The following is a 141,840-nucleotide window of genomic DNA, read 5'->3' on the forward strand; positions in this document are numbered from 1 at the left end:
GTGGAAGGTGGCTTTACTCCCTCTGACTCCGGAAGCGGAAGGTTCACATGCCCTGTTTCTCACTGGTTCACATTCGGAACCCAAGTGGGATGCGGCACTAGTGACCTGAGTCCCAGTGATCAGCGGTCCCGGGACACAGGGGGGCTCTGCGTGTTCCGCAAACACTGTGCCTGGAACCCCGGGACCCAGCAGGCTCCCCTGGGCCCCGGACCTGTACAGGCAGGAACCCCCCCCCCCATTCCCCGGCAGCGCCCCCCGGTGGAGAAAAGGCGCGGAGGGCTTGTTCCCTGTGTGCCTCTGCTTCCAGGTCTCCGGAAGGCCCGTTTCCCGGCCACGCTTCTGCCATCCTGCCTCACTGCACATTTAGTTTCACAGTCTCGGTTCCTCACGGGCGCCGGTCGCAAGCACCTCCTCCGCCCTGCTCCGTTCCTCTCGGCCTTCTAGCAGCAAATCCAAGGGTCCTGGCCTGGCACCTCCTCGGCCTCACTTCCAGTGCATCTGGTCTTACTTTCCCCTCCCAGGAGCACCGGCTCCTTCTGCTCCCAGGTCCGAGACATCCTCCATCACGCTCCTGTCCCCCACTCCTTGGCAGATATCAGCCGAGGCCCTGTTGTCGGCTGGACTGGTCTAAGCACGGGGACATGATTCCGTCCTGGGGACGGACCTCCAGGGCACAGTGCCTGCCTGCCCCGGCCTCCCATCTTCACTCCCGCCTGGTGCTCTCAGGAGTGACCGCATGTAGGTCTGCTGAACCGGACAGCTGGGGACAACCAGAGCGGTACCTGCAGTGAGTGGGACCTGTCTCTGGCCCTGGGTGGCAGGAAGAAAGAGTCAGAACTGCGGAGAGAGAGGGAGGCAGCGCTCAGCAGCAGCACCATTGCTGTTGGTGCTGAAGGAGAAGCAGTTTCTCCCTGGAGGCTAGGAGGCCTCCAGTCCCTCCTAGCACCTGCTTTGAAGCCGGTTTGTCCATGTTGAGGTGGGCGGGGTGAAAGGAATTTGTCTGGAAGCACCTCCCACAGCCCAGGCCTGAGCCCAGAAAGGTTCCCTTTTTATGCATCTGAGCTTTTTCAGTGATTTCAAGAGGAGGGAACAGGAAGCAGTGTCCTGGGAACAGATGTCCCCATAGAAATCCCATGTTCGGGGTTACTTTGAAGTTACCCCCTTCCCCCACCCCCACCCCTTTATCCCAGAAAAGTAGCGCAGTTCTTGACCAAACCAAAGCGTAAAAACAAATCCGAACCACACGGGCCTCTGCTTAAGGGCCCGGCGTTCTGACAAAGTGAATCACGAACGTTTCTATTGGTGGCAGAAGAGACAGCGGGCAGGAACGGGGAGCCGAGGGGGAGGGGGGGATTCGCAGCGATTCAGAAAGCAGGCTTTGTGGATTTTTATGAGTTTCTTGCTCTTACGCGTCGGCCCCTCTGAGTTTGTAAATGCAAAGAGGGAAAAACTCCCGACCGCCTGCTAAGCCAACTCGGCCTTCCAATTGCAGATCCATCAGGGTGGCTCAGGATTTCAGCGGTGGCAAAAACAAGCCGTCCACAGGGTGGAGAGCCAGAGGGGCCCATTAGGAAGGAAGACATCAAAGAAAAGAAGAAAAGAAAGACAGAAGCCCAGATGGAAGATCCAGTGGAAAGTCAGTGAGCGACAGGGAAGGAAGGAGAATGGCAGCCTTGGCCAGGCTGGTGGCCGGCAGCGGAGTGGGGGACGCGGCCGCGCGCGAGAGTGACAGGTGGGTCTCGCCTTCCGGAAGCCGAGCAAGTGGAGGACCCCCAAAGCCCGGCGGCGGAGGGAGCCGGGAGCGGGAGGAGGCTGCCGCAGGCGAGAAGGGCGCGCGGGCTTCCTGGAGCCTCTCGCCCGCCCTCCGCGCTCCGGCCGTCCCCGCCTCTGACGCGCCGCGGCTGCCCGGCTCCCAGCTGCCTGGTCTGGAGAGCTCCCCGCGCCGCCGGAGGGGAGGAGCTAGGTCTGGCCGGGACCAGGAGCCCCGGGGATGAGCCGCGGAGGGCAGCGCGGGCACTGACGCTAGTCGGGGCAGCCACTGCTGGCCGCGGGCAGCGTGATGAGCAAACCCGCGGAGACGCCCTAGCCGGGTGCACGCGCCGGGCGGAGCGCGCAGGTCGGGCTGCGCTCTCCGGCGGTGCGCCCGGCGCGGTCCCCCGCCGCCCGGAGGATGGGTGCTGGCGCACCCGGGCTGCGCCCTCCGCTGCAGCCCCCGCGCCCACCGCGAGCCCGGAGTCTGGCCGGCGCCCTACGATCATGTATGTAGGCTGGGCGCCCGACCCCAGGGATGAGGGTGCATGTTGGTTGTCTTCTCCCTGGGCACCGTTCAGCCTCCCTGGAGCTCGGCAGGAACTCCCTCCTCCCCAAGTTTGTAAATATGGGCGATTCGCCCCAGCCGAGGTCCACTGGGCCCGGGCTGGGAGCCAGCAGAGGGCTTGGATGACCAAAGCCTCACTGGAGACCACGTGAGGGGGAGGGAGACTGCTGGAGCGCGGAATTGGGGTGGTGGGATTTGGGGGGCGTGAGGGTGGCTGGGTTTCCGCGTCTAGGGTTCTCTTGGCCCCTTTGGGCGGCAGAAACTTTAGGATCTAGAAAGGCTTTGGGGACAGGGATAGTGAGAGGGACTCACCCCCGCCCCGCGCCCCCCCCCGCAGCCCCCCCACCGCACACTTCGGCACTGGTCCTAGCACCTCTTCTGCACCCCCAGACCCCCTCCTAGGTACGAAGCCAGTGGAAGACTGGGCGCTGCGGCCCGCGCGGGGTTCTTTCTCCGCTGCCAGGTCGCTGGGCAGCCTGCTTGGCTCCGTGGCCAGTGGGGGAGCCAAGCCCTCGGAATTCCCAACCCCGCCGCCTGGGGTGGTCAGGGACACCCTCCTGGGCAGGGGACCCGGGGAGGAGGGCGGGAAGCAGGGTCTGCCACCCGTACTGGATGCATTTGAAAAGTTGTTGGAGGTGAATCATGGGGCTCTAGCAGCTTCGCTCCATCCCCTTGGTCCCGGGGTTGAGGGGGTGGGGTTCCCGCTTAGCTCCCAGCACAGCCGCGCATCTCCAAGTCCATAATGGAATTCTCCATTTGGTAACCTAGGGGAATGTGCGGCCAGGACCTAGGGAGGGGCGCCCTGGGAGCCCAGTAATGTGGCTCGATCCAAGGTTTGCCGGTGGGGGGAGGGGAGGCTGCGGCCCGGCCCCGGCTTTCCCGGGCTCCGCCAGCCGCCCTAGGCCATCTCCGCCGCTAATCACGGCTACGTGAGAAACGCTGCAGCGGCTGTTTTTCTGGAACTTCGCTTCCATGTACGTGTCCACACGAAGTCGTGATGTCTAAGGAGCCCCGCTGGGCACGGGCGCGGGACAGGCGGTCCTGCTGGTCCCCCTGGAGCGCTGCGGGAGCCCGGCGGCGCGGGGCCGGGTGGGGGCCGGGCGCGCGCGGGCCGTGGGGCTCAGCTGTGCTGCTGTTCTCTCCACAGGGACGGCGGCTCCCGGCTGGCGGCGGCGCGCCCCCGGGCTGTGAATGCGACTCGCCCCTCGGCCGCGCTCCCCGCCCGCCCGCCCGCCGGGACGTGGTAGGGGTGCCCAGCTCCACTGCGATGGCAGTTGGCGCGCTGTCCAGTTCGCTCCTGGTCACCTGCTGCCTGATGGTGGCTCTGTGCAGCCCGAGCATCCCGCTGGAGAAGCTGGCCCAGGCGCCGGGCCAGCCGGGCCAGGAGAAGCGGGAGCACGCGTCTCGGGACGGCCCGGGAAGGGTGAGCGAGCTCGGGCGCCCGGCGAGGGACGAGGGCGGCAGCGGCCGGGACTGGAAGAGCAAGGGCGGCCGTGGGCTTGCCGGCCGAGAGGCGTGGAGCAAACAGAAGCAGGCCTGGGCCACCCAGGGTGAGGGCGCCAAGGCTGGGGACCTGCAGGTCCGGCCCCGCGGGGACACCCCGCAGGAGGAGCCCCCGGCGGCCGCCGCCCAGGACGTAGCGGGCCCGGACCCGGCGCCCGCGACGGAGCCGCCCGAGGAGTACGCCTACCCGGACTACCGCGGCAAGGGCTGCGTGGACGAGAGCGGCTTCGTGTACGCCATCGGGGAGAAGTTCGCGCCCGGCCCGTCGGCCTGCCCGTGCCTGTGCACCGAGGAGGGCCCGCTGTGCGCGCAGCCCGAGTGCCCGCGGCTGCACCCGCGCTGCCTCCACGTCGACACGAGCCAGTGCTGCCCGAAGTGCAAGGAGAGGAAGAACTACTGCGAGTTCCGGGGCAAGACCTACCAGACTCTGGAGGAGTTCGTGGTAAGAGGCCAGCGCCCGCGGGCGACTGGGCACCTCCCAGGAAGGGGGCGACCGCCCTGAGCGCTGTGCGCCCTACTGTGCCGAGGAGGCGCCTGGCTCCCCAGAGGTGGACCGCGCTGGGCCGCGCCCCCTGGCACACCTCTGTGTGTCAGTGCGCAGGGAATCTTCCGAAGCCATGTGGCCACTTGACATTAATTCCTTTGTCTCCCCCGCGACAGGGTTTCCTTAGAGCGAAGCCCCAGCTCTGAAGGGGCAGGCCAGACCTCCTTGGGGCTGTACTTCTAACATTAGCTGTGGCTCCTCCTCTGAAAGTGTGGCCTTTGAAATGCTCCACCTGTTTCCAAACACAGGGTGATGCGCTCTGCCTTGGGGGCATGTGTTCCGAAGCTCACAGCCTATTAAGGGAGACGATTCATGTAAATAAGCCATTTCCCTAGATTTTGTGTTGGGGCATCGTGCGGAGATTGCGAAAATTAAGAGGAAATGTTTGCTCATTGGGTGCCCAAACTTGGTGGTTGGCAAAAACCAAGGAGCCAGTTCTTGGGTAAAAGTGTTCTGCTTTAGATGAGTACTAGTTACAAGGTTACCAGCACTGGTGTGGCAGCCTGCAGGCTGCTTTTCAAACCTACCTTAACTTAGTTAAACCTCATACCAGCTGTAAGTGGAATATTGCCTGTTATCTCCAGTTTATGGAGAAGAGGACACTGAGACACAGAATATTTAAATAATGTGGTGAAGGCCACGCAGCAGTTCCGGAGCGGCCAGTGCCCACCTCAGCAGTTCTACCCTCAGGTGCATGCCTTGGCCCCCTGCACTCAGCTTGAGCCCAGAGCGCAGCCCCTCGGGGCGCTGGTTAGGACAGAGACGCATGCGCTGGGCCCACATGGACCGGAAAAGCCCGGACTCTCCATTAGTGGGCCTGGGAGACACCGGCACACTGTTCAGTCTTTCCAAACCCCCAAGGTCGGCTCAACCCATGGCCTGCCGGGACTTGGCCCACTGACTGGGAATGCCAGCGATGTCCTGGGTGGCAGAAGGGATCCTGGACCCCAGAGCCCCCAGAGCCAAGCAGGAAGGGCAGCTGGAGAGGGATCCCGCTGGCTCCCCAGGACACAGCCACTGAGAAATGCAGATGCGGGTTTGCCGGGGATGTGACTGCTTGTAGGGAGGGTTAGGCTTGACTCCCGAGTGGTGCAGAAACAGGAAGCCAGAGGACGGGCCTGCAGATGACGAACAAGTGTAGAAAACGTGTTGTGAGTGAGAGTCAGGAAGCACAAGTTTCCATTTTGGCTTTGCAGCTCACCAGCCACATGACAAGGTCACAGCCCACGTCCCCTCTGGGTTTCTCTTTTTGCTGCAAGATAAGGAGCCAAGCTGCTGCGGAGGCTCATGGGAGCTGGAGCCACAGTTCTTGGCTTCAGCCCTTGGAGGGACAAAGAAAACTTTGATGAGAAACTCGTATGAACCAGGCCCCGAGCACACGCGTGAGCAAGTCAGGACCCCTGTCCTCAGACTGCTCGGGGACTGCTGGGGAGTTGGGCAGATGCCTCCCCAGACCTGGGGGTACGGCAGAGGCTGAACTGGCCACGGCTCTGGTGGAGCCCGAGGAGGGACTGCCACCTGGCCTGGGACAGGGCGGGAGGCACAGACCCGACAGAACAATTCTCTTGAGACGTAGGCTCATAAGAAAATCTAAGTGTTCTCAGATCAAAGACAAGTGGCTTATTTTTAATTATTAACATTTATAGCTGCACCGTATGGCGTTCCACCGTCATTTCTTCAAAGTGCCCCACGAGGAAGGCTGAGGTACTGTCAGGGTTTTGATGTACAACACCAAACGCGTCACAGAGCAGCTGTGTCCACCCGAGATCACAGGTAGAAGGAAGACCCGAGACTCCTGCTCAGTATGCACTGCCAAGCGCCCGATGCCCCGGGGCCGCTTTGGGGGTGGGGAGGGGGCCTCTTACTGGGCTCCTGTTTTCAGGATTGGGCAATAGGTAGAAGGTGTGTTAAACTCTGGAGATGGCAGAGGATAGACAGCAGCAACAGGGAGATTGGAAAGGTCACCGTCTTGGGAAGACGTCAAGGGCCAGTCAACCTATGTTTAGACTCTTACCCACATGGTTCATCTAAGTGACTCTTCGTCCTTAACTTCCGTCCAATGGTCACCAGCTGGGAGGAGGTGCCCAGCTGGGATGCTCCATGTCTTTGATTCTATGCCTGCTCTTACAGTATGTATAACTGCGTGATGATGTCATTGCGTGTGTGTGTGTGTGTGTGTGTGTGTATCTCCTGCTTGTTCATTTCTGTTAGTGTCGGGAAAATTTCCATGCATTGCCTTAATTTAGTGTGGCTTAGTGTCAGTTCGTCTCGGTATTTTTGTTCCCTTCCATGTCAAGAGAGAGTGCTTTCTTTGGGGTGTCGAAGGATGAATGTCGGAGGGTCTAGGGTCAGCTGTGAGCCCAAGGGCTCTGTGGGTTGGGAAATGGAGAGCAGTTGGATGCCAGGTGCCCGGGTGCAACCACCGTTCACGTGCCCGCTCGGGGTTCCTGGGCGTCAGCGCGAGAACGCGGAGCCTGCGGTGTGCGTGGCGCAGAGTAGATGGAAAATCGAGACGGAGGCATTTCCTGCCTGAAACGCCCCCTGGGGTGCTATGGGGTCCAGCTGGGAGCAGTTTCCTCCCCAGCCAGGAAGGAGAGGGAGGCTGGTCGGGGTCTGTTTCCTGGGGAGGCACGCAGGCGCCTCAGCAGCCTGTTTCCTGCTTCCCAAGGGCGGAGGTTGCGGTGGAGGCTGGGCATTCGCCCTGGGTCTGGGGGAAGTGCACTTGGTCCCTGCCTTCTTGTGCGTCTCCTGCCTTGGGCACGTGTCTGCTTGCTGCCCTTCTGCCCGGGTTTCTCTGCACTGCACACCTGTCTTCCCCCATCGCTCCATGTTCTTCCCTCGTGACCTTCCCACTTCAGCCTGGTCGATCTCAGCCAGATGTCAGCAGAAGACCTCACTCGCTGCTGCAACAAAATATCATTAGAGCCCTGGCCGGTTTGGCTCAGCAGTTAGAGCGTCGGCCTGCGGTCCAGAGAGATCCGGGTTCGGTTCCGCTAAGGGCACGTACCTCGGTTGCGGTTTGTCCCCGGCCCTGGTTGGTCATGCAGGTGGCAGCCACTCGATGTGTCCCTTTCACGTCGATGTTTCTCTCTCTTCCTCTCTCTCCCTCCCACTCTATCTGAGCAAAAAAAAGAAAAAGGAAAAATGCCCTCTGGTGAGGAAAAATAAATAAATAAATAAATAAAATACCATTAGGCAGCCTGTGATGATGAGAGCAGTTTACTGTGTATATCCAGCTAAGAGCGTGGCCACCGGTAGGATTTTCTCTGCCTCTCAAACTGTACCAACAGCCCAGTTCTTCACCCCGTACCTGAAGACATCCAACTTGGAACAAGGAAGTCTGTTGCTTGGTTTGCATTGTTTGTAAGTGGACGGCATTTTCATGCAGGGGCTGCTTCCTAGGGTGGGTTCCTTTGCCACTAAGTATGAGGGCCCACATGGCTTAACCTTCAGAGATGTATTGTTTCGTCGCCCCGGGGGCTGGAAGTCCGAGATCAAGGTGTGGCAAGGCTGAGGTTCCTCCCGAGGCCTCTCCTTGGCGGGCAGACAGCTGGTCTCCCTGTGCCTCACGTGGTCCCCGCCCTGTGTGTGTCTGTGTCCTCAGCTCCTGTCTCATGAGGACACCAGTCATGTTGGATGGGGGCCAGTTTGTATGACCTCATTTTAACTGAATCACCTCTGTAAAGGCCCTGTCTCTAAATACAGCCATATTCGGGGGTGCGGGGCGTTAGGGCCTAGTGTCTGGACTTGGGAGGGGACACACGGAGCGGCCTGCAGCAGAGGGTGGCAGGCACAGGTTGTAAGAGGAGTGTGGTCAGAGGGGCCTCGGTCACTGTGACAGGAGCGTTTATGAAGAAGGCACGGAGCCATGGGTGACAAACTGGCTGCCCGGGACAGGTGCTCCCCAGCCATGAGCCCTCTGCTTCTCGGCCCCACCCTAAGCACGACTTTGGGGTGCATGGCTGATGTCACTGGGAGTTTGCGGCCTACATAACTCACGGGCGACTGACAGGCTCTGTTGAGGAGTTTTTAATTCTCCCCCTCTGACTACCAAGCAGGCCGGCAGCAAATCAAATTTGAAATTCATTAATAAGCAATGATTCTATTTTGGGCAACAAAAGGAATTGTTCCCCTCCTGGGCATCCCGGCCCCCGGGGGACGGTGATGGCAGGAAGGGGGCGTGCCGCCCCGCTCGGTGTTTTATGGACGCGGGTGGGATGTTTGCGGCTCCCCGAGATAAGGCCGCCAGGACAGCTGAAATTTCACTTTGCTTGGCTGTCGGTGGGTGATATCCGCTCAGTGTGTTGCACTGGTTATCACAGCCGATCGGGAGCTCTGATTGGCAATTGTACACGTCTTTGAGGGAAAAGAGAAAATGCATTATTAATAAGTGCTGCGTGCAGGGCTCTCTCAGAGCGTGAGGACTGTTGACGTGGAGATAACAGAAGGCGGCAGGTGAAATGCTGGGACCACTGAATCCAGGAGAACCGGGGCCACGGTGGCGGCGTCGGACGGGTGACTCACCCCGTCACAAAATCGCGTCTCTAGAAGACAATTAGTGCAAAAATATCTTACGGGAAATGTGGAATCAAAGGCTCCATCCAAATGGTTCTTCATTCCAAGTGACGAAGCCTCGGTAAGAGGAAGACAGGATTCTCCAGGTTTTCAGTGGGCGGAGCCTGCACCCTGTGGGCGACACCCCGAACACAGCGCCGTCAGCTGTCAGGGCCGCCGGTCCATGGAGCGTCCCGGGAAGGTCTGCGTCCTTCCTTGGGTAAGTCTGAGGCTGGGCCGTGGCCTCCGAGCTGGCGTGGGTTCCCAGGAAGACCTTGAAATGCTGGACTTCTCAGTTTCTGCCTCCTGTCGGAAGCCATTCGAACACGGACAATGCAGCGAAAGTGGGAGTCTGCGTGGCCTGGACCTTCCGGCTGTGCGCCAGGCCCGGGGGGGAGGTGCCCGAGTGACTGCTGTGGTCCAGCTCGGCGCAGCGTTTGGTCGGCAGATGCGGTGGGATAACACTATGAAGGTTGCTCTTTCACGATGGGAAGAAGGCCGGCAGTATTTATTCAGTATCTGTACGCCTTACACATTTTGGGGGCCATTTACACAACAGACTGATGAGTTGGTCTTTTCTTTATTATTAAAAAAAATTTTTTTTTTCTTTATTGATTTGAGAGAGAGAGAGGAAGGGAGAGGAAGAGAGAGATAGAAACATCGATGAGCGAGAACATCGATTTGCTGCCTCCTGCACGCCCCCCACTGGGGATTTGGCTACAACCTGGGCACATGCCCTGACCAGGAATCAAACTGGCGACCTCTTGGTGCAGGGTCGATGCTCAATCAGTGAGCCACACCAGCGGGGCAGTATTTTCTTTACTTTAAAGGAGAGAAAACCAAGGTTCAAATCACTTAAGCAACCAGATCAGAGTCCGTGAGCTGGCCAGTGGCGGTGCCGGGATGTGAGTGAGCCGGCTGGACTCTGACATCATGCACTGCCAACCGCACCGCCTTGTCTCCCATCACACGGTGACCAAGTGTGGCCAAGAGAATCCCGGTCCCCGGAGGAGGGACACTCATGCAGGCTTGGGTCACGTGAGTGCACGTGTGTCCAGTACACACTGGGTCTGTGCAGTTCAGTGTTTCTCTCTGTGGATTTAGGTCCTGTTTGGCTCAAGCCATCAGGACAAGATGCGTATCTGTGCCTCCAGAATGTGAAACCTTGAGCTGTCGTGAGAACAGAAGCGGTGGTTCAGGAGTTCCCCGAGGGCGCGGGGGACGACTCCAGTGGGGGACGGCTCCAGCAAGGGTGCACCGAATCTCCAGAGGGGGCCACAACCTCGGGGAGCAGCAGGTCCACGGGGGGAGGGCACAGACTGGTGGCCCGAGAACCAGCTCCAGCCCAAGACTGTGTTCTGCTTGGCTCCCAGCCCGTGAGCCATTTGTTTGACGTGCACAGATATTTAGCAAATGAGGGGTTCACAGAAATCCCCGGGTCGCCCGATTCCTGTGAAACACTGATGGTCCCCAGGTGACAGCCACCTGCCGAAGCTGAGCCACACTGTCTCTTTAGCAGGGCGCTTGGTCTCCAGCTGACCACAGGGCCACCGGGCGTGACTGGCTGTGGTCCCTGAGCCCCATGGCTGTGTAATGTCTCCGTGTGCACAGGTAAAGAAACGCCACCTTAGGAAAGGGATGCCTCCTTCAAAACCACACAGCAGCTCGTGTCGGGGAGGCTGAGGCCCGGGCCCCAAGCTGTCGAGCCCCCCCCTCCAGTGTGGGGGACTCAGCTCCCAGAGCTTCCAGGGCAGAGTAGGACCAGCCGAAGACTCTGGGCTGGAGCCGTGCACCATGTCATCCTGGGGCCTGCGGGCCTCACGTTGTGAGAAGCCAGGGAGACATTCACGAAAGCAACTTGAGCCTGCACAGCTCTGAGCAGAGAGGCAGCTGCTGGGTCAGCACGGGTCTGGAGGGGCGTTGTGTGCCCCCCACGCGGCTTTGGTCTCCAGAAAGCCCGCCCGCCAGGCTGCGCCATCGGGGAGCTGCTCCTCGGGGCCGCGTCTTCCCGGAAATATGTCCTTCTCAGATGATGTCTCCAAATCTGATGCGTTTCAAACTTTGTAAAAGAAATCATTCTTGCATTTATTTATTCAAAATATGTTTTTGGATATTTATGTGCCAGGCACCCGTCTGGAGACTGGAGATACAGGGAGAGACCATCGGGTCCCCTGGTGACAGGCAGCGGCCTGGAGTGTGTGGGGTGTGCAGGGCATGGCACGAGGGACCCGGGGGGCAGGTGGAAGCCACACATCTGGACTCTGTTGTTGTTGTGGGTCCTTACTAAGTGACAGAGGGGTCCTGGGCGGCTTTCTGGGGAGCAGACAGGAGTGTGTCTCGAACAGCAACGGTGCGTGGCCGCAAAGGCCAGAGACGCCGGGAGCCACCCTGCAGGGCCCGGCTCTGCCCGCGCAGCTGGGCTCCCTCTGGCTGGCCCTGGTGCCAGCCTGACGCCCTGCCAGCTGATTTACTTGGCATTCTATTTCTGTCGGGCGCTGGGGTGCAGCCAGGACACCGAGTGCCTTTCGAATGTGCAGGAAGGGATGATGCCAGGCACCTGCCCGGGGCGCCCTGGGTCCCCCCGAGGCCCGAGGCCCCTGGACAGGCACAGGGACGGGAAGTCTCGCCGCCCGAGGCTCTGCAGCTTCGCCCTCCCGGCTGGAACGATGCTGCTGTGAGCACAGTGGGACCACCCCGGCCTGGGAGCGTGGGGGACCGACAGCCTGCAGAGCCGCCGGGCACAGAGCGCGCGGGAGCCGGATGTCATCATGTGCCATTCTTCTTCTCAAAAGCACAGCTGAAACGGCCGAGGGAGAGGGTGTGTCCCAGGGAGGAAAGTCAGCCCTGCGGCGGGAGCCATCTGAGGGCTCCTGCTGGGCCTGCGCCGGCCCTCGGCCCTCACACAAGAAGCCAGCCATGCGACAAGCCCACGGCCTGGGTTTCGGTCAGATCCGATCAGGACGTATCTCCCTGAAGAGCCTGAGAAGCGGTGGGCAGATGCCCTCCCTGGACGGGCCCGGCCACCTCCCACTGCCGGGTCTTCTCTGCGTGCGCCCTGAGTCGAGGGCGTGTGCCCGTTTGTGGGCGTGCAGCCCATACGCGTGGGTCATTTATGTTTAAAGGAGCCCCAGGCGGGTATCTGACCGAGCAAACACCTCCACCCAGGCCCCGCAGCACCCCGCAAAGAGGGTTCCAGAGACTGTGACGTCAGAATAGAATTTCCATGACGAGAGTCAGCCAGGACAGCGGTCTGATCTACCCAGGAGTGGGCATTCAAGGGAATATTTAATATACATCAAGAAACCCGTGCAGGAGTCAAATGTACGGCACACAGCACGAGTGTATCCAAACCCCAGTCAACGTTGAAAAAGAAGCATAACTTGTGTACATGAATTGAATACTATAATAATTGGAGTGATATGCAATGGGAGGGTATGACGGCAAGTTCGGTAAAGATTATAAGTAATTTAGGGACCCAGCAGATGGATTTGAAGACGCAACCCAGAATGAGATGTAGACACTTGGGTGAAACACGGGAAGAGATGTTCAGATACGCCGGGGACGGGGACAAAAGCCCAGGCACGCATCAGAGAATTCCGAACGAGAGAGGGGAAGAACTGGAGAGAGGGTGTCCCAGGCTTTCTAGCTGAAAGACCACTCTTGTCTAATTCAGGAACCCACTGAGTCTAAAAGAAGATCCATAGACGTGTATCCACACCTCGCTGCATCTCGGCAAAGTCTCCGAACGAGCAACGGCAAAGGAAGGATGTTAAGAGCCACCACAGAGAAAAGTCTCCACCTGGAAAGTAACAGTAAGTAGGTTGTCAGCCGATATCGTCTCCACGGGAGAAAAGCCCAAACAATAGAACATCTTTTAAGAACAAAGAGAAAGTACGTGTTAATCCAATTTACGTGCCCAGCCAAACTATCTTACAGGAAGCAGCCTGAACAAGGTATTGTCACGGACACAGAGAGCGTACCACCCGTAACTCTTCACTGAAGTGACTTGAAGATGCAGCTGAAGGGTGACATTGGGAAGAAGGCACATTTCCCAGGAGTAAAGTCACAGACCCAGGAAGGCACAGATCAAAACCACAGTGTGGTACTTCTCACCCAGGGGCCTCCTTGGCCCGGCAGGGGCATTCGGCAGTGTGTGAGGACACGTTCGGTTGTCATAACTGGGGTGGGCTGGGGGATGTTACTGACATCTGGTGGGCAGAGGTCAGGCATGCTGCTGAAATCCTACAGGGGTGCAGCGCAACCCCCAGGGCCAATGTCGGGAGCCGGTGCTGATCTGACTGGACTAAACCCGGGGTGGGGGTCTCCACGTGGCGATGACCGACTGGAGGGCCTGATGTCTCTGTGCTTTGCAGGGGTTGGTATGTCTTGCACTGACTTTTGAGTTGGAAACTTTATCTTTACACCAATAGGCAAGCCCATTAAATACAACGTTTAAATGTTTCTTGAAAAGAAGTTATTACTGGGTCCAGCTCAGCTTAGGCTACGTCTGAAATAGGTGGACATTCTCCAAGGCTCATCCAGGTGTCCACGGCAGCTGGTCACAGACGCCCCGCGCTCCAGTCATCCTGGGCGAGGGCCCCCCAGTGACTTCTCCGCGCCCTGGCTTCTCTGACCCTCACTCACTGGGCAGCTCAGGAACTCAGCAACACCAGCTCCACCTGACGGGGTCCTTCCGGGGGGCATCTCTGCACACTCATTTCTAGTCCCCTGGCCCAGCTTCATAAACAATGTCTCACTTACACTTTGCTTCCAGATTCCACATCCTTTGGGTAGAGGTAACTCAATATGTTTGTTTCAAGAGGCTTGGAACAAAATAACATGTAAGCCCTGGCCGGTTTGGCTCAGCGGTTAGAGCGTCGACCTGCGGTCCGGAGAGACCCGGGTTCGGTTCCCGCTAAGGGCATGTGCCTCGGTTGCAGTTTGTCCCCGGCCCTGGTTGGTCGTGCGGGTGGCAGCCACTCGATGTGTCCCTTTCACGTCGATGTTTCTCTCTCTCTCTCTTCCTCTCTCTCCCTCCCACTCTATCTGTGCAAAAAATGGAAAAAAATGTCCTCGGGTAAGGATAAATAAATAAAAAAATAAAATAAAATAAAATAACATGTAAAATTAGTTTCAAGCAAGTCGCATCTCACACCCTTCATTTCCGTGGCGGTGGCAGGAGGCACGGCTCTGCTCCTGATGACACCCCTGCATTGTCAAGAGTTACGTGGGGACTCGGGGCCTTGGCCGGGGACAGGCTGCCCTGAGCACCGTGGCCTGGACCCGCTGGGCGCTAACCGCGCTGTCATGGAGCAGAAATGTCAGGGGCAGGAGGATTGGGACAGAAGTGATTCTGACAAGGCCGCTGCCTGTGCCGGGCCTGTGAGGAGCGGGGACGCCGGTGGCCCGAGGGATAAACTGTGCTCGGATGTCAGCCTCTCCACTCGGGTCGCCTCCCGCTGGCTCCCAGTGCCCCCGGGAAGACAAGGTCACCTTGCTCCTTGGTGACACTTCAGCAGGCAGCTCCCAGGGGCCAGGCCGACTGGGCGTCTCAGCGCGAACAAGATGGGTCCCTGTGGGGTGAGGGACCCCGCGGTGCACAGGACGTCCCGGCCTGGGGACGCCACAGGTGGCCCGTGTGACTGCAGCCTGGGAGGACGTGGGTGGAAGGTGCCCGCCCGCAGGTGCCACCCTGCTCGGCCCCGGCCAGAGCTTGCCCGTGATCGGCGGCGGATGCCCCGAAGGGAGCGTCAAGGAGGAGCCGCGCTCTGACCTCAGGTGGTGTCCAGACAGGTGCCCGTGTAGCCAGTAGCCCCTCTATAGCTGAGGACTGTGAGCCCTGTTCCTGGGGCCCCACCAGCTTCGGGCAAAGGAGGCCGACTCACTTCTCTGCTGGTCTCCTGACTCCCTGCTCACGACGGCGGGTCTTACTGCCGTCTCACATGACGGAGGGCCACCTGGAGCCAGCGGCGTGGTTCTGCTCCTTCCGGCGTGTGAGCACGCACGTGTGTGAGTGTGTGTGAGCATGTGTGCACGCGCACGTGTGTGATCTGTGCACATGTGTGTGAGCGTGTGCACATGTGTGAGTGTGTGTAACTGTGAGCATGTGTGCACGCACACGTGTGTGAGTGTGTGTGAGCATGTGCATGTGTGTGTGAGTGTGTAACTGTGAGCATGTGTGCACGCACACGTGTGTGAGCTGTGCACGTGTGTGAGAGTGTGAGCATGTGTGCACACGTGTGTGATCTGTGCACATGTGTGTGAGCGTGTGCACATGTGTGAGCATGTGTGTGTAACTGTGAGCATGTGTGCACGCACACGTGTGTGAGCTGTGCATATGTGTGTGAGCGTTTGCACGTATGTGCGAGCATATGCATGTGTGTGTGAGTGTATGAGCATGTGCGCACGCGCACGTGTGTGAGCTGTGCACATGTGTGTGAGCGTGTGCACGCATGTGCATGCTTTGGGAAGAGGGCGCATGGCAGTTCAGCGCGTTGTCCTGCCACAGTCCTCACCTCTTCTGCACCGAGATCACATCTCGCTTTCTGACTGGTCGAGTTCCTGAAAGAACCTGCATTTCTGACCCCCAGAGACCCAATCCTCACGTCACACCCCCACGCCCATCTTTTAAGTCTATTCTGGGGAAGACATTTCATTTTGATCATATTCGGTGAAAATCAGGCCTTTTTTTTCTTTTCTTTTATCCTCACCAGAGGACATTTTTTTTTCTTCCCATTTTTTGTTCAGATAGAGTGGGAGGGAGAGAGAGAGAAACATCGATGTGAAAGGGACACATCGAGTGGCTGCCACTCGCACAACCCACCAGGGCCGGGGACAAACTGCGACCGAGGTACGTGCCCTTAGCGGGAACCAAACCCGGGTCTCTCTGTACCGCAGGCCGACGCTCCAACCGCTGAGCCAGACCGGCCAGGACAGGCCTGTTTCTTTCTCGCAGCTAGTGCTTGTCTTTAACCCTCACCTCTGATTCTAAAACAGATGGATTTAGGGCTCCCCATTCTTTCAACACGAAGAGTTGTCTTCTCCCCCGGGGCTGCTCCAGGTACGCCTGCCCCGTTCACATCAGGTCCCTCCGTCAAGGGCGAAGCTCGGAGTCTAGGGAGGAGAAAAGTGGCCCGTGTGTAACTCCACCCAAACTCGCCCGTTTCCCAGGTGAGCGGACACCCCCACCCCTGTTTTGGATCCTGAGTCTGGCTGCCTACGGCCTGTGGTCCCTGGATCCCCCCGAAGTTCCTCCACCCTCTCTGTCCTCTCTGTCGGCAGCCGGCCAGGGGGTGGAGGTCGGGGGCTGGCCCACTGTGGCACATCTGATTCTACGGCAAAAGTCCGGGTGCAGGGTGCCTTAGCCAGCTCAGGCCGTCGTAACAGACGCTGGAGGCTGAGAGGCTTCGAGGACAGAAATTGGCCCCTCACAGTTCTGGAGGCGAGAAGTCTGGGATCGAGGCGGCAGTGTGCTGGGGTTCCGCCGAGGACCCTCTCCCCTTGCACTGGGCCTTCCTGGGTGGAGAGGAAGAGGGATCTGCAGTCTCTCCCCTCCCGTAGGGGCACAATTTCCACGCTGAGGGCCTCACCCCATAACCTCCTCCGGCTCCCATTAGCCTCCCAAAGGCGTCACCGGCCACCACACTGGGAGTTGGGGCGTCAGCACATGGACTTGGGGGAGACACACACTGAGTTGGCAGGAGGCAGGTGTGCTTGCTGCGTGTGGCCCGACTGTGCTCCGCCGGGTCGCGGTCTCCCGCCCAGAGGCCGGCTTGTTCTCCTCTGCTGTTTGCCACCACGGAAACCTGACACGTGGCCGGCTCCCCGCTCCTGGGTGGCCCGCACCGTCGGCGTTCGTCTGCGGAGTTAGTCGCAAGGACTGGTGAGCTGTTCCACGGAGGCCTTGCTCCATCCGGCTAAAGCACAGAGGAGGAAGGTTGGTCTGGGCGGAGCAGGGAGCCGCCAGGGGTGGGTGTCGGGTCCTCACACTGCTCCTGTGCTGCGTGAGCGCAGACTTGCTTTCTTCCTGGGACTGGGAGCTGACGGTTCTTAGTTACGTGCCTTTGTGTGCAAATCCCTTCTGTGGGAAAAGACCAAGAGAACAACAGCAGCCTCCTCTCTGCAGGCTCTGGCTGGGGGCAGCCGCTTGTGCTGGGGGCTGGGAGGTGGCTGTGACCAGGTCACTTGGAGGGGATGGAGGGGCACAGGCAGGGGCTGGGGGCTGCACTGGCCCCGAGGGAAGGAGGAAGAAATGCAGGGTGCCCCAAGGGCACCTGCCATCCCGCTGGGCCTGCTGCTTTGGTCTGGAGACTGAGCTTTGAGATGCCTCCGGCTAGTTGGATGAGACAGTTTAGGTGAGAACCTGGAGCGGGCGGGCGGGGGGGGGATGCAGTTGGAGGTGACAGTCGGGAAGGAAGCGTGACCTGCATAGCATCTTCCAGGCCTCCAGCGGGGACTGGGGGGGCTGCTGAACGTGGGCAGTGTGGCCAGGACAGATCCCTGCAGGCAGGGGCGGGGTCTGAGCAGACCCCCATTCAGCCCACCGCCCGGCTTGCCCTGCGGATTCCCGGCAGCTGCCCAGCCCTGCGGGGGTGCTTTTCGCTCTGTGAACAAGCAGGGTGGACGCCTGGCGCCTGGGTCCCCTCCTGCTCCCAATTCAGGCAGCCCCGGGTTGTCAGAGGCCAGCCGCTTCCCTGGAAGGGGACTTGGTGACTTCCCTCCAAGGGCCCTGCTAAGACTCAGCCGCTGGGAAGGACGCTTTCGCCACCTGGTGCCAAAGTGTGGCAATGACTTTGGCTGCCCCTCCCCAGGGCCAGGCAGAGGCTCTTCCCGTGGGCGGTGGGCGGGTGGTTTGTGCAGCAACTCCATTCTGACCTGAGGTCACGGGGCACATGACAGGTGAGGGGTCAAATGTGCAAACGAAGCCCAAATGCACTCGCACGAGCAGGTCTGCCGGTCCGAGCAGCTCCCTGGTGTGGAAGGGCTTGGTCCCCAACACTGCCAGCGTCTCGGTGTCTTTGGAGTTTCCCAGTCTTTGAGGCCTTGGTGTCCCCAGTTGATGTCCGAGGCACTTGGTTTAATCAATATCCATTTGTGTAGGTCTCATGTTGCATTTCGGAATTGTTTCCCCTGTAAATCATATTGCCTGTTCTTGCTTAATTGTTTAGAAATAAATGTAATATTTCCTTCACAGCCCTGGAAGCGGATATTCGTGTGATGCAAACACGTATAGAATTACGAGCATTACAGGGTCTAACTCTTTTTTTTATCTTCACCCGAGGACATTTTTGCATTTATCCTCAGATAGAGCGGGAGGGAGAGAGGGGGGAAGAGAGAGAGAGAGAAACATCAGCATGAGAGAGACACATCGCGTGGTCGCCCCCCACACGACCCCAACCAGGGCCGGGAACAAACTACAACCTTGCCCCTGAGGTCAGAGACCCTGCAGCTGAGGTCAGAGGCCTGGGTCTGAGGTCAGAGGTCCTGGGTCTGAGGTTAGGTCCAGGCCCTCAGCCTATTGCCCAGATTCCTCCTGCCCCCTGCCCCCCACCCCTCACCCCTGCCCCCCGCAAGTGTTCATCCGTGTTCTCACCTTCGTGAAAAATGGCGGAAGTGGAGGGTCCATCTGGCGTCAGGGACCGTGATGCATGAACGACACAGAGCGTCCTCCCTCCCCCCCTGTCCTGAGGACCCCGTGTTCCTTTTACCCAGCATGACCCCTGACCCCTGGTACATAGTGGGCGCCTCGAGAGTGGGTATTTTCCCTCAGATGCCAAGTGCACCTCTAGGCTGTGCACCCCAATTCTGTCGGCACACGACTGGGGTTGTAAGTGGAGAGGAGCAAGGAGGGGCGTCTCTGTGGGAAGGGCTGCCATGTCACACGTGGTGGCATCTGCTGACGGGTTAGGTTACCCCTCGTTACATTTCTTCGGGGGACAGGGCACGTCTGGGAGAAGAGAAGGGTGTGTCCTCCGACCCCAGACACAGGCACTGGCGGGGCGTGCTCCCCTGCAGCGTCCACAGCGGGACCCCGAGCACGGGTGTCAGGAGGCATCGTGCCACCTGAGCTGGTGGGGGCTCTCAGCGTGGGGTCGCTCAGACCTGACTCAGTCAGAGCGGCAAGTGGGCTCTAACGAGTCCGAGTTCGTGTCCGTGAGCGGGCGGCCCTCCCACCAGCGTCCTCGGGGCGGAGTCGGCTGCCTGCGTCTGCGCCGTGCGGGCGGGCCGGCCACCCCTGTGCAGAGGTGAGATGAGCCAGGACCCCCTGCGGCACCCCACTGGGCTCACCGAGCAGAGCCTGCGTGAAGGGTGCCCACGGTGCAGAGCTGGGGGCACTGGAACTGGGTTTGCCGTGGTGGCTGCCGGCTCACCACACTTTACACCGGCGAGTGCTGAGTGGGGCAAAGGGGGGCAGGGAGGCGACCGCTCCCGCGCTGACACCAGAGACGGCCCGGAGCACGTGTCTGAGCTGCGTCCACACCCGGTGAGTCCAGCGAGCCTCCGGAGCCAGGCAGCAGGGAGGCCAGCTGCCCCGGGCGTGGTGGGCTGCAGGCCGCGGCGTCTGCAGGGAGGAGCTGGCGTGTCCTCTGGCTGCGAGGCCCGGACGTCCTGGCAGAGCATCGGGTGAAGCTGGATTGGGACCCGACACCCACAGGGGGCAGGGCCCAGGCAGGGGTCTGTAGGTTGGGACTGGGGCCACTCCAGGTCCTGGGACTGGAGGCCGAGGGTCTTTAGCAGGTGACTCAGTCCTGGGCAGGATCCTGTCACCAGATGGCAGCTCCGACTGAGGGCCGCCAGCCGAGGCAGGACCCCAGGTGGGCGTTGGTGCTTGAGAAACACGCCTCCCCGTACAGACTGACCTCTGCTTCATGAAGGGACAGGCCATGCAGCGGCGAGTTCAGTTTTCACCGTCCGCGCCGTGTACACGGAGGAAGAGCCCTGCGTGCTGTCTGTGTCTTCCCCCCTCGAGTGTCACGGGTGCAGAACGCAGGTCCGCCAGGGCCTCCCTGCCCGGAAACAGCTTGATGTGGTCCCTCCGTCTCCACGGTCTCTTCAAACCCATAGTCCCCTGTCACAGCTCTGCTTCTGCTCACTGGGTCCCGGGTCGAAGGGGTGAAAAACCACTCCGCTGGCAGCTTGCAGATAAACCGTCCCCGTCGCGCCCTGCCCCGTGCCTCACCCTCCGAGTCCCGTGGAGAGTCCGGTGGCAGGGGGCGGCCTTTCCAGGAACGGCCCTTCGCTTGGTTGGAATGATCCGAAGGGTAGGACCGGGGCAGTGGCGGCAAAGGACAGGAGTGGGAGCTGCAGCCCAGTGTCCGAGGAGCAGTCAGCCTGGTGACGGGAGGGGACGAGCTGCGGGAGGCGTCGGAGGCCAGGGGAGCCCCGTGCACTGGAGTCGGGAGCCCCCCTCTTAGGAAAGGTGAGCCCCGCAGCCTGCCCGGAGCCGCCGAGGCTCCGCCCCCTATCAGCAAACAGCCCATAATTGTAGCAGGTGTATTTTAGTCGCCCCAAGAGCAACGTGAGGTCAGACAACTCCTGGCGGGGGCCTGGCTCTGACAGCTTCCCCTCCCTCCCCCTGTCCACCGTCTTCCCAAGTCAGGCTCCGGGGTCCCGGGCTAGCTCGGGTGGCACTTGGCAGGACTGTGGAGAAGGGGTTTGTCTGCAAGGTGAGTGGTCGGACAAGAACTCTGCAGGACGTGCTATTTGTTTACATTTAAACAAACAAAAGCCTTACTTGAGAAACCTCAGTATGTGGGTCACGAAAAGACAGCTCTCTGCTTGGAGCTGGGAGGGGAGAGGAACCTGGGCCCGGCCTGTGCTTAGACCCCGGGGGCCGCCAGCCCCAGGCCCGTGTCCACACGGAAAACCACTTGGCTGGAGACTTTTTAGATTCCCAGAACACAGGGATGTCGTCACAGACGATCGGGGGAAGGAAGACGTGTTCGTATGGTGAGGACGGTGGACGTGCCACCTGACCGTGGGCTTGTGTTCCAGGTGTCTCCGTGCGAGAGGTGCCGCTGCGAGGCCACCGGGGAGGTCCTGTGCTCAGTGTCCGCCTGTCCCCAGACGGAGTGTGTGGACCCCGTGTACGAGCCCGACCAGTGCTGCCCGATCTGCAAAAACGGTACGTGGGACCCTCGTCGACGGCGGCCGCCCCTCCGTGCGCCCCGCTGTCCCCAGACGAGTTCTGCGCTGACCTCACGGCACATGACAGGTGTGTGGCTGTGCGAGCTGGGGTGTGCGCGTCCACACACCCAGGTGCGCGTCCCTGTGACCTGCGGCCCCGAGGCCGCCGGGAGCTGCTCTGTGGTCAGGCTGTTCTCTTGTCCACCGTGTTTGACGGACCCGAAGTTCTGTGGGGAGAAAGTCCATTTTCACTGTGGAGGACAGTCATTTCTTTTCATTTAACTTTGTTTGTTCTTGCAAAGCAGTTCTTCCCTTTGCAAGACACATCAAACATGCTGGGCTCATTTACTTTTCATTACAAAGCAAATTAAAACTTGAGACGTAATTGAATATTTTTCATAAGCCAGTTGGGCAGGCGGAGAACCTCCTCGTTCTGCAGGGAGCCCGCGGCAGACCCAGGCCCTGTCCGCCCCTCACCAGGACGCGGGGCGCCCTTGGCCGTGACGGATGAAGGCGGCGCGTCCCCGTCCGGATCACGAGACTCGCCTCTGCTCTGAGTGCCCGCCCCGGCCTGAGGGTGTGCGGACCCGGCGTCTCCCGGGAAGAGCGGCTTAGGAATGACGCCCCGGAGGGCAGGTGGGCAGAGCAGCCGAGGGCACCAGCGAAGCGTGCGGCCCTGTCTTCCAGCACATGAAGCTTCCCGTAGCCAGAGGAAGGGGCCATCTCTGCACGGCCCCAGCCTGCCGCGGAGACTCACGGCGGAGCCACGGGTTGGCTCAGGAACATGACAGCAGCCCCCAGCCCGAGCGTGTCAGAGAGCGCGGGCTAACCGTGGGGCGTCAGTCCTCAGACGCAGGTGGCCGGGCCACGCTGGCAGCCCCACGACGTGGCTTGTAAGTGGTGGGTGGCTGCGTCAGGCCGTGAGGAGTGTCCAAGGCAGTTCTGAGACCCGGCAGCCGAGCCCATCGACGTTGTCCGGGGTGTGAGGCAGCAGAGACCCCTTCCGCCAGGTCCACCAGGGCACCCACATTTCACCACGAGTTTAAAAACCTTGAAATGAACCAATAGAAGAGAAAGCGAAGCTTCTGTGGAGGCAGGATGGGCGAGCCCCTGTGTCAGAGGTCAGAGAGCAGGGACGTAGCTGGAGCCGTGGTGTGCAGTCCACGGAATATCCGTGGACCGTGTCAGGTGACCTGGGCCACTGCCTGCGGGGCTGGCAGTGCTGTCGTGTGGACGAAGGATGAAGAAGGGCCGCGAGGGGCGATCCCCTGGGGATGAACAAGCCTTTCATCATGAACTCGGCTCTTTAAACACAGTCACGCACGGGCCGGTGTGGCTCAGGGGCTAGAGCACTGGCCCACGGCGGGAGGGTCTCGAGTTCAGTTCTGGTCAAGGGCATGTACCTGCGTTGCAGATTCAATCCCTGGTCCCAGTCAGGGTTGTGTGGGAGGCAACCAGTCGATGTTTCTCTCTCTCTCTCCCTCTCTTCCACTCTATTTAAAAAAATCAATGAAAAAATGTCCTCAGGTGAGGGTTAACCAAAATAATAATAATAATAATAATAATAAATAAAGTCACAGCAGTGGCTGTGGGGTGGAGGGAAATCTGTTTCCTTTGCTCGTGTTGTCAGGACTGAGGAGGAAAACGCCTTGGGGGAGGGAAGGAGAAGCCGAGGGGAGCCCAGCGGTGGCCCCCTGCGATGGAGGGGTCTGCAGAGGGGCCCGGCGGTGCCTGTGGGCTGTCGGGACGGCAATGGACAAACAGCCTCTCTTCAGATCAAAGGGTGTTTAGTGTGCGGTTGCTCACACACTTGGCACCCTCCAGATCCGAGACGCTGCGTGTTCTCTTGTCCGTCGCCGTAGGAAACAAAGCTTTGGCTCTTGATCGACAGTCCTTGTCTGGGTGTTCACAGAGATGGGAAGACGTGCTTCTAATCCCTGAGGATTGACTCAACCCCCAAACTTGACAAAAGTTCTAAGTCTGCAGACAGGTTGAAATAAGTGTGCAATGAGCAGTGGTACACCCGTCGGTCCAGTTCCCCGTTGCTAACATTTTGCCAAGTCTGCGCATCTCCTTTGACCACTTGCTCCCTCTGTCCCATCTGCGCGCATCACCCACACCGTCTATGTACTCATTGGCTTTCCCACTGGACACGGGACCCTTCCCTTCACTTCACCAGCGTGGAACCCGCTGAGGACACTTCGAGGCTTCTTTGCCTTCTTTTTGCTCACTGGATAGAAGCCCTCAGCCTAGAGTCCGAGAGCTATGTTTAGAAATTACTGGAATTAATCCTTTATCGTCCGTGGGTGTGTTAACACTTGTAAGGATTTAAACTCGTGCGTTCCCGTTTGTACTCGGCGTTTGTCCTCAAGATGTCATTTTACTTGGTGAGTAAGCGAAAAACGTCCCAAAGTAAAGTGTGTATCTGGACGGTCTGCTCTGAGGTTGACGGGCTGTTCCCACCGTGCACAGATGGTTTGGGGGAGAGGAGGTGGTGGGTCCCCCACTGGCTCTGCGCTCTGAGGAACCGTGGAAGCGGGATTTAGGGGGCAACACATTAGAGACTCTTAGGAGCAGGATGAATGGTTTTTTTAAAACTAGATTCAAGAAGGATTACAGATTACAGAAGGATTTGTATTATAAGGTTTGATCCCGTGATATCAAAACATCTGCCACTTCAAGTTTTCAGGACCACAGCTAGAAATAAACGTCAGCGTGTCCAGTCACGTACGCGCCGGGAAGTCTTGTGATAAACGCTCGACCGGCTGGACCTGGGCTTTCCGCTGTGTCTGGTAGTGTTCTGACCTTGAAAGAGCGAACTGTGCGTGGAATCCTTAGCAAAATGTTGGCTTGAGAGATGAAAACCGTTTCTCTCGGAGCGGGGTGCTCTGCAGTCACTGACGGGGTCGGTGAAGAATTTGCGGCAGCCCGTCCATGCCGCTCACACGCAGTGTTTACAGAGAAAACAATGGCATGTCTGACGGATCACCGATTATAGGGCAGCAAAACGATGCTTCATGTGCAATTAAAGGCTCGGGCAGACGGCTCGGGTGCAGCGCGAGGGTTTCGGCGTTGACCGCAGTGAGCTGGCCTTGGCCCCGCGCACGCCGGTGTCCTGACCTGCAGCATTGAAGGGCACTGTCTCCCGACCGAGGGACAAGCGCTGCTCGGCCACCAGCTGCCCGCGCCACTTACATCGCGGCTGCAGCAGCCGAGACAGAGGCTGCCCGGAGTGGGAATAAAACCACAAGTCCACGGCGCCATGACGTGTTCGCCCTGTGGACGCCACGGACCAAACTCCCGAGGGTTCTCTTCCGGTACGTGGGTGTTTGTGTGGCGCTGTCTTTGTTTCTTCCCAGTGATACCGGCAGTGGGTGTCAGACTGACCTTCAGGACTTCCTGTTTTCTCTGGTGACGGGGGCAGAGGTGGGGTTCACAGCCCTGTCCCACTCGGCGACCCTGTCCCAGCTGCCCTGTGGGTGTCAGAGGTCGGAGGACCTTTGCTCTCAGCTGAGCAGGTCACCACAGAGGAGGGGGCCTTGTCGGGCTTAGCTATGACTCTCGAAGGGGCTCAGCGTGCCCGAGAGGACAGGATGTTCCCGAGGCGCTGGGCCCGGATGGTAATGAGAGCAGACCTCCCTCATCTGTGCCGCTTCATGACAGTTGTCCACAGCGTCATTGCACCAGAGGTAACTGCGGCTGGCTTTTGGAAGAAAGTGAAAACTTATAGAACATTTTTTTTTTTCCTTTATTGATTTTAGAGAGAGAGGAAGGGAGAGGGAGAGAAAGATAGAAACATCGATGAAAGGGAACATGGACTGGCCGCCTCCTGCATGCCCCCCACTGGGGATCGGGCCCACAACCCGGGCCTGTGCCCTGACCGGGAATCGAACAGGCGGCCTTTTGGTGCAGGATCGATGCTCAGCCACTGAGCCACACCAGCTGAACAGAAAACATATAACATTTTAAGATAAGTGCTGAGAATTCCAATGATTAGGAGCGTGTTCACGGGAAAACCATGAGAAGCACTGGCCAAGAATTAGAGTTGTTTCTTCCTATTTACTCTCCTTTGTATTTCAAAGAGCAGGATAAGATCATAATTAAATTCCATGTGGTGAGTTGGGCAGAAGTGAATGGGGTGTGTGTGGGGGGGGGGTGGGGGGTGTTCTCACAAGGAAAGGCCTCCTGTGTGGGCTCACAGCTGACTCTTCCCGCAACCAAGAGCCACTGCTCATGAAACAACACTGCTAAGCCAGTGCCAAGCAGCCCCCGTATGGAAAAAACATACACAGCGCACGGCTGTGGCAAATGAAGAAACAATTCCAACGAGTCGAAAGACGGTGGGTGTAGAACGGAGGGAGAAGAGAAAGGGGACCCCAGCTCTCCGCGGACCTCAGCGTCCTCCTCCTGGGCCCGCTGTGCAGGGAGACAGTCTCGGGCCCAGTGTTAGGTCTGGGCGGCTGCCCACGCCGTGACCCCTGTGACCTCTGTGACCTCAGTGTCCTCCTCCTGGGCCCGCTGTGCAGGGAGACAGTCTTCGGGCCCAGTGTTAGGTCTGGGCGGTTGCCCGCGCCGTGACCCGTGACCTCTGTGACCTCGGCGTCCTCCTCCTGGGCCCGCTGTGCAGGGAGACAGTCTTGGGCCCAGTGTTAGGTCTGGGTGGCTGCCCGCGCTGTGACCCCTGTGACCTCGGCAGCTCTGCGGGCCCGCTCTGGGTGGAAGAGGGAGCTCGGCTGCGTGCATTCCGAGGACAGTCGCCCAGGGCTCTTCCAGGCCGCGCTGCAGTGTGACCCAGGAATGTGGCCGTAGCCCGGCTAGACCCTGCTCTTTTGCTCCTTGGTTGACGACTCGGTTCTCTTTCGACGTTGTTGGAGAGGAGCCTCTGCGTGTGTTGTGTGTACACGCATGTGCACGTACACCTTGCTTTTATAAAACAGAGGCACTTGTTGACCTCACTGCGGATACAAGGATGGATCGAGCTCCCGGTTCCCGCTCCTACAGCCCCGGACCAGAGGGGCGCAGCCGGCAGCTCCTGTCCTGCTTCCCTGGGAGGAGGGCGGGAGGGAGGCCAGGGCCCCGGACCAGAGGGGGCGCAGCCGGCAGCTCCTGTCCTGCTTCCCTGGGAGGAGGGCGGGAGGGAGGCCAGGGCCCAGACCAGAGGGGGCGCAGCCGGCAGCTCCTGTCCTGCTTCCCCGGGAGGCGGCACCCGAGTGATGCGCGGGGAACAGGCAGGGGCCGGGCATGGCCTGGACTGGCCTTGGAGTGACTTCATCAGGACGGAGTCCCAGGGGCAGCAGTATGAGGTCGGAGGCTGGGAACGTTTCTCCTGCCCCATACACAGTACCGCGGCGTTTTATAGACGGCTTTGCACGGTTCTCTACCGCTGGTTCTGGGATAAACGTGTGACCCTTCGTTAATTCATGGAGAAGAGCTCGCACTGTCTCCACGTTCAACCCAAACTCGGAAATATCCCCACGCGTTCCCTCTGCGGTGTATTGTACGCCTCTGCGTGCTTAACACAGTCCCTTGGGGCAGAACCTCAATGGCGCTCGGTGTCTGAAAGTCACCGATGTGAAAAGCAGTCACGGGGCCGCCCCGTGGGACAATGAGGTCTTCGGAGCAAGAGTGAGAGAGCAGCCTGGCCCTCTGCGCCTCTTTGTGCCTGTGGAACAGACACACCGAGACAGGTGCCTTTGGGCAGGTCTTGTGACAATTAGCGGACATGATGGGCCTAGGGGGCTTCGTGATTCCAGCCGGCAGAGGTGGTGACCCTTGGCTAACACAACAGGAGATGAAAAGGCAAACAGGAGCCTCGCAGCGCCCGCCGGGGACAGGAGGGACAGGTGAGGGGACAGGAGGGGACAGGAGGGATAGGTGAGGGGACAGGAGGGGACAGGAGGGACAGGTGAGGGGACAGGAGGGGACAGGAGGGACAGGTGAGGAGACAGGAGGGGACAGGAGGGACAGGTGAGGGGACAGGAGGGACAGGTGAGGCGTGAGGGGAGGAGGGGACAGGAGGGACAGGTGAGGCATGAGGGGAGGAGGGGCACGGCTGCAGGGCCTGTGGACAGAGACGGACGGGGACCGAGTACGGGCCTGGACAGGGCAGGGCCCGGTAGGGGTGGAGGTCCCTGTGTGGGCTGGAGTAGGGCCCCAGCCTGGAGGGGGGATGGGAGCTTGGCCCGTGGTGCAGGGAACGAGGACGGGTCAGAGGCGCTCACGGGCCTCCCTGCCACGCTGGGGTCAGATGAAATCCGTGGGCAATGAAGCCCCGCGGGGTGGGGTGGGGTGACAGTGGGAGTGATGTGCGCAGAGCCCTGGAAGGGCAGGTTGGAGGCTCAACTGGAACACAGGCTAGTGAGCGCCCCTCGGTGGACTTGGGCTGTCCCGTGGGTTAAATTCCTGGAAGTAGCGAGAAGCACCCGGGCTTGGGGCTTTGCAGCTGAGACTTCGCAGCGGAATCCGACACCTCGTTTGGTTCACGTGTCCTCTCCGGTTTCCCTCCCTGCAAATGCCAAGACGTTCCCTGGGGGTGCAGGCTTCCTGGGCGGGTGGCCCACCCGTGCCTGCTGCGCCCAGGACTCAGGACGCTTTCGCCCGCTGCTGCCCCCTGGGCTGCACCTGAGCCCTGGGTTCTTGAAAGCGATGCCCATCACCAGAGTCCCTTCCTAGGAAGCCTGAGTTAGTGCCATGGGCACCAGGAAGGTCCGCGGCTGCAGGCTCCCAGCTGTATCCGTCCTCTAGCAGGTGGTCCAGCCACAGCCCGTCACCAACGTTGTCTGTTCAAGCTGCTTGGTCAGCTGCGGTGGCCACACGTCCCCAGCCTGGGTCCTCGGCAGCGGGGAGGTCAGTGGGCACGAGGTTCAGTAGAGGGACTCATCCCAGGGCAGGAAGGCAGCTGCACCAAGGCCACAGTGTGCTCAAGGGGGCCGTTTCCCGGGATGACCCGAGTCAGATGGGCACCCGCGGGGAAATGAGCTGTGGGTGGAAGGCAGCGAGAGGACAGAGAGCCGGGCTCGGCGGCTGCCCCCTGTCCCGGTCCCAGGAAGAGGAACCCATGAATATGCTCGGAGAGGACTTCCCGTGGCTGCGCCCCAGGGATGGAAAATCCCCCTTTTGCTGATAAGACCGGTCTGCTCTCACGCAAACAGCAAAACCCAGACCGTGAGTTTGTCTTTCGGGGAAGACAAACTTTAGGGATAAAGAGCCATTACCCTGGGAGGAATCCACACGCGGCCGGTCCCGAACATTGCGTCTCCTCCCGTAAAACGGGCGCCTCGGCTCGGAGCTTGAGCACTGGTGATGCCCAGAGCCCCGCACGGTCACGGCACCCACCCCTGGCCGGGTGTCCCGGAGGGCACGCCAGCCACCACCGGGCAAGGCGTTGTTCTAGGGGAGAAAGTCGGCCTCGATTCGTAAGTTGTTCGGATGAAAGAACTGTGGGCCTCCGGACAGAGTGTGTGTCCCGCCCCTTCTGAGAGCAGACCAATCAAGCTCTCTGAAGCCCCGCAAGGGGATTTTGTCTTTGCAGCTCTTGCAATGACCTTATGGGCCCTCTGCCCACAGCTTCCCCGGGCTCCAGCCCACCTGAGCACCAGAGACGAGGGTCACCAGGGACATCGGTGCCCAAAGCCCAGCGCGAGGCCGATGAGCCCGGGCAGCTGCTCCCTCAGCCCGGAGGGGGGACAGCCTGGAGGGGGGCCCGCTCAGTAAGATCTTATGGGGGGAGAATAAAAGGATATTGGCTTTAAAGAAATCAATGTTTATTCACTCTACTCTGACTTCAGAGGAACTTTGCAGAGAAAGTAAATTTGTTTTCTTTTAAATTGGAATGACACGCAGTGTCTGCAAGGGGGGCTTTTACCTGCTCCCGCAGTTTCACCACTGACATTCTGTTCACAGCTGCGGATCCGGCTGGCCGGGGCGGGGTTCATGTGTTCAGAAGGCGTGTGCGCATATTTACATGCGACACTGGGGAGAGAGGGAGGCCCACCTCACCGAGACCGCTCTTCCCATCATGTAAACACGGTGCTCTTCCTGTTCTGCTCATCGGAAATCACTAAGCTGAACATGGACAGTCATACCCCAAAGCAGCAGCACAAGGCTAGGCTGGGACGGGGGCAGGACAGCAGCTCCTGGGACAAGGTGAGGGGACGGGCAGAGAGGAGTCAGCCTGCAGCTGGGCTGCGGGGCCCTCCCAGCGGGGCTCTGTGCAAAGGTTTCTATCAACAGCATTAGCGATGAGCTCAGAAACAAGGAGTCAAATGAGGAAGGAAGTGGACATTCAGCAAACCTTTTGTCTGGATTTCATGTGCCTCAGCGCTACTGACGATGAACCTGTCATTGCGCAGACTTTGTCTAGTCGTTGATGCGGGCGTGCAGAGAACTTGTGGAAAAGAATCAAATAAACTAGAAACACAAATCTGCTCAAGAACCATCAGCTTCTGTTTCAAAAGTCGGTAGTCATTTTAAGAAGACTGCCCTGCCCTGGCCGGTTTGGCTCAGCAGTTAGAGCATCAGCCCGTGGACCAGAGAGTCTCGGGTTTGGTTCCCATTAAGGGCACGTACCTCAGTTGCAGTTTGTCCCCAGCCCCGGTTGGGGTCAGGTGGGTGGCAACCAGTCAATGTGTCTCTCTCACATCAATGTTTCTCTCTCTCTCTTCCTCCCTCTCTATCTATCTGAAGATAAATGCAAAAATGTCCTCAGGTGACAATTAAAAAAAAGGTGCCCTGGCCGGTTTTGCTCAGTGGTTAGAGCGTCGGCCTGCAGTCCAGAGAGACCCGGGTTCGGTTCCTGCTAAGGGCATGTACCTTGGTTGTGGTTTGTCCCCGGCCCTGGTTGGGTTGTGCAGGTGGCAACCACTCGATGTGTCCCTTTCGCATCGATGTTTCTCTCTCTCTCTCTCTCCCCCCCCCTCCCACTCTATCTGAACAAAATATCGAAAAATGTCCTCGGGTGAGGATAAAAACAGGCTGCTCAAAGACAGACACTGAACATGTGTAGCAACAGCAAAGGTCCTTCCTGTTGTCTGACCGACTTTAAATTTATTTTTATCCATCTTAAATGCACTCGTATCTTCTTCTTTTTAATAGAAGAGTCTGAAGAGTCTGGCCCATTTTAGTGTTTCATTAATATTGACCTCCATTTCCCCACTTGTTCAACAGTTTTGCGTCTTTATTGTCTCTTTTATTTCTGTCTCTTTCACTGTATGGAGCCAGGAACTCCTTTTCCTTTGTATGAGATGAGGGAATTGCATGGGATTGACTTTGTTTCCTGGGACTGTTATGTTCCAAACCCATCTCACCACTACATCCTGTGACGAACAGTGACAGTCCCCTAGGAGGTCTCCTTGGTGCGAGGAACGGTCCTGAGCCCATGGACCCCCGGCCTCACCTTCATCCTAGCAGGCTCTGGGGGGCTTGGGGTAGCCCTCTGCACATCCCACCACACCGGGACCCTTTCGTTTGTCAGCATAAAGTGCACTTCTCCCCCGAGCTGTCCTCTGAATAGGTTTTCAACATGAAATTTGTTTGCAAAATTCTGATCCAGTTTTTATTGGGGAGGGATTTACATGCAGTAAAATGCACAGATCTTACCCAGTTTACATTTTGATAATTATGTATGTCCACCTAACCATCACCCCAGAAAATCTCTTCATATACATGATCATTTTATTCCCATCCCACCCCAGTCACCAGCAGACCTTACTTCCTAGCTCCCACCTCTGTAGACAATGCTTGTGTGTTCCTAGACTTCACATTAGTGGGGCCATAGGTGAGATACTTGTGTCTGGCTTCTTTCAGTCAACACAGTCATTCTGAGATTCACCCATGGCGCTGTGCTGACTTGTATTTTGGCTCCTTTTTCTTGCTGAGTAGTGTTCTAATGTCTAGACACACTACAACCAGTAAACCCTTCCCTTGATCATGGGCTAGGTCTATGATGAAGACAGTGCCATGAACCTTTTGGGCCAGTCTTTTGGGGCACATACATTTCTATGTCTCTTAGGTAAATAACAGAGTGGGTCATGAGTGATAAGTCTGTGTTTAAAGTCACAAGAAATCACTTTTGAAAGAGTTTGTACCATTTTACAGTCCCACCAACAATTGATGAGAGCCGCAGGGGTTAATCCTCCTCACCAGCATTGTCAGTCTTCACAAATTAATCTGTAGGGGAGGAAACATTTTTCCTCCACCAGTCTAGGTTCTTCTGGCTGCTCTAAGAATTAAATTGACATGACACAGATTAACAGGAGAACACAAACTTTCTGGGTACAGTGTCCCCATGGTATGGGACCTGAGAAGCCACCAAGGCTGACTGTGTACCTTTTTAGACAAAGATGCAATTTCTTGTGAAGATTTGACAAAGCAAAGGAGTTTGGTTTGGGTTGGCAAGTTAATGAAGAAATAACAAGGTTTGTTTGCGCGGACTTCTCAACCCTGGACTCTGTCTCTGACAAGGATGCCTTCCCTTGTCCTGGGGCAGCGAGGGCACTTCAAATGGAAGATCTAGTTCTTGTTCTCCTGGAGGGAAAGGTTCAAGGTGGTCGGATGGTCTTTCTTGCACTAGCTGTTTCTCAAGTAACTTTAATTCAAAATTATCAATATGCCAAAATGGCATATTTAGGGGCAGCCTGCCCTAAACCCCATCACAGCTGCTCTGCTGGGTGTGAGGTGTATCTCTCATGGGTCTGTGCCCTGCTGATGCTCAGGGGGAGTAAGGTCCCCACTGGCTTCAGGGGTTTTCAGGGCGTGGTCAGGGTTTTCTCTCCAGCAGGGCTTAAGATCTGCACATCAGTCTGACGTGAGAGTTTTGGTTTTGAGTGTTATATTCCAATGGCCAGCTTTTTGAACTGCTAGTCTCTCCACTTACAACCTGACTACTGGCTTTTTGCGTCTCCGGGGGTTTCCTCTACTCCCCAGCTGTACTCCTGGACGGCCTGCCTTTGGCAGTTTGTCTGCTCTCCCGCACCTTGCAGACAGCCTGGTAGGTTTGTCAGCAACCCCCTGCACACTCGGCGAACTCATGGGGAAAGGTGGTGTTGGGGTGCAGACGGGCTCCCTGGCCGTGCTCTCTGCGGTCTATGCGGCGGGCTCTTAGACTCACAGCCGTTAACGATGCCGAGCACTTTGGCTGCTCCCTCTTCGCCAGTCTCTCTGCCAGCCACGTTGCATCTCCTCTCACAGAAGGCTCATCGCTGTCTGGACTTAGCCCACCTGGGTCCTCTGCATCCTCAGCTCTCTAATGATGAACACATTAAACAAATGACAGAAACCCCAGCTCTGCTCTCTTAGCGTGTCTGGCTCCTGCTCCTCCTGGTGGAATGAACGTCTCCTGAGAGTTTACATGTTGACTGCAGGCAGAGCTGCTTCGTGACTCACTTGGTTGTCATCAGATATCTTTCGGGTTATTGTTACTTCTTCTAGTTAATCTGCTCTCAAATCTCTATTGCTGCTTGTGGTCATTTTTACAGCCATGAGACTGTGTTTACAGATTTCTCCATGTCCTCCAGCTACGGAGACATTGTTGTTCCGGCTTCAAAAGCCCCATCCGTGAGCAGAACGCGCCACTTGCGGCAGTGACGCCCTCCCGTGACTGTGCTCAGCGGTCCCCTGCTGCAGCCTCCCCTCCACAGCCTGCAGGAGGAAACCAAGTGCTCTCCACTCGCCTCTTTCCTACGCTTGCATGTTGCAGGGCTTCCTGTCTTTTGCTTTCGTCACAGTGTAAGGACTATCTTTAATAAGCAGGGTTCTTCGAACAGAAGAGAAGCTGTTTTCTTAAGAACGGCTCCCCCACGGGGTGCTGGGTGTTGTTAGAGCTCCCTGCTTTCTCTGCTATCTCGATTTCATCATCTATGGAATTACTGGATGTGATTTCAAAATTTACGGTTCATGTACAATCATTGGTATTCCTGTCCATTTGGCTGATGGTAGATTTTCTGGGCTGGCTTTTATCCGACTTTACATTCTCAGTATTTCTCTCTGTTCAGTTATTTTCACCTTCCGGAAAATGTATTAATCCCTGAACCCCCAGGACTTTGTGTTTATCACGCCTGATGCAATGATGTACGTCTGCTTCCTCTACGGAATCATCTTTTCTCTTCTGCTGCGGAAGCTGCTCCCGGCTCCCGAGTGGACAGTGCCTGTCCCGGCTGCTGGCCTGTCTCCTGCTGTTTAGACAAACTTGTCTGTTGTGGCTGCTTTTGATTTTGTGATTCTTACTGCTCATTGTAATTGTTATTCATTTTGGCATGGATTTTTTTTTAAATGTTACCCTTTGCTCTTAGATTGTTATTTTAAATTTAAATTTTTTTCAGTGGCAATCATAAAGATCATTCCATCCTGTCTAGACGCCCGATTTCTGGATGCTATGACACATGCTGTGTTTCTGTAGCAGAATAAGTGCGCCTGGAGAAGAGATGTTGAGGTTTGAAGGGAGAGATGTCTTATTTGAGTACTTATTTCGGGGGAAAGGGGTTGGATTCACTCTGCTTTCCGTCGGGGTAGAATGCACAGGCGGCAGACTGTGGTTCGGTGTAAAGAGGAACCCCAAACACTGAGGGCTACCCTCCACTGAAATGAACAGAGGCGGGAGTAACCCCTGGCCCTCCAGCTACTGGAGGTTGGGCGGGCACAGACGGGTGGCCATGCTTTTGTGACAAGTGAAGAAAAATCCTAACATCTATTCTGTCAACAAGATGATATACTACCAAATTAAAAACATCCAAATAGTAAGGAAAGACTTTTATAAAGGAAGATTCTGACAAGAGACCTGCAGGCATCGGCAGTTAGGTCAGAGGGGTCCCTTGGACAGGGAGGGCAGACAAGACAGAGCACTGCATGTGGAGAGTGGGATGGAAGGGGAGACGGTAGGATAGTGGATCAGAGGACACTTCCCCTGGGTCCAGCCCATCCTGGGGCAGGGGTTGTACCATCTGCCCGCTGAGGGTGGCCCAGTGTTCAGGGGCCTGGAGAGAAGTTAACATACCAGTGGGGATAAAACAATTCAACTAAGTTTAATGAGGAAAAACGTAGGAGTTTGAAGGGTCTGTGTCTGGTCGTGGTCAAGGGTGAACAAGGAGGTGTCTATGCATCTCATTCCGTCACACAGGGAAGGGGGATTCCTTGTGGTCAGCTGTTTCCCAGAACACAACAGGAAGTCGGGAGCCTTGACCTGCAGAGAAAAGCCAGTGCTGTCAAGACCTTCTCAAGTGTTATTCGCTTGTTGGCAGTGAATTTCCCAGCAGGCACTAAGCTCTCCTTGGTCACCTATCAGGTGCCCACTAGATGCTCCTTTAAGCCTAGGAATAACAGTGGCAGACCAAACACCGGCCCTGCCCCAAGGAGATCCCACTCTAACCATGTTTCATGGAGAAGGATGTTTCCAGAATTACAACTATAGGCCGGATACGTCTTGAGTTGGAAATGTGCAAACTCCAGGGAATCCGGTGGCCAGAGTCAGGAGTAGAGACCCCAAAATGCTGTGAAGTTTGGGAAGGTTAAGATTTGCCGATGGGCGGAATTAAGGCATGAGAGGGGTTAGGCTAACTGCAGGTTCAGCCTGAGCGGCTACACGAGTGGGCTGGGTACGGGTGGAGAGGAGTGTGGGTGGGCACTGAAAGAGGGTAGGGATGGTGAGCTTGGAGTTCAGCTTTGGATGTATCACGTTTTATAAGCCAAGTAGAGATCCATGTGACTTTGTCAAGTTGGTGGTTGGAGTCTAGAATTCAGAGGTGGGGCCAGGCCAGAGAGGTGACTGTGGAAGTGACTTCTGGGTCACCGTCTAGAGTCCAGATGTTGAGCTTGTATCTTGGGTCAAATTTGTTGGTTGGCTGAGATTAGCAGTAGTCCCTCTGGGGACCTAGGCTGGTGGGTAGGGTTCAGGAGCGAGGTAGGCTTGCTATTCTCTGAAACACCCTTCTCTGACCCTTGAGCAGAGCTGCTCTGATTTGCTGAATGACATTTTAAGGGTTATGTGGGCCTTGGGGCAAACTGCAAGGTTGACTTGATTCAGCTTATTGGTGTGTTCCGGTGTCCTCTGCTCTTTCTCCCCGGTGGCTGAGTCATTTGCAGGAGGACTCGGTGGGAATAAAATCAATTACATGGAGAATGAATCTGGGCAGAAAGTGTTCCCCACACGTTAGGACCCTGTGCGGGAGACACTGAGTGAGGTTCCAGGTATGTCGGTATATTCGGGCAGCAAGTCAGGAGGCAGCTGAGTATCCCCGGGATCTGCTGGCCCGGCTAGTGGACCAGTGTCTGCACTACCTGCTGAAGTAGCAGGAGAAAACGCCCTGGGTTTCTGGTAACGGGGAGGATGGAGGTGAGGTTCACGAAATCCCTCCTGTTGCAAATGCAAAAATCCTCAGTAAACCTGTATGTGGTTGGTTTTGTTTTTGGAATATGTAGACTAGTTTGAAAGAAGAACAAAGTAAGTAAAGTCCCTTAGGTTCCAGAAATGGAGAGAAAAATAAAAACCACGGAAATATCGGACAGCTATGCCACAGTGACTCTGGGCGTCGGGGACGGGCTGGAGGCCTCGGTGATTGGCTTTGTGAACATATGTGGGGACAGGAAGTTTAGTTACAGATGTTGGGAGTCTGACAATCTAGACACACCCACTGGATATAGTTTTTTATCTAGACTGTTTGTTGATGGAAGTTGGGGCTGAGCAGAGATATTCAAGCCTGTGCCACACATGGGATTGGGGAGTTTGCCCACATGCGTGGGGGGACAACAGGGTTGGGAATGTCAGCGAGCAGCTGCACTGGACACTTGACCGCGTCCCTTCAGACCACTGCTGGGGAGAGAGCCCAGCAGACGGAGCTCGGCTCCAGCTCAGACGGGGGGAGGAGGTGTCTAAGGGGGAACAGAGGGCCCACGAGGGGCTGTGGGAAGTGAGATGTGGGAACAGAAAGGACACTGGGGCTACGGAGAAGGGGAAATGACAGAAGGGCGGCAACGCAGTATCAGGGAAAATGCTCGGGCCGGGGGTGGACGAGGCCCTGACGAGCGGCACGCGCGATCCTCAGCAGAGGCTCACGGGGCGAGCGGGCTGCGGGTGGCCTGCTGACAGCCTGGGGCAGGGGAGCCGCAGTCGGGACAGTGTCCCCAAAGCCCTGTGCTGTGTGGGAGTTCACAGTCCACGGACTGGCATTTAGTCGTGTAGCATTCTGGTGAAAGGACCCACGGGCCTCCCTGTAGGGACACTGTCACAAGTCAGGAACAGAGGATCCCAGAACACAAACTGCGCCGACTGACATCATAACTTAAGATGATAATCCACTCACAAGACTGGGCATGAAGATAGGGTAAAGACACAGGTAAGCAGCATTTAGAAGGAAAAAGGCCTGAGAGCTAGCTACAATTATAATTGAAATTGTATAAAATTTAGAAAAATAATACAGAAAAATAATGCAAGAAATATTGAAATAAACTTTTGAGGAACTCCATCCCCACTCATGACTAGAAAGTAAGTCATCATAACGAGAACAGAAACAAAGTCTGAAGATCTGAATGAGGCCTGAAAACAAGACCGGGGAGAATTCAGGACACAGTTCACACTACCTTTGTTCTGCCCTTGAACAAAACCTCAACTATATGAGAATGCATGAACAATTTACTGCTAAAGAAGGTAAATAATTACTTGAAATGTTAGTCTTTGAAGTCCCAGCTATTTGCTTCGGGTGACATTGAAAACTGGCTTTTCAGATGATGATACGTGGCAACTATTGAATTGAGCTGAGAACCTTAACAAAAACGACCCAGTTCTTTTCAAGTGTTTTTATTAAACATATTCCTCAGAGATGTGAGGACTTTGAATTAAGAATTGCAACTGTGATAGTCAGCGAGGGAATATTTAAATAACCAGCTCTGAGCAGCTCAGTGGGCCCGCCGAGCGTTTCTCATGCTGCCTTGTATAATCGAACTTAATTAAATTTAGACATTCTTGGACTAATGGCTGGAAATGTGTCTATCTCGTGAAAAATTGTTATTAAATGCAGGGAAACCAATAACAGTGCGTGACCTTGACCACGTGTTCCAGCAGTGTCCCCAGGACATGTGAGGACTTGGGGCCTCTATTAGCTACAATCGGAGGAGGACCCCCCACTCAGTCTGCGTGGGAGTGGATGGAGTTCAGAGGTGGGTGCAGAGCACCTGGGCAGAACCGGACGCTCGCCCTGGGCGCTGCTGGTGTCGGGGTCTCCGAGCCCAGAGCCGACAGTGGGACGAGAGAGCAGCTCTTTGCGCCTTTACTTCTCACAGGCTTCCCAAGGCTCAGAGATGCAGGATATGAAGACACGTAGAACTGAAATGTGATGCAACCTGAGAGGACAGAGAGAAATGGTCAACCCAGGAGCAAAGGTTATGACCACGGATGCTTTCCAAGGGTCGCAGCCACTCACGGGAGAGGAAGTGCACACTCTGAACTGCACTGCTCTCTAGTAGCGGGGAGAAATCTGTGACCCATGCGCCGACAAAGACAGCATGTTCCTCAGGAGGAACACGTGCGCTTCTCTCTCTGAGGCCCGGGTGAAACGTTCCCTCCAGTCCTCGTGATATAACATAATGCAACACATCTTAAATCCTTGCAGAAACCACAGCTATGGAGTTCAGGTCCTTCCCCTGACCTGTGCACATGGGCAGGACAGTGCCGCCCACGCTCAGGGGGCATCGCGGGAGGCAGCTCTGCACAGCTCTGGGTGGGGCTGGCTGTCCTGAGGTGTGCTTCCACTCTGGTCCTCTCCCCAGGGCCGTGGCCCCTGGTGACCGAGGGCCCTTCCCGCTGCAGGCGGACGCCGCCCATCCCAGGCTCGTCAGGGAGATTGGCTCCAGACTTGGGAGATGCGTCTACAATCTCTCATTTAAACAACGTCTCTTCCAGCAGGTGGGCCCTCTCATTTCCTCGGGTAAGCGGTTGGACTTCTGAGGGGCACTGCTCGTTGGCAGCGGCCAGCCAGGCGGAATGTGAGCAGACTCTGCCTCTTTGGATTCCGTGTCCTGGGGAGGAGGCGGCTGGGCTGAGGGCCCAGGGTGAGGGCCATCTGAGCGGGAAGCCTCCAGTGGCCATGGGAGGAAGGGCCCACGCCCATGGGAGTGGTCCATGGCTGTCTGTCCCGGAAATCAAGTGGTGCATCAGCTGCCCTTGGAGAGATGCCGCAGGGGCCTTGTAAAGTTACAACGGTCACAGTAATAACTATATTTTATTTACTTATTTTTAATCCTCACCCGAGGACAGCTTTCCATTTTTTTGTTCAGATAGAGTCGGAGGGAGAGAGAGCAAGAGAGGGAGAGGGAGGGAGGGAGGGAGAGAGAGAGAAACATCGATGTGAAAGGGACACATCGAGTGGCTGCCACCCGCACGACCCAACCAGGGCCGGGGACAAACTGCAACCGAGGTACGTGCCCTTAGCGGGAACCGAACCCAGGTCTCTCGGGACCATAGGATGACGCTCTAACCACTGACCCAAACTGGCCAGGGCACTATACTTTATTTTTCAAGACCTGAAATCTCCAACTTTGGGGAGCTTTCAGTCTATTCCATTTAAGCCTCACAGTGACTCTCTGAAATAAACATGCCATACATTTTACAAATAACGACACGATGCCTAGAGGCGATGCCTCAGTTTCCCGATGTCACGTAACCATGAAGCAGCACTACACGCTGGGTTGGACTGTGTCCCTCTACAACGCGGTGTTGGAGCCCTAACCCCAAGATGACTGTATCTGAAGATGGGGCCTGGGAGAAGGTGAGAAAGTGTAAGTAGGCCGTAAAGGCGAGGCCCAAGTCCAACTGGGCTGGTGTCCTCACAAGAAGAGGAAGGACAGACAATGGAGCAGAGTAATGAATGGAAGGGACGTCTGACAGCAGAAGGGGAGCGAAGTCAAAAATGCCTGCGTGCTGACAGACTGCTCGTTCAGGGGATGGACGGATGGACAGACGGACGGACACGAGGCCCAGAGGGGCTGCGCACTGTGCTCGCGGCAGGGGAAGCCCGGGGACCTCGCTCTCCTGAGCTCCGCACCCTGCAGACCTGGCTCCTGGTCCCAGGGCACACTGTCAGCTGGCCAGAACGGGAGGGAATGGGGCTGTCACCAGGCAGATTCAGGCCTCCCACTGCCTACTGCAGCACCGATTTTATTTCATCCATTTTCCCTGAAATAACTGTTCTTATCTTGAGGTAACATTAAATGATGGTTTCTCAGAGCCTAGGGAACGATTAGGTTTAATTAGTAGACACACACATTGCTTGTTTGAAAGCAGACACCAGGTTTGATCCTCTTTTGCCAAATTAATTTTGTATAAATTTCAGAACATCAACTGCAGGTTCATTGTCTTGATCCAAGATCAGCGGGCGAGGACCCAGCGTGTGCGGGGGGCTGCGGTGCCCACCTGGGGACATGTCTGTGTCTGGGAAGGACGTGGAGCCCCCGGAAGTGGGGAATGGGCCTGCAGACGGCGCGGTGGTGGGTATGGTCCCCCGCGATGGAGTCTCGGCACTGACCTCGCTTACACTCGCGTGCAGGGATCACAGATGGTGTGTGGAATGGTCGCCTTGGCTCCAGTATAGGTGGGCTTTTCCGAAAGGTGATTTCCAGAGGGAAAAGCTACAACTGAAGAAAATACCAGCTGTTCATGGTCGAACTGTAAGGAGCTAGGGAAAACCCGCACGTGAGTGTGCATTCATGCGTCACTCACCTGTCCGTGGTTAGTTCTGGGCAGAAACGCGTCTCGAGACGGTGGGAGTCCTTGTGAGTGACAGGTGTCACCCTGCAGAGGCGGACATCGACCCAACTGCCGTGTGACAACCGCTGTCGGTGACACAGTCGTGAGGGACATAGGGACGGAGGGCCCCCCAGGACAAGGGGAAGAGGGAGGCCCAGGGAGTGGGCAGGCTTGCCGACGGGGCCGCGCAGTAGCGCTTGCGCCAGCTGACCACATACCAGGTGTCACCACGGGCGTGTGAGCAAGGAGCCCTGCAGAAGCCATCGGAAGAAAAGGAGCCGAGTCCCTGATGTAGCGGGCGCGGTCCCAGACGCAGGAGAACTGGGCATGGAGCTGTGCTCCCGTACACCGTCGTGCCGATGGGAGGACACCGAGATGCATCCCTCTGCAAGGAATTTGGGAAATCAGGGACATTTCCCACGTGGGGAGCAGTGGTGTTTGGTTCCGTGGAAAACACACATGCCTTCCACTGAGAAGACCGGATTTCCGTTTTCTGCCTGCCACGGCGTGGCTGACGTGTGGGCGCGGCCTGACCCAGGACTGTCTCCACATCTGTGGGGGGGGCAGGAACATCTGTCTGCCCAGTTCTAAGAATAACGACACGGATGTAAACGCTCTTTTGAGACCACACACTGACACCTGAATGTAAGATGACCCTCCAGGCGTCTTCAAGGACGTGCTTTTCAGATCGTTCGAGTTTCACCTGGTGCCTCGGCCGAAGCCGTCTTGGGGGAGCCGTCAAGCGTTCGGGGGCAGCCTCAGGACCGCAGTGGGGGAAGCTGTTTTCGTGAGCCTCGACATTTTAGCCTATCTGAGGTCCCCCTCCTCCCCCCTTTCCTGACAGCTTGTGTCTGTGTTCCGTCCCTACTGTCAACAGTCATTGGTAGGAGTAAACGGCCTAACTCGCCGGAAAACGCCTCGTAATTCCAGGTGAAGGGCTGCTGCGTTTGCGGAGCCTGCCTGACAACCTGCCAAGTCAGCCTGGAGCCCGAGTCTGCGCTTCCCAGAGCTGCGCTTCCCACGTGCCGGGTGGCTCTGCCCAGTCCCTTGACAGGCCTGGAGGGTCTAAACGCATTTAACCACGTGTACCCCTTCGGCCACCGTGGGGTCGCGGAGCTTTCTACTCGAATGTCAGCTGTCCACAGAACTAGAGGTGATGCCCACAGGACCTGGAGAGAAGGATGCGGCTGCCAGCACCCTCCGCCGTGGTGGTGAAATCAGATGGGAGAACACACGGGCACAGGGCTTCCCCGGCTCGTTCCCCAAGTCTCCTGCTCTCCACCCACCTTCACCTCCCTCCTCGGGCCCTTTCCATGGTCAAGGTCAGAGGACGGGCAAGCTCTGCTCCTCACTCTTGTGATTTAGGTCAGTGGAAGGGCTCAGAGCTGTGAACTGGGCGTTACGAGCCTCCTATCAGCTCCTCACTTTTTTACCCTAGAGTTCTTCACTTTTCAGCATCAGTTACTTTTATTTACACCTTTGTTGTTTTGAAATTGGGAGCGGTTTCCAAAGGTGCCTCCGTCATCCCCTGCCCCCAGCACTATTTGCTCTGCATCTGATTCTCCTCCCCGGAATCCGGGTGCGTTCTGGGAGTGTGTTAACATACAGGGATTCTGTCCCGTGGGTTCCGTGTTCTGTAGCACTCAGGTAGGTTCTTTTCCTTGATTGCTTTGGGTGGCTGCGGACATCGGGACTACACGTGCTTTGGCAGCAAGCGCATCATCGGAGGCTCTGAGCAAAGGGAGAGCGAGAGTCGGGAAGCGGGCCCGGCGCAGTGCCGACAGGCGACTGTCCCAGAGGGAGGTTTGCAGGCCGCAGTCCTATCTGGCTCGGGTGTGGGCCGCAGCGTGAAACTGTTCTAGCCCATCGGAAACCTTGGTGGCCGCGTCTCCGTGACCGGACCGCACTGACGGACACATGGCACCTGTGTGGGGAGAAGCTGACAGGGGGTGCCACCTGAGGGTCTCAGAGGTCCTCATGGACACCCACTGAGGACGCAGCCTGCAGTCTGCTGAGACGGTGCCTTTCGGAGCGTGGTCCCCAGAGCAGCAGCAGCAGCACCCGGGAATTTGGTACCCAAGTGAACTGCAAAGCTGTGAGTCGGAAGCTCTGGGGTGGGACCGGCACCACGTGTCAGGGGCCCTTGGTGACTGCCCCGCATCCTGACGCCAGCAGGCGGGCACGTTGGGGGGCACTTGAGGCAGCTGGCTTGTTTACATTCTCACTCCGAAAAGTGCCGTGAAGAACAAGGCTGGTTCTTTGGAAGTCACAGTTAATTGTTTTTTCCTAAGATTACTTAAATTAATTCACTCAAATGACGGCAGATTTGGTCTATGGGTAAGGCCCCCAAATGTTAGTGAAAACAGTGTCATCTGTCACTCGTAAGAATTACACATGACACTGGTTATACTTCAGAAAAAGGGTGGGCGTACTTCATTTACTTTCCTTGTAACTGCCCAGCCCTTCACAGGACAGAGTGACAAGCACGGCCTGGGAAGCCACTCTGGGTGACTCCGTCCTGTCCCACACGTGACAGACGTATTTCTGTGTTGCAGGTCCAAACTGCTTTGCAGAGACGGCCGTCATCCCGGCCGGGAGAGAGGTGCGGACGGACGAGTGCACCACCTGCCACTGCACCTACGAGGAGGGCACCTGGAGGGTCGAGAGGCAGGCCACGTGCACCAGGCACGAGTGCAGGCAGATGTAGGCGTGCACCGCACAAAACGCCCTCTTTCTAGAACATTCCAGAAGACTCTGGAAATGCCAGTCCAAAGGAGAAGACTTTTGATGAGGAATAATGGGAAATGGTTGGTACTTTTGCTTTTCTTGGCAACAACTACTGCAAGAGAAGGAGATGGATGTATTTCGGATCATCCTGAGAACTTTGGGCATGAGGCCCTCCCCAAATCAATGTGCTATTTTCAGACGGGTGCACAAGGCGCACTGGTCTATGAGCTGTATTTCTAGAACCCTCTGTTAGAGCTCACACAGGTGTTTTCTATAGCTACAGATTAAATGCCGGCTGTCCACCTCCTCACTGTGCACCTGTCTTTTCCATTCTGACCCCGCCACGTGCCAATGTCGTGGGCTGGTTCTCCTTCACATCTCGGAACCACACACCCATGAGTGGTCATGAAACAATGGGACTGATTTCTCCTGAAGTCCTGCCCACACTCTCTCTCTGTCACTTCAGAGATCTGTCTAGTGTCTGTCTTCAGCACAGTCAATCTGATCCCCACAAATAGTGCTCCCTTCTTACACCTCACTGCTGCTACCGCCCCGGGCCCCATCCCTGGGAGACGTGGGTGTCAGAGAACTGATATCCACTTTTTCTGTTCATCCGTGGCTCCCATGTGGGATGGAGACGTACATGTTTCACTTTCCCGGACACAGTTCCCTGGTCAGGACTTTAAGCTGTCCCCTAAACTGAGGCCGAGGGCAGGCTGGACAGTCCGCATCGCTGTCCGTCTAGCTGGTACAGGCAGTAAGGGAGGGGTTTCCCTGACTGTCTGGAGGGGAGTCACAGCCAAAGAAGTCCCGATCAAGCTTTCCTTTCAGGGCACTTGTGTTTCTCCGCAGAATGACCACACTCTCCGTGATGGGCAGTGAGATCCGGAGTGTCTGTCATCCCTCAGGAGGAGGGAAAAGCAGTTTTTCCGCCCAATAAGCTAAAACAAACAGCACTGAGGGCCACCTGCTCACCACCACTGCCCTGTAGTCATGGTCATTCCAAACCAACTTCATCTTTCTCCATTGGACAGGGGAAGGAAGCCACTCCCCACCCGCCGGCCCAAGCGTGGCAGAGGGCACCTCTGCCTTTATCAGTGACATGGACACTGGACAGCAATGGGAAGGGCAGGAAGGCAGGCGGAGCCTTGGAGGAGGAAGGAGGAAAAGCAGAATGAAAGTCGCGGTTTGAAGCCTTCGAAGTAAAAACACGTTGACTTAGTCCAACGTTTTGATCTGGCGCCTGCTATGTACACACCACTGTGACAACACAGACGGGAACACAGCCGGCTTCCAGCCTCATGGGCTGCCGGTGCCACGGCAGCCCGCGCAGAGTCCAAGGGTGCTGTGGAAGGGGAGCCAGAGGGCAGCGAGGGAGCTGGGAAGAGCAGAGAGAAGGGCAGGCCCACTGAACTGTGTCGCATGGACGTGCCTTGCACTCAGAGTTCTTTCTGGGCTCTCCCCAGAGCCCCCGCTGTGGCATGAGCGCAAGTCGGAATCAATGATAACCTCGTTTCAAAGCTGAAACACCAGCTCTGTGACCCGACAATAAACAAAGGCGTTGTAGCAGCCGGTAAGGCCTACTGTCACCTGAGAGGGACCGGTACCCAGGCTGTCACTGTGGCTGCGCAGTTCTGGAGAGATTGCAACACTGACGACTGTGTCAGGAACTCGCTCGGCCTGGGGTAATGTCACTGAGAGGAGTGAGTGGCCTGAGGAAGGAGCCGCTCCAGAGACTCGGCCATGACCTCCAAGCCTGCCCAGGATGAGGAGGCAGCAAACAGCAGCCAGGCTGGCTGGGGTGGCAAACGCTTGCCCAGCGTGGGTGAGGGGCACAGAGAGGTCCCGCTGGGTCCTGAGGAGCTGAGCAAGAGTTGCTGGAACTGGAACAGGAGCGCATGACTGAGGAAGAGGCAGAGGGAAGGGAACTGAAGGAGAGGAAAAGAAGAGGAACCTCAAGAAAATCCGGCGTCGAGGGCTCTGCAGCAGTTCCTGTCCGGGCCCTCTGGCTGCGGCCGGCCTGCTGACCACTGTCTGGGAACGGGGGCTCGTCCCTCCTCTCCAGTCTGCAGGGGCCCCTCAGAAACAGGCAGCCACGCACAGATGTTGGTCGGTACCACTGACAGCCAGCCCACCCGCACACCAAGCTCGGTCTCGCCCGCAGCCCTCGGCATGCTGAGACGTGACATGGGGCAGGGTGATGGCACCGCGCCACGATGGGGAAGGGTGCCTCAGGAACCCCATGCGATCAGATCACTGGGCCTGCCTCACGGCCCCTGCCACGCAGGTCACTGGCAGATGGCAGCCGTGGGGACTCAGCTCGGCTCAGCGCTCACAGCGGTGGCAGCCGCGGGGCTCCCAGCCCGTCATTCCGCGCAAAGACTTGACAGGCACGTTGTCACAGCTGTGACACCGTCTCTCCTCCCAGCGCCTCCTCTGTTGGGCACTGTAGCCTTCAGTCCACTCCTACCACAGGATGAGGGAGTCCTCAGTCGTGCCACCGAGGGCCTAGCACCTCCGCCCTGACCCCTGGGTTGTGACAACAGTTTCCCCGGGGTGGCTGGGGTCAGTCTTCCACCCAGTCTAGTCCCCTCCTTCTTACCAGCCTCCTAGGAGCGTCCCTCCCTCACACACGTCTGGCTGATGGGGGGATGGGGTAACAGTGAGAAGTCACCTACCCCCACACCCACGCCCCGCTGAGGCTCACGAGTTTCCGCTGCAGGAGCAGCACCCTGTATCACTGTCACACAGGCAGGAAAGCTCGCGGGGCTCACACCATGTTCTACAACAGTCACCGCGACCCCACAGGCGCAGAGTCAATGCGGGGAATGTTGCCTGGTCGCTACGAGTTGGCAGCTCAGTGCGTAAGTCACACCCGGGAGGACGCGCCCTCCCTTACTGAGTGACGTCACTCAGCTGGCATCCCAGGTGCAGCAGGCCACCCCACAAGCCCACCGGTCCAGATACTTCCAGCAGCGGGGACGCGGTGATCCCAGCACACGTGACACGAGTCCACTGCCACCGCCCCTTTCCGCAGAACAGGCCCTGGTCAGCAGCGACGTCCTGATGAAGAGGGTGACAGCGGTGAAACGCATTCAGTACATTCACGGAGGGGGCTTGGCAGAAACACTAGACAGAAAACCTACAGCCAGTCCCAGTGTGAGCTAAGGCTGACCCTTTCATGACAGACGTCATCCAGTGTGATCAGCCTGCTACCCAGGCGGCTGGCTGGCTCCCTGGCAACACAGCCACACTGGGGCTCACTGCCGGACTGTCTGCTGTTGGGACACTGGACACCCAGAAGCGGCTGTAGTCAGGTTTTGACTTGGTGACCAGGCAGACCTCCACCTTTGTCACCACGGCAAGGTAGAGAGATGCTGACCTCTGTCCACACAACGGTCATCTTGTCGCCTGGATCACTGGGGTTCTCATCCTCAGTTTCTTCAGTGTGCTCACACTCGGCACTCACATACACGTTCACAGCAGCTGCCGAATTTCTGCTCTTCTTCTTGCCAAGTCTCTAACCATGTTCACTTGTCGCTTATCAGTCTCTGCGGATCCACCCTCCAGCCGCACTCGTCCCGACACGGGGAGCAGCCGGCGCGCTGCTCAGACCCACCTCCCGCAGACGTCCCTGCCCCAGCCAGGACCCCGGCGCTTGCCTGTGGCTGTCTGCTTCGAGATGCTGCCCCGCCTCCTTTCAATCAGGCGTGAACATTTCTCCCACAGTGAGCTTGTCAGAGAGACGCCCCCATGAGCCCAGAGATGCAGACGCAGAACGGAGGCCAGAGGAGGAGCCACGATTCTGAGCCACCTGCGCATGTCCCTTACCCAGGCCTTCGGGACCTGCCTGAGCCCGGCCCTCACACCCCAGCCTCCCCCGACAGAGCAGCTGTGCGCACCCACTTCACGATGCGGGTGGCTCTCCCACCTCTGACATTTTCCGCTGCTTACAGCCCAGTCACAGGTCTCACCCACACTCAGGGGGAGGGCCCCATGGGGTGTGTCTGACACAGCTTTGTGTACCCAGGTGTCTTCGATACAAACGGGCTGCCTACTGCACCTCCCGTGATCTGTACGGGGGGCACCCCGCCAGGACTCAGAGTCAGGTCCAGGTTCAGTAGCAATGAAAACGATGAAGACGGCTTTGAGGAGAAGGCAAGACAGCTACCTGAGGAAGACCGTGTCGGTGCTCAGCAGGAAGGGCTGCCTGCCTGGCAAAGAAGCCCCATAGATGTTGGGTTGAGTGTGCTCAGCCACGTCCTCCCTCATTCCGAGGGTCCGCGCTCCGCGTCCTCAGCAGAACCTCCCTCCCCCCCGCACGAGAAATGCGCTAGGCTGTGAGTTCAGGCCGCTCTGCAGCCTGGCCCACGGGAGCAGAATCGGACTCATCAATGTCTGCACGGCCGCAGGAAGAGAGCCTGCGCGGGGGTCACCGGAGCTGACGCCTTCGAAGCCCGGCTTGCAGCATTCTCTTGGGCCGAGCGCAGTGAGAAGCAACCAGCTCACTCTGTCCTTCCATGTCACTGCCTCCATGGAAAAGCATCGTTCCACCTGCTGCTCAGACACCAAAGCCTGTCTTCTGTGGGCACCTGACCCTGGGGGGCCGTTAGATGGCGCCTGGACCGATGCCATGAGCTGCGACCAGCGACAGAAGCCCTTGTCTCCCATCTGTAAAGGCCGATCTGTGGAGTCAGACTGGGGGAGGCCCCCTGTGCACCAGGCAAGGGTGGCATGCCTGAGGTCAGGCTGGTCTGCAGAGCCAGCAATCCTGGGGACAAGTTGGGGCAGAGTAGAGATGGAGGAAGCGGGGACCCTTGAGGCATTTCAGCGTCTTTGTCACCAGGCTTGACCATGATGACTCAACACCACACTGGAGAACTGGCTGCCCTGGACGCCCAAAGCTGGCGGTGACAGCCTGGGAGGGTCCCGTGTTCCTCCTGCAACAGAAAGGGAGCTGGAGCCACAGTGCAGCTTCTGGAAAGGGAGCGTGAAAGCCAGGGACAGGCACAGACGCGAGGCCAGCTGAGAGCGAGCAGGAGGCCTAGCTGCACCCCGCCCACTGGGGAGGGGCGCCTCTCTCCCCGGTTTCCGAGGGGGTCTTGGATGAGTTCCTCCCTCCCTCCCTCTCACCCATGCGCACTGTGTAGGTGGGAGGCCCACGGTCCCTCTAGACCACAGGGCCCTGGGCCCGAGGCTGGCGCCCCGCAGCACTCCAGCGTGGCCGGAACCCATGCGTGTTGCCTGGGGAGCGTGTGAGCGAGCTGTCCGTGGGCTCTGCGTGGGGTGCATCATGCAGGCCAGGGCAGTCTGCGCACTCCATCCACACTGTGCCAATGAGAACTTTCCAGGCTGTTACAGCCAGGGGACCTGGTGACACTATTCCATTCAACACACTGTGGAAGTCTTAAAGGGGGGTTTCATTCCATCTTTTACCGAATGGAAACTATATTCAAAGCCCGGAAGCACACTGGCCCTGAAGCCATGGTGCCAGGGCTGCAGGAAGGAGGGTGGAGCAAGGAGAGGTGCCCAAGGTGAGGCTGGTGCGGTGGGGCTCTGTGCAGCGGCACTGACCCTGGCTGACCTTGGGGAGAAGAGAAGCCGCTGGTTAGGCTCTGTAATGTGCAGCTGGGCCGATCGTAACGGACGCACGGTCTCACCACTTAGCAGCTGTGAAGACCGGGGAAGTTGTGTAATTACTGTAATTCATTTTTCTCATATATGAAACGAGAATGATAACAGATCACAGACTTTGCCAAACTGAACATGAAATTCCACGTGAAGGGTTTCAACACAACCTCCCCAGTAAGCACTCAGCAGGAAGCGTCGTCAGCAGCAGCTGCAGCCTGGTTTTATGAGACAGTTCGCCCCTCAGTGCTCAGAACAATGGGCTGTAACATGGGAACTGTCCCCACCTCCCCAACAGATCACAACTGAAAAGGAACGTGGGGAGGGGTGCAGGAAGTACGGCTCCCACACATCACTGGCGGGACTGCAAAGTGTTAGCATTCTTAGGGAAGAAGTGTGGCCCAGGGTCGAGAGGGTTAGAGATAGCCAAGCCCAGTGATTCCACTTCTGCGTACTCAGCATAGAGAAGTCTTTAAAATGCCTCAGAATATTTAGAAAGACGATGGCAACTGAAATACTACCTAAAACAGTGAAAATTTGGAAGCAAGGGAAATGTCCAACGATAGGAAATGGCGAAACCCTAACATGCTAACATGTATCAAATATTATAGTCATTAAATTATGCTAATGAGGTGAATAAAATGGTACAGTAAATACATCACAAGATTAAGAAAAATACCGGCTGTGTAACAGTACGTAAGAAGTTCACACGAAGCAGCAGTTCACCGGCGTGCGGACACTGCGGCTACTGGCAGGAAGCTGGAAGGGGTGTTCACCCCCCTCCCATTGCCCGTGTTACCGATCAGGATGCTCTCAGCTGCAGGCTACGGGAAACCCCACCTGCTTCACAAAGGCACCGTCCTACCTCGCAGACGGGGAGCCCAGAGCAGGCTTGGCTCGTACAGCAGGAGGCGATGCCTGCTGGGCGTGGAGGCCCGAGCCCTCAGTGTGGGCTTCCTCCTCAGGCTGGCGACCTCGTGGTTCCCACAGCAGTTGCTCCAAAGGGCTGACGTCTGGGGTGAACAGACGTGCCTGGCGGGAAGAAGGGGACGCGGTCAATGCAGGACAGGTGAGCCATGGTGGCCTCTCCACAGTCCTATCATTTTACTTCCTCAAAGTGCGTCTCTTGTTTCCACCATTTTGAAAGTAATTCATTTCATTGTAGAAAACTTTGGAGACAGAGGGTGTGTATGGATGAAACCCCACACAGGACCCTGACACCGGCCACCCGTCACTAACATCTCGGTTTCTTTGTGGTGAAAACCGCTACCACTCCACCACAGGGAAGGCGCATCGCTGACCCACCACTGTGCTCCTGCAGGTCGTGTGTCCGGTCCACTTACAGACATGAGATGCGGCCTTCACACCGCTGGACGCAGTGCTTCTGATTTCGGTTCAGAGGGTAGTTCCCTTCCAGTGACATCGCGGGAGCCACGTCGGCAAAGCTCTTCACATACTGCCAGATAAACACGCACAGCAGTTACAATTCATAAACCCGGAGCTGGAACGTATCCGCCCTGACTTCCCGTGGACGGAAAAAATCAGATCGTGTGATTTTTAAAAATGTTTTGTTAAAAAATAAGGCATTGTATAACTGTAAGATACTATTTTGATGCAAACAGAAATCGTAAACACTTGAAACTGCCTCATGACAATAATCTTTCTTGGGGACTAGTTTATAATTTGTAGTACACATAGTGCCATCACTTTAAACAACTTTCAACATTGCACATCCTATCTTGTTAATGTAACAGAAGCAACTTTTATGTTATTATAGTACTTGTACTCACAAGACCACAATAACCTATTAACTTCAAAAAGCATTAAGCACAAAATCATGAGCTATGAAGACTACCTAGGAATACCCTAGTATATCGTTGAGTGTGGAAGCCACACAATCAACTCAAATACATGTGATAAGTGATAAAACAGAGCATAGAACGTGTCACCGTGGGAACCAAGAAAAAGAATTAGTAATTCCTTTTCATCTGTTTTGTCCTCATGCAATTTCTTTTTTTTTTTATTTTTATTTTTTTTATCCTAATCCGAGGACATTTTTCCATTTTTTACTTAGATAGAGTGGGAAGGAGAGAGAGGAAGAGAGAGAAACATCGATGTGAAAGGGACACATCGAGTGGCGGCCACCCACATGACCCAACCAGGGCCAGGGACAAACTGCAGCCAAGGTACATGCCCTTAACGGGAACCGAACCCGGGTCTCTGTGGACCACAGGCTGGCGCTCTAACCGCTGAGCCAAACCGGCCAGGGCTGTCCTCATGCGATTTCTACAAACTGTTCTTTCCTTGGGACTTTTAGACTCTCACCTTGTCCGGCCCTCTGAAATGTGTGTGCTCTCATTCCAGTCCGCCATCCTCCTTACTCCAGTCCCTCGTCCACTTCGGTCCTTGTCCCAGACTGCCCGTCTCCTTGGCGGGGCTCTCACCTCCGACACCAGCACCGCCGCCGTAACCCGGACTCCACCTGCCCAGGCCGACAAGGTGCTGAGCAGTGCTGAGCATGCCATGGGGAAATGTAGCATCAGTTCAACTTGTCCACATGCTTCAGTCATATGCAAGAAGTCATCCAAATAGAGGGAGTACAAAGAATGTGTGTTTCAATTCTCCTTGCCACACAATTTCGAGATCGGGGGACTTGAGGTTGTGCTGTTTTGAGAGAGAAAGACTCCGTAGGTCTTCCCTCGTTACAGAAGACATGTCCAGAGGGGCAATAACCCCCCCAGGGAAGTCACGAATGCGCCAAGGGGAAAGACGTCTCCTGAGAAGCTGTCCACAATCACATGAAAACACTACATCACGATTACGAAGGTCCAGAGGGGGTCAGGTCAGGAACGCCACCAGGACTAACAAGCACAGGCCCTGTCACCTGTGCCTGTGTGCGGATTCCGGGTGGCATGTGTCCAAGTGGGGACCATGAGCAGGCTAACCTAACTGGCCGGCTCAGCGAAGCAAGCTGCCCTGGGCAGCAGCAGACTGCCCTCCTGTCGATGTGCTGAAGTTGTGCCTAGACCTGACCCGTGTCCACCTGCCACTTGCTGTGCTTATGTCCTCACAAAGGAGATCTAAAGAGAGAGTAACAACCTCCAAGACAGTGTCCAGTGGATATAAATGCGACCAGAAAAGTGAGAAACCACGACTTTTGTGTCACTCACGTATTTTCGGTAGTTTCCCACATTTCCGGCACAGCATCGTGTGGGGGGGGGGGGACGTGTGCGAGGGGACCTGGGGGTGGTGGTGGCCCTGGCATGTCCTGTGATGCTTTCAGAGGGCAGGAAGGCAAGGAGAAGCTGCCAGCTGTTGGCGTTGAAACGCCACTTTTATCGCTGGTTCTCGTGCCCAGAGGCGCTCTCGAGGGGTCGCTGTGCCGCTCCCTCACCACGAAAGCTCGTACCCTCGCTCAGGCACACGCGGACTCCGTTCCAGAACATCAGAAAGTCAAGTGGGACTGGACCTTACACTATAGTGGCTAGAGATGGTAATAACAAGACTGGCAGTCTTTTGAAAAGTGGCCTTGAGCTATGAAAGGTCAAGAGGAAAGAGAGAAAATTCCACACAGCGAAACCAAAGCAGTCAGCAAGCAGACATGAAACGCACACGGCAGGGCAGGAGGCCTGGCCTGAGCCAGCGTGGAGGGGCAGGGCACAGCTGTTTCTGGAAACCCTGAAGGACCTCTCGGGCTAACCTGACGCCGTCTTCTGCAGCGACTTCTGCAAGGCAACGCCCGGGCAGCATTGCGGGCTCCCGGGCTGGCTGCACTGGTAAGCACGCAGCGCTGGGCGTGCCTTCGCAAATCCCCGGGACAGTGTTTCCATTAGAATGACGACACTGCTGTTTCGTAGAATCTGATACATTTAATTCTGGCATAATAGTGATTTATTACGTATTAACATTTCTAAAATACACTGCCGTGTGTGACGAAGCCGAGGAGCGCGGCACGGCTACAGGCACGCTTTCGCCCCGAACACCATGCTGTTGTTGCAGTGCAGACAGTGGGTCCCGTCGCTGGGGTTGTAGGAGCCGGGGCTGCAGATCACTGGGAAAGAGAACAGGGAGTAAGCGCAGTTCCTCCAGGGGGCCTGTTACTCGACAGAGGTACATTGCAAAGAAGATTCCTTTTACTTATAGCTTTTTTGTTGAAATTGTGATCGACATACACAACGTAAAGCCTGCCCTACCCGCTGTCCAAACGCAGAGCTCAGCAGCAGTGAGAACGCTCCCCTGCTGCACAGCTCATCTCTGGGACGCCCTCACTTGGGAGAACTGCGACTGCACCCAGCCAGGCCCTCCCGACCCCCGCTCTGCAGCCAGCCCTCCGCTGTTCCCATGAGGCCTGGCTGCTCCGAGTACTCCAGGAAACTGAAGAGTTTTAACCTTTACTCTGGTCCTGGTTTAGACTACGACTATGACCTGAAATACTGTACTGATCAATAATGCTGAGCTTAAAGGTGGAATGGGCCATCCTAGGAGTCGCAGCAGGAGCCAGAGGTCACGGCTGTGGAACTGAAGGTGACCCTGAGGCTGCCCTCAGCAGCCATGACGACGACGTGTAAGGAGAGTCCAGATATGGGCAGCCATGCACCGCCTCTCTAACAGCATTTCAACTGCACGCCTTTGTCCCTAACACAGGATGATATGTATCATGAGCACGTTACCATGGTCCCCTCTGCCCGAGAAAGAAAGAAGGGTAGAGAAACCAAGGTCAGGCGCATCCGGTCACTGATAAACTCGGGGACCCCGGGTAACGCAGCCAGCCCTGAGTCTGTCTCCTCGTCCGTAAAGCTGGCCAACAGCAGCCACATGCACCAGCCACCGCGAGGACAGAGCCGAGGGCAGAGCGAGAGCAGCCGGTGACGCAAGCATTCACTGCGAGCTCAGCCCAGGCCTCGGCTGGGACACAACAGGGAGGCCGTAGGTGCCAGTACGCTCAGTGGGCTGGGTCCGTCCCTCCGTCCCCCTGCAGAGTGGTCAGCAAGGGCTGGCGAGGCGGCCACATCCCCACAGGCGTGGCTGCTAGGGGCCGCTAGAGAAGACTCTCTAGCACCAGGACACGGAGACACGCGTCACTTTGAGGCTCATGTAATTTCACACCTTTCTTTTTAAAACCTACTTTTCCAAATCGCAAAATATTTAAACTGTTTCTGAGAAAGAATTCTCCACTCTAGGTTCCAAAGAGATCCTCCAGTTTTAGTAAATATTTTATTTGGGAAATATTTCAGGTGGAAAAAACACAGTTCAAGTTAACTAATTTGTTATGGTAACAAGAATTTAAAGTGGCAACGCATGTGGTGAAATTCTAATACATAATATAATTTTCCCAAAGGTCTGTGATCAGGTACAGTTTCTCTCAAAAAATATATTCCTAGCCCTGGCCGGTTTGGCTCAGCGGTTAGAACGTCGGCGTGTGGTCCAGAGAGACCCGGGTTCGGTTCCCGCTAAGGGCATGTACCTCGGTTGCAGTTTGTCCCCGGCCCTGGTTGGTTGTGTGGGTGACAGCCACTTGATGTGTCCCTTTCACGTTGGTGTTTTTCTCTCTCCCTCTCTTCTTCTCTCTCCCTCCCACTCTATCTGAACAAAAAATGGGAAAATGTCCTCGGGTGAAGATAAAAAAAAAAGATTCCTATTTCTTGAAGCACAAACATGGAAATGTGGGGAGGGCCCTGGAGTGTGCATTCATCACACGTGGAGAGAGGAATCTGTGTTCAGTCATCACAGAAATACTGTTTGTGAGTGTCACTAAAGAACTGAAACACGGATAAAACCATCCAAACCCAAGTTCACTGACCACTCTAACTAGTCTCTGAATGCACCACCTCCAGACACCGCATGTGCAGAGCGCCATGGAGTGACAGATGCCACAGGCAAGAGTGTAGCTCTCCGAGAAAGTCCCCTAAAATAGTTTGTTCTCTCTAAGGGGAACTGAAGAGAATATTAAAGTGCCAGTTAAAGCGCAGAGTAGTGAGAGGCCCTTAGAGGCAGTGCTGAGTGACCGTGGCGCAGCGTTCCCTACGAGGAAACTAGGGGATGACAAATGCGCCAGAGGTGAAGGGATGAGGGTGGGGAGAGCGGAGGATTTTCAGGGCAGTGAAGCTACTATTGTGTATGACGCTGCACTGGGAGATACAGGTCAATATACATTTGTCCCAAACCCAAGAATATAAACACTGAGAGTGACCTTTACGTAAACTATGGCTGTGGGCAATGCTACGAGGCAATGCAGGTCCATCAAGGGTGACAAGTTCACCACACGGCTGAGAACGTCGGTAACAGTGCACGCCATGCGTAGGTGGGGGCAGCGGGTACCTGGGAAACTCTGTACCTTCCACTACATTTGTTTAGGACCCTAAAACTACTCTAAAGTATAAAGTTTATAAAAATACCCTACAAATGAAAAACACATTTTACAATGAAAACAGAGAGATACTGCGGACAGTGACCCTGGACGACAAGTCAGGCTGAAGAAGGTTCCTTAGCCTGAGAGAATCATCACCAGATAGAATAAAAGGACTGCGTTACCAGTTTGAAGCAACTGAAAGACAACAAACAAAAATACACGGAAAGATGTTTCTTGAGAAACGGACGCTGACCACAGGGGACAGGACACAGGCAGCTCCGACGGCTGCGCAGGCTTCCCAGCGGCGCCCAGGCAGCCGAGTGGAGCTCGACAAGGTCCTTGAGTTCAGGAGACCAAGCCAAACGTCTGTGAAAAGCGATGCCGCTGGGCTCGTAGGTCTGTGTAGCAGGAAGGACAGAGTCACAGAGACAGGGGACTCCAGAGACGACTAGAACACGGCACCTGACACACGACGGAAGTCAGTGTGCGTCTCAGGAAGCTGCCCGAGGCTGGTAAAGGATCCTAGACCTCACGGCTAGAGGAACGTGTGCCTGCAGTCCCTCTGGTCACGGAACTGCCTGTTCCAAGCGACCGGAATGGAAAACCAGTGATTCAGAAGGCGCTGGGTAGAACACTTAGGAAGGCTGGGAAAATAACTGGCTCTAGACTGAATAATAAATGTGAACCATCTATCAAATTAGAAAAGCAAGACATAAACGATCACATTGTTTCCATGTAATGTATCAGTTGCTTCTGAAAGACCAGAAACTTTGTGGGAATATAAAAATACACAGCAAGTAAGACAAAATTCACAATACTTGGAATCTACAGAAAGATGATCAGGCATGAGAAGAGGTAGGGAAACTATAGAAATGACACAGCAAAACATATTTCAGAATGTGTTTTTAAAAATTCTATCAGAAATAATAAAATATTAAAGCGGGTCTTTGTAGTATATTCATGATGTAATTTATGAAATTATGAGATACCTATAATTCACAAAATTAGGACTATTTTAGTGTCAAAATGATTGAAAAACTGTGAAGTTAGAGAAGTATTTCACAGCAAAAATTAATTTAAAATGTTAAGCAAATTAGAAATGAGAAAATATATGCAGAAGTATTAAGTCTCTACTAATTTATACGTAAACGACCTTTATCTGTCATCCAGAAGTAAACGTTAAACCAGTGGAGTGAGAGATCACTGTTTACTGAGCCACTTCGAGGAAGTGCGTGGACTCCCCACACCGTGAACACGCTGCCCCGTCTCTGGTGCACGTATACTCGGACACCTCCTTCTGGAAACGGGGGTCTCACTGAGCCCTTCATGCTTCATCTGCTCCCATCTAGTGTCCATCTAGAGGACTTCACGTGGATGGATTCTAAGTTCGTTTACTATGTTAATTTTTGTCTTGCAGCTATGTTCTATTTTATACTGTCTTCCAATTTGGAGAACAGGTTAAATGTCATTTTCAGTAACAGGGCTCTTTAAGATTTTAGAGCGATGGCCTAGTATGAGACAGAGATGGCTGCAAATGATGGGACCAGAAAGCTGTATCATATATAATTAATTATGTTCAAAACAGGGAGCCCAGTCTTGCTTAATCAGCCTACCAGAGATAACAGCAGAAAGGTAATTCTAAGTTAAGATACTTATTTTCCAAAGGATGCCACAAAATGAAATTTAGCAAAGCACTAGTGAATAAGTACACTGAGCCATGATAATGATCCCATAAAATAAAAAGATGGACGTCCTTTCTCTCCTCCACTCAGACAGAACTCGTACTGCTCCACAGCTCTCCTGACACGAACCCTCCAGCCCCAGCCAAGGGAGTCCCCCGAAACCTGACGCTCACTCGTGCTGTTGCTTGGATGGTGCTCGCTAATTCTGTATCTTCCGAGTCCCACCTCCCGTCTCCAACTCCCGGGAAGCCTCATCTCGACGACACGATCTTCTGTGTGATCCCATCTCTAGCGAATCTTTACAAACCTTTCTGTCCCTTCCCGCATTTCAGCAATCTCCATTCCGTTTCACGGGTGCATCCCGTGTCTCTCAACTCTGTGCTCAGAGACCCCATTTTCTAGGAGAGCAAACAGTCCTTCAGAGGCAGAAGCTACTTCTGAGGTTTGTGTGTGTCTCACTGTACACGCCCATGAGGCTGTTGTCGAGGACAAAGTCACTGCTTGACAAACGTGCTCAAACAGTACAGCACATACTCACTTGAATGATATGACTACACAGTAAAATTAAAGAATCTGACAACAGTATAATTATCCCAACTTTAATAAATGCAAAAATAAATTTTAATGGTAAAATTATTTGGACTTCTCAGAGACTCAAACCTATTATTTCACTTCACAGAGCGATGTTTAACTATATTAAATTCTTGGAATTACTGAGATGCAAATATTTCACATGTCTAGTCCGTCTGCAGTCTTGCTGAGTGGGAACATAATGCCTGTGACAGGCAGCTACACAGCCAGGCCCACTGCGAGGCGGGTGCCCCATGCTCTGCCTCGCTGGGCTCTGGGGTGGCACAGTCACATGACCAAAGTGTCACACAACTGGCACTGCAAGTGCTTCACTTGTTAAATTTTACTGCACTTCCTAAACTAACTTGTCAGTACTTTTTGTCGAATTTCTTATCCTTAAACAAAAACAAAATTAGAAGAAAGTAAAGCAACATCTAAGTAAATAAAGCAAAGTAAAAAGGGTATTTCGTGCTTTATGATACAAAAAGCGTTTTAATCTAACTTAAGACAGGAGAGAGGAGAAAAGAACAGAGTAGACTGAATGAAAGTGGTACCAGTGCAGTGATGCGCACATTAGAAGGTGGAACACTACAGACTCATTGGCTCACGCAACTCGTGACAACAGCCGACACAGACCTGAAGCCAAGCGGTCGCCCTACAGCCACCACAGAACTCTGTCACAGGGTGAAGGTCAATCTAAGCCAGACAGCGGCTCAGGCCCTTCCATGCTAGGATCCAAGTCAGAAAAAACAGCTGGTAATGAAACAATTCACATACTTATTTAAAAAAAAAAAAAGATAAATAATACCTACTCGAGACTATACACATGAACTCATCAATAATTGATTCTAAAAGAAATATGATTTAAGCCCAGCCGGTGGGGCTCAGTGGACTGGGCATCATCCCGTGGACTGAGAGGTACCGGTTCAATTCCCGCTCAGGGCACATGCCCGGGTTGCAGGCTCGATCCTCAGTAGGGGGTGTGCAAGAGAGCCGATCGATGTCTCTCTCTCACATGGAAGTTTCTATTTCTCTCCCTTCCAATCTCTCTAAAAAGTCAATAAAAACATATTAAAAAAAAAAGAATGATGATTTGACTCTATTCAGGATAAGTAACTGCCTCGTAACCACTGTGTCCCCCTGACCCTCCTCACCCCCTGTATTAGAACATTAACACCAAGGCTGGGATCAAGCCAGCTTTCTTCCTTTCACAGCTGCAGATTCACAGTCTTCTCACACACTGTTCTGAATAAACTGAAGAAGCACTGAAATAATGGTAAAAGTAACGGCGAGGGGCTCACTCCGGCACGGCCACTGGCAGTGGGGGACACACACAGAGCGGGAAGCAGTCTGTCACATACCGCAGCACTCAGGGCAGCGCGGGTGCTTCAGGATGTTGATTCCGTACCCCGGGAAGCAGCGGTTGATCCAGACCATTTGGAGGGTATCTTCAATATAGTATATTTCAGGCAATGGACTGGCACGTCTGCCCAGAACTTCTACTTGTTGATTAAAAAATCTCTCTATGAGATTTTTAGCCTAAAACATAAATACAATATGAAAAAAAATGATTTTCATAAATAAATGTAATTTTAGAATAAATAAGGTTGCTTATGTATTTAGAAGCAGGGGGAACCAAATTCTTGAGGTCCTTATTTTTTCTTTCATTTGTAGGATATAAAACACATGTAGAAATTAAATTATGTCTACCACAGACCTCAACTACTTCCAAATACCTCACAAAGAAGCCATCTGGACACATATCAACCCTTTGGTCCCTTGGGATTCTGAATGTTATGTGGATAGGCCTAAGACGGCTTTCTGAGATTACATGTGCTCGAAGAAAGGTACTCTAACAATCCAATGCACTTAATGTACAGTCCAATGCACTTCAGAATTTTTAAGAAGGGTATCAGATCCTGAGGTATCCGCCCCACTCTTTCCCCAAATGTCAGGTATAAAAACAAAATAAAGATAGCACATGCCACAACTTCTCATTCTGTGTTCCAAAAACTTAAATTTACAAAATAATCATGGCATCATTTTTGTTTGTAATAATTATTCTGGATTGACTCATAGAATCAACAAGAGGCATATCCTTTTCAGCGACGGATAAGTTTTACCTGTTGGAAATGAGGTGTGGCCATGGGTTCAAACCCTAAGACCAGTTACCTGCTCAGTTCTCACACGCTAACACTCCTCTCGAATCTCAGGAGCAGGGATGAACGGACTCACACTGATCTACAACCACTCATGGTGACCTCAACATACTGATTTCTTCAAATACCTTACAAATTACATCCTTTCCATAAAAATTTCTATAAATAATTGAAAATGTTTTTCAGTACACTGCAGTCAACATATATATACAACTATTTCTTCTACTCAATTATTATTTTTCATAGTTTAAATGGTTTTCTTGTGCTTTTAATAATTTAGGTGAATTTGTTGACATTTACTTGGTCAAACATAAATTTTGCTTAAGAAAGTGCTTAAGAATTAATTAGATAAAATCTGGCATCTAATTAACTATATTCAGTTGCCAAACCACAGTGAAGAGTTTCAGAAAACATAGTCATAGTCAGCTTCCCAACACTGCATCCAAAAAAAAAAAAATCAATGAAACCAGACCTGAGAAAACCTGTTAGGAATGAAAGTGATCATATAAATCAGATTCCTATTTCTTATCTTCCCTCTAAAAAAGAATAAGGGCAGATGCTTTATGTGATACAAATGGAAAGAAACTGTTTGAACTATTAATTGAATTCGTATGAGTATGTTGATGGTTAACATGGGGTTAATTATTTGAGCCAAACAAAGGGTAAAATTAAGGAAGTATATGAGTTGGGTAAGAATTACAGATATAAAGTACAACTTTCTGGACCAATTTGGATGAAACAAGGACAAATCATAATTATAGAAACGCTCCATAAATTAATCATCGGGTCAAGCTGCACATAATGCATGTGGCTGGATAAAGGTGGGCTGCCTCATCCACACCAACCATCCTTCACCCTCCCGAAGCCTCACAGACGACAGAGGATGTGCGGAAGAACTGTGTTCTGCAGTGACTGGTCCCTGATAACAGGGCTGGAAGAAGACAGTCTTGCTGTGTCAACAATGGGCGTCTGTCAAGTGCATGAGTTTGCATAGGATGTGAACAGCTGTTTTAAACATCACAATATGCTCTGCTGACCATGCCAAGCCGTGCAGTGGATGGAGGTGACTGGAGAGGTTCGAGTTTCGCTCTGTGTCGCTCCAGCAGACTTGGATGGCAGCAGCCGCATAAAGTACGGCTTCTAGGAGACACACGAACATGCATGTGCAAGAGCAGAGTGTAACTGGAACTCCGATGTGCACTCGGGGAGAGCTGACATCTGCCAGGAGCTACACAGATCACACATGTAATACAGAGTCCACAGAAAACCTTCAGTTACACGTGTACCTGGGAATCTCCAGGAAATTTAAAGTGTTCACGTGGAAACAGACATCAGTCATCAATCACGTATAACAGTATAAGTGTGCTTGCCAGCACCAACCACCGCTCTTTCGAAGCAACTTGTAACCCCTTTGAAACTCCTCTTTCTGTCTTTATAAACTCTTTCCATTTCTTTCTCCCTCAGAACACACTTGGAGTTTCCACCCAAATTTAATTTCTAAAAATACACCCCCACAAGTAAAGGTTTTGTTTGCCTTGCAGTTCTTGGTCAAAATTGACTGACAATATCCAATACTTAGTCTTCATAATAACATCTCACAAGTTAAGATTACAGAGAAATTTTCTCAAAAAGATTTACAAAAAAGCATCTACAAGAAAAAAAAGAAAGAAAAGAAGAAAAAACCCACAGCAAACAGAATACTTTAAGTTGAAAGGGTGAACACTTCCTCGGGCAACTCAAGGAAAGAACAGGATATTCACTTTCACACACTGACCAGGAGAACCTGCGCCACCGTGTTGGAAGGACAGAAACCACCAGACTGCAGGGACTAAAGGAAAAGGGGGCGCTGTTCCAAGGGCGCAGAGGCTCAGAGGCCTGGGAGGGACAGATCGCCCAGGCTCAGCACGGTGACCATCCGCAACAAGCTGGCACCAAAGCGGACATCTGCCACGAGAGCTCATCTCAAGCATCACACACACACACACAAGTCACTATGTGAACTGACTGATATTTTAATTAGCTTGATGGTGGTAGTGTATATAAAACATTGCTGTACCTATTAAATATATATATAGGTCATTTTAATAACATTAAGTCTTCCAATCACTGAAATGGCATATCTTTCCATTTATTTAGTTTTTAAAAATTCACTTTTTACATTTGTAGTTTAAAAGTACTGCATGTTTTCTGCTAAATGTATTCCTAAGTTGTTTCGTGGGTACTACCATAAATGGAATGTTCCAAAAATTCATTTGTCAGTTGTTTCAATGTCCAACTCCAACCAGACGCCAGGGAACTTTTAAAGAAAACTGACATGGTGATTCTAAAAGTTTTTGGAGATGAGAAGAACCCAGAGTGTGCAGAACAATTTAGGAAGAGAACGGCAGCCGCGGGCGCCGGCAGCCTGGCTGTGCGGGCGCAGGCGGAAGGACGCGCACTGCGCCGGGCTGGGGACGCGCCGGGCTGGGGACGCGCCGGGCTGGGGACGCGCCGGGCTGGGGACGCGCCGGGCTGGGGACGCGCCGGGCTGGGGACGCGCCGGGCTGGGGACGCGCCGGGCAGAGCGCAGGCAGCCACGTCGCAGAAGGAACGTCACGTGGGACCGAATCTTCAAAGAGCTAGATTATCCATCTTCACAGGGCGAAATGGCAAAACAAATTTGGACATACCCTCGTTTGGGAAAAATTTCAAGCTACTTAAATCTTGCAAAATTAAAGAAATATACGTAGTAAAAAGTAAAAATGGAAGATGAAAAGGCCCTCAAGTTGGAAACCGAATGAAATGAATAAGGCAGATACAATAAACATTCACATTTGTAAATGTCCGTCCCCAGAACGACTCTGTAAAAATAGTCCTGGCCTGGAAATTCTTGATTATTTGTATTATTACACTAGGTATTAGTTATTATGCTACCATCAATCTCCAACCCCCCAGAAAAATAAAAAATAATTATTTTTTCACAATTGGCCAAAAGATACACCATGTTATGTCGAGAGAGAAGAGAACGGAGAAAAGGAACGGAACGGACAGGAAGGGAAGGAAGAAGGAATACAGATACTTTGTCAAGAAAGGGAAACAAGGTTCCGAACAACAGGAGAGGTCGCAGGGCACAGACCTGGTGAAGCCGACAATGCAACAGTAATGTTCTCAAGAACAAAATGGAGTTAACAAAATCACAGGTATTTCTTACTGAAAGCCTCATGGTTTGGAGAGCTTGATTTTTCTATTTCTGTGTTTCTATGTATCTATTTCTATTGAATTTATTGGGGTGACATTGGTTAATAAAATTATGCAGGTTTCAGATGTAAAAGGAGAGAGAAAGGTGACTCGGTGTTTTAAAATGACACAAGAAACGATGCAGGGATACCACCGCGAGACCACCGTGACGGAGAAGAACAAGAGGTTCCCTTCTGCTCCCCCACCCTGTGCTTCACCACAGCCCCGCTCCATCAGCAGGGGGAAACTGTACGAGCTGAGGGTCTAGAACTCTGAAATGTGCGGGCTGGAAGCAGGCTACAAGACGTTATTAGGCAGCTACAAGAAAAAAAAAAGAAAGAAAAGAAGAAAAAACCCACAGCAAACAGAATACTTTAAGTCGAAAGGGTGAACACTTCCTCGGGCAACTCAATAACTAATAATGATCAGCACAGCATGTGTGGGTTAGAAACAGGATTAGAAAAGTTAAGTGTGATTGTTCCCCATTCCTGGTGACCCAAAACATAGTCCTATTTTCCAAGTGAAGGAAAAAAGCCTGTCTCAGGGATTAGAAGTACCTTAAGGAAAAAAGTTTAATGGAATTCCTGGTAATAATATCGACTGAAAGAGGGGTGGGGAAGGTAGAAGAAGGTATGGGGGGATATGAATGGTGGTGGAAGGAGACGTGACTTGGGGTGGTGAGCACACAATAGAACATACAGATGATGTATGACAGAACTGTACACCTGAAACCTATATAATTTTATTAACCAATGTCAATAAAAAAACTCAATAAAAAAAACACACTTAAAAAAATACATTACTAAAAAGAAATCATCACCTTGTCAAGTTCAGAACAAAAGTAATGGGTATTGAACTGAATCTGCAATCCTATACTTTAAGTAGGAAAGTTTTATAATCATCATAATATAAATGATTAATATTCCAAATGTTTAAAAATAATGAAGTGTTCACCGTCATTTAGAATAATTAGAGAGAAGAAAATATCACCATAAACTTACTGAGCCTGACAATATGTTAAGTATGATGTAAAAGAACCAACCAAATGAAATCGCTGCTGGGAGCTATAGCGTAATTTCCATCCTGAGCCTAGACACAGGATGCTGGGCACAGAGCAACATAAAATTAGCTAATAAACATTATATACTCAGTAACACAAAATTCTACTTGATTAATAATTGTAAATTAACCTGAAATAGCAAATAAGGCCAAATAAATGGAAAATCATTTTAATATAATGGTGCAAAATGCTAAATATCTAAGTATTTCATGAAAATATCAGCTTTTTAAAATTCTTATCCTTTATTATTTTACGAAGTTTTGTTATTATTCAATTCCCTAAACGTGTGCGGGGAACTGACTCGCTCCGCTCCGGCAGCAGCTAAGACGCCTCTTAGGCCCCACCCCCGGCCCACGGCCCCACCCGGCACACACCTTCGACAGCCTTTTGGCGTAGTCACAGTCATGGTCTTCACAAGGCTTGGACCCCTTTTCACCTTTTTCAGTATCTGCACATGAAACTAAGAACATACATTACATTTTATCAGGGATCTCAAGTACTACATCATAATATTTAAATTAGCTTTTAAAATACAAAATAGATCATCTAATATTTTTCCTCCACTAAAAACATTGAGCAATTTTCCTAAGGTTAAAGCCCTTTTTTCAACTAAAAACCTAAGGCAAATATTTGTTTTAAATACATCAGGAAGACCCCACAATTACAGTAAACTTAAAAATTAATCAACTTTCTTGATAATGTTTGGCAATTGATTTATTAAAACTTTAAGAGTAGAATCATTTTAACTTTTATAACATATACACGTGCATGTATGTATAAATGTGTGTGTATTCGGTCAATATTCTACTTAACTATACCCAGCCGACGTGGTGTGTGCCATCTGTGCCCCCCCCCCCCAGGGATAAAGCACAGTAACAATGCGAGCAGGTGTGCATGGGCTGTGGCTGGGAACAGGCTGGGAACTACCCATCCCCGCAGCACGCAGGACCCATGCACTCAGCACCCGATCCCTGGGAGTCTGCTCTGCACCGAGGCTGCTCGAGGAGGCCAGGACCAGCAGTGACAAACTGGCAAACTCCGTGCCTTCCTGGAAGTAACACCCGAGGCAGAGCAGGTGGCAGCAGTGACAGCGCACGGCCTGCTGTGTGGAAGGCGGTGAGTCCCGGTAAGGGACAAAGCAGGAAGAAGAGCTGGGACTGTGAGGGGAGACAGGGTCACAGTTTCTTCTTGGGTGATAAGAATCAATGACACTCAGCAAACAAATGAAGGACTGAGCAGCCCACGAGCCGAGACCGTGACTAGTGCAGGTCAGACACTCGCGTGGACTGCGAAGAGGACGGCCAGGGGTGAGGCTGAGCACCGAGAGCAAAGGGGCGAAGAAGTGCCGGGAGGCGTGCGGTGGGGCCCAGGGACTCGGGCTGGTCTGGTCTACATTCTGCCGGAGGAACCGGCACGAGCTCCTGAGGAGCAGCAGCCCCATCCCCCCCTCTGCTCCCCCTCTCTGCCACGGCCTACATGTGGACAGAGCAGCACCCCGCGCCTTTGGAATCGCCGTGTGACTCTGCAGTGGCAGTGGGGAGGAGTGAGCGTGTGAGTCTTGTCTCGATGACTTTCCGACTCCCTCTCGGCTCTCCTCCACCGCGAGCAGAGCCTGCCACTGGGGCCGCTGCCACCGCAGACCCCTGCAGACACGCTCCCAGAATAAGCCTCAGGGCACAGCCAGCCGGCAAGCAAAGCCGGACCACACCATGACACAGCCCCCGGAGCCCAGCCTGCACACATCTGTCACAATCAATGGCCACTGCTCTTACGTTCAGTGGGAGTTGAGTTACACTTTAGTGTTGAAAGAAGAAATTTTAAAAATTAGAAAGCTATTGTAGTAATTCATTCAAATATATTAGTGGCTTGAACCAGTCAGTAGCAGATGAGAAGCAGCATGATCCTAATAATATTTTGAAAGTGAAACCAACAAGATCTGTTGAGATATTGGTTATTGGGTGTATGTGATTAAATGATAACTCCAAGATTTTTTGGACTTTGCAAGATCATCTGAGAGAAGTTTCTAGTGTACTACCAACACATAAAAATCAAAGAAGGAACAATAAAAGGTGACTTCAAGAATTCTATTAATTAATCTTTCTAAATTATCTCATCAATCTGCTGATCACACAGTTCTAGAACCGTGAACCACTCCCCACTTACGCATGGGGAAAAATCTGGTTTCTAGCCCTAGGTCTAACACTAACAATCAAAGGCCTATTATCTAATATTTCCTCCGAAACTTCCACTCTGTCCTGTAAAGCAAGAGGCTAAGCATGTGACTTTGTCCTTCTTTCCAGTTGTGAGCATGTGATTGAAAACATGGTAGATCAGTCTAACAATCAAAGCTCTCAATAACTACAAGCAATTATGACAACTTCACCTTCCCCAAATTCTATGTACCCTACCCATTAGCCTTTCTGGATAAATAAAAAATAATAATTTCCCAAAGGAACCCCATGCTGTCCATGTACATAACATTAAGATGCCATTTTACGTAAAATACTTTTAAAACACAAACATTTGTTCTTTGATCTTCTGAACTCTCCACTCCTCGATGACATCTTCCCCACTTTTATAGATCCCACAAAGCACCTGATACGTCTATTATAGTATTTACAGAACCTGTACTCTTCGTCTATGAATATTTTCTTTTTTCCAGAATATGATGATCTTGAAGAAAATGTCCATACAATATTATAAACACTTGCCTAATGTCTTATGTAAAATAATGTTTGATATCTAAGTGTTGATGTGAATATAATAAAATTGGCCACACGAGTATTAATAATGCAGAGCACATGCAGAGCACACCTGAAGAGCACTGGGAATGTTGGTTACAAGTACTGACACGTGCAGAGCACACCTGTGAACACTGGGAAATGGCTACACTGAGACCCTCTAACCCGTCCAGACCAGTACGTCATGAACCTTCACTGCTGCCATCTGACTGGTACCATAGAGATTATAAAATATCACAGATAAGGCAATCAAAGACACCAGAATAATTTTACAACATCAGAAAGAACAGTTGTCATCTGAAGCAGACTTCCAAGTCAGTCTCTAAATTTAGAGAAAAAGTATTTTTATGGCCTATTTTTACCTTAAAGTCTTTCAAAATGGGCCTATCCTAATTCCAGACCAAAGAAAAGTAAAATCTCTAAATTTAGGTATCATACATGTACAATGGAGTTATAGAAAGCACTGGCAAATGTAGCCATATTTTAAAAATAGTATTCACCTAAGGTAGAGCTTCTGGAAGTATCATTCACGAAGTCATTCAGAAGATGGTAGATCAGGGTTCACCCATGTGTCAATATGATTATGAAATTGGATCATTATGATAATGTATAATTGCTTTTTTTTTTTACTTTGAATCCTTATAAAAATGAAATTGTAGAATTCACTAAAATATACTATTCATTAAACTAAAGCAAAATAATTGGAACCAATAACACAATCAACAGAAATGATCCAGTTTCCAGAATCAGTCTAGATAACGGTTACTCAAGGTGCTAACCGAGGACACTGTTTAAATAAGGTTCAGTACTCACGGCAGTCAGGGCCAACAGGCAGGATGCCCCACCATGGCAGGCAGACCACCGCACAAACCACTCTCTCCAGTCGATTCCTGAGTGTTGGCGTCCTGTTACAGACCCTCTTTATTTAGGCCTGCTGGCTAACCTCATCCTGTATTGAAAGGGCCTACCTTCTATTTTTAAAGACAAAGCTTTCTCTGAGATCAAAAAATGAAAAATACTGGAATGGCATTAATGGAAATGGTAAGTAGGAAACTGTGAGCCATGTCCTACCTCAGAAAAGCTGAAAAATGGCACAAAACCACCAGAATCAATTTATTAGAAATCCAGAAAATAGTTAATTGTTTAAAACAACCAAGTAAATGCTAAATTAACAGAAGTTGACTTAAAAACACAATTTAAGAAAATCTATACCAAATCACTGGCTAACATCAAGCTAAAGGGAAAGAGACATTGAAGACCACACACAGAAAAGAATACAATTTTTAAAAAAGTAGTTTTAAGTCACTAAACAAACAACCTATACAAGCAACAACACCTATACAAGCAACAACAACAAACACAAAAGATGTGGATGAATCTGATTTCCGGAATATTATATTAGAATATTCAAAATGCACATTTTTCAAAAAATTTACAAGGCATGCAAAAGAAAAAAAGAATATAGATCATTCATAAAAAAATAATAGAAACTGTCACTGAGAAGGAACAGATATTGGACTTACTAGCCTCTAAATCAACTGTCTTAAATATGTTCAAAAAGTTAAAGAAAATAGACATAACACACAACAAATTATGCCTCAACAAAAAGATAGTATCAATAAAGAGAAAAAGCTTACAAAAGGAACTAAACGAAATTCTGTACGTGAGTGTTACAGCAAAATGAGGAAGTCACTGGAGGTTTTCAATAACACATCCAGCCCTGTGGGAGAAAGGGTCGGTGAACTGGAAGTCTACTGACTCACCCAGTCAGAGGAACGGGACGGAAGAGCAATGAGCGCCTCAGAGACCTGCGGGACAGCAGCTGTAGCAACATGTGCACACAAGGGTCACAGGAGAGAAAAAGAGAGACTGAGACAATGCTTGAAAAAATGATGTCCAGAAACTTCCCAAAATGATGAAACACGTGAATCTACATATTCAGATTCGATGAAATTCAAGTAGGAAAAATGCAAAGAATTTAATACTGAAGCATTATAATCAAACTATCAGAAATCAAACACAAAGAGATAATCTTCACAGCGGAATAAACACCACCACAAAATAAGAGAAACAGAAGCAACCTGCTGCATACTAAAAGTCCCTAAGAAGATTAAAAGCAGATTTCTCATTAAAAACCATGGAAGTCGGCCATGTCCATTTTGGCTCATTGGTTAAAGCGTCAGCTCACCGACCAAAGGGTTGTGGGTTTGATTCCAGTCAAGGACACATATCTGGATTGCAAGTTCGCAATCCCTGGCCCCGGTTGGGGTCATGCAGGAGCAACCAATCGATGTGTCTCTCTTACATTGACATTTCTCTCTCCCCCTTTCCTCCCTTCCACTCTCTCTAAAGAAAAAAAAAAAAATCAATGAAAAAAATCTTCACGTGAGGATTAAAAAACACACACAAAACCATGGAGGTTGGAAGACAGTAAGGCCACAAATTTAAAGAATTGAAAAAAAAATCTATTATCAAAAATAGTATATAAGGCAGACTATCTTTCAAAAATAAAAATAAAATGTTCCAAACACAACATTTGGGAAATTAGATATTAAAATGACGACAGACAGTAATCTGATGCTGCACAAAGAAACACGGACTGGTAGTGAAGCTGACACAGGAAGACATGAAAGCCAGGACTGTGTTCTATTTCTTTAACTCAGCTTTCCCCCAGATGATGGTGAGACAAACATATAAGACAATAATTATACATCTACTGGTATACACACACAGCAATAATGTGTTAATTTAAATTATCCAGTATGTTTATGATGTTAATTATAAAATGGGAACTGGTTCAACCTGATAAAGAGCTTTAATGAATAACCTATAGTCACTATTATATTCAAAGTGAAAGACTTGAGCTGTTCCCTCAGGTGAAGACAACCTGTGTGTGTCTACAATCCTGCCGCGTTTACTAAACAGTATACTGGGCATTCCAGTAAGAGCAACTTAGCAGGAAAAAGAGATGGAAGTTATACAAATGAAAAGGAATAAGTAAAACTACTGCTATCCTCAGATGACATCATCTTCTGTATAAAAATACTAAAATTTCCAAGCATAAAAACACTAGTAGAGCAAATAAACTAATTCAACCAAGATGCAGAAAACACACAAAATTCAATGAACTTCAACACACCAGCAATGAACAATGTGAAAAAGAAACTAGGGAAATGACTGCATTTACAACAGCATCAAAAAGACTAAACTGTGTAGTTAATAAACTGGTCAGGAGGTGCACGCCTCGCACCCTGAAAAGCATAAAGCAGTGCTAACATGGTGTTCAAGTCTGCTGTGGTCTGTTCCCCAAACTCATCTGGTGAACCCCTAGGCCCAGGGTGAGGGGATGAGGAGGAGGGGTCCCTGGCAGCGGCTGAGGTCATGGGGTCATGGGGTGGGGCCTCTGAGTGCAAGGAGAGCTCTTAGGAGAGCCCAGAGAGAGGGCCCCTTCCGCCCCTGAGGTACAGCGGCACCGCTGCTACCCCCAAGAGGGGGCCTCCGGAACAGGCTGCACCACGTCTCAAGCTTCCAGCTTCCAGAAGGTGAGAAAGAGGCTGCTATTGTTTCCAGCTGCCCAGTCCGTGGTCCCGGTACAGCAGCCCACTGGCTGATAAGTCTCCAATGAACAGAAAGCGGCCCTGTGCTCATGGGTCGGAAGACTTCTCATTGGCAGGTGGTCCTACTATTCAGAGCCATCTACACAGTCAACCAAACCCATTAAAACCCCACTGACCGTTTCACAAAAATGGGGGGAAGATACTAAAAAACAGAATTGCAATTGATTTCAAAAGCCAAAACAATGATGAAATGAAAAAAAAGAACTGGAGGACTCCCACTTCCTAATGTGAAATCTTATTTCTTGTTTTTCAGAAAAGATTCAGTCTCCACCCCATATTATTAGGAAAAGCTCCCTAAGCTGTCACAATGGTCCCTCTGGTTTATAACAGTGACCCATCTTATTACAATTAGATACTTTCACAAATTAAATCTTTGTAGCTCACTATCACAATAGACATTCCTTATACTAAATTCCATTCTAAAGTAGATTATCAAAGTGAGGTTTAAGTTGTTTGAGTACAAACTTTTTATTAAGTATTGGATCAGTAATAGATTATTAATCTATTGATCAGTAGAACTGTATTTTGGGGGCTATTAGAACTCAGTTAAAGTAGACCATGAAAATATTCAGATCTATAACATTTACATTTTAAACCACTGCTGGTAACTCATATCTTTAAAATTAGCTCTGTGCTCTCGTTTGTTTTCTTAAAAGCACTGCGTATACTTACCTGCAAATTTGAAAAACAATTCATTTTGAAAACCAGCTTTTTGCATTTTAACATGATGACATTCAGACTTCAGTAAGGAAACTTCACATTTAATGTCATGAACCAGTTTGCTTAAAATCTGTAGAAGTTTATTCTCAAAAGAAATGTTGTAGACACTATTGCAAGGAGCTGCATGATATCGAGCTGTGAACTGGTAATAAAAATGAGGCTCACGATATGCTGCAAAAAATTGAACAGAGAATAACAGAAAAATAGTTACATAAGCAATTCAAATCATTATATGGAATAAATTTATTCTGTGTGTGTGTGTGTGTGTGTGTGTGTGTGTGTGTATTTTTAACAATTATCTAAAAGTTACTAAGTGACAAATGCCACTACAGGCACTTTACAAATAGTAACTTATTTAAATTCTCTAACACAAGTTAAGATTGGTATTATTTTTATATCCATCAGAGAATTCTAAAGGATAAACAGATTTCACATGCCCAATGCCTGTGCTATTAAAAGTAAGATTCTCACAAGGAATTTGGCCACAGCCTGTACCCTTTACATCAATTTCACTACCTCAAATCAGGAATGAAACTTCTATAGGTTAAATTAAATATCCATCTTCAAAGAAATTAGTCATAATTTCCAACTTTAAGCAAAAACAAAGTATGCACCTAGCAAATCTACAAGTCTGATGGAGTCGCATCATAACATCAAGGACTAAGAACATTTATTCCTACTCATTTCAAAATCTCAGTGAGATGACACAAGAAATATCTAAGTGATTAGGAAACCATGACAATCACAGCAATCAGAAAAGCCCACCTCTGAGACAGGAAGCTCTGCCCTCCCTGTCCCCGGCTCAGTGGCCCGACCACAAGACAGGAGGGTCCGCACTGTTCGGCTGCCTACCTACTCATGTAGGTCAAAGCTGAGGGCACACACTGAGCTGCTGCCAGTGTTTACCTACCAGGCAGAGAGCAGACAACTTCTAACTGCTGAGAAAATTATCAGTTTTAATTACAAACATACATAAACATACCCCACCTTTGGGAAACCCACAGCAGTCAAGAGAAGAAACAAAAGGCAAGGGGAGAGGGCCTAAGGGAAAATTCATGTAGGAAGTATTAGATGATTGAAAAAATTCTAACTAGTCCCCTGGCTGGTTTGGCTCAGTGGTTAGAGCGTCAGCCGCAGACCAGAGAGACCTGGGTTCGATTCCAGCCAAGGGCATGTACCTTGGTTGTGGTTCGTCCCTGGCCACAGGGCTTGTGTGGGTGGCAACCAATCGATGTGCCTCTCTCACTTCGATGTTTTTCTCTCTCTCTCCCCTCCCACTCTATCTGAAGATAAATGAGTATGCAAAAATATACTCAAGTGAGGATTAAAAAAAAATTCTAACTAGTAAAGATATATGCACCCCATGTTCATTGCAGCACTATTTCTTTTTTTGGGTACGTGCCCCTAGCAGGAACCAAACCCAGGACTCTCTGGTCCACAGGCCGATGCTCCAACCACTGAGCCAAACTGTCCAGGGCAATTGCAGCACTGTTAACAATAGCCAAAATTTGGAAACAAACTGTCTACTGATGGATGAATGGATAAAGAAATTGTGGTAGATATATAAAATGAGATATAAAAAAGAATGCAATTTTTCCATTTGCAAAAACATGGATAGACCTCAAGATATTAAACAAAGTGAACTAAGTCAGAGAGAGAGACAGACAAATACCACTTGATATCTCATATGTAAAATCTAAAAAAAACCCCCAAAACCAAACTTGTAAACACAGAGGACAGATTGGTGGTTGCCAGAGGCAGGGTATAGGAGGTAGGGTAAAGGGAATCAAAGGTAAAAAAAATAAAATGGAATTAATCAAGTATTCTGGATCTGCTCACTTGTTAGGGGGTTCTCATTAAAAGAAAATACATGGGGCTCAGCTCCTGATTAGTTGCTGCTGGGGGCTAGTGTCGGAAAAGAAAAAAAGAAAAAAGAAAATACAGATACAAATTGAAAATAACAATCAACTAAAGAATAGTATCAAAAAGTGTGTGTGTGTGTGTGTGTGTGTGTGTGTGTGTGTGTGTGTATTTTTTTTTATGGTACGTGCCCCTAGCGGGAACCGAACCCGGGACTCTCTGGTCCGCAGGCCGACGCTCCAACCACTGGGCAAAACCAGCCAGGGCTCAAGAAATACATTTTTAAAGATATTCTGAGAAACTCAACAGTAACACAACAAATAATCCAATTAGAAAATGGGCAACAGATTATCAATAGACATTCACCAAAGAAGACGTACGGATGCAAACATGCCCATAGAGTTGCATTCAGCATCATCAGACATCAGGTGGCTGCAAATGAAAAGCACAAGACTATCTCTTCAACCCACTGAAATGGCTGAAATGGAAGCCGCGGACACCACTGCACCCTGGTGAGGACTAGAGAAACGGCCTCCCCCTTGCCCTGCTGGCAGGAATGAGAGATGGCACAGCCATTCTGGAAAGCAGCTGGGCAGTTTCTCATGAAACTAACCTGCAACCACCACATGACCCACCAACTGCACTCTGGGCATCTATCCCAGAGACCACACGTCTGCACACCTACGCACAACGTACACAGCGACGCCCATGCATCAGCCCAGAGCTTGCAGTGATCAGCAGCTCTCCAGTGGGCGAGTGATCATACCAGCTGGGCATATCCACACAGCAGAGCGCAACTCCCCAATCACAGGGAGCAGCGATGCACGCACACCAACTTAGGTGAACTTCCAGGGACTCGGCCATGACAGAGCCAGACCCGCAGGACTGTGCCCTATCTCCCTGCATTTCCACGACCCACTGACAAGTGTGTCTGTGTCATGCAGACGTGCCCCTGGAGAAAGATCTGCCCTCCCCGAGAACTCCTTACAAAGTACTTTGTAAAAATAACAAAATCCCTTTAAACAAACCTGCTAAAATATTTAATATCTGAGAGCATTAGGAAGTGATCAAGAGCACTAGAACCGCTCCTTACCGTACACGATGAATTTGAGCTGGAGGTTTTTGACCACCTCTTCCACGGTAGGCTTGTACTCGAGGAAGCACGTGTAAGCCCCCGTCATGCTCTCCTGGAAGTCCTGGAACACAAGGCTGCCTGTGGACGTTATGTGTGTGGTGCTGTTTTCTAACGAACAAATCAGGCACAGTAATTAGTTTGTTAAATTACATGAGATTAAGATAAAATAACAAAATATTTCCTAAACAGAGTAAAATCACCAAATGTATCTACAGAACCATTCAAAGGAGTTGGGACATAACTAGTCATTGCATCTGGTGTTTGTTGATGGCAGCTGCCAGGATGACCATAGTGTCAGAATTTCACTAACTCCAGTTCATGGGCCATGTAGCTGCCCAAGTGACAAGAGACTAACACACAAAGAGCAGCTTCTAATTGGACATTTGAGCTGTTTCCTGTAAGCAGAGAAAATGGCTGTGCTTATTGCAAGGGCTGCTGCACAACGAAGCGGTCAGTACGTGCACACTGCTCACCACTGCACAACGAAGCGGGCAGTACGTGCACACTGCTCACAACTGCCTCTGACACATGGCCAACACAGTAGCTGTTTGTTATTTTTATAAAATTCAAAAGAAAAATGCAAAGACACACTCTTACAAAACACATACATACATATATATTCATACTTCATATGTATTTGAATGTATGCCTTTATATATATGGTAAATGCATAAAGAAGAGCTAGGAAATAATATTGTAAAAGTTCAAGGTAGTGTTTACTTGGGAAAAGAAAAATGGAATTTTTAAACCACTATGAAGAGGTGCAACAGTCCCGGAATGGGGAGTCTCCACTTGCACAGCAGGCTCGTGTATGTTTAATGCGATTCATAACTGCATTTACCTTGCACACATTTGCACATACAGATGCTTCAGAGTAAGGCACTGCTGAGATCATTCAACTACATAAAATAATAAAACATACTACAAAACAAATATTTCCCATGAATGTTTCTTTAGCAAGTCTGTGTATGAATCTAGTTCTTCCTTCCTTCATCCAAGATAACAAAATAAACCTGAGGGTTTCCAGCCACAAGCACCATCTCAATATGCCAATGAAGGGTAAACAGAAAGAAAGCGTGGTGAATAGAGCAATAAAGAAAGATTTCCTCAGAAGGTCTGCAAAAATGATTAAATGCTTCACTGAACAGATCTTCAAGATGAAAATTCATTCATCTGAATTTTTAGCAAGGCTGAAAACAAGGGAGCTAAGCTAATCTATATGTTTGGAATTGCACTGCAAAAACAAATCAGCTTTTAGCAAATGAAAAATTAGAATAAAAATAAGATATGCATTTCAAAATAACAAAGTAAGAAGTTGAATGGAAAAAATGTTGACTGAATCAGTCATACCAATAGTAATTTCTGTGTGGAAAAAAGTACCTTCATGAGAGTAAGATTTTTTTTGCTCAAAAATCTGGAAAGTGCAAGGCTACCATTCAAATGTATATGGAGTCCATCTCCTCCTCTGCTACATATGCAAATGCAAGCTAGTCTTTCATGAGCACAGCTTCAGTAGTATATTAATACACAACTACTGCCAAACCATGCAGTATATTTAAAAGCACGTTTTCATATGAAAACATTCAATGTTAAATTTAGTCATTTTTTTCAAATTTGATAATATTTAAGTTAAATCTATTTGGACATGATTTTGGTCAGAAAGAAATATAAAATAAAAAATATAAAATTAGCCCTGGCCAGTATGGCTCAGTGGTTACGGCGTTGCCCCTTGGACCAAAGAGTCTCCAGTTTGATTTCCGGTCAAGGCCACATACCTGGTTTGCAGGTTCAATCCCCAGTCCTAGTCGGGGTCCCGTGGGAGGCAACTAATGGATGCTATCTCACACCCATGTTTCTCCCTCCCTTCCACTCTATCTAAAAATCAGTGGCGGGTTAACAACTGTATATACACATCTCCACTACTGAAGTCTCAGGTTGTCCCTGGGTGGGTCTGCACAAACAGACAAAGCCATGTTTACAAGTCTATGGCTCAAAGGGCTTGTTTGCATTTTTAACAAAAGCCCAAATCATCTTTACTTCTGCATATGTGTCACTAATAAAAGTCTGACTGAAGTAACCAAAATGATTGCATGAACTTCAAGAAAAAGTAAGATGTTTTGGAATATAGATGCTTAGAGAACGCTCCAAACAGTTCAATCAGCTAGTGTGTCTGTGTCTTAGATTAAGACCTGTGAAAAATGGTCACACCGTCTGCACTGTTGGATTACAACTCCAAAAGGAAACCACAAGAAAAAGGAGGGAGGGAATAGAAAAATGTATGTGAGATACAAACATTCTTTGTGTTCCTAGTATATCTCACAAATATCGGTCTGATTATGACAACTGAAACCAAAGCCCACCTGAAATAATTTTCCCACTTGGCCCATGCCACTGGAACGACGGGTCTATCAGCTCGGAATTCCGCAGCCGTTGGGTTACACACAGCACATGTGGACTCTTCTGATGGAGCATAACATACACTTTCACTGAAACAAAATATTAAAATGTTCCAATTATATTTTATGTGTTTCATTTTTGCAGTTTGGATTACATGTTTTCATAAGTTTTGTTTGGATTATTGTTATTACCTAGTAAGAACTGAATTTCATTGCATTCCATGTAACTAACATTAAAAATATATACGTACATTTTATTTGTGTGTGTGTGTGTGTGTACCTCAATCTTAGCATAATGCACTGGTCTTTTTTATTATGAGTTAACATATAGTAATGTATTTTATGCTCAGAATATTATTTTGATTATAAATTATTAAGATAATCATATATCTGTACTTTATCTTTTTTGCTAAGAGACCACACCTGAAATTGGTAAGATAACTTTGTTTAAAGGGACAGTACTTTGCTCACAATGATGTAACACAATGTAGTGAAGTAAAAACTACTGCACTTAAAACACTACTTGATTTTAATTATTAAGCAGTTCCCCATTTTGCTTTAAAATTTAAAGAACTCTGATAATTAAACAAGCAAAAATCATATTCTTTAGGAGACACAAAGGGAACCCAACAAGAATCAGCTGTTCTGAAGTTACTCATGAGTGAGCTTTTAGAACAGCCCCGTCTCAGAGCCACACGCGGCGCTTCTCTGCTTCGCGCGACACTTCTCTGGTCCAGGAAGATCAACACTGTCTTGAGAATCAAAACTCTCCCTGACATTAAAGAGGCGGGCTGTACATTTTCACCGTTCAGCATGACATTTACTGAGCGCAGCTTCTAGGCAGACATCATTCCTTAGGTTAAGAAAGTTCCCCTTTATTCTTGGTCATTTATTTTTATCAATAACGACTGTTAAATTTTAAGAAATTTTTTTATACTGATTAAAGTGATCCTTTAATTTTTTCCTCTTGAATACATTAGTGGGATGTCTGATATTACTAGATTGCTTTTCTGAAATAATTCACACTGATTACACTCTTACTTAAAATCTGCTGGATTCAAATTGCAGAGTGTTCCCAGGGTACTTACTTACACCCATATTATACATATATATACATAGTGCATAGCTGCCTTGTACTACCCTTTGTACTTTCCAGTGTCAGGATCAAAACGGTCATTCAGCATTTGGGATTGTGAAGGCTGTCATCGAAGGCCGTAACAGCCACACAAAAAGAACTGGACAGAGTTCTTCTATAAATCTCCTCTGAGAGAATTTGTAAAGTTACTTTTGCCTTGGAAAAATTCTATAGCCTGGTACTCTTTTTTTTTTCCTGGCAAGGGGGAGTAGAGAAATAAATGTTTAATTTCAGAAGAATTTAATTGGTTATTAATATACTAATGGAATCAAGTATGTTTTAGAAATTCACACTTAACTAGAATGATTTACTTCCATTAGTATAAAATTATTAAGAATATTATTTTTGAATTTTACCATCTTTATTAAATTCATAATAGATTTTCTACTTTCGTTATCCTCTCATGAAGAATTTACCAAAAGTGTCTACTGTTGTTCCAAAGACAGCTTTTGGATCCATCTCACCTATTATTCTTCTCTGACCTCTTCCATTAATTTCTTCTGTTATTTCTTTGCTATTTACCTCAGTTTAAATTCCTCTCCCTTCTCCTAACTTCTTTCATACATGCTTATTGTATAAAGCTGTCACTCCATCGCTGGGATACAAACAATATGAAAGTATCTCTTTTGAAAACAGCAAGAGCCCTGGCCGGTTTGGCTCAGTGGTTAGAGTCAGCCCCCAGACCGAAGGGTCTCAGGTTTGATTACCAGTCAAGGGCATGTACCTCGGTTGCAGGTTTGATCCCTGGTGGGGGTCAGGTGGGAGGCTACCAATCTGTTTATTTCTCTTTCTTTCTCCCTCCCTCCCTCCTTTCCACTCTCTCTAATAAAAATCAATGGAAAAATATCCTCAGGTGAGGATTAACAACAAAAAATGATACACAGAGGCAACCTAACATTTTGGCTCAGCACGTCTGAAAGCACGGGCAATGTCCGTGCTGGCGAGGACGAGGTCAGCATGGCTGGAGGAAGCAGGAACCGCTGCTGCTGGGAGGGGCAGTGTCAGTGAGACTGAGACAGCTCAGTCCCAGGAAGATGAGCGGCAGCTCCTGACATATAGACGCAGATGACTTTATTTTTTATCCTCACCTGCATTCATCTTCAGATAGAGTGAGAGTGAGAGAGGGAGAAATATATAGAGAGAAACATCGCTACGTGAGAGAGACACATGAGAGAGACACATCGAGTGGCTGCACCCACACGACTCCAACCGGGGCCGGGGACAAACTGCAACCGAGGTACGTGCCCTTAGCGGGAACCGAACCCTGGTCTCTCTGGACCGCAGGCCGACGCTCTAATCGCTGAGCCAAACCAGCCAGGGCCCCAGATGACTTTTGAATGGGCACAAAAAGAAATATACAAAGTGGTATTCATCGCACACACCAAAAAAATGGAGAGAACTTAAAATATGACAAAGATGTCAATAAATAATTACTGAATCAACGGGTGATGAGCAAATGAAGATAAAACACCACTGAGCAGCAAGGAGTAAATAATGTGTGGACAGTAGAAAAGAAGATGACAGAACAGATAAGTGGCTGACAGACAGATGCTGAGACTGCAAATGACAGAGGGGACTAAGGAAATTCTAGGCGAGAAAAGTCAGGCAGTCAGAATGTTATGGAGGCACAATTAGTAAAACATCATATAATAATGTGGTGTGATATAAAATATACATGCTGAACTGAAATGTTAACCCATTTTTAAGAATAAATTAAATAATATCCAATTTTTAAAAAGCAGTAAAAAAGGAAACTAGTTTTATATAACTGTCATAATTTAGGTTTAAAAGTTGTAGTTTTAAAACAAAAGCTATAATAAAAGTTGTGATGCCAGTGAAAATGGTGAAATAAGGAATTCCAAAAATTATCTCTTTCATAAAGGAAATGAGAAAAGTGGCAGAAATTGCTAGAATGAACCTTTTCATAACTCTGGAAATTCATCAGACTTGCAGCAACCCAGTAAAAATGTATTCAAGGAAAAGAGGTGCACCTCGGTGTAATGGTTAGACTATGCCTCTCCCCAAAGCCATATGGGAAAGCCCGAGCCTCGAGCTCCTTAGAACGCAAGCTTATTCGGATGCAGAGCCTTACAGAAGTGACCGAGTTCAAACACGGTCATCAGAGCGGGCCCAGATCCAACGTGACGACTGTCCTTCCAGACAGGGAGGTGCTGACGTGCAAGCACAGAAGGAAACGCGGTGAAGGGACACAGGGAGAACAGGGCTACGGACCAGCCTGGGAGGAGAGCTGGACAGACCCTTCCCTCGCAGCCTCGGAGAGAACCAACCTGCCCCACGGTTGGCCTTCCAGTCTGCAGATCCGTGAGACCTGTCTGTTGTCTATCCGTCCGCTCTGTGGGACTCTGCAGCCCAAGAAAACTGATACACTGGCAGAGCTGGGAGCTGGTGGCAGCCTGACCCGCCCTGCTCCCCCCTCCCCTCCCCAGCTCTGCAGCAGCCTGGAAAGCAGCATCACCCGCAGCCAGCACCTGGCACAATGAGTCAGCGGGTCTTCATTCAAAGCCTCCTTCCCAGAGAACTGTTATTAGTTGACATCTCTGGCAGTTTCCTAAAAGACACCATTCACAAGGGTGTTTTGACCTAATGTGGAGCATACTCACTGTACAGAGCTTTCCCCCAAGGTCATTTGTCAAAACCCAGAGGCTATCCTTAACTCCGCAACTGCCACGCAGTGAGTGACAGCTGGGTAAACAGAGGCCGAAGCCCTGCCGAGGGAGGGCTGAGAATCACATGTCTGTGAGAGCTCTGAGAAGTTCTGACACATCCCTGGGAACAGAGGCTGCGTGCACGGACAGGGTGGGCACATGGCTGAGGCTGCAGCACCCGTAAAAGACTGAGAGGCCTCAAGTTCTTACTGTGCCCAGCAGAGCGTGAAAAGGAAGACAGTTGTCAACTGCCCAGCTACATGAGTAAGCTACGCACAAAGAGTACACAGAGACCCTCAGCAAAGACCAGGACACTAGCTGGTTCCAGGTGTGTAAGGAAACCTCTGTCCACCCATTGGCAGAACTAAGCTAACTGGACATAGAAAAGTTACTGGGCAAACAATCAGCAACAACCCAATATCTGGGGAGGGGGAAGAATCCGATTTCCAGAGTTGCTACAATATATTATGTAAAAAGTCCACTTTTCAATCAAATATACGAGACATGTAAAACCAAGAAAGTAGAATCACAGGCAGGAAGAAAAGAAAGCACCAACAGAAATTGTCCCTGAGGAAGCCCCACTCTGCACTGTGCACACAGAGCTGTGGGGTCGGGCCTGAAGTGCGACAGGGAGCCTTGGGAAGGCTGACTCGCAGTGCGGGGACGGAAGTTATCTCAGAGAACCAAAAGGAATTCTGGACTGAAAAGCGTAACTGAATTAGAAAATTCATTTGAAAGAACTGACACTAGATCTGAGCAGGTGAAACAAAAACTAAGCAAACTTGAAGGTCAATCAACTTGGGATTATCCAATCTCACAACGCAAAAAGAACATAAACAAACAGCACTCACAGACTGTGGGAGAACATCAAGCAGCCAGTTCATACTTAACGAAAGTCCCACTGAAAACTGCAGAAAGGGGATTGAAGTAATATTTGAGAAATAATGGCAAGATCTTCCCAAAACTGACTTTAAAAACCATAAATCTACCCTTCAGAGATGCTTAACGAACTCAAACTACATTACATTCAAAGAGATCCACACCTAGACACAGCATAATCCAGTCAACATTCAAAATCAAAGGCAGAATTTTGAAAACAGCAAGAGAGAAGCAATTCACTACATACATGTGATCCTCAATGAATTAGTAGCTTACTTCTCTCTGAAACCGTGATGAAACAGAAAGTCTAAATACACCTAAAACAAGTAAAGTGTTTGTATTAGTAATAAAAAAAGTTAAAAAATCCCACCAACAGTCCAGCTCCAGTTGAATTTACTGGTGAATTTTTCCAAACAAGTAAAGCAGAATTAATTAACAACAGTTCCAAAACTCTTCCAAAACATAAAATAGGAGGGAACACATCCCAACTCACTCTATAAAGTCACTATTACCCTAAGATCAACATGAGACAAATACAATACAAGGAAACTACAAATTTCCCTTATGACTACAGACATAAAAATCCTTAAAATATTAGCAACCCAATTCAGCAGTATGAAAAACTGATTATACAACATAATCAACTGCAATTTATCCCAGAATGCAAGGTTAATTCAAAATACAAAAATCATTCAATCTAATACCGTATCATATTAATAGAATAAAGGACAAACTCTATGACCACCTCAATATATGCAAAAAATGTATTTGACAAAATGCCACACCCTTTCACAATAATGCTTGAAGCAAGTACAAACTAGGAACAGAAGGGAACTTTCTCAACCTGATAAAGAGCATCTACCGAAAGCTCAAGTCAATCTCTCACCCTGAGATCAGGGATAAGATTAAGGCAGCTGCTACCTTCAATACTGAACTGGCAGAGTTTCTAGCTGGAGCGACTGGAATGAAAAAATAAAGCTTCCAGATTGGAAAGGAAGAAATAAAATGATCTCTATTTGCAAACGATATGGTGTCAGCAATGTAGCAAAGTGACTAGATGCAACATTAGTTTGCAAAACTCAATTATATCTATAAAATAGGACTGATGCATCCAAAAACTAAATTAAAATAACCATTCCATTTACAATAGCATCAAAAAGAATAAAATATTTAGGGATACATTTAACAAAAGAAATACAAGACTTGTACACTGACAACCATAAAATCACGGAAGAAAACTAAAGGAGACCTAAATAAATGGAAAAATACTTCATGTTCATGAACTGGAAGACATAATCTTGTTAGGGTGGTAATGCTTCCAAAGTTGATCTACATATTTAATGCAACCCATATTAAAATCCTAATGGGTTCTTTTGCATAAACTGACAAGTTCATTCTAGAATTAATATGGAATTGAAAAGGACCCAGAATAGTCAAAACAAGCTTTAACATAACAAATTTGAAGGAACAACCCTTAGCAACTTTGAAACTTACTATAAAGCAACAGTATGGAGATAGCGTAGTACTGGCCTAAAAACAGATGTATAGATCAAGGGAATAGAAGTTAGAATCCAGAGAAAAACCAACCATGCATCTATGGTACAGTGCTTTTCAACAATAGCATCAAGACAATTCAATAGAGAATGAAATGCCCTTGAACAAATGGTATTGGAACAACTGGATAGTAACAAACAAAAGAAAAAAGAAAAAAAGAAGTGTAACCCCTTCCTCACACCATATGCAAAATTCATTCAAAATGGTTAAAGATCTGATTATAATAGCTAAAACTACGAAACTCTTAAAAGACATAGGATTAAAACTTTGTGACTGTTGATTACACAATTCTTTTGAAGACAAGACACCTAAAGCACCAGCAACAAATTGAAAATACAAATTAGACTTTATCAAAGTTTAAAATGTGTACTTTAACAGACACTATTTAAAAACACAAAAACATAATGGAAGACAATGTTTACAAGTCAAATAACTGGTAAGAGTCTAGTATGCAGAATGTATTAAAAAAAAAAAACCTCTTCCAACTCAGTAATAAAAGTGCTAACCCAATTTTAAAAATGGGCAAAAAACTTGACTAGGCATTTCTACAAAGAAGGTATGCAAATGGCCAACAAATACATGGCAAGAAGTTCAACATCATTAGTCACTTGGGAAATGCATATCAAAACCACAGTGAGAATCCACTTCACACAGACCGAGAGGATTGAAAACATACGCTCACAGAGAAACTTATCCAGGGATGTTCATAACGGCATATTTCAAAATTGCAAGTAAGTGGAAACTACCTAAATATCCATCAACTGATGGGTACACAAGTGGTATAGCCACACAATGGAATATTACTCAACCATAAAAAGGAATGAAGTATTGATACATTCCATAATATGAACAAATCTGGAAAACATTGAACAACTAATGAATGAAGCCAAACACAAAATGTCACTTAGTGTATTATTCCACTTATATAAAATGTTCAGAATAGGCAAATTCAGAGAGACAGGACATAGATTAGTGATTTCCAGTGACTGAATGTGGTCTCTTAATGGATACGGAGTGATGAAATGCAAAATTACAGTGTTGATGGTTGTATAAACTTGCTAATATACTAAAAACTACTGCATTGTATGCTTTTAAGGAAAAATTTTAAGGCATGTGAATTTACCTCAATAAAAAATTATACAAAGTTTTTACTTGCTATACCTTATGTGGCTACTGTAAAATCTTATGAATCCAAAACCTTTATGATATATAGATCTCATTTGAAGAAAGTTTTGGTATATTTGAACAGCATATATTAAATAACATGTTAATTATCATGTAATAATACGAAAACACTATAGGCGACTTTAATTATATAACTTCAGAAATAACTATTTTTTGCATACTTAAGCAGGTACAGAATTAGACCTGGATGAATCTAACCAACGGAAACAACTCAACCCATTGTCACAGAAGGAAAGGCCTCAGGAGACAAGGGTGACTGAAAACATTAGCCTCTGGACAGACTGATAACATTTAAACAAATGCTAACTACTTTCTTAAAATTACTGAAAATCTATTAATACCTGGATAATTTGGTGATCCCACTATTTTCAGCGAATCTTGGGTCAAGCTAAAACCTCTTGGTAGTCGAATCAAATCTCCAACTATCAAAAACAAACAAAAAAAGAAAGAAAGAAATGAGCAACAATCTGCCTTATGTGAAATTCCAAAGACATTCAAATAGGACATTATCAGAGTATATTCCATCTTGGTTGAAAGGGAAGCCGTAACGTCCCTTGACACTTGGCAACCCTCTTCCAATTCTTCTCCCCTGATAGGCTCCAGTGGAAATCATCTATCCACTGCTGCCCCTATTGTATCTTGCCCCCAGAGATAATACTCAGAACACTCTTTTCATCTGTAAGAGTCCAAATCTGGCTCCATCCAGACCCAGATCACACGTGGCCTCCTCCTTCAAACCTTCTGTTTGTACTATTTTAACATTCCGCAACGCATCATCAGCACCTTTCCCATAACACCCACTCTACACTGTATTACAGTTGTTTGTGCACACGTAGAATTTTCCTTATTAGATTAAAAGCTCCATTGCTAGCAGGATCAGTGTTTATGTCAACTTATGAAGAATCAGAATCAACCACTATATCTTGCACATAATAAACATTAAGTGATGATTGTTAAATAGGAAATATCCTGACATTCTCCCTCATTGTTGAAATGCGATGGACATAATCGTGCGCACAGAGCCCGTGGGAGGGGCGGTACAAAATGCCATAAAGCACCACTCAAATCACCTTACTAGGGAGTAAAGGACAAGAGCATGGTATTCACACGGAGTCTAAATCCTAAGGGCCGGTTCTTGGTCTTGGGAAAGTCACTTTAAAGTCTAGTTTCGGTTTTCTCATGTGCAGAATGAGACTGAATTCAGACGAGCGCGGCTGCTGCAGGAACTGAAGGGGCCGCTGTGTAAACCGTCAAGACCCGTCTTCACCGGCTCTACCTGCTCTCGTGCCGCTGCTACCAAGTCCGACCTCACTGGCTCCAGACAAGGCCGCAGGGACCCTGCCCTCGCTGGGGTGGGCCCCTGGGCAGGGCCGGAAGGGCCTTCTCAGGGGGTCCAGGCTCCTGGCGACTCCCCGCCTGCGCAGTCGCGACACGGAGACTTGGGTGCACTCGCCCCTCCACTCCGCTTCCTTCCTCCGCCTCATCCCGGGCCGCCTGTCCACGCTCATGTTTTCGGGGGGCCCCTTTCCACTCCCCCTTACTTCAGCAACTCTTCGCACCCTAAACTCGTCACGTGCACGCTTCCCCCTTCTTCTCTTCCCCGAGGAGGAGCCGCGTGGTCCTCAGAGTGCTCGGTCCCACTGCTCCAAGAGGAGGCCCGGCCTGCGGCCCACAGTGCTGCTTCCCCGCCACGTGCGGCTCGACGTCGTCACCCGCCAGCCAGCTCGGCCGCACCCCCGTCCGTCCCGCCTCGCCCCGTCCCAGCCGCGCCCCACCCCAGGCACTGGGGGCCAGGCTGGGCCGTTCTCCTCGCACAGCCGGGCTCCCCGCGCTGCGCCAGGGGCACGGGGCTCCCCCCCCACCCCGGGACACTTATTTTCAGAAGCCGGGGTCCGAGCACAACCAGACAGCCGGCACCTCCGGGACGGATCGCCCCCGCGCGACCCCCAGCAGCCGGGCTTCGGGCCGGGCGGGAAGGGACGTCGGTTCAGCGGCTCCGGCGCAGCCCGCGCCCGTCCGGCAGGGGGCCGGGGGCAGGGGGCCGGGGGCAGGGGGCCGGGGGCAGGGGGCCGGGGGCAGGGGGCCGGGGGCAGGGGGCCGGGGGCAGGGGGCCGGGGCGGCGGCGCCAGCGGGCTGCGGGCTGCGGCGCCGGGACGGCCGCTCCCCGCCCCGTTACCAGCCCCACCGGAGCCCCGGGCCAGCGGGGGCCCTCGACGACCCCCGCCAGGGCCCCGTCCGGGCTCCGCTGGTGGACGGGGCGCAGCACGTGCCCCAAACGCCCGCCCGGGCCCGCCCGCCTCACCTGCCAGCGGCGCCCGCACTACCAAGGCGGACAGCAGGAGGAAGAGCGCGGCCCGGGTCAGCGGGGAGCCCGGGGCCCGCCGCCCGCCCCGCCGCGCCCGGCCGGGGGCCGAGGCCTCCATCCACTCGCCGCCCGCCACCTGCCCACCGTCGGCGCAGACGGTCGTTAGCCCGCGCGCGCCCACTCGCACTCCGGAAGCCGGCGGGCGGAGCATGGGAATGGCGGCCGGAAGGACAATGGCGGCCGGAGACAATGGCGGCCGAATGACGATGGCGACCGGAAGGAAGGGCCCCACTTCCGCCAGTGCAGGGGGCTGGGCGGGGCCGGGTCAACATGGCCGCCAGAGGGTCGTCGTGAGGCTGCGCGAGAGGGCTGTGTCCCCTGCTCTGCTGGACGCCCCCTGGGAGCACGCGCCACTGTTGAAGGTTCCGGAGCGAGCGAGGGACTGACCGCGCCCGGAGCCCGCGCCTTCCCCTGGCTGCACGGGTGCTGGGCCTGCGGAAGGCCCTTGCGGGCCAGACCTGCGCAGGCGCAGTGGGCACTGAGGCAGGCCCTGCGCCCACAGCCCTGGGAGCAGGGCCTGCGTCTCCTCCTGGCGGCCCGGGTGCTGTGGGACGTCTACACCCTGCTGGGTTGATGAGTGCAACGCACGCGAGACAGGATTGCAAGCACGGCCTGTAGCCCCGGGAGTGAGCTACAGTGCAGACGAAGCCGCCTTGCAGGACCCTGGTTTTCATGCAACACGCGGCCTGGAAGGTCGGCCTTTATCACGTGGGTTCAGGCGAATGTATACAATCACCTCTCGGCCCAGGAGGGCAGGTATGGCCAGGACGTGTGCAAGAGAATCAGAACGTGTGCTTTCGGACGCTGGCAGGATTTACTCGATGGGGACAGAGAGACGATAGAAATACAGCTTATCCAGTTGGGCAACTACACCGAAGAATGAAGTTTCCAGCAACTGAAGACACAACGCCCGAGGACAGGGTGCGTTGTCACCTGTCAGGAAGCCCCGAGTGGCCCAATGGGTTACAGTTCTAGCTGTTGCTAAGTAACAGGGGTTCTGTTTTGTTTGTATCCTGGTCTGTTACTGACTATAGGTCCTTTGGTCAGGGAAAAAAACAAACAAACCGAAAAACCTTACCTTAAAAGGAAAATAAAACAAGAATCTACTTGGTCAACATTTTTTAGCCAAGTCAATACTATTGTGATAAGGTAACCAGTTCTCAACTATTGGAAGTATACATTTTGTCATTAAAGAGAAAGAAGTCATCAGAAACACTTTATTTACAATCGACCCAAATTCTAAAGAGAGAGGCTATGGATGTGCATTCACAGTACACACCTGGAAAGATAAGTATCTCTGAACGGTCCATTCTTTCAGGAGCAAAGGCTGTTGAGAATATAGATTACCCACATTACTCTAATCTCCTAAGAAAAATGAACATGCCTTTTGTGAAAGGAGTTGAGGACAGACATGACTATGGCAGAATTGAAAAGAAATGTAACCCTGCGTTTCTTAAATTTCACCCTTACCCCCCATCAATTATGCCAGATTATCATTTATACTATCCTTATCCTCCACCGTATGGGCCAGATTATCCTTTATTTCCACTCCGTGATGATGTACCCTTAGGTGATCCCTGTTCAGGGTTCTTGAGTGCTGGTGGTGATGCTGATTTAAAGCCTGGCATTGGCAGAACCATCCCAAGCCTGGTGGATTTTAGTGATGTGAAACCTCAACATCGAGTTCCCAGGCCAGATACAGGATATCAGACAACACTAAAAAGGCAAAAAATTTTATTGGAAGAACTGAAACAAGACAGGAAGTGGAATTCCAGGGCACGACCAGACATTTCCATCAGAGCAAGACTTGGAGGTAAATAAAAGGAAACTATAGTTTTTAAACATTGAAATAAGGGAGAAGAGCATGGATGTAAGATTCATTGTTTAGTAGTTAATTTAACATAACGTTGTAAAGAACCGAATAAGAAAATGTTATATTTTGAAGTTCCAGTTTGTAAGGGAAAAGTAGCAAAAATGATGACCCTCTTATAAACCTATGTGAAAATAATATTTGGTTTATAAAAGTGCATTCATTAATATAAGTGACCATTAATATAAGTGTGTCAGATAATTTAGTCTAGATATAAAGATAATCTAATTTTACCACAAGGCAAACAATATTTGACTTTAATAATTGTGTAGCATGCCTCCTTATCTTTCTTTGGGAAGAAATCTGATGTTTATGCAAGAGTTAGGTTACAGGGGCTGAAATGAAATGGGAAAGTAGTTGGAAGTAAATTTTGGCTTCTGGTAAGAACAGGAGCTGAGAAGCAACGCCTGCAGAAATAGCTCTACACAACCAGGCAGGCACAACTGACAACCCCTGTTGGCAGCTATCATTATGCTTCTTCTGTAAACACTCCCAGAGAGTGTCATAAGCCTGGCCCAGAAGTGCTGAGATTTCCTTAGGAAAGCCACAGGAAATATTCTTGTATGGAAATGTGTCTGGCAGACAGGGAGTGGAAAGAGATTAACCTCTTTGAACATGTGGGAAGGAAAAGGCCAGATGCTGAGCTTCCTCTCGCACCAGAGGCTGCACTAGCCTTGTGCTCCCCCTCCTCAGCACCCAGCCTAGACCAGAGGCCGAAGGAAACAGTGTGGGGAAGGACCATGGCAGCAGCATATGGTGGACAAGTGGGGATTCATGGTTCCTACCACTACACCAAGAGAAGCCATAGGCAATTGAGACCAGAAGGGGGATTAGAAAGAAGGTAAAGGTAATAGAAATGAATAACACCACAATATCACACTTCCCAGCCCTACCCTCCAGGTACCCACTTTTGAACCAGAAAGAGCCATTTGGAGAGAGATAAGCATAGGCTAAGAATTGTGCTTTTAATATGCATTCCAGTTGTAAACCTGGCAGGAGGCTTAGGGAAATTCCTCAGTTTGGAATTTTCATATGAAGAGTATAAATAAGGTTCAACTACTATTTTTAAGAAATAATTATTTTACAGTCTACTGGAAGAACTACTTAGGGGAAAATGGTATTACTAAGAATCAAATTCACTTGTATCTACAGATGATAAATGCTATCCAAGGTGCAGAAATGTTTTAAGTATGTGCATGAAGGGACCAGTGTCCATCTCATACAGCGCATTTCACCAGTTCTGAACCAGTGACTATTCTGATGTTTCAGCAAAGGCCTTAAGCTCAGTCTTTTGCTAATATTTCAGTGTATAATAGTATTCACTGTCCAGGATACTTCCTTAAAGGAACTGAATTGATTTTTCATAGTAGTCCCATTGTAGGCAAGTTTGCCATTTTACTTGTAAGCAGAAAACCCTAACCTAATATTGGGATGTTTCTCAAAGTTTTACTGAGAACTGTATTCCAACAAATTACAAGTTGAATAAATAGATTATTAAAGCTAATTTCTGACTAAAACAGGGTTCACAGAGGTGGCACCAACCACTCAGAACCAAGTATAGAGCTCATCTGGCCTCTGCATTGCATGACCTGGATCAGCACAACAGAATTCAGAATATAGGCTCTTGAGTCAGACTGTCTAGGCTCAAATCCAGGCAAAAAGCTTACTTTCACTATGACTTTGGACTTGTTGCTAATCTCTTTATGCCTGTGTATCCTTAATTGTAAAATAAATCTGCATGCTAGTAATACTTCATGAGATTTTAGTAAGGGCCATTTAGTGTAACTCATGTAAAGATATCTGACATGAAGGAATGAACCAATAAATGTCAGATATAAAGTTAAGAAAAGTCTAGAGTTTTTAGTTTCTTTACACTTAAATTGGCAATAATAGTATTTTTCTTAGGAAATTTTAAGAAATAATGAATTAAGACATGTAAAATTCTTAGCAAAATTCCTGGAACCTGGTAAAGCAACAGTAAATAATATTTGTTATTATTAGCTGTTAACATTTCCAAAGAGTAGTACCAGCAGTTCGGGGATTGTTTCAATATAATTTGTCCTAGGATTTCAGTGACTTTGTAGATCCTGGAAAGAGTCATTAATTATAAATGAGTACCCTCAGTTTTTAGCAAACCTAAATACACATGGTTCCTAATACATCCTGATAAGCACATCTTCTCAGAATTAATTGTATCACAGCCTAGTATGCTTTCCAGTGGGCTTTCAGAAATATCAAAGCCAAATCATAAACGATCAGATAGCTGACTTCTTGCCCAATTTCGACCTTGTCTAGACATTTAACTGGGTGCAGTATTTCCATTGTTGTTCAGAGTTGGCTTTCTTTTTCACGCACCAATCAAATGTTCCAAACTTAGTCTAATTATATATTCAAACCCTTTACTGGTTGATCTCTTTGCAGAAAATGACACAGTCATCCTTGTCACAGAGAAAAAAGAGGTTGCCTATTGTGATCTCCATGATTTTCCTACCTTAATCCTCCTCATGTCAATATTTATAACTCTTTGTATGTCTTCCTATCTTTCAAAAATCATTGTCTTAGCTTGAGCTGCTATGACAATATACCACAGCCTGGGTGGCTTAAACAACAGGCCTCTTTTTCTCACAGTTCTAAAGGTTGGGAAGTCCAAGATCAAGGTGTGAGTTGGTTTAGTTCCTGCTGAGAGCCCTCTTTCTGGCTTGCAGAAGTCTAGCCTTAGGTTGTTTTCTCACATGGCAGAGAAAGAGAGGGAGCGAGCTCTGTCTCCCTCTTCTTAAAAAGACCCCAGTCCTGTGATGGGAGCCCCACCCTCATGACCTGTTCTAAACCTGATTACCTCCCAAAGGCCCAACCATCACTTTTTGGGTAAGTGCTTCAACATATGAATTTTGGGGGTATAAGAACATTCACTCCATGACAACCATCTTAACCATTTTTTTTTTTTAATCCTCACCCGAGGACATTTTTCCATTTTTTGTACAGACAGAGTAGGAGGGAGAGAGAGGAAGAGAGAGAGAGGGAAACATCGATGTGAAAGGGACACATCAAGTGGCTGCCACCCGCACGACCAACCAGGGCCGGGGACAAACTGCAACCGAAGTACATGCCCTTAGCGGGAACCGAACCCGGGTCTCTACGGACCGCAGGCGGACGTTCTAACCTCTGAGCCAAACCGGCCAGGGCTATCTTAACCATTTTTAAGTGTATAGTTAATTGGTGTTAAATATAGCATTGTGCAACCATGACCACAATCCATAAATTTTTCATCTTGCAAAACTGAAACTGTATACCCATTAAACGCTCGGTCCCTGGTGCTCCCCTCCTCCTCCTCCTGGAAACCAGTTTTGCTTTCGGTCGCAGTGAATTGGACTACTCCAGATACCTCAGTATAAGTAAAATCGTATAGTATTTGTCTTTCTGTGACTGACATATTTCACTTAGCACAGTGTCATCATGGACAACAATGTCCATGTCTCAGCATGTGTCAGAATTTTTTTCCCTTTTAAAGTTGAATCATGTTCCATTTTTGGTATACACTACTTTTTTGTCCAGTCATCCATCAGTGGGCACTTGGGTTGCTTCACCTCTTGGTTGCTATGAACACACATGTTAAAACATCTCTTCCAGACCCTGCTCTCAATTCTTTTAGTAGGTACCCAGAGGTAGAATTGCTCAATCCCATGGTAATCCTCGTTCAGTTGTTTGGGGAGTTAGCATCCTGTTTCTCACAGCAACTGCAGCATGTTACAGTCCCACCCACAGTGCACAATTCCCATTTTTTGCATTCGAGGAATAAAACCCACTTGGCCATAGTGTATAATCCTCTTGGTGTGCTCTGAAATTCTGTTCTCTAGAACATTGTAGAGGATTTTGCATTCGTGTTTACCAGGGATAAGATCTAGCTTTTGTATCCGTGTAATGTTGGCTTCATAGAGTAAATTTCGAAGTGTTCCCTCCTGGTTAATTTTTTTAGAAGAGCCCGTGGAAGATTGGTGTTAATTCTTCTTTAAATGTTTTGTAGAATTCACCAGAGAAGCCGTCTGGTCCTTTTCCTTTGGGTAGGCTTTGGATTACAGAGTCAATCTCCTTAATAGTTACAGTTCTGTTCATATTTTCTGTTTCTTCATGATTCAGTCTGCATAGGTTATGTGATCCCGGTAGTCTGTCCATTTCATCGAGGTAATACAATTTGTTGGTGTAGAATCTCTTATAATTTTTATTTCTGTAAAATCACTTGTAATGTTTCCTCTCTCATTTGTGATCTTATTTGAACCTTCTTTTTCTCTGAGTCAATCTAGCTGTCAATTTTGTTGATCTTTTCGAAGAACCAACTCTTGTTTTCATTGATTTTCTCTATTTTTCTATTCTGTATTTTGTATCTATGCTCTAATCTTTATTATTTCCCTCCTATCCTAGCTTTGGGTTTAGTTTGTTGTTTTTCTGGCATAATACTGTGTAAATTTAGGTTGTTTATTTGAGATCTTTCGTCTTTAATGTAAGGATTTATACCTATAAATTTCTCTCAGCATTACTTTTGCTGAATCCCATTACTTTTGTTATGTTGTGTTTTCATTTACATTTGTCTCAAGATAATTCCTAACTTCCCAATAATGAGTAATAAATAACAAGTAATTCTGCATTATTGTAATAATTTGAACATGTACATGTCAGACCTATTCTGTTCTCACTGATGAGAAAAATTATTTGATAAGCCATTGAAAATCAATTAATAGCATATATTTTAGCTTTCTTATCAGAAATGTTTCTGGTGGAAGAAGAAATACTTACTGCAATCTAACTGGAAGCGGGTCCCTGCTTGTTTTCAGGCTGGACAAGCTCACAGAAGGTCACTCCTTCACAACCTCGTCATGAAGGGTGCTCGGTAAACCACACGTACACATTTGATGAGGAAGCAGCATGTACAGTAAGACTTTCTTCCTGTGTAATACAGTATTTGTAATTTATTTTATTTTCTGTGTTTTTGATATTTTGAGCCTTGTAAAAACAGTGAACATTTACAAAATATGTCTTATGTGCCGGGCACTGTGCAGACCTTCACAAACATTGTATATTGTGCAGTACCTTGTGCCATCCCTCCCACTATGCTTTGGGGGAAGACTGAGTTGTAGAGGCTGGTGGTGTCCAATACAGACCCCTTTGACTGGCAAGTGCACCTCCTCCGGTAGCAGGAGTCATGGCTGCATATGCTGATGGCCACCAGCCCCCGAGGACGTGAATTACCGGCTGGAAGGAGATAACATGTCTCCAAACAGATGAACAGAAATGTATCCCCTCCTAAACAAATTATATTGAAACTGTAGAAAAACAGAAACAAATACCCTAACACAGGAGGGGGATGGAAGACACAGAACCCCTGCAAACAATTAAACTCAATGCCGTCCAAAGTCAACTGAACGGTACAGTCCAAACTCAATGAGACGTGTTTGTTATTAAATGGTCATAGCCATTAAACTAGACTCCTAAACCCATCTAGAACTTTATTCAGACATGAAGATGGGTTAAAAAATAGATATGGAAGAAGTTCACATCCCGGAAATAATTACTGAAAATTGAACTTTAGTGGAGAAAGAACAGAACCAGGAACCAAGGGGGAAAAACCAAGGAGGACAAATGAACCAAAGTAGGCAAAAAGGACAGGTGAAATGTGGGAGAAATCTAAACAATCAGTAACTATGTAGTAAAGATAGTGATGCCAGTGGTTATGACAACCATTCATTCAATAACTTTGATGAAATAAGAGGAAAGGTAGGAAGAGGGTACTATTTGGAAACAAATGTCCTTATATTGTTAGATTAGACAGAGTGGAGTTTTTAAAATGTAATTTCATGAAACTGAACGCTATCTGCCAACATTTAAAATTCAAGAGTTTTCCCATAAAAATCTGACTTTCTGTTAACTTTAATATACATTTTGTAAATTTTAATCATTATGAGAATATATACAAAATGTAAATTTCCAAGGCAATAGAGGAAAGTAGGAAAGTATACACTTGTTGATCCAAAAGATGCTATAAAAGAAGAAAAATGAAGAGAGAGGAAGCAGAGAGCATGGCAAATACATGGCATTATCCATTCCCACTTATGTCTGATCTCTTTTATTATTTATTCCTTCTAGGATGATGGAGAACCACATTTACAATCAAATAAGAAATATAGTGCCAAGGACTCATTTTATAAGTCCTCTACACAAAAGTAAGAATTTTTCCAAATAGAATTTTGATTTAAAAATTTATCTCATTTATCTTTAATGATATATCTCCTATGTGCCTACATTATCCTGAATCCTATGTAAAATTCAGAGAGCACCAGATTCAGATATTTAGTTACTTCTGTTGATTGCTAATATAAACAGGTCAAGGAAGAGTTTTAAAGAATTCCATGTTTAATAGAAGAGTAAAACCAAAACAGAAAGGGAATGCTCAGAGAGAGGAGAAATGAGGGCAGCATAATAGCAAACAGGAGCAGAGAAAGCTTGAAGGAGAATTCATTTACTCGGCAAAAAATGCTTAGTGGACCTACTATGTGTCTATGCCCTAAACTGTGATATTCATCAGTGACTAAAGCAAAGATCTCCCATCTCAAAGAGCTCAAGTTCTAACAGGAATGGACAATAAGCAACACATAATAAGTGAATATATCACATCTTAGACAGAGATGAGTCTATGAAAAAGTAAAAGAGATGCCGTCATCTAGGTCAGAGGTAACAGTGACTTAGGGGAGGATGGTAAAGTCGTAAGCAGTGGTTGGGTTCTGAATGTATTTTCAGAGGAGAACCAATACCATTTCCAGCTTGGAGATTATGAGTGTGAGGAAAAGGAGTCAGGGATGACTCCCAGGTCAGGGCTGTGCGGCTGGACATAGTGAACATGCCATCACTTAACACCATGAAGACAAGGTGCCACAGGTCTGGGGGAAAGCTCAGAAGTCAGATTTGGACGTGCTGAACATCCGAGTGCTCTGTCGTGGGGCCGTAGCGTGCATTGATCTGGGGTCCTGGTCTGGGGATGGGCATGTGAAGACACCTCGCTGGATGAGAGCACCAAGGGAGAGGAGCACGGAGAGAGGTAGCGGTCTGGAGTCCTGGCCCCTCGACGTAATTTATTTTCCTGTGAACTGGATGATGTATAGAAGTATATGCTTTCATTTCCTACCGCTGTGTATCAAATGGCCACAAATTTAGCAGCTTTAAACCACACCCATTTATGAGTTCACAGTTCTTGAGCTCAGAATTTCAGGCATGCTCCAACTGGGCTCAATGCTGCGGTTTCTGTAGCCTGGAGTCCAGGGGTCAGCTACAACCTCATCTTCAGCGTCATTCAGATCGTTGGCAGAATTCAGTTCGTTGCAGCTGCAGGACTCACGCAGTTTGTTCAAGGACTGCTTTGGAGTGTCTGCTGCTGTTTTTGTCTTTTTTTAGGATTCACCAGTTTAGATCAGACACACTTAGAATCATCTGCCTTTTGATGAATTGAAATTCAACTTTTTAGTGACCTTAATTACAAGTGCGTAATCCCTTTTGTCATATGAAGTCGCCACACAAAGTATCACGAGAGTGATACTCTATCACATCCACTTGCTCTGCCCACACCGGAGGGGAAATGATTATCCATGTCATGCACGGCAGGGGGAGGGATCTTGGGGGACACCTTAGAATTCTGTGTATCACATTGTATAGTAATTGTGGTGTACTGTACCAGTTGAATATGTATTGTTCATAAAAAATGTCATCAATAATTTCATAGAGCTTATGAAAGTGTTCCTTGGGATGAGATGCTGCCACCAAAACCCGATCCAGGAGAAACGACGTTGGAGAGAGCTGCGGACCTCGTCTCGCAGCGTTTCACGCGGAAAAGATACGAAAGGACGCCGGCATTAACCCAGGTCAGAGCACACCCGGTGCAGTGTGCGCACTGCTGAGCGACGTCAGGCGCACTGGAGGGTCAGGGATTGTGGGGACGAGGAAGTACATACACGCCCAGACCTGAAAGTGCCGTGATCGTGGGAGACATCGGTGACCTCAGACACTGATGTCATCTGTGTTACATCTCAGGGATTTTATTTAGGACTACTGCTTTCTCAAAAGTCATTTGCACCAACTTCATTTTAAAAATTGAAACAAGGAGTACACAACAAAGACACCAGAAGTGATGACTGTTCCACCAGAGAACCTATGCTGAGGGCAGTTTTTGGAACTGAACTGAGAAGCAGCCTCTACTTTTCAAGACAGAACAGGAACATCCTCGAGTCTCGGAGCTCTTCTGACCTAGTAAACACAGCCCGCCTCGCTGTCCGCAGAGACGGCCGTTCTGTCCCTTCCGATTGCCAGGGATTCATCTGAACACGGGGATTCTTGTAGCCACACTGCTGGGGAGCCTTTCCTGGGTCCCCCGACGGAACCCGGCACCTTATGCAGAGTGAGCCCTCTGAACCGGCACATGCTCAGCTTTCTCCTGGCCCAGCACCCCTCCTCAGCCCACCCCTCCTGCTCCTGCTGGTCCTCGTCCAGCCTGCCAGCCACACACGCTCCCTGCCACCTCGTCTCCGTCAGCGCGGTCTGTGCCGACCTCTCGGCCCTCGTCTGCCGTGCTCTTCCTCAGGCCTTGGCTTTGAGAACTGGTGTCCCCTGCCGTTGTCGATGTTTCTCCAGGCTAAATCCCAAGAGTCCATCAGATCTTAGACCTCACTTTCAACCTCCCAGCATTCCCTGCTCTGTGCCGGATCGCCTTCTGTTGACACCCCATCCTCCCTGCCGTAGCTCATGTCTCAGTGGTCTGCAGGCCCTGGGACTGCCACTCACAACGGGGTTTGTAACATCTGTGAGGCCCACGGGACCCAGAGGAGACCGGTCCCACCGCACACTGTCCAGACACGGCCCAGGGGACCCAGAGCAGACCGGTCCCACCGCACACTGTCCCGACACGGCCCACGGGACCCAGAGGAGACCGGTCCCACCGCACACTGTCCCGACACGGCCCACGGGACCCAGAGGAGACCGGTCCCACCGCACACTGTCCCGACACGGCCCAAGGGACCCAGAGGAGACCGGTCCCACCGCACACTGTCCCGACACGGCCCAGGGGACCCAGAGGAGACCGGTCCCACCGCACACTGTCCCGACACGGCCCAGGGGACCCAGAGGAGACCGGTCCCACCGCACACTGTCCCGACACGACCCACGGGACCCAGAGGAGACCTGTCCCACCGCACACTGTCCCGTCACGGCTGAGGGAACCCAGAGCAGACCGGTCCCACCGCACACTGTCCCGACACGGCCCAGGGGACCCAGAGGAGACCGGTCCCACCGCACACTGTCCCGACACGGCCCAGGGGACCCAGAGGAGACCGGTCCCACCGCACACTGTCCCGTCACGGCCCAGGGGACCCAGAGGAGACCTGTCCCACTGCACACTGTCCCGACACGGCCCAGGGGACCCAGAGGAGACCGGTCCCACCGCACACTGTCCCGACACGGCCCAGGGGACCCAGAGCAGACCTGTCCCACCGCACACTGTCCCGACACGGCCCAGGGGACCCAGAGGAGACCGGTCCCACAGCACACTGTCCCGACACGGCCCAGGGGACCCAGAGGAGACCGGTCCCACCGCACACTGTCCCGACACGGCCCAGGGGACCCAGAGGAGACCGGTCCCACCGCACACTGTCCCGACACGGCCCAGGGGACCCAGAGGAGACCGGTCCCACCGCACACTGTCCCGACACGGCCCAGGGGACCCAGAGCAGACCTGTCCCACAGCACACTGTCCCGACACGGCCCAGGGGACCCAGAGGAGACCTGTCCCACCGCACACTGTCCCGACACGGCCCAGGGGACCCAGAGGAGACCGGTCCCACCGCACACTGTCCCGACATGGCCCAGGGGACCCAGAGGAGACTGGTCCCACCGCACACTGTCCCGACATGGCCCAGGGGACCCAGAGCAGACCGGTCCCACCGCACACTGTCCCGACACGGCCCAGGGGACCCAGAGGAGACTGGTCCCACCGCACACTGTCCCGACACGGCCCAGGGGACCCAGAGCAGACTGGTCCCACCGCACACTGTCCCGACACGGCCCAGGGGACCCAGAGCAGACTGGTCCCACCGCACACTCTCCCATCACGGCCCACGGGACCCAGAGCGGACCGGTCCCACCGCACACTGTCCCGACACGGCCCAGGGGACCCAGAGGAGACCGGTCCCACCGCACACTCTCCCATCACGGCCCACGGGACCCAGAGCAGACTGGTCCCACCGCACACTCTCCCATCACGGCCCACGGGACCCAGAGCGGACCGGTCCCACCGCACACTGTCCTGACACGGACCCACAAGGCTCACCAACCACCAACCAAGATGCCCACCTTATCTTGAACATCTGCCTGTGCTTTGACAGAGAAAAATAATAAGTGAGAAAAAAACAGCTTTAAAATAGTCTCATCGGGGAATTTCACACAGAAATTAAAATCCGTTAAAGGACAAATAAAGGTGCCTGGCTTGCAACTGTGTTTAAGGTTCTCTCAACTATATGAACGTATCACATCCTGAGAAAGTGGGTCATTTTATTACTGGTATCCAGAGTCCTTCCCGGCAAGATGAGGTTCCAAGCTCAGGGGTGGGCTGGGCAGAAAGGGGAGACCAGGCTGGGGCAGACGGGCTGGGTCTCTGGGTGAAAACCAAAGGCAGACCTTTCAGAAGAGCTTAGTCCTAAAGGAGGGGGGACGAGGCAGGTTCCAGCTAAGAGGAAGATGGACCTGAGGTCTGAGACCTCGCCGAGCCCCGCTGTGGCTCTGCAGCACCCCCAGAGCCGCCAAGGTGCTGGGGAGCGGCATGGGGCGTCTGGGCTCGCCCGTGGACGAAGGGGACAGGAGGACCACTGCAGCTAGTGTCGCAGGAATGGCCGCATCGGAGCTTGTGTGCCAGACAGGGTCCTGTCCGCTAACTGCCCGTGTCCGTTCTGCTTTCAGATGGTTGGTGGACTCTGGGACAGATTTCAGACAAGACGCTTCCTGGCGCCCGTCAAGCCAATTAATTTGTAAGTTTTCCCTCCTAATGTTCTTATCACCACATTGTTGATGTCGCCCATCTGTCATCAAGAGTGTGGTGCTCTAGCTGGGTGGGAGAGCACCCGGAGGCCCGCAGGCGCACCCCAGTTCATTGCTCCGTGCCCCGCTCCTCGCGGGCCCGTAGGCCCCCGGAGCGTCGGCTGTGCAGTGCACCGCGGCAGCTCAGCAGGCGGGAGCCTCCAGGAAGACACGAAGACTTCCCATGTGGCAGTTTGTGAACTGCGAGGGGTTGTCAATGGTTTTCTGTCAAACTCTGTGTCATGTAGTTCTTTTGGGCTCCATTAATGCTAAAAACTATGGCTTATTATGAACCCTTCCACATGGGCACGTTTTCCATTTCGTCTGAGAAATGGCTTTCCTGCTTTTGAAAGTCGTTTATTGTTTCCCCGCTATGACCCGCGGGGCCTATCACTAAGGAAGGGCACAGCGAAAGGGGCACGCGTGAGGGGGTGTGCACCGGGCGGGGTCACGGCCTCAGCAAAGGCCTGTGTCCATGGCAGCCGGAGTCCACGGGCCAGGGCTTTGATTTTCACTTAGAACTACATCTTTAAATGATTTCTGTTTAAGATGAGAAACTTCCAGAGGCCAGTCTCTGTGAGATGGCTGTGAAGACTGTTTTTATTTGAATAAGAGAAATACTGTAATGAGCTGATGTTTGTTAACGTCAGTGAGTCAATCACCCATATTTTCTCTTTTTCTCAGCGTGAGTCCAAGTTCCAGAAGCAAATACATTCCTCTCTACACGTAAGTAATGTTTCTTAATGTTTTAAAAGTTACTGGATTTACATCTAGATTGTTTGTAACTCGTGTTTTATGACAACGTGCACGTCCTAGCAGATTTCTAGCGTGTTCCCAGCCTGGCCTGTTTAATGTGAGGATGCCATTGGGCACTGTTCCAGGCTTCAATATGGAAGGGGGTTGGCATTTTTAGGTTCCCCCAGATTGGTTATTCCGGAAATGAAATACCCCGGGTGCTGCCGATACAGGTGTTGTCAGCCAGAAAGATGCTGCTTCTTGATGCAGGAGATGCGATGTGCACCCAAGCTCCTCACGCTGGAGGTGCGGCCTCTGACTTGTCTGGGCCCACCCCAGCTTCCGTGGAGCGGCCGTGGGCGTCACCCACCACCTGGGCCCACCCCGGCTTCCATGGAGGGCGGCCGTGGGCGTCACCCACCCCCTGGGCCCACCCCGGCTTCCGTGGAGCGGCCGTGGGCGTCACCCACCACCTGGGCCCACCCCGGCTTCCGTGGAGGGCGGCCGTGGGCGTCACCCACCACCTGGGCCCACCCCGGCTGCCGTGGAGCGGCCGTGGGCGTCACCCACCACCTGGGCCCACCCCGGCTTCCGTGGAGGGCGGCCGTGCTCCGCTTCAGATGGCAGAGTCGCCTCGAGGCTCAGTCTGTTTGGGCTGCTGTGAATGCCACCGCAGGGGCTTATGGACACGACATTATTGCTCACAGCTCTGAGCCTCGTGCCGTCGTGGCTGGGGTCTCTCACTGTGTCCCAACGTGACGGAGGGGGAGGGAGCCCTGGGGGCGTCATCCCTAGAAGTGCTCGTCTCATTCATGACAGCTTCACCCTCATGGCCCAAGCACCTGCCTGATACCATCACCTCCCACATATGAACTTTGGGGGTGGAGCCTAGACATTAAGATCATAATACCTTGGTACAGAGTAAATCCAAGAAAATGGAGGGGTCTGGGCTTCTCACCTTGGCCCCCTTACTGGTGCCTCTCTGCTGGGCAGCGGAGTCGGCTGGCCTCCCCCAGTGGCCCCGGAAGTGCTGGGAGCACGCTGACCGCACGGACCCAGCCGCTCGCAAGCCCCCGAAGGCACACTGCTGGCTGCCAGGACCCCAGGCACCTGCCCAGGTCGCCTTCCCGCGGGAACCCTGTTGACGCGGGCAGCCCCCAGCTCTGCAGCCCCGGGCTGCCTCCCGCACCCGTGGTGCCGTCCCGGGCGCGGCCTCCTCGCTGGGGACACCGGCCATGGCTGCCACTCTGGCCCCAACTTACGCTCACGGCATCCCGGCGACTTTTATTCTGGAAAAGGGAAAACCTCCTTTCTTTATGTTTTTGCAATTTGTTCCTCGTCGTGGTGTTTTTTTCTTTTCATTTTCCATTTTTGATATATTTTGGCAAATAAGATGTTTGGGGGGGATTCGGACACTGTTTATCTATGTCTTCATTATTTCTTATAAGGAAACCCATCTTGTCTTTTCTCTTGACGAGGACAGCGGTCATGTGCAGTCCACAAATGCCGATGACATCGACAACCCCTCCGGGGACATCGCGTCTCTGGCCAGGCCCCGGAGCTCCGCACCTCCGTACACAGACACGAGGCGGTGAGTCCCTCGTCGTCACCGCCCTGCTGTTATTCGGGATGGGACACGGGCATGGGTTTATTAAAATTGAAGGCGTAAGCAGGGTCTGCTCTTGAACACAGCTCAAGGGGAAAGATACCCATCTCCTGGACGAGCTGTGGTTTGTCACAAGGGGGTCACACGTTAGGCTCAGACTAGCCAGCTGCCTTGAGACAGCTACACATTGCCTTTGCCAGTGGGAACACCAGGGCCCAGGAATGCTGTCCCGTGGCTCACAGGACACTCGCTGTGAGTGGAGTCCTGTGGTCTCGTCCTGATGCCGCGAGCTGGTCGCGCCCTGGAGCTGTGCTGTCGGTGTCCACAGCGACTGACCGGCTGCACACGGTCCTAGGCGAAGCCACGGTGGGACTCACAGGAAGGTTTTCACTGTTCACCGCTTTCTGTCTTTTGAAAACATCAGTTGTGCCACGAGAGGAACAAGTTAAACTTCGTGTCGGTTGCCTTCAGTAGTATTGCGTTGGCTAAACACAGTCATCTTGACGTTTTCTCTGTCATCTGTTCTGTTTCATTCTTGTGACCACTTGGCCAGACTACAAAATATGCTTCAAAAGTAAATTTGCTTTAAAAATACAGTTATGCAACTTACCTCACTTAAACATCTGTCTAATTGAATCAAACCAGGGGTTGGGAAGCACATGTAGAATGTGTTAAGGTCCGTGGAAATATAAAACTAAAAAGACACAGACTTTGTCCTCACGTCACTTGGAAATCGGAAGGGCTGATGCGCTCTGTGCACAGTAATCATGACGTAAGCAGGATGAAGGGAGTCTCCCCCAAACGTCAGCTCAGTGTTTCCGTGTAGGGAGAAGCTCTCAGTTGTGGGGAGGGGTCACTTCCATGCTGGGGACGTGGAGGCTGTGATGTCGAGCTGAGTCCTAAGGAAGGAGCAGTTGGTTTGATTCTCCCACAAACTCTGAAAGGAAACTAAGCTGTTAACCATAGTAGTTCTAGAAATTTTAAAGGAAGGACATGGGACAAACCAGTTTAAAAATATTCTTCAGGCATAAACATTTAGTAATGTTTCTCCTTTGAAATGTGTTTGAATTTTGAACAGTTTATGAAACATTCTTGCTACAACACGTTGAAGCGTTCTTTTGGGTCAGTCTCCAAAGAGAGCGAAGGGCCGTCCACTGGGTTTTCCGAATGTGACGTGAAATTGACCGTTTACCTGAACAAATCTGGGAACGTGCCAGTCTACCTCATTTTTCTATTAATTCTGTTTTTTTTAATTACTATGTACTGGGTTCAGGGGTTCAGCTTAGTGGTTAGACAGTCAGATTCCTGACTCGGTGCTCCTCTCGACAGCCGGCGCCTGCCTGGCCCCGAGCACGTCGTCAGTGTGACTGTTCCCTGAGCTTCACTCTTTTTCTGTGACTGTTCTGTAGCTGCCACGTGCTTCCCAGGCCTCACCTCTTCCACCCGCCCCAGCCGCGCCCTCCGCAGCCTCCGTCTGTTCTCTGCATCTGTGAGTCTGTTTCAGCTTTGTGTGTTCGTTTATATTGCTCTTTAGATCCCACATGTAAGTGAAATCGTAGGTATTTGTCTTTCTCTGAGTTATTTCACTGAGCATACGGCTTCTAGGTCCACCCATGCTGTTCGAATGATTAGACTTCCTTCACTTGTATGGCCGAGTGATGTTCCACTGCATATAGGCACCACGGCCCTTTCATTCATTCATCTCTTGATGGCATCGGGCTGTCTCCGTAGCCTGGCTATTGAAGGGACATAACGCTACAATGAACACAGGGGTGCGCATATTCTTTCGAATTAGTGTTTCGGGTTTCTTCGCATAAATTCCCAGCAGTGGGATCAGTGGGTCCTAAGGCAGTTCCATTTTTCATCTTTTGTGGAACCACCGTACTGTTTCCACGGCGGCGGCAGGAGTCTGCGTTCCCACCACAGTGCACGAGGTCCCCTTTTCTCCATGTGCTCGCCAGCTCATCTCTGGATTTATTGATGACCGCCAGTCTAACGGGGTGAGGTGATACAGCTTTGCGGCTTTAATTTGCGTCTCTGATGATTAGTGAGGTTGAGCATTTTTTCATACGTCTGTGTTCTTTGGAGAAGTGTCTCTCAGGTCCTTTGCCTGCTTTTTAATTGGATTGTTTGGGGTTTTGGTGTTGAGCAGTGTACGTTCTTCATAAACTTTGGATATTGTGAAAAGCTCTCCTGTTCTTCAGTTGTCTCTTTGTTTTGTTGGTGCTTTCCTTTGCTTGAAACCTTTTCCCTCCGATGCAGTGCATCTGTTTCTCTTGCTTGTTCCCCTTGCCCTGGGAGGTATTTACATCAGCAGCGTGAGCTAAAGGCTTGAAGACGCTGACTGCACTTACCCAGAGTGGGCACTAGAGGGCCTGCGAGCTCGCAGTTTCTCTTTCCACTAGGTTTCAATTTTCAACATGATCCCAAACATTTTTAAAAAGTTACCTTTATTGTTGAGAGCATTACCGATGTCCCCACTTCACAAAGAAATGCTTTCCAGTTTTATTATGAAATACGGATAGATGTCGCGTTGCCATGTAAAGTAAAATGACGATAAAGCCCCCCCCCCCACCCTGCTGAAGAAATTGTTTTACTGATCCCTTTAAGGCACCGCCTGGGCCCCTCCCCGAGGAACCGTAGGCATCAGGCTCTGTGCACCCCTGTTCCTGCGAAACCGCGCTGAGCTAGCACGCAGCACGGCATGATACCGTCTGCATGGAGCGGGGCCCAGAGCGGTCAGCGCGGAGCTTTGTGCCCAGGGAGACTCGGCCTTCGTCCCTTCCAGAAGCACGACTCTTCCTCTGGGGTCTCCCCTGCCCTTGCGGGGAAGTATCTTTGCGGCACTGTCTCTAGGGCTCTCCTCGCCACGCCTGGCACTCCTGGGTGAGCCTCGCTGTCCCCACCCTGCGGTGGGGGCCACGCCTCAGGCCGCGGGGACCCTGGGCGGGGCAGGCGGCTCTTGGCCTCCCCCGAGGGGATGTCGTCCAAAGTCCCCCCATTCCAAGTGGTTTCATTTTCTGGTCGTCAGGTCATCTGATAAGGCCAATATGCGCACATCAGGGTGATTTTACTTATAGTTCAGAAAATCGTCTTTAAAAAAATATTGTGGCCCTGGCCGGTTTGGCTCAGCGGTTGGAGCATCGGCCCGCGGACCAGAGAGTCCCGGGTTCAGTTCCCGCTAGGGGCACGTCCCAAAAAAATATATTATGGAACTGAATCTGGTCATTATAGAAAAAAGTACAGAAAGACTAACAATAAAATTATAGCCACGCCGTCACACAAAAGCTTAGCCGGTACTGAGATATCAGCACACTGCCGTCCGTCACGGGCACTGTTCCTCTTGCCTGTGTATGTTTACAGCATGTGACACGTAAGTTCTCACCGTGACATCACCGCGTCATCACGGGCGCACGCGTGTCTGCGTGTCTGCGTGTCTGCGCACTCCCCGCGGCGTGAGGGCGCTGCTGCGGGCCGGCTCACAGGAGGCTGTGGTTGGAACTGCTTCCTATGGACACTCCTGGGAGCGGGTCGTGCCGTCAGGCACGTGGATGCTCCTCAGCCACGGCTCCGTCGCTTCCGGAAGCCACGGCACCAGCCACGCAAGCCGGCGTCTGTCCCCGTGTCGGGGTCGCCCAGGGCCAGTGCCAAAGCGCACCGGACATCTCTCCTCTCTTTCTTCCCAGTGTTTTCACTGCAGGAAAAATTCAAATGTTTTTAGAGTATGAAAAGTAAAGTATCTGTTTTATTTTTAATCCAGTACTTTTCATGTTTTCAATCCTAAAAGTTTAGTATATTTTTAGACTTTTCCCCACGCGTGCAGCATGCCTGTAAGGTACAGCTCCATGTACGTGGTGTATGCATGCATGGGGGGGGTGTCAGGGTGGAATACACCGTGGACGTTTCCCGACACTGTGAGCGCCATTGAACTCTTTTCAGTGGCTGCGTGGATTCCACTAGGAGGCTGAGCGTGTCCATGGGCCACGTCCCTATTGGAAAACGAATGACTGGGCCACTTTTAAATGGAGCCAGAGCGGCCGCCCCGGAGGAGCTGCCCCGCGCACCTTACTCCTCCATCCTTTGGATGTTAGAACAGGGCAGAGCCACCGTGGGCCTCCGCAGCCCTGTTTCCCCCAGGCCTTCCCAGAGGTACCGAGACAGCAGCTGCCGTGACTCAGACTGATGGCCGGGGCGGAGCCCGCGAACACTGTCATGTGACCTGCGCCCGCTGCAGCGCCTCGCGCTGGACGTCACTGGCCCTTTCTCCAAGTACCCGCCACTTTGTTCCTCGTCGGACAGTTTGGCTTCTGCCTGAATTGGCCCCCCCGTTGCTGTCCTTCCTGGATCCCGGTCGGGTGCATGTTGCTGCTCACGTGGCCCTTCCCGGGCGGGGCAGAGTGCAGGCCGCCCCGCACACCTCGCTCAGGGCCGCGCAGGACACGTCTGTGGACACTGTGCCGCAGAACCGCTGGGCCCCTTCCCGGGGGGCAGAGTGCAGGCCGCCCCGCACACCTCGCTCAGGGCTCCGCGCAGGACACGTCTGTGGACAGCTGTGCCGCAGAACCGCTGTGCCCCTTCCCGGGGGGCAGAGTGCAGGCCGCCCCGCACACCTCGCTCAGGGCTCCGCGCAGGACACGTCTGTGGACACCTGTGCCGCAGAACCGCTGTGCCCCTTTCTCATGAACATTAAACATTGTCCAGTTTGGTCGGTGTGCCCTGTTGTCAAAGCACATTGAAAGTTAAGGGACTAAAATGCACTGCAGTTCCCAATGACAGTCCTCTAGTCGTGTTGCACCCCGTGTCCTGGCGAGCACCTCCCGGAGCCCAGCACCGCAGGTCTGCGCGGGGTGGGACCCACGGCCCCGGTGCTCCCCCCGCGGCCCCGGTGCCCTTCCATCCCCCCCCCGCGGCCCCGGTGCTGGACGGCCTGTGCTGCGGGGTGGACGAGCTGCCCCTGGTCCTCCCAATGAGGACACGGGCTCAGAGGAGCAGAGGGCGGCAGTGACAGAGCAGATGTGAGGGACACTGCCGGACGCTGCGCCCCTGCTTTCCCGGAGCCCAGCGCCTGCGCACCTGCCTCCTTAGGTCGCCTTCCGTCCGTCCCGGGAGCCCAGGGCGTCGTGTTTGCTGAGCCTTCACCTCCAGCACCTCTGCGAGGAGCGTGCACAGATGCGGGCACTGCCTCTCGGGCTCGGGCAGATGCTGGGCGATCTGGGGTGGAAGAAGGGGCCTCCCTGGGGTCCGGTGCTTTGCACCTTTAAAAAATATCTTCCCACCACCCAGGTTAAAGAACGGGCTGTGACCAGAAGTTCCTTCTGCTAGCTGGACGCTTCTGCCTTTTCAGAGAACTCTCACTTCTATCTCGTTCGGTTTAAAAATAGTGTGTTGAGGTCAGAGGTGCGGGAACTGCTCCGGCCCACGCTGCCGAGGTCGCCGAGGCGGCCGCGGGGCCTCAGGCCTGACAGCTCACCGGCAGGGCTGAGGGCAGCCACCTTCCCGGCAGACGAGGGCGCTCCCTGCGCCTCTGCCCCGTCGGCCGCGCTGTGCCCCACCAAGTGAGCAGAGGGAGAGACGTGCCCTCTGGGCCGGGCAGTGATGAGAGGCACCTGTGACCCCAGCACCCCGAGGCCGCAGCGCGTCCAGAGGAGCCCGCCATGTGGGTTTCTCACTGCAGAGTGAAAGCAGATGGACCAGAACTCCCGTGGCCCTCCCTTCTCTTCCCTCCAGCTGCGCCCCGCCCTCAGCGTCCCCGAAGGCCCAGCCTTGACCCCCCACTTCCTCTCCCATCCCGCCCCTAGCGGGCTGAGTGCGCTCTGGGCACGTCACCTAGACTTGCCCGGCTCCTGCATCTGTGAAATGGGCGCAATGCCGGGGCCCATGCAGCACCGCCCATTGTGGGAACTAGATAGTCAGCTCACGGAAGCATCTGGGGGTGCCTGGCCCACAGCTCACCCCAGAGTGCTCACACCTGCCGCCGGAGACGGGTGCACACGGACGTTCAGTCGTGTGAACGCTGCCTGCTCTCTGCGTACAGCGTGGTGTTCTGTTTTCTCTGCAGTCTGTTTAGCTTTTAATACACCCAATCTGTGCTCTCTTCTGACTTACTAAACTTCCTCACATTCTGAAGTTCTTTAACTTCTATGTTGTTATGCTTTATTGAAGGAAACCAGTTAGTTGTAAACTTAGGCGATAGCGTATTCCATTTTACCCAGTAGTGAGAAAACCCAGGCACATTTCGGAACCGGGTACAAAAGGTGTTCAGAGGACTAGACACTGGAGCAAAGAAAAAAAAAGAAGACGACTTTTCTCACTTTTCAGTGGGTTCCTGCTTCTCTCTGCTTTCCCGAAATGAGGGCTCTGTACATGCTGCTCATCTGGAAATCGTTTTGAAGGTTGTGCCTTTCAGTCTCTCCAGAGTCCCATCCCCGCCCTCTGAGAAATGATGGCGCCGTGAGCCATCTGCGGCGTCCGCCCGAGGCCGCCCTCGTGTGGTCTGAGGTCAGCTCGGTGCCCTTCAGACGGGGACGGCCCCCTGTGATGCCCTTCGAAAGGGCTCCGTGGGCGAGGACTCCCACATTCAAACACGGGAAGTTTATTGTGCGGCTGAATTCAGGCCCCATCCTCTGCGGCTCGTCTTCCATTCGGCTCCTCGCTCCGGGTCGCGCTGGGGAGGACGCGATGGGCTCGGATGCCGTCACTGTCGTGTCGGCGGTGACGCTGCGCAGCACCACGCCCTGTGCGGAGGCGCCCGGACTGCGGGTGCTTTACGTGCAGCCCCTCCAGACTGGCTTCTCTGGAGGCCGAGGCTTGGGGGCCTCAGCGCTGTAGGTGTTCGGGCCGTGGAAAGAACCTGTCACCAGAGCAGGGGCCTTCCTGTCGCCCGCATGGGCGCTCAGGGGATGGCGGCCAGGGACAGACACAGGAAACGACTTTCCCTTCGCTCACCTTTCTGACGTGCAGACGCCCTTGTTCAAGAAAATGCCAAGAAGCCCTGAAGGACACTTCCCAGAATTCAGTGCTGGTGCCCTCAGCCCGGCCCCTCCAGCAGAGCTGCAGCTGCCTCTCAAACGGCCTCCACCCGGACCACAGGGGTGCTCGGGGCTCCTGGGAGCCGGCCCCAGGCACGCGCCTCCCAGCTCCGCAGAACGGCCGGGTCAGGCCTCGGAGCCTCGGAGAAGCCCCGCGGGCTCAGTGAGCGGTCAGAAACCCCTGCGTGGACGACTGGCCAGCTGCCCGCCCCCGGGCCAGCTCTGCACCTCCACCTACCTGGCCCCCAGCACATCCCTGACTGTGAAGTCCTGTCTCCCCACTCACGGCACTTGGGCACCTCGGTGCAAAGCTCGCCAACTGCTTTCACCGTCCGGAGTCCCTGTCACCCCAGGGTGCTCCTGAGGGCCTCCTGGAGGTGTCTCCCTGCTGCCTGTGGCTGAGGGAGGCCCACGGGGCTTGCCACACCCGGACGAAACCTCACGGGTGCTCAGGGAGCTGAGTGGGACTTGGGAGGGGCCTGGCTCCCAGGGGGGGTCCTGCTCTCAGCTCCTTACTTTCCAGTCTCGTGAGATCCAGTGCTTCTCCCGTGGCCTCTTCTCTTGCCCTGGATGTGCTCCTCCTCACCTTGATAGGTCAGGCGTCTGTGTGCCTGCCAGCCAGTAAGTCATCGCGGACAGTCACAGAACGACCCACTGGGAAGAGACACGTGAGGTTTGTTAGGGACGCGAGCTTCTCTCTAACATCTGACCCCAGCACATAATCAGTGCAGTGAAGGGCGCCAGCGGCTGCAATATGAGCTGCTGCCTTTTCTCCAGCGACACTTTCATCAGAAGAGTCTCACTTCACTCCCACACCTGCCCTTGGGGTTCAGCAGCTCAGTTAGGATGAGGAGCCCCACCTGAGGACTTCATGCTCTCAGAGAAAGGGTCAGGGAAGGGAAGCCCATCTGCAGCATGAGTGGGAGCCTCAAGCTGACCCCAGCCCCTTTCTTTGCTCTGGGCATGTTGCTGCTGCTGGTGTTTGTCTTTGACCCTCCAAAGCAGGCCTCAGAGGCTGAGGCTTAGCACTGAGAGGATGCTGAGAGCTGAGGGCCAGAAACGTGATGTTTCGTTGGAGTGAACCTCATGCCCTGCATGCAGTGTGTTCTGGCTGCTTGGAATACATGCCCCAGCTCCTTGAGGTTCAGGCTGTGTGTCTGGAGCAGTACTGAGGACCGAGCCCCTCTCTCAGGAAATACGCGTGTGAAGTGCGTGGTGTGCTGAGAATGTGGCAGACGCGCTCCTCTGCAGTGCGTATTAAACTTGTTCCCTTGGAAGGCAGGTTGACTTTGTGGAGAGGGATTGCTACGTGCACATTTTGTGTTTGTCTTGCCTCTCCGGCTGGCAGGGCACCGAGGGGAGAGCAGAGGAGTCGGGGGTGCACGTGTTTAAATGTGTGCACTTCCAGGACATTACGTGAACTCCGTCATACGGGACATGAATGGCAACGAGAAAAGTGTCATTTAAAAACACGGTGTGTGCCCGCTGACACTGGAGGCTGCGCCAAGGCTGTGTGCGGCCCCTGCTCTGCAGAGACGGCGCATCTGCCCTCGTCAGGAGACGGAGCTCAGTAGCGAATCGTGTCCTGAAAATATGTAAAGATGCAAATAACAAGAAAACGTGGACCTGAGGCTTGTTCCTTCCGTCCTGGAGGAGAGCTGCCGTCTGCACACACGCCCCCTGCCCACACGCTTCCCGTTTGGCAGCCCGCGCCCCAGACCTGACAAAGGACAGACTGCCCGACTGCGTGCGCCTTCGTGTTCCCACGTCCGGCCCTGGAGACCGCGACTGTTTCGCAGATCCTAACCTTCATGCTCTCTCCTCTTCCTCCAGCTCTGCAAATGTCCCCGGGTACACCGGGAAGGTTCATTTCACGGCCACCCACCCTGCAAATTCCGCTGTTCCGGCCGCAGTCCCCTCGCCGGACTCCGAAGTGCAGCGGTGAGTCCGAGCTGGCCTGAGTGCTCAGCGCGCAGGCCCTGGGGATGGCGTGCCGGCGGAGCGCCGTCAGACACTGACGGGCAACTCGCGTGGTTCACACACGGGGTGCCGGGTCCTGGGCGTGGGAGAGCCCTTCCCCACTGCGGTCGCCGAAAGCCGCGTGGACGACGCCACGGCGTGTCAGTGAGCCGCAGCTCCGTGTCCGCACTCCGCGGGCACACGGCGCCCCCGCATCACCGTGGGAGGGTGCCCGGGAGCACGGACACACTGCCTGGGACACACGGTTCCTTCTCGTGAACCACTCCCTGAGCTGTCATCCCAGACAGCGTTCTGTTGAAAGTCTGAGATTTTTAAACGTCATTTTGCAAACTGACAGCATGAGACACACTATGGCAGGTTGGGGCGACTCCGTTGTTCGGAGCTGCTGGTGAGAAGCAGCCCATCATCGCTCGTTATCACTGAGATCTGAAAGTGTCTGGCGGAGGCTGGCCTTGCAGATGAGACCACACGGTTCTGAAAATGCAAATGCACGTGCGAGCCGTCCAGCTGTGGCCCCGCAGGGTAAACTCCCGGGAGGTGGGTGTGTGTCTGAGAGCCGGGGGCAGCTCCCCAAAGGGCGCCCCCGCTCCTCCCGGTAGAGCATCCGTTCACTCATCACACACTCACGAGCACCCCTCCGGCCAGGCACCGCCCCGGGCACCGGGCACACGGTGGCAGGGTCTGCCTCTCGGGAGCTCGCGTCCCGGTGTGAGACAGGAAAGGCCACAGTCTACGGGGAACCCCCCAGTCTAGCACCTACTGCAGCTCTAGACACAGACTCTCAGTCAACACAACGCACACGATGTGACGAATGAAACAACGCAGTAAACAAAAGGAGTGAGACAGAGCCCCAGGACTACGGAGGCACCTCCTCTTTCCCTACGAGCTCGCCCTGGCGCGTGCGTATCTCTGGCTGAAGAACAGATGAGGTTTTACGTTCTCACGTTCATTTTGTGTCCGTTTTTCTTTTGTCGCTCTCTGTGTTTCAGCATCTTACGGAAAGAGATGGCAGTTGACCTCTTCCGTCGCCAGGCACCGCTGTCCCGAGTGGTCACAACCGTGAAACCCTGCAACCCCTTCAACAACAGGAAGAAGGAAGCTGTAGGCTACTGAAGAGGCCTGCCGCCCAAGGGAGACGCCGGACCTCAGCCGCGGGCAGGCCCCGTGCACGGGCCACGGGGAATAAAGACCCCGTGCTCCAAGGTCCATGAGGGTCGGTGCTGTCTTCTGACGAGGCCGAGGGCCTGGGCCCCCGCCGTGGTCACCACTGGCCCCGCCCTGGCGTGCGGTCAGCCCTGAGGGCAGCCACCAGCAGCAGGGGCCCTTCGGGGAGGCTCCTGTGCAGAGTGGGAGAGCGCGGCCGGCCGGCGGCCTCGTATCTCGGTCGAGTTCATGCAGGTGTTTCGGCTGTCAGTCAGGGTGTTGTGATCACAGAACATCCCGTCAGTCCACCTGTCATCGCCGGGAAGACCCATCGCCTGACAGGAAACGACGCTCCCCCTTTCACTAGGGCACGGCGTCACCCGGGGGCACCCCACGATCGAGAGGACAGCCTCCCTGGCCTGGCTCCAGGATGTCAGAGGGAGAAGCACCCCCCGGTGCCAGGAAGGTCCCTGGGCACAGAGGGCCGCTCAGGGCCACTTCGGTGTCAGCGTGTGGCTTGGCGAACGCTCTGCCAGACAGGGCACCAGCTCCGGGCCAGTCCCGCGCGTGGGCCATGCAGGGCGGTCACCCTGCGCGCTCGGTCTGTGGGTGCTGACGCCACCGATGCTGTCGCACAGCGTGGCGCGTTCGGCCCTCAGCCCGCGGCAGGCATTCTCCTCGCTGTCCCACCACCAGCCGCCCGCAGGGAAGGGTTTCCCCAAGCTCACACTAGAAACCCGCAGAGCTGGCACTAGGACCCGGCCTTCTGAATTCATGCTGTCCCTCGCACCTCCTCGGGTGTGCGATTGGGTAACAGAACCAGCAGGAAGAGACAGAAAGAAACTGTGTTTCTAGACTTTTCTGAAGTGTTTTTCAGGTTTCTTTCTGTCTTCTTCTTCCAAGAGGTCCACACTATGATGATCATCCCACAGAACTCCAAGCAAACGTGACTCCTTTGGGGTGTCTCCTGCTCACCCCCCAGAGGGGCACAGTCGGCTGTCTTTGTTTTGGGGTCGGGTATTGCCTCGGTGACCCCCTCATGCAGATTGGCTGCTGACCCTCAGACTCTGCCTGTGTGCTGGCTTGCTGCCAGGGCCGAAGGGAGCGTGTGCGTCCAGCCGTCCTGCAGAGCTGACTCGCGTCCATGGAGAGGAATGACTCCACCTGAACGTGATCTTGTGATCTGTTTCCAGAGAGAGCAGTTCTGTAAAAACAAATCAAAACAAAAGTCTTCGTCTCTGAGAGTCTCACCCAAACGTGACGAGGAGGCTCAGCCCTGCCCGGGAAGGAGGGGAACGCCGGTACCTGTGATTGCACCTGGGTGAGCGTCGCTGGCAGGAGGCACCTGTCAGTCATTCCGGGCCCTTCCACTGGGCACCAGCAGCGCCTGATGCCAACCTTCTGCTCCCGTACCTGTCCCGAGTGAGCACCCGCAAAGCTCCCAGCAGGAGGCGGGCTCTGCCTGTGCATCCCTGGGCCAGGGCCCGGAGCAGGGAGGTGGTGGTGCTCCATCCGTGCCGTGACTGGGTCAGGCTCCTCGCCTGCGAAGATAAAATGCAAATCCTGCTCCCGCGGCCCTGGAGCCCGGTCCTGCTCCCATGTGTTCTTACTGAGATGTCAGAAGACCCCATGTCGGCCGCTTAGACTCCAGTTCAAACACTGAAGCCAGACTGTAAGCTCACAGTCGTTTCCCACGCTGGCGGGAGGGCCCAGACTGGGGTGTGGGGAAAACCGTGGTCCTCTAATCTGCTTTGTTCACTGTGACTCTACTCGGACTCAGTTGTCAGGGCTGCGTGTCCACCTCTTGCCGACCTCCACACGCAGTGTGGACATGATGGGGGAACGAACGCTGGGACTCAACCACTAGGACCCACGGACAGGTGCTTGGCTGCAAGTACATCAAGTCTTGAGGGCAGGCAGTGCCCCCCCAAAGACCGCTGTGACCAACACTGATGCCCATAGAAGGGCATCCTGCCCAGAGCCGGCGTGGTGCCCCTAGGTGGCAGCACAACCACCCTGCCCTTTGACAGGTGGCATCTGCCCGTGTATTTTGTCCTCAGGTGCCGCCTACATGTGTGATCCTTTAAAAACCTCAGAGCACCACGGCGTAGCAAGAGAGGAGTCCTCCGTCTGCAGAATGTTGGAATCTACCGCCGCCGATCATTCTCCATAAACTTCACACGGCCCCTTGACGTCCTTTTTTGGGGGGAGGGAAAATATTTATGCTAATTTGCTCATGAAACGGGGGTCGGCAATCTGCATGCTGGGTGATCAGCTCCCATGTCTTGCTGTTGAAGAGACCGTGTCTGCGCTGCTGCTGGCGAGGGTCACGGGTGTTAAACACTGAAACGGAGCAGAGGCCCCGCTCCCAGCAAAGGCAGAGTGTGTGACGTGGATGGCGGGAGGCAGGGGCCTGTGTCTCGCCCAGAATTATTTTACAATGAATTTACCAGCCACAGAGTCACAGGCCCTCTGGAGTCAGCCTGTACACGGAACAGTGACACACGCAGGGACCGACAGGGCGCTTTCGGGGAGACTGTCTGAGAACAGGCGAGTGATGTCCAAGTGCCCCAGAGGGTCAAGGGCAGGGGTGGCCCTGAGCGCCCCGGACCTCACCCAGGGCACCGTGGAACAGAGCCAGGGGCTTCCTGAAGGAGCGTGTGTGGAGGAAGACCCTGTGGTGGGGGCGAGGGGCGCCTCTCCCTCTGCTGCTGAGGGCTGGCTGCTGAGACACCCTGCGCGCAGGGTTCCTTGCAGCGCGTACCGGAGGGCTCCGTACACCGAGGGCAGCGGCTCTCCCTGTCTGGGCAGCTCTGGTCTGTCGTGCAGTGAACTCGGCTCTCGGCCTCACCGAACAACGGAGGTGCCCTCCTGCCCCTGGGGCCGGAGCCGGGCACCTGTCAAGGCCAGTGCGGGGGCGAGCCATGCTCATCCGTGACGCAGACTTTCCCACAGCCCCGGTGGGTCCAGGCTGGAGACCGGGGGGAGGGAGAGCTCCAGGCCTTTCCCGAAGCGCAGGGACCTCTGCGCACCCTGCCCTGGGCTGCTCGGAAGGTGAGGTCAGCCACGGCGGGAGCGGCGGTGTCTGTGCTGCCCGTGGTTTCGTCACGTCCCTTGACTTCTGTACGAATGTCCTCGGAACCCCACGGCACCTTCAGAAAGCTGCAGCCCTCTGAAGTCACGGCAACAACACCCCTTCCTGCCTCAGACGGGACCGAGAGGGGCCCTCCCATCCGAACTCCGCTCCTGAGCGAGCTGCTCGGGGTGGGGTGCACTTCCTGTCTGCGGAGAGAGCAGAGGGTGTGCGGTGGGGGCAGGGAGGAGCCGCAGGGCCTGGGCCGCCAGGGGTGCTGGGGACAGACCCCGCCGTGTGCCCAGGGACCCTCATTCCCATCTCCACCCCCCGGGGCCTGGCCACTGGACGTGGGGCCAGAGTGCTCACTGACTCGAGGTTGAAGCTTTCTCCTCGTCTGTGATTCTTGTTTCCTGCTTTCTAACTTTGTCAGTGCCCTGGGTGCCCATGAGCGCTGTGGCCCTCTGGGCCTGGCCGTGTCGGGACCAGTGACCCTCGGAGCAGGCTGCTGAGCCCACACAGGCTCTGGGGCTCACCCTGATTTGTCGAGTAAGGTGCCTGCCCCCAAAGCCCACCTTCCTCATTAGGGAAATGCTGGTCACTGAGGGTGACAGAGCAGAGAGCGTGCACAGCACCCGGCCTGTCAGAAACGCCCCACAGGGTCACAGTTACTAGGTGAACGCTAACGTGCTGTGGGCCAGACCCCGGCTCCCCTGGGGCCGTCTTCCCTCTCTGCCCGCACCTGGCCGGTCACACGGACCGTGTCCTGCGGCCTCCGCCCCGGGCAGGCCCCGCAGTCCCGCTGAGCAGCGTCGGCTCACCGGTGCCGGAGCGAGCAGCTGAGTCGGCCTGCACCCAGGTACGGCCCCTTATTTCCGCGACTCTTCACGGCGCCTCGTGGGGTTTGCATGCAGTGGCTTCTTGTAACGGAAGCGTTTGCTCAGTCTCCCTCTCCCAGTCCCTGAAGTCTGGGCTCATGTCCTGGCCACCCTGGTGTCAGCCGGACCCTGGGCCGCCAGGCACGGAGCAGGTGCCTGCAGAGGCTGTGACCCGAGGGTCGCGCTGCGGGACTGGACTTCCTCAAAGCCAGGCCCCTGGATCCGCCGCCCAGCCGTCCCGGCGGCGCCCTGACTGCAAGCTGCTGTGAGCTCCACTCGATCGTGTGCTGCGCAAACGGCACGGAAGGGAGAAAACTCCTGTCTGGAAAATGTCTGCAATGCAGACGTCACCTAAGTCAGATGAGCTGCACCATTTCTTCCGAAAAGCAGCACCTCCCTCCATGTGGTGGTTCCGTTTCCCAGACAGGCCCTGGGCCCGCTCAGGAGTGAGCGCCACGGGCCCGGACCCATGGGCATCCTCCACCGTCCTCTCCCTCCCGTGATCGTCTCAGGCTTCCGCACGGTCGCGGGCACCAAGACATCTGTTAGCACCACACCCGGGAGGCCGTGCGCTGGCCGCAGAGTGACCGCCGAGGGCGAGGCCAGGCCCCAGGCACCGGGGCAGCTCAGCTACTCTGAGGAGCGCAGCCTGTGCTGCCAGGGGGAGCAGTCAGCGCCTGGGCTCGGGGACCTCGGGCGGGGCCCCGAGGAACACCCAGGAGCTCCCTGGGCAGACACGCAGGCGCAGGGGAGCCTGGCTGACCGCCTTCCTCCAGTCGGACGGGCACACACATTTTGTCTCGGAATCCCTTGACATTCTTTAATATGATGACGGTCCCCGAGGACGTCTCCCTGTGGGTTATGTCATCGATGCTCGCTACATCACAAATTAAAACTTGTCCATTTAAAATCTGCATTCTTTCACTTTAAAACCATGGAGTGACCGTGTCCGCTGGCAGAAATCTCGCGTTCACCTGCCTCACTGACATCTAAAGTACCTCCAGGTGACTCGGAAGCCCGTGCAAGGCCCAGAACCAGAAAGCACGGGCCAGTGCTTTGCGACACTGGGCTCGGCAGTGACTTCTTGGATTCGACCCTGAAGCACAGGCAACACCGATGAAACACTCCCACCTCTGAGCACCCACGGACGTGACCACCAGGTGGAAACGCAGCCTGTGCACCGAAGGACATGCAGACACACACATCCGAGGAGGGGTGACCCCCAGAATGCGTCAGTAACTCTGACAGCTCAACCACGCACACACACACACACACACACACACACACACAGCAATTGAAAATGGACAAAGGGCTTGAATAGACTTATTGCAAGTACGTCGCCTGAATGGTCGACAGCACACGAAAGCAGGCTCCCCAACACCGCGCCTCAGCCACAGTGACGTGTCGCCACGCACCCTTAGGAGGACTGTGATCGAAAGGACGTAAGGTGCCCAGGGCTGGCGAGGGTGTGGAGAGAGCAGGACTTCCGGGCGTGGCGGGCAGGAACGTGAGCCGGTGCGGCCGCTGGGGAACACAGCACGGGGGCCCCTAAGTAATGGCGGGGAAGTCGCCCCCAGGACCCCGCCGCTGCTGGTCGGAGTGCGATCACACCTGTCCCTGAGGCGGGAGTGACGCCCACAGCTTCTGTCCCCACACTGGTGGCCGGAGCGTACTTGGTGCCCGAGACTCCGGAAGGGCAGCGCCCAGACAGCGGGGCATTGAGCTGGAGGTGAACCAAGGTGGCAGACTGGGAAGTCACTTTCCCTGGTTTTCACTCGGGACGAGGACAACGCCAGCTCCTCAGACTTGAGTCTTTGGAAGCATCTAGGCTCGGTGCCGGGAACACGTGACACTCACCTGCCCTCCCAGGAGATGGGCACCGTGCACACGACCCCCAGACGTACACTCAGGATTCCTGTGTGCCCAGCACGCGCCAAGCCCAGAGCTTCCTCAGTGCCGTCGGCAAAATGCCCACTTTACAGACAAGGAAACGGAGATGAGAAGAGAGCTAACGTGCAGAAGATCCTGGAGCCCAAGGGGAGGCGACTGAGCAGCCGTCTTGGCGGTTACCGAGGGGCAGACGAACCCAGGCCCAGGCACCGCTGGGCTAGAGACCAGTCGTGTGGGGGGTGGGAAGGGCCGGGGCCCTGAACACTGAGGCAGTTTTTACTTTGCCCAGAGATAAGGCAGCGTGCTTCAGGATGCCATGGGGATTCTGCTTTTACTTCAGCCGTGGTCAGTTCATCTAATGTGCCGGCCGGGCCAGCGGGCCGGGTGTCCCCTGCATGCGTTCACACGTGGCTGGGTTTGATGCCAGTGCTGGACAGAGGGCCAGGCACAGCCAGTCGGTGGAGTCCAGCCCGGAACCGAAGGCTGTCTCCGCCCCAAGGAGCTTCTGAGGATGGAGACCCGAGGACTCGGGTATGGGGACCATCTGACGCGAGGCACCAGCGGGCCGGCCAGCGCCTGCAGACCCTGCTGAGTCCAGCTTCAGACCAGCCGCACGCGGCCACGGAGGGCGGCCCGAGGCCAGGACAAGCGCCCACGGGACCCCAAGCGTCACCATATTTGTCAAACTTCCCAGGAAAGAAATCCTGCCAACTTCCCCAAGTCCCTCCTGGATCCAGACACGTCCACGAGAAATGCGTTTTTGTGTATAATAAATTGCTTCTACTCGGTGGAAAATCGTTTTTCGCCGTTATCTCTGTGATCGGTGACTTCTGCCAGCCCTTAATGGACTCCCCTGATTATTCGGCTAGTCATTAAAAGCTTAGTCCCCGCACAATGGTGTCCTACCTCGAGTGATCCATGAGAGCTTTGTAGAGGCTTACCAGCCGCAGCCGTAATTTTACTCATTCGTCTTAATTTTTTGCAATCATTTTTTGTAAAGAGGGTCTAATGTCAGGCTTGGTTCCCTGCTTCTGACAGATCCAATCTAGCAGATAATTACCATAAGGAAATTGATGCTTTAGTGTGTGGGAGAGAATTTAATTTACTCAGACATCCTACAGAACAATGCATTCCAGAAGATATGAGGATTTAAGTTTTTAAGAAATTAAATTTTACTATTTAACATGATTACTTATGTTGAACATCATTAACTAGCTTTTTTAAGTGTTTGAAATAATTACCGGCGCACTAGCTGTGTCTAAAACCCAGAGCCTGCTTTAAATACGGGTTAAGGATCCATGAAATGAAAAGAAAATCCCTCCGTCTCCCTTCTCCCCAAATCTACTCTGCGGAGCCCGCGGAGGGCGGAGGAGCCCCTCGGGAGGCACCACCTCCGCCTGTGAGCTCGTTTGTGCCCTACGACGAGCGGAAGACGAGCTGGCCCTGCGGCTTTCCCTCCGGCTGTTCCGGCGTGAGGCTCGGAAGGGCCGGGGGACCTCGGGCACAGTGCCGTGCGTTTTCGTGGCACTGGGCACAGCCCAGGGTGTGCACGCGGAGGTGACCCGCTGCCGGGGTTTCCTGTTTTTCTTTCTGGTTTTTAAGACCTGGAGGAAAAAGAAAAGCAATGCCACGTGTGAGCCCCAGACCCCAGAACGTGGGCACGGAGCAAGAGCGGCGGGAACCTCCACCTCCCGGGGTGCCCCCCCCCCCCCGCAGGGAGCCCAGCGCCCCCGGGCGCTGCAGAATTTCTCTCCACTGAGTTGAACCCCTTAAGAAGTAGATCCCAAGAGTTCCTCAATCCCTTCCTAAACGTGAAGTGAAACACCCCACAGGAAATTTCTGGACAAAGCCAGCCCAGCAGTTCCCTTTATCCAGCACCTCGGCCGGCACATTTCCTCTCGGGAGGGCTTTCAGAGACGCCCTCCTGTCCTGAGTTGGTGGCAGGCCCTGTGACCGTTTGGTAACAGCGGGGGATTGCCCAAGGGTCCCAACCGAAAATTCCCCTGGCCCTCCGCTGAGGAAGCTGGGGCCTCGCCGACCTCGAGGTGGTCCCGCCCAGGGGGCTTCGGGAAGGCTCGCTGCGGTCTGCCCGCCGGCCCGAGCCCGCAGCACGGACGCAGATGCACCCATTCCTGGGAAGAGTGCGATATTTCATTCATCGGACGAGTCGCGGTCCCCCGGAGCCATCCCGTCAACGGAAACAGATGCCAAGGTGTAAGCGCCGAATGCTGGGCAGGAGCGTGGAAACGCAGTGTCTCCTGGCAGCACACTTGCTGTCACGTGCTGATGTTTTTAAGCTGCAAGGGACAGAAGGGAAACGAGAGAGCAGGCAGCACAGGCTGTGACCAGGTGGTCTGGGGCCGAGTGGTCGGGGCTGAGGCCCGGAGGAGACCCCAGGTCTCGTCTGCAGTGGCAGCCCTCACGGCCACCCTGGGAAGCGGCTGAGGCTACACACAGCTCACCCTCCAGGCAGTGGGGGGACTCAGGGGACATCAGTGTCCAAACACATGAAGCCGTTGTTACAGCTAACAATTCAAAGGCCGCGCTGCAGCGAGATCGGGGCTCAGCGTCTCGCATAAAATGAATCCCAACACACACACACACACATGCACACTCACACACATGCACACGGTCACTCACGTGCACCTACCCTTGCACACACACGTGCACCCTCACACACATTTGCATACTCATACATGCACAGCCGCCTTCTTGCACATGCACACACAGACCCTTACACACGTGCACACACACATTTGCAGGCTCACACATGCACACCCATGCACCTGCGCACACACACACACCCGCAGTGCACTACAGCACTATTACTACCCTGGGATATAACTGCATACTGTCAGGGCCACACGTTAGAGTGACTGTACTAACAGTTGGAAGACCCACACACCGGGTTTAGTCACACTGCTCAATGCCTCAGTTGAAAAGTGGCTGAGCTGGTACCCGCGTCCACCTTCCTAACTCGTAGGCTATGCAGAAGGGAGACCTGGGCCACCCAAGCCCAACCCATCTCCCTTGCACCAAGGGCCCTGGCAGAGTTGGCTTCCCTTAGTGATGTCACAGTCCAGGTTCTGTGACGCGTTCCTTCATCCCGTCCCCGGTCAGGCGTTCATTCAGAAACAGGCAGGCTGACGGCTGTGTGGCAGACGCCACGGGAGGCACCAAGGATGCTGGAGCCGTGAGGATGTCAGACGAAATCGTCGTCACTCATCCACTGGTGTCTGCACACCCATAGGTCACAGGAGCCTGCCTGAAACGTCCGGGCTGCCAGGTCACAAGACTTTTTGTTGAAAGTATTACTGAATCCCATGAGTCCCGGCTGCTCCTTCCCAGCGCCCTCCCCCCCCGACCACACAGGCACAGCCAGCGCTTCCTCTTTCCATGGAGCAGGCTCTTCCAGGCTGTGGGCTCCTCACTTCTGCCCCCTGGAAGCAGCGCGGGCAGTCAGGTTAACCATGTCCTTGCTGGCTGCTGTCGAGTCCAGTCTGCAGCCGGCACGTTGGCCGGTCGACTGGAGGGCTCAGCTGGGTGCCCTCGAGCAGCGGCGGGCTCATTCCTGAGGAGCAGGGGCGGGGACAGGGCAGCGTGTGGTCCCAGCTGGCGAGGGCGCACTGTGCCTTCCCAAACGTCCCATGATGAAACGGGAAACGGGAACTTTGCTGAGTCTCCATCTGCAACTGGAGTAGCCTGGGGTGTAGCAAACTGAAACCACCTCCAAGTCCAGAATTGCCAAATATATGTATATGTGTAGGGATTTAGGAGCTAAGAAGATTCCCGGACGCTTTGAGCAGCTGACAGCCAGACCATCCCCAGACGGACGGACAGTGTTTTCCTCTATGATGGGGCTCACTTACTGACAGCTGCGCCCGACACGTTCAGTTCCGGGGGTGACGGGCCCTGCCTGGTCCGCACTGTGGTCCTGGTGCCCAGCACAGACCCGGCACATGGTGGGTCCCCAGAAGACAGGAGTTGGCTGAATGAGCAAACGAAGGAAGGAATGACTGTGGGCAGGTGTTTGCTCTGGGTTTCCCCGCCGGTCGGTTTGCAGCCCTCGGTGCTCGGTACGACCTGTGGAACGTTTTTCGAAGTCAGCTCACTGAATCAGAAGCTAAGGAGGTGGGGTCTGGAACAAATGTATCTGCTGCGATTTCTGGGGAAACCGAGACTCAAGACCTACAGTTGTGCCGCGAAGTACACAGCTGACGACTGTCAGAACCCAAAAGCCCAGGTTCACTGCCCAGGCTGTTCCAAGGGTGCTGTGCTGGACGCCCCGCCCACCGCCCACTTGCTGCGCCACGCCCCCAGTCCTCCTACCCCGCAGGTGCTGGGTGTGGACGCTCAGTGGGCACTTTCCACGGACAGCTGCCACCCAGGGCCCTACGGGAGCCAGACATGCATCTCAGCCTCACGGAGAACTTCTGCCATAGATATGAACTTCCTTTTAAATTGGGGGGGGGGGGGTTCATTCTCGAAATTGGTTTGTGTTGTGCAGTCGGAGATACACCTTACTATTTTTCGCTTGTTAAAACACAGACTGTTCATCTTGCGTTCGGATCACCTCCCCTTTCCTGGAGGAGGCTGGATGGCTGTCTCGGAGGACACTTGGCCAGACCCCCAGGCCCCCCGGGGAGGGCGGCCCCCATGGCCTCCTGGCACCCTGCCGCCATGTGCCCACATCTGTCCTCATTACCCGCGGGTGGCACTGCAGGTGTTTGCCCACATGGAGGGAAGAGGCCAGCGGCATGGAGCCCTAACCATGTCCCGCCGTCAAGACAGAACCAAGACGGGCTCTGTGCTCACCCTCTGGCGACTGAGGCCCCGCCGCTACTCCTGCCAGCCCTCGGAGGTGGGATTTTAACTCTTCCTGTCTCAGATCTGCTACTAACATCCTTCAGATAAAGTGCTTTTTGGGGGGCTAACGTCAGCCAGTTTCTGGTACTTGTTTGTAGAGCAAGATGCCTTAGTTATCACCCCCCACCACACACACACCCACGTATTCACCAAATACCGATGATTCTACCATGAACTGGCCTCAACAGGCCACTCTCTCATCACACCTCACCCGGGCCGTCGCCCCACACTCCCCTCTTCCCTCTGCAGCCCACCCGTCCCAGCCCCCCAGACAGCCACCAAGAGCTCCCCAACCCACGTATTCGATCGCCCCACTTTGGGGGTCCCCACCCTCTTCAAGGGCTCCCTCATCAGCCGGTTCCATCTCCAGCACAGCCCAAAGGCTTCTGGGACCTCAGCCCCTGCAAGCTTCGCCACTTCCTCTTATCTCCCTGCCTCCTGCCCCGCCCTCACCAGGAAGTTCACTTGAGTAACACTGCAGGAGGTTCCCAAAACAGGAGGCGACCTTGACCTCCAGGCTTTGGGGCACACGATTTCTTCAGCTGGGAATTTTCATCTCTTCTTGTGCACTTGGCCACATCTTACTCAAGCTTTAAGATTCCAACCAAATGCTTCCTCCTCCATGCAGCCCTCTGAGGTTACTGCCCTCGATCCATCTGGAGCCACGAGGGGCAGGGGTCGAAGACTCACTGTGCAGACTAGCGAGAGGCATTTTCCGACCCCATCACCCGGAGGCCGCATCACTGGAGGATGTCATTCTACTGCTCGGCAAGGTGGAGCGGGAAGAGCGCCACCCTGGTGGGGGTCACAGGGAGGACCACTGGGGACCCTGCCTGTTCATGCCTGACACGGCACTTCCGAGGAAGTCCTGGGGTCCCAGGACCGGGCGTGTGCTGTGGTGTCGCTCGCAGCTGCGTTTCTGCACTGACTGCAGGTGGCGCCTTCGTGCGAGGCTGGGCTTCCCCATAGACTGTGCAGAGCAGGCGCTGCGCACAGCACCTTGGTCGTGGCCCACGTGAAGCGCGGCTCCGCCTGCTGACACGGGAGGCTTTGCGTGCCCTTCCCACCTCCACGGGCCAAAATGGGGAGCCCTGCAGGTCTCTGCTCACGGCGGCCTCGGCTCTCAGTGGAAACCTTAGGAAACACCACCTAGAAACGATCACCCGATCACTGTACTGCCCACTGACGCTTGAGAACACTTTGCCCCGGGTGGACGGCAGAGGTGCAGCCCACCCGTCCTCGGTGACGGAGAAGCAGCACCTGGAGGGCCGTCGGGAAATGGTCACCGTTGCGGGCTCTGGGCCCCTCGGTGGCGGGTGCTGGACCGGGAGGTGGCCGGGCCGTGGCTGTGCTCCAGAACCCCCCAGCCAGATCCCTTTCTCCTCTGAAAACTCTCCAGAGCCAGAGCGACCCGCCGTCCCTGGGAGTCCCTCCAGGCGCCCGGGGGTGTGGTCATCCAGTGCGTGGGCCAGGGCGCTCGGTGACATTTCAGCTCCTCCACGGATTAGGCACCTTGTGTGAATTGGGGGACGTAACGTCTTCAAACCTCAGGGTCCTTGTGGATGAAGGGACACAATGGCACTCGCTGTCTGGGGCTGCCGGGAAGATTGATGCTCCCCTGGGTAAGAAAGACCTTGTGGGGTACCTGTCCCTCACAGAGAACCACGGCTGCCGACGGCGGGGCTCAGTGTGTGTTCTGGGACACTTCCTACAGCCTGGGACAGACTCTGCCTCCAGGGGGAACGTCCGAGAAGCCGGGGACGAAGGGAAAAGCAGCCCTCGGAGGGCAGCTGCCAAATGACGCTCTATCTGAGGAACGGAAGCCGTTTATCAAATTCTGACTGCGGTTCAGTGAACACCAGGCACTTCCTGTGTCAGCTCCTTTGCCCCTCAGCCACCAGGCCAGAGCACTTGGAAGGCCCCATCTCCTTCCAGAACTTCTCAGGACCCGGTACCAGACCAGCTTGGTCTTTGCTGCTCATGGATCAGCAGTAACAGGGTCAATGATGCGCGCATTCCGAGAGTCTCAATTACGGTTCAGCATTAACACCCATTAGGATGAATGACAATGTGTTGTAAGTAATGTTTCCATTTGAAATTGAAATTGTATCAATTAGCCTTTAATCGAGCCTAAATAAATTCCGTTTGGTAGCTCAAACATTATACAAACGCCATGCTTTTAAAATGAGAGGTTCGAAGACAGTTTTGCGTTCTCTTCTAAAGAAGTCCCACTGTAGTCGTCATCTCTGCGCCTGCACCTCTTGTTTCCGGAGGCCGCGGGGCAGGGACCGCCAGCTGGTGGTCCTGGCAGCCTGAGGGGGTGAGGCAGGGGTAAATGCCCTGAAGGGGGAAGAAGTCGGAGGAACGAGGTCCCCTCAACCGCTGTGGAGGCAGAGAACCCCTAGCAGTGGGAGGAATGGATCTGAATGTTTAAGGGTCTGTGATGCCCAAAGACCTTCAGAGACTCTCTGGCTACAAACTTAGAGGGTCCTGCACCCCAGCGCCCTGGCGGCAGGCTGGGGACTGGAAGCAGGCAGAGCGTTCTGTTCCCAGTTCCTACCCCTCGCACACCGGCCTCCTCCTGACCGACCCCCCCCACGCACACCTGCCTCCTCCTGACCGACCCCCCCCACGCACACCTGCCTCCTCCTGACCAACCCCCCCACGCACACCTGCCTCCTCCTGACCGACCCCCCCCACGCACACCTGCCGCCTCCTGGGGAGGACCGAGCCCACCGACAGCCCCCCCGATGCACACCCGCCGCCATTTCAAAGCACGATGCTCACCTAACGTTGGCAGTGTCACGGGTATGGGGAAACCCTGCAGACACCCCCTTGCGTGCAGTGTGAGAGCAGAGGGCAGAGGTGCAGAAGACGCTGGGACGGCGCCCACGCAGCAGGGTGCGGCCCCTGTGCCTCAGTCTCCCCCTGGCTGAGATGGGCTCCCAGCCAGGACTGACTCGGAGCCCGGGCCTGACGGTGTCCTGTAAACTGTGATGCCCTGACCACGTGACGGAGTGTCACTGGTCGGACCTGGAAGAGACCTGAAGGCCTGAACGTCCTCTGCTGAGGAGGGAGCCGCCATCTCGCAGAAGAGAATCCCCAGGTGCGTGTGGCCCCCAGTGGACAGCAGAGGCTCTGCCTGCCCCGGCCCTCGGGCGCCGCCTCCTCTGCACGGGCCTTCTCTGCGCAGGGCACAGTGGGGTGCCAGGGAGTGAGTGCCCAGGATGCACCTGCTGCTGCAGGGGACAGAGCAGAGGACACAGGCCTGTCTGTGGCCCAGTGGGCAGTCCTGAGGGGCCCCACGGCCAGCAGGGACTTTCCTCCTTCTCTGCTCCCTGTTCCCCATTCCCGATCCAGGGCCACTTCCTACGGGCCGGTCCCGCTCCGCTCTCAGGGTCCGGGCTCTGTGGGTTCTCTGAGGCCGCACTGTCTGCAGCCTCCACCCCACAGCCCCGTCCCTGGCACAGCTCGAGCTTAAGGGGGCCCAGGCTCCTGGAGCCCCCAGACGACGCGCTGAGGAGAGGCTCGGGGGGACCAGAATGTGGCCTCAGCATTCAGTCCTCCTCTCCACGTCGGAGGCGGAGGCCCAGGGGAAACGCAGGGGCAGGGTCCGAGGCCCGGGCTCAGCACCCCAGGGGCCACTGCGGGGGGACCTGGGCAATTCCCTGAGGCCCTGGCCTCCCTGTGCCCACCTGGGACATTGGATGAAACACACCTGCCCTGCACGTGCGGGATGGCCATGCCAGGGGGCAGGGGGCGCTGTCACCTGACAGCCATGGCGGAGGCCGGGTGTGAGTGTTCCTGTGCGCCCCTGGGTCGGCTCCCTCCACACCCCGACGGGGAGACGTTTTCTAGGCGCCCCTTTTCTTTTGAGGGTTTACAGTAGTAATAACACATTCCGGTTCCTTTGAACACTCTTTCCGATGCCGCCTGCGCTCCTCTTCCCCGGAGCCTCACTTGCCCCCGGATCACAGCCTCGGCCCCTGGTTCCCATCCCCGGTGTCCTTCCGGGCGGTCGCTCTGCACACTGCGTGGGCCTGTCTGACCGTGTGCGACCTGACGAGCTGCTTCCGACCCGCCAGCGCGGGGGGAGGGCGGCGGCCCCCTGCGTCCTCTCCCCGCAGACGGCAGCGCCCAGGGAGGTGACCTTATTTTGCTTCGATGTCAGACAATAAAAACTGTGATCATCAACTTGGGGACCGATTTTCAGACTCGCCTCTCGCCTCTTCTCTGATGCTAGGAAAGGCCTGGCCACTGGGGGGAGGAGGCGGAGGCACAGGACAAAGGACCCAGAACCGTGTCTAATTTATACGGAGCGTGGAGGCAGGAGCCCCGAGATCCGCACTTGATTTCTCATCGTCAGGTCGGGGTGGAGTGGGGGAGGGGCGTCCCGGGGGGGGGGGGCTGGCAGAGGGTAGCCACAGAACATAGCCAGCCCTTGCTTAGCACTTCATTTATTATCTTGTTGTATTTTGTTCATCTTCACCCGGGGATATTTTCTCCATCGATTTTAGAGGGAGTGCAAGGCGGGGGGAGAGAAACCTCGACTGGTTGCCCTCCCTACTTAGCCCAACCAGGCTGGGGCTCGAACCTGCAACCCACATACATGCTCTTGACTGGGCATCAAATCCGGGACCCCTTAGTGTTCAGGCCGACACTCTAACCCCTGAGTCACACTGGCCAGGGCCTTGCGTAGCATTGGTGATGCCCACAGGTCATTGCTTCACACGGCACAGGGAGCAGGGACGCTGGCGCGGCCTCACCCTCTCTGCAGACTGACTGACGGGCCCCCTAGCCGTGTGTCGGGAAGCTTGGCACCTGCCCGCGCGGGCTGGAAACACACGTGTTTTTAATACGTTTTTATTGATTTTAGAGAGAGGAAGGGAGAGAGAGAGAGAAACATCACTGTGAGAGAGAAACATCCACCGGCCACCTCCTGCACGCCCCCTACTGAGGATGGAGCCCACCACCGGGCTGCATCCTGACCGGGAATCGAACCAGGACCTCCTGGCTAGGAGATGGTCTATGCTCAACCCTCGAGCCACACCGGCTAGGCCAAAAAAACCACACTTTTTGATATCTGTACTCTTTTATCTGCTTGTGGTACAAATTAAGTCCCTGTGTTCTTTCTTATTATTAACGAGAAGGTTAATTTCCCTGCTGAGGGTGACCTGGTCCGAGGGGCCTGCTCTCGCTCACGGTCCAGGCAGAGTATGGGGAACAGGACACCTGGCCAGTCGGCCACACCTGTCCGCACTCTGGGCCGGGCACCAGCCCCACCTGAGGGCTGCCATCCACTCGGCAGAGTTCCCAGGGCACCAGGTCCTGGCACACGGATCTCCGGGGCTGGGCCTCAGCTCACGTGTCTGTGAGCCGGCGTGAGACGCGGGCCATCCTGGGCTCTGACCTGCATGGACTCGTCCAGAGCTGCACAACAGTGAGCAGACAGGCGGCCTGGCCCCCCACGCTCCCCACCTCCCCACAACCTCTGAGCAGGCGCCCGTGGGCCCCTCCCTGGGGAGCCTTGGCTTCCCTCAGATCTGCCTGGCAGGGCTGGCAGCGCGTGTCCCCCCAGGTTTCCGGAGGTCTCCAGCCTGCTGTCAGTGAGCACGCCTGGCTGTGCGTGCACTCCGTTCCGACTGTCCTCGGGCTGCAGGCCAGCCTGCGGGTCACAGCGTGGGAAGAAAGCTTCCGGTGGGCATCGGCGATCCCTGCTCCTGGCCTCGGCCACCTTGCTGGGCCCACTGCTTGCTCAGGACGCCCCAGCTTCACCCCACCTCCGCCCCCTCGGGCAGAATGGGGCACAGAGGACTTCCTGTGGTCATTGCCGTCACCTGGGCAGATGTGCTCTGTGCCTCCAGGACCACGGCGTCCTCCCCTGACTGCCCCCTGTCTCGGCCGGAAGAAACCATGCCCTGAACAGCTCGTCCCATTTTTTGCCCAAAGAAAAGAGGAAGAACCTACCCTGAGACTGAGGGACCTCCAGAAACGGGTCCCCATTGTAAAATGGCTCCTGTGTGCCCTGGCTGGTGTGGCTCAGTGGACTGAGCGTCATCCCACGCATCAAATTGTTGCCGGTTTGATTCCCGGTCAGGGCACGTGCCCGGGTTGTGGGCTCGAGCCCCGGTGGGGGCGGGCAGGAGGCGGCCGATCGATGCTGGGCACTCGCATTGATGTTTCTCTCTCCCTTCTTTTCTCTCTAAAAAGTCAACTAAGCCCTGGCCAGTTTGGCTCAGCGGTTGGAGCGTCGGCCTGCGGTCCTGAGAGACCCGGGTTCGGTTCCCGCTAAGGGCACGTACCTCGGTTGCAGTTTGTCCCCAGCCCTGGTCGGTTGTGCGGGTGGCAGCCACTCGATGTGTCCCTTTCACATCGATGTTTCTCTCTCTCTCTCTGTTCCTCTCTCTCCCTCCCACTCTACCTGAACAAAAAATGGAAAAATGTCCTCAGGTGAGGATAAAAAAAAAAAAAAAAAAAAAGTCAACTAAAAAGATTTTTTAAATGGCTCATTTGTTCCTGAGCCAGTGAGATGACGAGGCCTGCGGGTCACGCTCTGTGAGCACAAAGAAGTCCAGGGCTCGGTGCCGGTGACAGGAAGCGCACATCCCGCGGGGGACCCTGGAGGCTCCCGGCCGCGGGGATGAGTCATACCATCAGTCCAGGCCCAGGTGGGTGCCGGCGAGCGGCTCTGAGTCACGGCCGCGCTGTGGTCACAGGGCCTCCCGCCCTGCGGGTGGGAGTATGGAAATGAGCCGTGACTAACGGGGCCGCTGGCACCCAGTTTCCCAGAGAAAAGTGATGTTTTGATTCTGACTTTTTTTTTTTTTTTAGTTCAAACTGCTGCAAGATATGTAAATTAAATTGAAAAGCTTACACGAAATTTCCAAACGTCTGAGAACACATTTGAATACCGGGGGAAGAAAACAAGCGGCCCGCATCTCTGGTGCCCGGCGGGGAGGAGTGTCCCACGAAGAGTGAGACTCTCCCTCGTGGCTGTTTCCAAAGGCGTCGGCCCGGACTCGTCTGTCAAGAAACACAGTTCTTAGTTGTGAAAACTGGTTTTAAGGAGGAAAAGGACGAGCTGGAATGTTGTTCCCCCCACCAGCAGCTGTTTGAGGTTCCCAGGAGCACGTGTGACTTCAGTGCTGCCGGCAGGACACCCGAGGGGGCACCGCTGTCCCGCAGCGGACATGGCCTGTGCTGCTCCCGCCGCTGACTGCCGGGGTCCTCTCTGGGCCCAGGTCCAGTGGGAAGACAGCGGGCTGCCCGCTCCCGGAGCAGGGACCCATCTGAGCCAGCAACGTGGGAAACACTCAGCAAATTCGTTATGTGAGTGGGTAAGGCCAGCCTGCGGGGTGACGCGGGTCGCCCTCGGAGTGCCCACTGCCCACGTCGAGTGGGAGAGCAGCCCTCAGACAGGGTGCCTGCCCCCGGGTGCTGCTGGCCCGCCTCCTGCCAGCTGTTCCCGAGCCTCCTTGGCACAGAAGGTGATGACCGTCGCCCCGCCATGCCCAGGTCATGCCCGTGGGCTCTGGGCCGTGCGTGCAGGGAGGACCCACACTCGCCCGGCACCGCGCTGACTGACATGGGCTTTGCGATCGAGGTCCTGCACGGCCGTGGGCTGAGGAGAGCCCAGAGCAGGGCCAGCCGGCTGGGCCGGGCTCCACGGTGCCCGAGCACCAGGGGCATTCAGTGCGTTTTCCACGTCAGGTGGGCGTGTCACGTGGCAGCCCCGTCGCGAGTCCAGGAGCCCCTGTGCGCTCTCTTGCTTGCTCTGTCTCACAGAGGAGAGCCCAAGTTGCCTTCTGCACGACAGGAAGGGCGTCCAGGCTGGCCCACGAGTCCTGCAGGGACCCCACGTCCCCTGGGCCCTCCTGGGCCCTCAGCAGCCCGCCTCGGCGCTGTTCCATCAGGGGGCCTCCCTGTCCTGGTTTCACATCCTAACCAGCTCAACCTTCACGTCTAAACCTGACTCATTTTCTGACCCTGCTACGCTTTCTTTCCCCGGAGATGCACAGGCCGCGATCCGTGTGCTCCTCTGAACTCCCACGCACGGCCACGTGCTGGGCCTTCCGTGTGCACGGCCTCTCCCGGGGGAACGGGCCATGTGGGCAGCTCACAGGGAGACGGTCGTGCGTGACAAAGGTCCTCGTGTCATGTGGTGGGGACCGGAGAGGGAACCACACAGCTTCTCCAACAGATCCCTGGACTCAGCCTCAGGCCAGTAGGGCGCGGCCGTCAGGGCGGCCTGAGCAGAGGGGGCACAGTGCCCAGGAGCCGAGAGGGCAGGTGTGGGTGCAGGAGCTGGGAGCTGGCAGGGCGCGGACCTCACGGGGACGCCCGGCCGGGGCCTGAGTTTGGAGGTAATGCCACATATCTGTCTGCTGGAGAAACAAACTTCCACCTCCTGTGGTAAGGGCGCGGATCCCCTCCAAGACGGGAATGGCTTCCGGAGCTTCTGAAACGGGCGAGGCGACGAAAGCGCGGTTTTCCTAACCAGCGGTGCAGCGGCTTGTCCACCTGGCTGTTGACTAGCGGGCGGTGTTGGGTGAGTTAACTCACCTGCTCGGACGCGCAGCCTCGTGCAGGGGTGGAAACACCTCGCCACTTCACAGGAAGCGCGCGGGGCGTGGGAGGGCGCCTCGCAGCCGCACCGCGCCCGCGGCCCCCGGCCCCAGCCCCCACGGCCGTGTCACCTGGCTGGGCAGCCCGACACAGAATCGCACGGGAAAAGTGCAGGGTTCAACCCAGATAAGCCAGCGGGGAGGCCAGATGTCACTTCTGAGGTTTTTTGTTTTTTTTTAACTGAGTGGAACTTTTCAGGCAGGAAAACAAGGTGAAAATTTCCCAAGGGGTTTCTGTGAGATTTCCAGCACTTCCTAAATTAGCCCCGACCAGTAAAACCACGAAAGAACGCTTCCTGGCAGAGCCTGAAACTTCCATTTCCAGGCACAACCGAAGCAGGAAGCGCGGAGACAAGTAATCACTCAAATCTTCCGTTGGCTCCCAAAATTATCCACGTGCCCATCCCCGGGCCTTGCGCCCGAGGTCAGGAGCCGTTCCGATCTGATCCGGCCCAACTGTGGGCTCGTTTCAGCCGGACCACTTCCCGCGGGCGGCCGGCTGCTTCGCCCCGCAGGTCGCCCCAAGAGGGGCGGGGCGCAGCCCTGAGATGAGCAGGAGCCCCATGACCTGAGCCTGTGCCCTGTCCCCTGGGAAGAACAAGGCCGAAGACCCTGTGCTCCGGTGCAGACCGCCCGAGGACGGCTGCAGACCTGCCCCGTTGGCGGTGACCGGAACCCACCGTTCAGCTTGGTGAAGCCTCAGTTTCCTCGTCTACCCAACCGAGAGGCTCCACACATGTCCGGACGACTCCTAGGAACGGAGCAGAGAAACCACAGCAGCAGCAGCTAACAAGTGTGGGGGACTCGGAGGAGAGGGACCCTTCCTTGCTGGTGGGGCTGTCCCGTGATGCAGCCACTGTGGGGAACAGAGACCAATCCGTCTGTTCCTCAAAAAACGAGACAATCCCGTGGTCAAGGAACGCGCTCTGGGTGTACGCGCCGGACAACTGGAGGCAGACTGAGAGCCCGGCCGCTGTGGCTCGGTGGCTGAGCGCCGACCCAGGCACCCAGCGGTCACCGGTTCAATTCCCGGCCCAGGCACAGGCGTGGGTTTCGGGCTCAATCCTCAGTGGGGGTGTGCGGGAGGCAGCCAGTCGATGTTTCTCTCTCATCAATGTTTCTCTCTCTCTCTCCCTCTCCCTTCCTCTCTCTTTAAAAATCAATAACAACATATTAAAAAAAAAAAAAAACAAACTCTGCCCAGCTGGTGTGGCTCAGTGGTTGAGCATCGACCCTGCACCAAGAGGTCGCTGGTTCAATTCCCGGTCAGGGCACCTGGGCCTGATCCCCAGTGGGGGGCAGGCAGGAGGCAGCCCATCGATGTTCTCTCTCATCGATGTTCTATCTCTCTCCCTCTCCCTTTCTCTCTCTCAAAAAATCAATAAAGAAAAACAGTTTTTTTAAAGGAAGGTAAAATCGGTAAAGCAGACGCTGAGACATTTCACCCCCATGTTCGCAGCAGCACTGTCCACAGTGACTGACAGGCCGGAAGGGCCCCAACATTCAGCAGACGACTAGACGTGTGCTCTGAGCACACAGCAGAATACATCCGTCCTTGCAAAGGAGGCAGATCCTGACACAGGCCTCAGCGGACGGACCCCGGGGCCGCAAAGCTGAGGGACACGCACCAGACACGGGGGCCGAGACGGGTGATTCCGCGGCAGCGAGTCCTGTCGGCAGCCGTGTGCGCGGAGACAGGAGGGCGGTGCTGTCTGCAGGGGCTCGGGCAGGGGACAGGCAGGCGCTGAGTGTGGACCGGGTGTCAATTCGGGGAAACGGAAGTTCTGGAGATGACGGGGCGACGGCCACACATCCATGTGAATGCCGCTGAGCTGGACACTCCGTAGCGACTAAGACGGTGCGTTTATGGTGTGGCCATTTTAACACAATTACATTTGTTTTAAATCCTCACCTGAGGAGACTTTTCCATTCGCCTTCAGACAGAGTGTGTGGGGGGGACATCGATGTGAGAAAGACACACTGACTGGCTGCCTCCCGCATGGCCCCGACCGGGGGACCAAGCCACGTGCCCTTGACCAGAATCGGACCTGACACTCTTTGGTCCGGCGCCCTGACCGCTGAGCACGCCGGCCAGGACCACCGTGAACTCCTCTCCAACGCGGGAGCACCTGTTTTCATAAACCGGAGCCGCTGCCGTTCTTACAGGCACGCGTTGCGACCAGCCGCGGATTTCTGGCCAAGCACGGGCTTCCACACCAGGCTGGCCTGGCAGACTTCCGGGCACAGGGGCCTGGCTCTGCCCTGAAGGCGCAGACCTGCCGTGGCTGGTGTCCTGCTGCCATGACCCAGCGCCCCAGGATGTCCCCCCGGACACCCGGCAGGCACCGTCTTCAGACTCTGCAACGGATGCTCCCGCACACCCAGCCTGACAGATGGCGCGGCGGTAATAGGGTCACCCCGGCTGTCGAGTCTATTTTCTTTTATTGTGCTCTTCTTTCTCCTTTATTTTTGCGCTCTTCGTGGTTGTATTTGAATGATTGTGTCTAAGATGAACAAGTGTACAGGAGTGTTTCCATTTCAACCGGCAGGTTCACTGACAGTGCGAGAGAGCGGAGGAGGGCGTGCGGGGACCAGGGCGGGGGCGGGAGCCAAGCGGCTGCGCGGGCACCGGGAGACGGGACAGGCCGGTCCTGGGGACACTCCGTGAGCAAGGACGTGTGGTTGCAGAATCGCCAGAGACGGGCTGTAAAGTCGATGACTCCCTTCCGATAGTCAGACATAGAGAGCAGTGTGGGGACTCTCCAGCGTGTTCTCGGGCGTGGCCAGGGCCGGTGACGGAAGACACTGCCTTCAGGGTGTTCACAGAGGCAGGCGCCTTGGGAGAAAGCCCCCGAGTCCTCAGGCACGGGGGTCACCACTGTGTCGCTGGCTGCGGGGCAGAGGACCGGGCTCCCTGGTCGCATTTGGGAACATCATCGCTGACCTCGTCCTCCTGTGATGGGGTCACAGCAGTGTCGCTGGTGCCTGGCAGGCTGTCCGCACACCCATGCCCCGTCCTCCTCCATACCTGTGCCCTGCCCCCCACCTGGCAGGGACGCCTGGGTGAGCGACAGTAAATGATACAATGTGTCCGTTCTTCCTCCCGCCTCCTTCCTCCAACCCCGTCAGGAGCAGCCCGAGGTGGGCAGAGCCCTGCTTGGAAGCGGATGCTTCAGCCCCTCCAACGGCAGCAGCCCCACTGACTGCTCCCCACGACGTCCAGAGCCCTGGGCGCTTCCAGTGGCTCCATCTGGGGTAACTGGGCACCGGCAGCTGTGACAATACACACGGTCAGCGGGTTTGCAGGACAGCCAGGGGTGTGGTCTGAACCGGCAACCCTGACTCCTGGGTCCCCACTCCGGGAAGGCACGTCCCTGGCCCTTGGCATCCTGGAGGCTGGGGGTCTCCCCTTGACCCCCTGATGGCCTTCGTTTTGTGACCGGAGAGTTAAGAACACACTGCAGATCGGGAGGTGAGCCTGCTGCTGTGACTTTGTCTCTGCGGTTGGAGACGAGCACCCGGCGTGGGGCCCGCGTGGTCTCAGGGCCACACAGACACGGGAGCGAATTCCGGTCCTGCGACTGACCGGCTTTGCATCCCCTCTTCGAGGCTCAGTTTCCTTCTCTGCAAATGGGAGAATGAGATCCTCGCAGGGGCGGGGACATGCTGAAGCAGGGAGAGGCCAGATGGGGAAGAGGTGACCGTTCAGGGGTTCACTGGTGCCTAACAAGCTTCCCAAACCCTGTGGCTTCAACAAGAGCGAGGTGCCCTTGCCCGTGGCTGGAGCCCTGGCGGGTGTGCCTCCTCCGCTGCTTGGCCTGGGCGCGCCAGGTGGCTTCATGCTGCCGCAGGCTCCGTGGGACTGGGGTCACGTGTCCGGCTGTTGGTGCCGACCCGGTTCTTCCCCACGTGACACTCACCCTCTGGCAAACGACGGGGTTCTCACTGGGGGTCTCAGGGCAGAGCGGCAGGCGGCCAAAGGCGAAGGCGCTGGGTCTCCCAAGGCTGAGCTCCTGGGACTGGCCAACCCTCTCCCCCCACTTTATTCTCACTCCCGCCAGCAGGGCACAGGCTGCTCCGGACTCCCGGAGGGAACAGACGCGCCCTCTCGTTGGAAGAGCCCCCCACCCACTCCAGGAGCGTGTGTCCTGTTCCGCCAGCCACCCCCGCCTGCCACCCGCTCTGTCTGCTCGTCCGCCCCCTCGGGTCACAGAAGTCGCCCTTTAGAGCGGAGCTCTGGCGTCCGAGGGACGTCAGCCTGCACCTCACCTTGAAGAGTCACCGAGCCACCTGTGTGGCCCCTGAGTCTTACCTCTTGGTCTGCGATGCCTCCGCTTGCGGGAAGGACTGCTGCTCCCTGCTCTCCCCACGCTGCTTCATGTCGTCTCCAGGATGGAAACGGAGCAGATGGCACCCGGCGATGTCCAGGTGTGACCCCTGCCCTGCAGAGTCCCCAGGGAGCCCCAGGAGTCCGGGAGGCTTCGCAGAATCCCTCCAGGGCCCTGTCCCAGACGGACGGGGGCAGGAACAAACCCTCTCCATCTTTGGGTTCCTTGGCCGCGACCTAAACATTCTTCTTACCACTTTGATGGCAAGGGCGTGTTCAGGAAGGAGAGTCGGGCAGAACCCAGAGCCCCAGCAGAACAGCCCGACAGCGAGCATTCCTGCCTGTTCCTGTTGTCTCAGCTTCCTGAGCATGTGCTTCCGGAAGGTTCCAGAAGCTTCCAGAAGGCAGGGCCCACCGGTGCCCTGGACTGGGCAGTCCTACACCACGTCCCTGTGGATAAAGGAGGAGGAGACGCTCACAGCAGCTGGGACCATCCCTCCCCTGGAGGCTGCCTCCCCAGGGAGGTCAGGGGCCTTTCCTTCGGTCATTCAGGGAGCACCTCCTGAGCACCCGCCGCATCCCGCCCGTTCTGGGAACAGGTGTCCCCGAGGGAGGCCTCTCCCTGTGCGTTCTCCCCGAGCACAGGACAGCCTGCCTGCGGAGGGGCAGCTCCCACGCTAGATGCTGCTTTGCTCCGGGTCCTTACATCATTCCCGTGAAGCCTTGATTAGTCCCCGGCTGCCCCCGAGGCGCCCGCTCTTTGAGAACAGGGACCAGCGGGTCCCTACCAGAGTCGTGTTCCCAGCACCTGGCTGGGTGACCAGCGACACCTGTTGAGTGAGGGAAGGAATGAAGGGATGAACCCCCCTGGGTGGTCTGCAGAGCTATCCCCTGACCCATGGACGGCAAAGTAGGGTCCCTGGACAGACCTCTTCAGGGAGGAAGGGTCCCTCCTACAAGGCTCTGCCCAGGTCTTCCGCTGGCACCCAGAGACTCTGCCCCTGCTCCTGGGTCCCTCCCACTGCCTCGCCCCAAAGCCTGGAGATGCTCAGGTGAATGTCTGCCGGCGCCCCCAGTGGCCCAAGTCCAGACCCCCAGGCCCAGTCCCTCCCCCGCCGAGCTACTGTCTGCAGACAGAGGCAGGAGGCTGTGTGTGGGGCAGCCAGCCTAGGTGGGGACGGTGGGGCCTCTCCCATGGCCGCCGGGCACACACTGGGACCGACACTGGGGGCAGCAGGAGGCCTGGGCCAGAGACAACAGTTTTCTAGTGAACACGTGTCCCCCTCGAACCAGAGCAGACGAGGGGCGACTTCCTGCAGCGGCTGTCCCAGGCCCGGCTGCACAGGGGAAGCAGCGTTTCGGACCCAGGCCATGGCTGGGAGGGAGAGGCACGGCGGCGTGTTCTGGAACCCCGGTCAGGGCGAGGGGACACGGAGGGGTCCCGCGAACGGTGGCCGTCCTGGGGACGGGACTAGGGAGAGCCTGCGGCCTGGGCTGGCCTTCCCGTCTTCCTGTGAAACGTCTCCCTTTCGGCCTGAGCGGAGCCAAGTGCAGCTGGGGGCCCAGGGCTGAGCGGAGGGCGCCTGCCCGTCCCCTGCCTGCTGCCACCCGGAGCCCCCCGCCGTTCCCCTGCCCGCGGGAAGCTTTCTCAGCACGGGGGCCCGAGGGGCGCGTGCCCGCAGCCGGGCCGCTGTCTGCCGGGGGCTGCCGTATGGGCAGTGACCGTCACGGCTGGGGTTCGAGTGTGGGGGAGAAAGTTGTGGGGAGAAATTCCCTTCTTCTCACCTGGAGTAACACCCCTTACCCTAGAATTGGGGGAGGCCAGGGATGGCCTCGACCATGTGAGTGAGGGGACCTCACGGAGCACCTGCGAGCTGGGTAAATGGCCAGCAGGTGGCAGTACTGACTGGGTCCTTGCGCACTCACCGCGGTGCCAGCTCTGGGCGAGGAGCTGAGGCAGAGGCCCCACTGCAGGGCCCGCTCACACCTCCGGGGAGCGGCCCAGCCAGTCCTCGGGTCCCGTCTGCTCGGCGGGGCTGTCACCCCGCACCCAGGGGTCCCAGCTCCCACCGTGGACACACACGTGCCGAGGCTGCTGCCGCAGGGTGTGGGGCCCGCAGGGAGCCATCCGCCCAGGGGTGGGGGTGGGGCAGGAAGAGGGGCAGGCACTGTTCAAAGAGGGGTGACATTTGAGTTGTGTTTGAAGTCGCCCGTGACTCACTCATACCAGGGAGGAAGGTGAGGGACCCCAGGCAGAGGGGCAGCCGGCTCTGGAGCTGCCCAGGTGCAGTGTGGAGCTGTGCAGGGGGGGGGGCTGTGTGGGCAGGACCCCAGCACCCAGTCTTCCCTGCACGGGTCACCCGGAAGGCGACATCCTCCTGGCGAGGGACAGACGTCAGGACTGACAGCCGGGTGCAGAGAGCGGGCCTGAGCCCCACCCTCCCTGTGTCCAGGTCCCAGCCAGGGGCCCCGGCGCTCCCTCAGCCCCCTCTGGCCTGGCTCCCCTCACTTCACAGTCCTCCCGGATCTGGTCTGTCCTGGGGACCACGTGCTCAGCCCCAGGAAACAGCTAGACAGGAGCTTCTGTCTGTCTCGGTGTCGCCTCTCCCGACCCGCCCACAGAGACTCAGTACAGTCCCGCGCCCCCGGTGGGGCCCCGACGTGGGGCGTCCTCGCCTCCGAGTGGTCAGCGGCCCAGTGTCTGCCCCGCTTGGCCAGGTCTGGGGAGGTGCCCAGCCAGGCCTCAGGGCGGGGGAGCAGGGCCCAGGGGTGCTCAGGGGAAGCTGGACCTGGAAAGCATTCTGTTCAGTTGTTCATGTCAACTTTGTCCCTCACACGGACATGTGGCCACTCTGGGCATTGGGGGCCCCAAGGACATGGATCTGACTGTGGGGACTCCTGGGGACACACCCACTCCCCCAGGGAACCCAGGTCGCAGTCAGAGGAGGCTGACCAGGGGACAGCAGGAGAGACGCGTGAACCCAGACGCTTGCTCTCGCTCGGGGCCAGCGCTGCAGGCCGTTCGTGTGGCCAGGAAATGCCCCTGGGAGAGGCGAGCCCCATTCCTGAGGAGGACGAGCAGGGCCTGGGGGCTCAGCTGGGCTCCCAGTGGGGAGGGCGGGCTCTCCTGAGACAGAGGGGTGCCAGGAGGTTCGGCTGGGTCCCCAGGTAACCGGAGGTGTGGAGCAGCCTTCGCGTTGGTGGCGGAGAGACGGGAGGGCAGCCTGGGAGGGGAGGAGCCTGGCCGGCAGCTCCGGACACGGGAGCATCATCTGGTCACCCGAAGGTTGTGGGTTCGATTCCTGGTCTGGAAGCTCACAGGAGGCAACTGATGAATGTTTCTCACATCAGAGTTTCTCTCTCTCTAAAAGTCAATGAAAACACACGCCCGAGAGAGGGTTTTAAACAGTAAATCGTGAGGGGATCAGCAAGGCCGCTGGCGTGGTCCAGGGAGGGGGGGAAAGGGGTGCTGTTGGGAGCGGAGGGGAAGCCCTGCTGCTGGATCAGACGCGTCAGGGTGGAGCTGGGGGGTGGAAGGGGAACTGAGGCGAAATGTCATCGAAAGATCAGGGTGGTGAGGTCGGAGTGATGTACGCTGGGGGGCACTGTGATGTCATCAGAGACCTTTGGCAGCTCGGGCTTCTGGAAAAAGCCACCTTTCGGTTGATGGGGGTGGGTGTCGAAGGCCCCTCGCCGGAACACGTGGCCACCCCGCTGCGTGGGCGCCTCCCGGCCCACCCAGCTCCTCACGACAGCCAGCGCTGCTCCTCGGCCCTGGGTCCTCACCCCTCCGACGAGACCTGTTTCTGCTTCCAGGTTCAGCGCCGCCGTCCACCTCGGCCGTGTCCCCCCTCTCGTCTTTGCCATCAGCGCTGGTCACACAAGGCCTTCCACTCTGCTAGCCGACAGGCACGTCCCGGGTCCCCTCTGCCGCCGGCAGGTGGCCCGAGACACACGCGAGGCAATAGGACCCCCTCGTTTGACGGGAAATGGGTTTCTTTCTCATCAGGCGGACCCCCGCAGGCCCCCTGTGAGAGACCCCAGACCTCCCTCAGAGTGCCGTCCCCACGGCCGAGGTGACCCCAGCACAGGCACTGTCACCACGGGGCTTGTTTTCATGTCTCTGAAGAGACTGCTCCCTAGAGCGCTGGTGTCTGTTTTGCAGGAACCAAGTATTTTCCGAACAGTCGCGCCGAGTCTCAGAAAGGCTCTGAGAGATCCGGTGGTTCCCTGCCGAGGAGGGAGAGCGGTCACAGGGGGCTTTGTTTCGGTCACAAGAATTATCTTTTTTTTTTTTTTTTTTAAAGTAATGCTTTATAGACTGTTACATTTTTAGATATTGTTCCTAATTCGAGTATTATCCGATAAGAAGCAGGGTTTTTTTTTCTTCATTAATTTTTAGAGAGAGAGATAGAAACATCGATGAGAGAACATCGACTGGCCGCCTCCTGCACGTCCCCCACTGGTCATCGGGCCTACAACCTGGGCGTGTGCCCTGACGGGGAATCAAACAGGCGACCTCCTGGTGCAGGGTCGATGCTCAGCCACTGAGCCACACGGGCTGGGCAAGAAGCAGGTATTTTGTGAGTGAGTACACGTCAGTGTTTGTTCAAGAGCCCACGGCCAACGAAGGGCCGACCGAGGCAGAGCAGGGCTGTTCCCCGGCCGACTTGCAATAGCCAGCATGCTGCCCAGCAGCAAGGGACAGCCACGAGGGACAGCCACAAGGGACAGCCACGAGGGACAGCCATGACACGAGGGACAGCCATGACACGAGGGACAGCCACGAGGGGCAGCCACGAGGGACAGCCACGAGGGACAGCCACGAGCACCCGGTGGAGAGGTCATGTTTTTCCGCGGGAGGCAGAGGCGGAGAGCCGTAGAGGTGTTTCCAGCGAGATGACCGGCAGGGGGCCAACGTGGCCCCGTGAGACCAGGGAGGACGCGCTCACTGTGACTTGGGTGCCGTCTGCCAGCACAGCGGCCATGCTCAGGGTGCGCCACTGCTGTGACCGTGCCAGGTGTTCACAGCTCAGAGGAGCCGCCAGGTGACCCCGCAGGTCTCCTGTCTCCCGTTACCTGGCTGCTCGTCACACACTCTCGCATTGTTCCCGCAGGGGCACCCAGACTTTTTCACACGGTGCTCGGACCCTCTGGGAAGGTGGGGGCGGAGGGGACGACCAGCACACCCCATCCTCTGGGAGAGGGAAGCGAAATGGAGGCCGCCTGGCTGTGCTCATGCGACGCTCTTGTCAATGGGAGATGTCACCAAAAACGTGCGCCCGTCATGCTAGACACGGAGCAGCAGAGAAGGAGCCGGTGCCCGGAGGCTGGTGGGGAGGCCTCCTCGCAGAGAGCCCCCGCCTGCACCACACGGCGCCGTGGGAAGCGTCGGCCCGAGCCCTCACAGGGCCCCCTCTCTCTTCCAGGGCGCCCTTTGAAATGAGACTGGGGACAGCACTTCCCATATGAGGAAGCTGGCGCTCAGAGCCACACACAACCTGCTGGAGCCGGTGCTGGGGTCTCGGGGCCTCACGCCTCCCAGGGTCATCTCACTGATCAGGACGAACATCCCCTGGACATCCCCTGGGAGCTGCACTTGGCCACTCAGGCACCGGGTGGCAGCAGCTGGCCGGACGGGTTCTTCCCCGAATTCTGCCGTCGGAAAGGGATTTCATAGCCCAGCGTTGGGTCAGCTTGGAATGTGTGCAAACCAACCAGCGCACTTCGCAAATCTCTCCTTATCTGTGCAGCGCCTGCTGTGCAATAACCGTGTCCCCAGGAGACGACACGATGGCTTCACCCAGCGCCTTGTGCAAGGCCTGCAGCATCCAGACTCCTCTTACCCAAGAGCCCTTGCAGCCTTGCGGGGCCTGCGTGCCGGGACGCAGCGTGGCCTCCGCTCCCGCCACGGGGCACGCCCTGGCCAGAGGACCTCTGATCCTCCCTGTCCGGCCCTCACTCCATAGGGGCTGGGCCAAGTCGTGTCACTGTGTGCCTCGGTTTCCCCCTTTGAAATTACACAGGAAATACCCTACTGTCCTTCATAAACAGCAGCAAATGAGGTGAAGTTCCTCACCAAATGCAAAGCGATGGCCTTTGTCTCTCCATACCAGTCTCCTTGGCCACAGCTGTAAGTGTGGACAGGGGGTGCTGAGGGGGCGCCAGGTGCCGCCCCGAGTGATGATGGAGTCCCCCGCGACTCTGCATCTCCTGCGGTCACTGTCCCACCGCTTCCTTCTCGTCCTCCGAGGCCATCTGTGACGGGTACGCTGAGCGGGTAGAGACTGCGAGGAGAGAGGTGACGTCGTCATGGCCGTGCATGGCCACCCCCGCCACGCGGGAAGAGGGGTGGCCCACCTGCTGCTCTGCACGAGGGAGGCTGAGCAGAGCCCCCGCGGCACACACGCTCGGCTCCTTCCGAGCCCAGTGACAGCGTGTCACACCCTCCACAGGCCCAGGCCATGTCCCGCTGGGGAAAGCAGAGGTCGGGGCCAGGGAGGCCGTTCGCGGTCACTCGGCAGATTCCGGCCCCGGAGGTCCCAGCCCCTGTCCGCACCCTCCTGCGTCTCGGGCCTCCCACCTCCGTCTGCCCTCCAGGCCCAGGCCGGCTGCCCGAGCTCCTCTGTCCTGCCGTCTGTCCTGCCCTCTGTCCTCACTGGTACCAAAGCTCTGGAGGCTGCGTCCAGGGGCTGCGGCCCCGGTGGGGACACGAGGGAAGTGCCGACAGTCCCACGACCACCCAGAGGTGCCTCCCCGACCCGGCCCCTGGCTCCCGGAACCCCGTGGATGGAGAGGCCGGCAGCCCCAGCCCACGCAGACGGCCCTGCGCAGGGGCCTGGAGGGGTGTCTGGAGGTGACACGTCCAGGAGGGTGGCCGTCTGTGTCACAGACGGTGCCGGTGGCACGAGGGGTTGATGGCGGAGCTTCCGGGGGGTAGCCCGGGGCTGGACCTGAGGCCACAGTGAGGCACTGCGGGGCTTGGGAGGAGCCCGGCTCAGAGGGGCCATGAGGCAGCGGGGGCGTGTGTCCTGCAAGGGGAGCTGGTGGCCAGACAGGCACAGGAAAGAGAAGTGGCCACAGGACAAGGCAGGCCCGGGCGTGGAAGGGATGGGGCAGGACAGGAGGCCGACCCTCCTCCGGGCCATCACCCACGTCCTGGGGGCGGAAGGGCCGCGGTCGCTGGGCAGACTCAGGGCGCCAAGGCTCGGCTGGGCCTATCGGAGGCAGCAGCGTGACGGGGCAGGGGTTCGAGGGCAGGGAAGCCGAGGGGCACTGCAGGGGGACGCGCAGGGAGTCTGCCTG

At 53.8% G+C, this 141,840-nt stretch overlaps 3 protein-coding genes across 3 annotated transcripts; 2 read left to right on the forward strand and 1 right to left on the reverse strand.

Annotated features, from left to right (window-relative positions):
- The first annotated feature begins 1,664 nt into the window (after window positions 1-1,664).
- On the forward strand, window positions 1,665-42,752 carry VWC2 (von Willebrand factor C domain containing 2). Its single transcript, XM_036247398.1, has 5 exons — window positions 1,665-1,732; window positions 2,210-2,258; window positions 3,465-4,262; window positions 20,913-21,042; window positions 42,327-42,752. Exons 1-5 carry the CDS (start codon window positions 1,665-1,667, stop codon window positions 42,476-42,478), a joined length of 1,197 nt encoding a protein of 398 aa, XP_036103291.1. The 3' UTR covers window positions 42,479-42,752.
- A 9,330-nt stretch (window positions 42,753-52,082) lies between these two features.
- On the reverse strand, window positions 52,083-85,534 carry LOC118620450 (zona pellucida binding protein). The gene is made up of 8 exons (XM_036247539.1): window positions 85,353-85,534; window positions 83,392-83,472; window positions 75,596-75,721; window positions 73,194-73,343; window positions 70,193-70,411; window positions 63,537-63,622; window positions 58,089-58,266; window positions 52,083-52,177 (listed from the first exon to the last, which is right to left on the reverse strand). Exons 1-8 carry the CDS (start codon window positions 85,471-85,473, stop codon window positions 52,083-52,085), a joined length of 1,056 nt encoding a protein of 351 aa, XP_036103432.1. The 5' UTR covers window positions 85,474-85,534.
- Window positions 85,535-86,669: 1,135 nt separating this feature from the next.
- On the forward strand, window positions 86,670-110,847 carry SPATA48 (spermatogenesis associated 48). Its single transcript, XM_036246166.1, has 9 exons — window positions 86,670-87,228; window positions 92,112-92,209; window positions 93,421-93,497; window positions 95,048-95,186; window positions 98,269-98,336; window positions 99,070-99,111; window positions 100,604-100,711; window positions 109,588-109,695; window positions 110,724-110,847. Exons 1-9 carry the CDS (start codon window positions 86,670-86,672, stop codon window positions 110,845-110,847), a joined length of 1,323 nt encoding a protein of 440 aa, XP_036102059.1.
- Window positions 110,848-141,840: the final 30,993 nt, after the last annotated feature.

Source organism: Molossus molossus, unplaced genomic scaffold (assembly GCF_014108415.1).
Source record: "Molossus molossus isolate mMolMol1 unplaced genomic scaffold, mMolMol1.p scaffold_m16_p_7, whole genome shotgun sequence".
Taxonomy (NCBI): Eukaryota; Metazoa; Chordata; class Mammalia; order Chiroptera; family Molossidae; genus Molossus; species Molossus molossus.

Coding starts and splice junctions, on each gene's coding strand:
- SPATA48 (XM_036246166.1), top strand. CDS start 86,670: ATGGATGTGCATTCACAGTACACACCTGGAAAGATAAGTATCTCTGAA. Junction 98,337..99,069: donor CCCGTCAAGCCAATTAATTT/GTAAGTTTTCCC, acceptor TCTTTTTCTCAG/CGTGAGTCCAAGTTCCAGAA. Junction 109,696..110,723: donor CCGGACTCCGAAGTGCAGCG/GTGAGTCCGAGC, acceptor TCTGTGTTTCAG/CATCTTACGGAAAGAGATGG.
- LOC118620450 (XM_036247539.1), bottom strand. CDS start 85,473: ATGGAGGCCTCGGCCCCCGGCCGGGCGCGGCGGGGCGGGCGGCGGGCC. Junction 73,344..75,595: donor AAGTGGGAAAATTATTTCAG/GTGGGCTTTGGT, acceptor TTTGTTCGTTAG/AAAACAGCACCACACACATA. Junction 70,412..73,193: donor GCTCAAATTCATCGTGTACG/GTAAGGAGCGGT, acceptor AATTTTTTGCAG/CATATCGTGAGCCTCATTTT.
- VWC2 (XM_036247398.1), top strand. CDS start 1,665: ATGGCAGCCTTGGCCAGGCTGGTGGCCGGCAGCGGAGTGGGGGACGCG. Junction 1,733..2,209: donor GCCGCGCGCGAGAGTGACAG/GTGGGTCTCGCC, acceptor CCTCCGCTGCAG/CCCCCGCGCCCACCGCGAGC. Junction 21,043..42,326: donor CTGCCCGATCTGCAAAAACG/GTACGTGGGACC, acceptor TCTGTGTTGCAG/GTCCAAACTGCTTTGCAGAG.